The 121,896-nt window shown below is 43.8% G+C and overlaps 2 protein-coding genes across 3 annotated transcripts in view; both read right to left on the reverse strand.

The window, feature by feature from the left end:
• The window catches only part of ASB18 (ankyrin repeat and SOCS box containing 18), a 19,390-nt gene extending 18,744 nt beyond the window's left edge, over nt 1-646 (reverse strand). For both annotated transcript variants that reach the window (XM_080399861.1, XM_080399862.1), the window contains exon 1: nt 1-646. This exon is cut by the window's left edge and continues 2,930 nt beyond it. The gene's annotated coding sequence lies outside the window, so the exon portion shown is untranslated.
• Nucleotides 647-6,149: 5,503 nt separating this feature from the next.
• DRC11 (dynein regulatory complex subunit 11) lies at nt 6,150-120,300 on the reverse strand. Its single transcript, XM_080399848.1, has 19 exons — nt 120,120-120,300; nt 108,296-108,620; nt 104,679-104,792; nt 102,315-102,503; nt 101,513-101,584; nt 89,947-90,134; nt 66,399-66,483; nt 58,739-58,864; nt 53,400-53,475; nt 47,077-47,183; nt 46,772-46,867; nt 39,890-39,951; nt 37,031-37,113; nt 34,099-34,206; nt 30,492-30,691; nt 21,420-21,506; nt 17,233-17,410; nt 13,732-13,970; nt 6,150-9,266 (listed from the first exon to the last, which is right to left on the reverse strand). The coding sequence occupies exons 1-19, from the start codon at nt 120,128-120,130 to the stop codon at nt 9,162-9,164; spliced, it is 2,451 nt and encodes an 816-aa protein (XP_080255974.1). The 5' UTR covers nt 120,131-120,300; the 3' UTR covers nt 6,150-9,161.
• Nucleotides 120,301-121,896: the final 1,596 nt, after the last annotated feature.

Here is a 121,896-nt window from a genome sequence, read left to right on the forward strand (position 1 = left end):
GCCATCTGGTTTGCCTGCTTGGCTCTGCCTTCATTCCTGCCCCCCCTTCCCATCACTTGTGGGGTACGGGCTGGAAACAATGCCTCGGAAATTACAGGTTGCTGCTGCGGTGGGACGAGGCAGCCGGTTCTTGGGGCTCAGCTGCAGCACCTGGACCATCCGTCACACCGGCAGCACCCGGCAGCGAGCTGTCAGCACATCACCGCCGCTGCCACATCCCCTGCCCTGCCTGAGCTGCGACGCCAAGGACTGTCCCTGCGGAACATGGAGGGTGGCTCAGGTGGGCAATGCTGGGGGCCGAGGCTTTGGGCTGCCCCCGACATCCCCCCGTGAGGGGTTTCATTAGCGGGCAGAGGGGTGTGCGTTGCTTGCCAGGGGGGTGGCATGTCACCGGTGGGTCAGGGACATCCCAGAATTGGGAGCTTGAACTTGGCGATGGAGTGAGGATGGCTTTGTAAGCCTGAAATGAAATGTTGGCCCTGGGCAAGACCCCACGTGAAGGGCTTGGGGATGGAGCCGTCTCCTAGGTGGGCTGGAGAAAATGATGTAAAGATGGGGCAGGTTTTTGGGCCATGAGGTGGCACCATGGTGTGCTCACACCCATGGTACCTCCAACCCACCCTGACAGGATGGGGAGGGGTTGCTCCCAGCTAACGTGGGTGGTGGTGTGGGGGGGCCACCACCCCAGAGCAGGCTTCCATCAGGCTTTGGAATGACACGCTGAGACCTCAGATTTCAGGCTGGTCTGACTGATTTCAGCGTTTCTCCCGACCCCTCACCCCCTCCCAAAGGGTGCTGCCTGAGGGGCTTTTCAGGAGCTGTCTGGTTTGGGATGGAGCCATCGGAGTGCACCTTTAATTAGAACAATTATGGGTATAACTTAGCCAAACTTTGTGCTGAGTGGGGCTATTGGCTTTGCTGGCTGAAGGGCTCATTTGCATGATTTCCAATTTCCATCTCCTGCTAATCGTTCAGTCTATTCACTGCTCCAATTACTCCTAACAAGAAGACAGGGTTGCACCCAACTCTTAACCTCTCGTCAAGCTTTCACTAGGGCTTGGCCCATCACACTGTATCCAGCCTTAATGGCTGATACCTAGATTTTCCCTTGCTTTCCAAATATTCCTTCTTGGTGTTTTTCCTATTGTTTAAGCCCGTTTTCTTTCCCCTCCATTTTGCTCTTGAGTTATTTGTACTTAGAAAGCAGAAGTCCCACTCCATTAAGCAGCCCTTGGGTGAGCAGGCACAGTGGCTTCTCCTTGCATGACTCAGGATACCAGGAGCTGGGACGAGTAACGATGCATTTGGAACTGAAAACCAGCACCTCTGGTCTTCTTCTGTAAGAGCTTATTGCCCTGAAATGTGGAGGAAATGCGCTGGAGGTGGCTGGAGCAGGCTGATTTGATCCCAGACCTGAACTGCTTTCATCTGGGAAAACCCCCAATGAGTCCAAGATCAACCATCTCCCACCAGACCATGTTGTGGCTCCAGGGCAGGACAGGGGCTGGATGGGGAGGGATAGAGACCCACAGCACAGAAGAGGAGGAGAGACTGCAGGCAGAGGAGGTCCTGCCCCCCCCCCCAAATCTGTCCCTGTCCCGCATGGCAGCTCCATTTGTGGCTGTTCATCACAGAGCCTTTCCTTCCTTTCACAAATGGGTCAATGGGGCAGCAAGGACCTTGCAGAGCTCCTCACACCCCCTGGTCCCACGCACTTTGGACCTGCACGCTCACTGCTATCATCAAAATGGTTTTTGGTCCTAAGGTGCACTTTTGGAAGGAAACCTCTAGAAAAGCTTTGACACAGCTGAGGTGCTGTGACAGCCTGATGTGGATGCTGGGACCTCATCCTGGACACCTGCTAGAGAAAATGCTGGAGGAGAACCAGCTGAGGTCCTCAGGCTCTGTGACCCACTTGCCCCCTTGGCTGTGCTAATGGCCCATTGCAGCAGCTGACAAGTTTCTCCTGCTGTGAGAGCAGCAGGTGATCTGGGTTTCCCATTTGCAGGTCATCCACTGAGCCAGATAAAAGCCTCAGCCCCTAAGCTCCTCAGAGTTTGCTGGCTGGCTGTGGGCTTTGGGTGGTTTCTGGCCAATGATGGATAAAGCAGTATTTGCAGTCCTTTTTCTTCGTGGTGGCTATGTACTGACTACATCTGTGCAGAAGCTCCGGCTTTTTGAGAGAGCGGAGGTGAGTTCCTTGTGTTTGTTTTTTTTTTTCATTTTGCTGGTATCTGACTCTCCTCTGCGGCTCCTCCTTGTTCCACTTCCTCACTCTCCGTTGCTTATTTTGAGCTTTGGTGCTGCTGTGGGCTGAGCTGTGGGATGGCTTTTGCCTTCCCGGTGTCTGTGCTAACTGTTGCCTTGCCTTGCTGCTGGCTGACTGTTCCCTGTTGGGGAAACTGAGGCAAGGGAGAGCCTAAAGTAAGGGATCTGGAAAGGATATTAGGAAATGCCCTTTACTTTGCCGCTGGCTCGTAGCTGCCTTCCTGAGAAGCAAACAGCATTAGTTCATGCTTCTCTTTCCCTTTGCTTCTGGCTGCCTCTGGTCGTCTTGTTAACGGTGACTTTCTTGTTGGTCTGAGCAACTTAAAGCATGAATGCTTTTGAGGAGAGGGGCATCCCACCTAGGGGAAACTGCGCAGTGTTGGCTTTGCTTGAAGTTGTGCTGAGGAGATTAGGGACGTGTTTAGCCTTTTGTTAGAAGGCTAAGAAAATGGAAAAGGGTGCAGAGTTTGTGTTTCCCATCCTTTTTGGAGGCCCAGGGGTGGGGCATGAGCCTCTCTCTGCTCCCATGCTGGCACATCCTCTACTATTTTCCCTCCTCTACCAAGAAAGAGGATGCCAGCTGAGGGATGTAAGGGCAAAGGCCAACTGAGGCTGCGTTTGGTGCTTTTGCAGGAGGCGATGGCTGCAAAAATGAGCTGGCGCTTGTTTGCTCTGCAAAAGAAATGGCCCCTCTTCTGCAGCATCCTCTCAGGGTAGTGGCCTTTCAGTGTGGAGCTCTGGAATCAGCTGGAGCCGTGTAAGGCACCGTGCCTTTGATTGCACCACATTTTAGCGGTGGGCTCTGGAGAGCATCGTTGGCCAGGAGCATCCCAGGGCAGGAAGCTGGGGGTCTGGCTGCAGAAACCCCCTTTCCTTTGAAGAAGGCAGCCCCATGGATGCTGTGCAAAGCTGAACAAGACCCCCTAAATGATTTGGGGATTTTATGCAGCTTGTTATCTTAGGTGTAGGGTATTTTTTTTTAAATCCCAGCAAGAAATAATCCTCTTTTTCTGGTTGGAATAGAAATGGCTTGATGCTATGAGGCAAAAAATAAAAGGAAGCTCTACCCGGTGCTGTGATGATTTGCAAGGCTAGTGAGAGACTACATAAGGCGTTTTCAAATAGACTCCAATATTTTCAGTGCTTAAGAGGGCCCGACTACGTGACACCTTTTTTGAAGCCCTGATTTACAATGGACCCAGGCTGAGTGCATTATAATTTGCTGTGCGAAGTTCCAAAGTCGCAGTACTTTCAATAATGAGGAGAGAAACCCTAATATGATGAGACCTTTTTTTGGTATTGTGTTTAATGAAAAGCTAAAAATGTGCTAATTTGTAAGTCCTGTTGTGGTAGTGGCATTGGAGGCTTTTGAAATGCATTACTGACTTAGGAAGTATTAAGAAAAAATGACATTTTGCTACTAGCAGAAAAGTCAATTATAATGTTTCTGCACTTTAGAAAATTGCTGATGCAGGATGGGAGTTAATAGAACAGTCAGCTTCACTTTGTATTACTGGATTTGGGGGGTTTTGCTGAAAAATGTTGGGTCATTTCTTTAATTCTAATGGCAACTTAAACAATAAGCAGCAACAGGCGCTGTGTGGTTGGGATTTGCCTCTGGCCAGGGTGTGCTGGAAGATGTATTCCCTTGGGTTGCTCCTACATGGAGTCAGACCGTTTGCCAGCCTGGCGTAATGCAGACTGCCCAGGATCCGGGCGAATTACCATAAATAAAGATCTAGCAGCATTTTGCAGTTGGGCTGATCTCTCCCTGATGGTGGAGGAGCATGTGCCAAAGTGCTGAGTCCAGTGCAATCTGTTCCCAGCGCTTTGCAAAAGAGCCCTGTTAATTTATTAAAAAACATTTAAACCAATAAACTGGAGAAAATAGCTGTCCTTACCCACTGGGCTCTCGATGGAGCTTTTTTCCATCTCCTGGAGAAGAAAACAGCAGTAAACTTTTTCCTAAGCTCCTGGGGAACAGAGGGGTAGGAGCTCTGGGAGGCTTGCTGTGGTTGCCAGAGAGCTTCAATGCTGGTTGTAAAAATCCCAGTGCTGGAGGAACCGGCTTTCAGGAAGGCAGCAGCACTCCCAGTAACCCTATCTCTAAATCAGTCCAGGCTAGGAAGGCAAAACAGCTCCTGCAGAATTGGCAGGGATCGGAGAGAAGGGCTGGCACGGCTTTTAACAGGAGTTACAGCGTCTGATTAAAGGGCTTTGGCCACAGTGGCATAACCCGAGTGCCTGACATAAACCAGGGACCTAATAATACCCAAGGCACATGGTGAAAGCATGAAGGCATGACTTCATGGCAGGCCCTGCCTTCTGCCTGGCGAGGGCTGGTTTTCCTCCCTCACCGCTGTGAGATTTCTTGCTCATCTTATTCCAGGCATTGTGGTAAACCACTTTTGTTTCTCGGCCTTACTGATAGTGTTTAAATCGGTTGGCAGCCATCTCACCTGAGGCACTACACACCTGAAGCCCCAGTTAAGGCACTTTTTTTGCCTGGTGGCAAATTGGTAGCAACTTCTTTCCAGCTGGAATAGGTCTGCCAGCTGCAGCTTGAGTCTCTGCGCTGGCCAGTTTGGCTGATGCCCCGCTGATGGGGATTGGGGGTTATTGGTATTTTAGGGAGGCAAAGGGGATGTGGGGAACTTGTGCAATGGGGAGGTGGACAAGAATGGCTCTCTGGTGCTTCCCCTGCCTTGGGTGGAAGCTGAGTGCAGGGGCTGTGCTTCTTGCCCACCACCCAGCACCTTGCAAAGCTGGCACTGAAGCCTGGGCTCCTGCTCCAAGTGTGGTCTCGGGGGCTATATCTACAGCACATTAAAATCCACAGGAAAGGGTTATGCCAAGACTTTATTGCCTCTGGGAGAGTGAAGTCACGCTTTGCTCCCTGTTTCCCAGCTGTTCCTCCCCAGGTGTTTCAAAGGAGGGTTCCCACTTGCTGTGGTTAAAGCAGAAGGATGGGGACTGAGCATGAACACTTTGAAAAAGTCATGTCACATGTAGTTCTCTTGGGTTTGGAGGAAGCAATTAAGCCAATTAATTTATTGGTAAATTATCTTATGATGAAGTACAAAATAACTGCAATGAAACGCTGACATTCACATTAATACCAAATTAGTTACTGTATTATGACTGTTCTTACAATGAATGCCCAGTAATTTAATAGTAATGGGACATTTAAATAATTTAGCCGATAATTCTCTAGATCACTTACATATATAAATGAGCATGACAGCTTCTTTTTCTCAACTTTGCTGGTGCTGCTGGATTACCTCCCACCACCACACCAGGAGGCAAAGCAGCCCAGCACCTCTCTCCAACATCCCCAAAACTTGCCTCCTGCTGGAAACTAAGTAGGGAACAGGGTGGGATTTTCCTCCCTCATCAGATTTTGGGATTGCTGTGGCTAGAAAGCAAAGAGCAATTGCCCTGTGGCTGGGTTTAGCAAAGCCACAATCTCCTCTCCCCCCCACCCCCGTGGTGAAAGATCTCTAGTGATGCTCCTTGTGAGAGCACTCTTTAGCCTCACAGCAGGATGGGTGTTGGAGATCCAGCCAGGGCCACTTAAATGAACAGTTCAGCCATTGACACTGAAATTACTGGGTGTTGGCTCTGCTTGATGCAACAGCTTCATTTTCAAGTAGCTGCACTTTCTGTAATAATAATTATAAATAGCATTAAAATTGCTCCTCATTCTTCCCTCCCCATTCCCCTGCGAGGACTTTCTAAAGCAGAGCGAGGGCTTGGCAGCTACACAGGACAGAGCTTGTTGGCTTCATTGCCTCTCCACCTCCTGCACCCATGGAGCTGCTTGCATATACATCAGCTGTGGCTTCCAGATTCCCATGGGGGGAAAAAAAAATGCCGTTCACACTGAAAGTAGCCACCATTGCAAGCTACACCTAAAAGATCCGTGGCTCCAGTGCTTTCTCCCATAAACTGGTAAATACTGGAGGAAAAACATCAGGCTTCTGCCCTGCTGAGCACACCTGGGATGTTGAGAGGTTCACACATCCTTTCTGCACGGGGTCGGAGTCATGCCCTGGAGATGGATGTTGCCAGTCAGTGTGTTACTTTGCTATTGAGATTGCATTGAACCTGCTGAAATATTAGTTAATGGGCTTGCTTACATCCAGCCTAAATGCAGTCTTTTCATCACATCACGTCCTGCTGTCAAACCTGTTGTGGAGAGGAGTATTCCACTGTCGGCAAGATTGAGGACAGAATTATCCAAATTAGTTTTCTTGCAGATGAGAGCAGAGATGAGGTTTTTAACACAAACCCTGCCATCTCTTTGGAGAGTCTGGCTTTCCTCACCTAGGATGCGGTTGAAGAGTACCTTTTTTAATTGGGATGTGCTGCCAAATTTGTGGAGCCAGCAGCCTGCCGCAAACAAGCGTCTGCACAGAAAGAATAAAGAAAGGAAAGCCAAAGTCTGTAGCTGTTCTCTTGCAAGTGATTAAATCCAGAGGCTGGCAACTCGCACTTGTAGGGTCCCTTGTGTGGGTCATGACGAGGTTCCAGCAACTGGATTACTGCGGGGATGGCTGGGGGAAGGAATTGTGTACACCAGAAATGTCCTGAGGTGTTGCACAGAGGAGATCTAGCAAGCATTTCCTCTTCTGTTGCTTGGATCCCCTTGGCAGGGCTGGAGATGCAGGGTTGGAAGGCTGAAGTCCAGGGGAGCCCTGTATCAGACGGCAAAACGTAGCCAAAGATGACTGCAAAAACCCCGAGTTGGGCTGGCTCTGTCCCGTGTGCTGTGACGGCATGGCAGCCCGTTCCCCCCTTGGGGGGGAAAATTCACTTTATTAACAAGAGCCACCCAGTTCCCTCTACTGTGCTCAGTGATAGGATTTCTTGAATTGTTTTCTGTGCAGTTAGCTGCCTGTAGGAATCTTTCTGGGCTTTTGTTCAGATGTTGCTGTTTCCAGGAGTGTTTTTTGTGTTTGTGTTTTTTTTTTTTTTCTTTTTTTTTTTCCCCATTGGATTTCTTCTTGGTGGGAGAGGCTCAGTACCAATCCCTTCTCAGCAAACTGTTAGAGAGCTTCTCAGGCAGGTTTTTGGGTGGGCTTTTGTCTTTCTGCAGGGTTGCTGTCCTAAAGCATGTTGTGTACCCACTGTCTGGGTAAAAGTGCATTTTCGGCAAGTTGCTTGCCACCACCTTTTTGATGAAATACCTTTTCAGGCAGGGGAAGTGAGGGCTTGGGATAGTATGAAGATGTGGAAATTTTTAAAATATGATCATTCCCTTTTATGTACACCTTGGTAAGATTGTACTAAGCAGCCAGCACTGCTGTACTCCAGAGTGAATTGTAACTGGCAGAGAACGTGATGTGCTGTCCCCAGCCTGCCCTCCCTCAAAGGCTGGTTGGCCTGGCCTGTGCTGGAGGAAACCTGAGCAGCTCCCTACAGCATCGCAGCCCTCCTGGTACCTCCCAGCCTCTCGGTAGTAAAGGTATGGGCAGGTCCTTTGACTCCCTGGGGATGGTGTGCCTCGTGTTCCAATTAAATAGGTATTGTGAGTTGCCTGTTGGCAAAGACCCTGGTGAATGAGACCTTGTACTGACATAAAGGCGGTGTTGGCTCCATCAGTGCCACGTAGGATGTCCCAAAGCTTTAGGGTGTTCTGACCACTGCCTATAAATACCTTGCCCCCACAAGTGATGATTTATGAACGGGCAAGATTGATTGCCTGTTACCTGAATGCTATCAAATGCTGCCGTGGACTGTTCCCTGTGCTATTTGGACATTAAGTCTAATGCACTCGCTGCATCAAAGCACAAGACCAGCGAATCTCTGCTTCCAAGTGTCTTGGGTCCTTCTGGGCAGAAGGCATTCCTGCTACAGAGCTTCGTACTTTGCTGCTCAAGCACACAGAAAGAGCTGCTGTGACCCCACAGGCTCCATCTGTACCCTGCTTGATGTGTGGGGTCTGAATGGGATGGGGCAGGCGTTCACCAGTGGGCTGCTTGAACGGAGCTTGAAGGACTAGCTTTAGCAGAAGCTAAAGCAGGTCTAGGTAGACTGGGTTTAACGCAGCATGAAACAACCTTTTAGAAAGCTCAGCAGGCCTAATCCAGATTGTCATTGCAGCTGCTGTTCTGTCATACATGTTTTCTTAAGTAATGGATAACGCTGCCGTTTGTGCAAACAAGGTAACTTGGCATTGTTTTCTATTGCAAAATAGGTTCTCGGGGCATCCACTGACATGAGCACCACCTGACTGCTTTACTTTTGCCTTTGTTCTGCTTATTGTTTTCTTCAAACCTCATATATAAAATTTGTCCATGATAAAGCATCAAAAGGTAAAACGGTGCTGATCCTCATGCAGCTATGTAAATATTCAGCTTGTGGTTGATTGCATTAAGTGTCTTATAATCCATCCCAATTAAAAAGCAGTCTTTATAGCTGTAATAGTTTTATTGAGAACTGTAACACATTAGACCTACAGATATATAAAGCAGTTAGTTTTATAAAGCATATAGGATATTAAAGTAATGAAAGACATTAATGTGACATCAATTTTTAAGGAGAGTTACTTGCTGAAATAAATGAGTATAGCCTAAAAGTTGATGGCATGTTACAGTCCTGAGTAATGAACCCTTCTGCCCCCTAAAATCTCTTCGAATAAATAATGCTTGAGCAAGTCAGTGGTTGTTAACTCTTTATCCTCTGAGAGCTATATGTCACACTGATGTCTCATCTGATTGTGTTTTTTTTTTTTTAACTTTTTAAAAATTTATTCAGAAAGGGATTCTCTTTCCTGGAATACTTATAACTTGGGGTGTGTTATTCTGATGTGTCTGCTTTCCTGATGTCTTCCCCTCTTCAGTGAAGTAGAGCTGTGACTGGTATTGCCAGATGCAAAATTCTTGAGGAAGTTACTTTTTTTCTTTTCCTTTATTTGTTTTTCCTTTTGGTACTTTCTCCTTGTCTGCCAGTGCTCTGATTCGTGCTTTACCCAGTGGTGTCTTGGCATACCAAGCCTGGAGAATCAAAAAGGATATGTACGTTTTATTAAAACTTAAAGAAAAAAAACCTTAAACTTTTTACTAGTACAATGGAGCATTCCTTAAAAAAAAAAAAACAAACAAAAAACCAACAACAAAACCCCTCCAAATCTCTTAAAATCCTGACTGGCTTGTGGAGAAGGAGAAATGAAATCCTCAGATCTCTTGAGTACATTATTATAACAAGAAGTGTAGCAATTGCTTGCTTGAACTGTGTCTCATTAACAGGGATACTTAACTGGGCCATTTGTGTTGCTATAGTTATGGAAACGTTAGAACTTCTACGATCAACCCTATTTCCAGGGTATATAGCTCTTGTCAAAACTCCCTGTGGTCTGAAACTTGGCAATAGACAAAGCATCTACTTCTCATGGCTCTGCAAATCAATCCAGACAGTTTTTATTTCAATGAGAGAGCTTAAGAAGCAAAACAAACCCTGAACATTAAAAACCTGTTTATTGCTTTCAGATGCCTGTTCACAGTCCTGTGACTTGTAAATGATTTTGGTATAGTTGCTCTGCAAACCTGCCAAGCTCCTGGACTGTAATGTCAACAAGGCAGTTCTAGGCCATGTGAAAATAATGTAAAGTGAAGAAGGCAGTGCCTTAAAGTTAGTAGTTATGTAGGAATTAGTCTTTCCCAAGCTGTACGTACAGGAACCTTTATTAACAAAGTCCTGCCTACATCAGAGAATAAAATGCTACATGGCTGATAAAATGCCTGCCGCCTTGACCATGTTCATCCATGCGCTGACCCAGGAATGAATGTCTTTCCTCTGGCTACAGACCACTATTTCATGCCCCAGCTGTGTCTCCTCTGCCCTTTGATGGGGCCCCTGTCGTCTTCAACCTTCCTACCAATGCAGCATCCTGTGAAGGTCTGCCGTTTCCATGTGATCCACCCAAAACGCTGCTTGCAGCCTGAGCCTGGAAGGGCTGCCTCTAGGAATCTGCCTTGTCCAGTTTCCCAGTATGTGTTGCAGACAGGCAGCAGCAAGAGAAGTAGTTGGGAGAAGAGGTATTGGAAGTGTATAGGGGAGAAAAGGCCTTCACATTCCTCTCCTGGCACCCAATGGTCCTCCTTGGTGTCATGCTTCTTACAGGCTGCTTCTGGGTTGCAGAAAGGGGCTGATGACAGGCACCCTATTTGGTTCTCTTGTCTTACAGATTAAATACTGTCAGCAGGTAAATGAAGTCTGACAGCTGTCAAATGTCCAGCTGGCTTCTGGGCAGCCCCAACACAGTGATCTCTGTTCTAATTGCCTGACTGAGCTGAGCACTCCCCCTCCAAGAACCCTGACTCCACTGATTAAAACATCATGCAGCCTCTCGCGGATCCACATCTGGATGGTGACATGGGAGGTGGTTGGGAGGCTCTCGGTGCAGTGGCCTGGGCAATTGAATTTTGCTGTCTTGGGCCAAACTATTCCTGTGTCGGGGAGAACAGTCCCAGCTGGGATGGGATGGGGCAGGGAGAGGTCTGGAGATGGCTGCTTCTGGCCCTTCACGTGAGGGGGATAAGAAAGACAAGGTGGTGGTTGTGACTATTGACTTGGGGAGGTCTTGACTTCCCCAGCAGTAACTAGCAACCAAGCGATGTCTCTAGCCTTCCATGAGCCACAGACCATGAGGCCATGGAAATTCTATTTTTCTCCCCGCAGTCTCCTCCTCCAGGTTTGTTGTCCTGGGTATAATGTTCCCCAGACCTTAAGTGGGAGGTGAAAAGAACAACAAACCCCTGCCAACAGCTTTCTGGGAGGTAGGTGGGGTGTAAAGCACTGTTTGGTGGGGGTGGGCTGTGGAGGTCATCCCACTGCCTGCTCAGAGTCACTGATAAAAGGACTCCGCTGCATGTGGCGGGAGGAGCCGAGTGACTTGCGATGTCCCCTCTTGTTCTCCTCCTGTTTCTTCATGCATATATTTCAATGCACAAAATTAACCTGCCTGTTGGCTTGCAGTAATGGCTGCTTTTGCCTCGTTAGCTAGTGGAACTGCGATGTGTGATTAATGAAGCCAGCTCCTCAGATATGGCTACAAGTAGATTTATCGTTAGCGCACTAGCATCTGAACTGGGGATGTTCCTGATAGTGAGCGATGGATCAAAGTTATGATGGTTGCTTGTTGGAGGAAGCAATGGATGTCCGTAGCCTGTAGCAGGGGTTTTCTTGCATGTAAGTATTTTGTATCAGTCACTGCCAGGCAGAACTTGGTGTGCTAGCTGGACTGCAGTCCTTTGCTCCTCTAGGATTACTGTTATTTTTGTGCAAGGATTTGTATCGATCACACTGGTGCAATAATTTGTAATTTCAAAAATGAGGAAGTATAATTGGGGCAGAAATTTGAGTAAATTGAATGAAGAAATCACATTATTACAAATTTTGCATTATTTATATTCATTTTGGAACACTGGCAGAATATAAATGTCAAACAGGGAGATTCATGTTTCCAGTGAATAGAAATCAAAGATTCATCACAGCGCTAATATTCACTTTGAATGCTGCGTTTTAGCCGCCCCACTTCAAAAAGGACAAAGCAAAGCAACAGAAAAGGTCCAACGGTGGCAATGATTAGAGGCTCAGGAAGGGGAGACTTCTGTGCGAGACGAGATGAAGACACTGGAGTTTAATTAATGCATGAGGCCATTTTGACAATCCTCTTCCCCTGTGTCGTATTACAGGTGCTGGGGCAAGGTTCCATGACATTTAAGGGAAAAAAATTTAAAACAGATAAAAGGAAATACTTTCTTAAGGGCTGTAATTAATGCAAAGAAATGATTGCCACGGGACGCCGAGGACAGTATCATTTTAGCAGTGTTCAAAATGAAGCGCTGCCTGCACGCTTCGTGCTGTACAAAACAGGCACATTCATAGCAAGCAGAATAATATTTTCAAGTAAAACTTGCACTAAATACTAGCTCTCATGTTTCAGGGTACAAATGGATTACTACTTGGAGCTGGGAATGATAGATTTTTTTTTCTTTGCTGCAACACTGAACCAATAGCCTTTCCCTGAGGAAAGATATTGGTTTAGATAGGAAGCATGAGGATAAAAAGAGTAATTTGCCAAATATCACAAATGCTGCCTGCGTTGAGTGAGCCAAATGGCTCTAGATGGAAATTGGAAAGTGTTCAACAGGGCTGGGAGAAATATGCACTATCATTAGGTTAGCAGTGGAAGAAGACTTGGACAAAGTTGTTAGAAACTGCATCCTGTTTATTTTGTGAGGTGCTGTGGGGATTCAGAACCAGAGGGGATTCAAAGAGCAGAAGGAGAAGGAAACCTTTCAGCCAGGACAACTGGATGGTTTAAAAGTGGGTCTGGGTAGAAGCTGGGGTGGGGATAGGACTGAGAAAGCGCTTTTTGGGGTCTCTTGGCTTCAGTACAGAAGCCCTATCCCATCTGGAGCCCCAGGTGTGGGCTGCCTGCAGCATCTTGGTACACAACAGGGTTTTCTGTTCTGTGGCCAAGGCTTTCACTAGTGTTTAGTAGGCTTGGAGTGCCTCAGTCAAGTGTTGTACCATTTTTCTGGAGTGTCAGTGTTGCTAAGTTGCAGTGTTGTGCTTGACTAGCTAGTTCAAGTCCGGTTCAGCCCGTCCCTAGGCTACAGTGAAGTCACTACAGTAAATACATTGTAGACCTATACCTAAGCCTGATAAACTGTTCCCATCAATAGGAAAACTAAGTGATACAGTGAAAGCAGAGTTAACTGCTACATAAAGATAATCCTAGTCTAGGGAAACAAAGGCTAATTATTACTGAGCTACATCTGGAAAAAGTAGTTGTTTGCAGGGTGATCCATGTGCATTTGAGGTATGTGCAATGTGCCAGGTTTTGCCTTCAGGATTTTACAGCCCTGAGGGTGGGGAGAGGGAGGGAGCTTGAGGCAGAAACTAATTCTTATTTTAAACCTGTATTTTAAATCAAAACTCTTATAAGAAAATTCTTGTTTGAAATGATTTAAAATAAGGACTTAGAAATTGAGCCTTATGTGGAACACCTGCATGTCTAGGTTTTTTGTGTTCTCAACATAGCCAGGCAGGCTGAACACATCAGCTCAAAAAAAACCCCAAACAAACGATGCATTGTACTAATGACGCTTGCGTGATTTATCCATGCATGTGAAAGCCACTCTGTTCAGCAGGAGCAGGGTGAGGGCAGTAGGTTCAGCAAAGCTGTGTGCCAGGTGTGCTGCCCATGCGGAGCTGCTGCCTGTAGTAATGACAGTTTGCCTGGCACGTCCAGCTACCCAGCAGCCTGGGCTGCCAAACATCCCAAAATGGGAAGAGGTGGGTGTTTGGTGCTGTTCAGCCATACATCATCATTCAAACAGTGATGTGCCAACCCATCAGCAGAATTAGCGGGTCTCTAGATCAAATGTGCCCGGACAAGGACGTGGCAGGGGATGATGAAAGACAGCTGGTTAACATAGCTCTTAATGTCACCTTAAATGTTTCTTCCTCCTCTATGTACACTGGATCCTGCCTGGCCAGAGAAGTCACGAACTCGGCAGTCGTCAGAGGCTTCCTGGTCATCTGCAGAAGGCGTAGCTCGCTCAGGACAGCTTGTACTGCCTGGATGATGTGTCCCTGGGTGAAACCATCAGACACTTTTGCTAGGCAGCTTATGTTCAGCGAGCTGGTGATCACTCCACCGTTCTGCAGAATAATGTGCTTCCATAGCACTGTTCATCAGGATCCAGAAAAAGAGAATGGCAAAGACATGCGTTAAGGAAAGCAGGAGAAATATTTTTGCATTCTGAAACTGAAACAGGAAAACAAGGGATATCAGTCAGGAAAGCCAGGATTCACATTTTTCATGTTTGCTGTTTCTTTCATCCACAGGTTTGTAGCATAGAGGCCTTCAGGCACATCTGTTTTCGAACCATTAGTGATCGTTTGTTGGCTATCAGTCAGTACTTTTCCGAAAGTCATTAAGGCCACATAATGTGAGGTGGATAGGTGTGTAAAAATGGAAAGAACTAGTTAAATGTGCTTAAGTACGCACAGAAAGAGAACCTGTCCAGCATGTTCCAGTCTGGGTGTGTAGAGACTTACGCACCTATATTAACAGCCTGCTTTTATCTCCATGACCCTGGTCACCAGTGACTCCTGCTGGGCTGAGGGCTGCTATGGGGACTCGATCCTTGGTTTGGAAGCCTTTGGCTTCCAGCTCTGCAGGCATGTGTTGCAAAGGCCAGGTATAAATTTCTGTGATTGGCACTTTGCTGCTTATTTGAATGGTGAATCTGTTTGTATCTTTTAGCTGTGAACCTCTGTGATATGAAGGTTTTCTTAATTGTTCGTGAAGTGCCTGAGATTTTGCTTCCAAAAATAAATTTATAGGAGTAATAACATCTTTTGTTTTATCCTATATAAAGTAATGGTCTGTCTCAGAGAAACTTACTAAAACTTTCATGCAATCTCACCATGCTTTCCTTTAAAGTCTTATATAAAAACACTTGGGAAAAACAACAAGTATTATGCATAGAGATTAAAAAGGTTGGTGAATGAGACAGACAACTTGTGATTTGGGTGTTGTGTGTTTGAATGCATATATGCAGTATGAAAATGTGGTTGGGGAGTTAACGGTACTGAGTGTTGGGGCAGCTGTGTAATGGAGCAAACCTGCCCCATCCTTCCTTCGACTGCTGCGTCAATACTATGGACTCATGCCCATAACTATTGACAACTTTGTATTACATTTTTCACTCGGACAAATTGTGGTCTTCCACTTGAATTATATCTATGCTCGATAATTATTGGCTGAATCACTAATTCATAAAAGAGGAATTGATGCACACAACAGTGAGCACTGCTTCTGTGCAGCCATAGACTGTGTGCCGCAGCTTCTGGTGCAGGCAGGACCTGTGTGTAATACAAGCTACTGACTTGCTGGGTGATTAATAGCAAGAAACCGGTATAGGATCGTGAATCTTCAAGTTTAATGATTTCCATTGTATGTTTACTATTTCCATTGTGCATAGATTGGAATATTCTGGTTTGTAATGAGAGGGGGTTGTAGCAGACGGGTAACGTGCACTGTGGCTGTGAGTGTTTGTTCTGTTATGGCTTTCCTGTCAAAACAAGTTTCTCTAGTTCTCGGACTGGGTGTCAGGCATTGGAAGGTGAGGGCTCTCTGTGGTAAAGATCATATTTCCATTGAACTTCAGGGAAGGCTGGAGCTAAAGAACAAGCCAGGCAGTGCCTTAAATGGGACAATGTCAAAGAAGTAAAACTGCAAGTTTAATCTGCTTTAAAATGTCAAGAGTTAACTTTTTGGGGCATTCTTAAGTTTGCAGTTGAAATCCCTTCAGCTGGCCCTTTTGGACTCCAAATTAGTGGTGAGAATCCCAGAATGTGACAGCTCAATCTCCAGAAGTGAACACAGCTAAATTCAGCTGCTATCACCTCCTTTCTCTAGGTCTTATTCATGTCCCTTATCTGTTAGCAATTTATCAGAGCTGTAACGTAACATGAAACACATGTTAGCTTGCTTAGAGACCGTTTCCCATCCACGCTATGAAAATTATTGAACTTGGGAGAGATTTATAATGTGCTAGACAGTCAAAACCTGTCCTGAGCTTGCCCAAACGTGCATCATCTCAGTACCTTGGCTGCCTCTGTGAAAGGCAGTTAAGAAACTGGACTTTACAAAAGTCATGCGACTGTACTGTGAGAAGGTGACTATGTGGAGCAATATTGTAGCCGGGGTACAACTGTGTAGCCAGGTCCCTGAACTGAATGTGGTTTCCTTTACTACTGTATTCTGGGATGTGATCTATCAGAAATCAGTAGCATGAAGGGAGTCTGTTGTCTTTGATGTGGTGATCAACAGGGATTTCCATGCTAGGAGCTGCTGGTAGGAGTGCACCATTGAGAGTCCTAACCTGAAGTGTTTGGTGACATTCTGAATAGCCTCAAACCTTTTTTCAATATTATCTTTAGACTGGACCTAAACAGCCCTTCTGCTTGTGAGTCACCACGTTGAGACCCCTTAGTGCCCAGAAAACTGTTCAACCACGTATCCATGATTAAACCACAGGAAAAAATTATGTATTTCTGGGAACAAAAGCCCTTCTACCAGCCACTTCTGAAGGATGCGGACAAACTTCCATTTTTCTTGTAGTAATTGATTCCCATTACTAAGCTTAATTTGGAGTGTTTCTTCCTAGCCAATGCTGAGCTATTGCAGGCTTCAAGATGATTCAAATCTGAAAACAAACTTGTATTCCTGGAAGTCTGTCTTTTTCTAGCCATGTAAATTGGTGTAATACACTGTTTTCCTGACAAGCTTTAAATCTCAATGTATGGGGTACTCGGTGAACTTGTCAGGCTTTGGGAGAGCCCGTCTGTCACTGCAGACGTTTGATAGACTAGGCTTGCAAAATTGTGGATGCCTTTAAGATTTCCCTAATGATCCGTAGGTACAAAAATGGAATTTGCTAGTGACAAAACTCAGTCCTCCAGACACAGTTCTGTTTATGGAGGGATTTTGAAGTATATTGTTTAGAGTATGGAAACTGGATAGGAATAACAGAAACTTAGAATCCCTGTGTGAAAACAAAAAAAACCCAACAAAAAAACCCCAACAAAACAAACCTGAAAAAAACAAACAAAAACCCATCACAAAACCTAAAAGCTTGGATTAGAAAATTTGCACTGAAATAGGGTCCTACCCTTCAAACAGGGGAAAAAACAGCTTGGGCTGAACTTGCTGTGCCCTAAACTAATGAAAAATTAGTCACTGCCAAACAGTATTTTAAACTCTTCTCCCAACTTCCACTTTTATTATTTGCTCTCTGGGGTAGCCTGTATCTGTACTGCCTTCACTTTCAGGAACTGAGATGTACCCGGGGTGTGAATTTAAAGTCAGTTCTGAGGATAACCAGACAATAAGCATGGATTTTAAACAGTAGGAATCAACAGGATGATTTAAATACTTGCCAAATCTTGAAGCGTAGTCAGGCCTAGGAATAAGAATGATTTTTTGGTAAACTTTGCAGAAAGGTTTAGGATTAGCATCGAAGGGACGGTTGGTAGTTCCCACCAGCAGCACTCTGTCCTGCGCTTTCAAAGCCTTAAGGAATTTGGGGAGGATCTTTTCCAGGTGTTTCAGGTTCATCTTCAGGGTGTACATGTAAATACAAGAGGAAAGAGTTGTTACTGATGCTGACAGTTTAGAGTTAACAAGGTGAAGTTGTAGATGTGCTATATACAACAGGTTTTTGTGCTTTTTTTAGTAGTCTAGTTGCATTTAGTATGCTCATCCCAAGTAGAATGCCTCTGTCTTCTGAAAGTCAGGCAAACACTCAATTTCTGCTTATCTATTTGCGGGTTTGTGCTACTGCCTTTCTATATTGAATTTGCTGGTACTGTTATTGAAAAGCAGGAAGGAAACAACTCATGTAAAGAAGGAAATCTTGATTTCCAGTTCAAGGAGAAATATTGCTTGGACCTGTGCACCTGATGAACCTTAACAGACAGAAAAATTGCCAGGGTATGTAACCTAGCCTGGAATCCTCCCAGCTCTTGGAGGTTATGGTCTACCAACTCCTACCCATGTGAATATGTAAATGTGAAACATATACTCCCTGATTTTTGCTATGATTTCTAGCTTGTTGAGGCTTTACCCTGAGAACGCAAGCTCTTTTGAACTCAAGGTTCACTTCTTTGCAATGATTTACTATTTGACTTTTAACAACCACTAGTTACAAAACAGATGAGTATTGAGCAAAGCCTGTTATTGTATAGCTATATTTGATAATGTTCAAGTGAATATTGGTTGGAGAAGCTTAATCAAATTGCTGTAGTGTCACTCTACTGTTAATAAAGCTATAAGTGAACAGCTAGGTTAGGATAGCATATCGGAGAAGTCCAATGACTTGAAAGCCTCTTTTCAGAAATGATTGAAGCTTAACGTTCAAGTCGCTGACACCCACTCACTTGAAAACTTTACTCTCCAGATCAACTCGTGATTTATTTTTTTTACTACACAGTAAGCAGCTCCCTGAAACTTGAGCTTTGATTTCAGATTGGCTTTCCTTAATGTCAATAAAAAAGAAACTGCCCCACAGACCTTCTCAGCTAAAAAGGTTTGTTATTATAAACACCTGTAAATCTACATTGCATGTACAATCTTTGTGATCCAATCTCTGTTGTCTGCAGTAGCAGGCAGCTGGCAGAAAGGAGACAAAGCTCTGCTTTTTGGAGGGAAAGCTACAGAGGAGGGAAAATTGGGAAATTGATAAGAAATCCCTAAAGTCTCTGCATAGAGTCACACAGTTATTCTTCTAGCTGAACTTGTCTTAATTGTGATATGTTTGTTTTCTTATTCTTCTCATGGTCATACTAGGCATCTTCCTAAGTTTGCCAGTTGCTTAATGATAATGAGCTGAGCATGTCTTAGCATTAGGGCATAGGTCCCACTTCGGAGCATGGGCATGCTGCCTGCCAGGATGATAACCCCGGCTCATTTTGTTGCTCTTGTATGAACTATTTCTGTGGCCATGACACAATGCCAGCTGCCATCTTTTCATCTCCTCCTTGTTGTGCCGATGCACCCAATGCTCCCAGGAGAGCAGGATGCCTGTACTCGCTCCCAAAGAATGTGCCTTGTATAGTAGGTACGCCCTGGAACAAAGGAGAAGTCTTGGCTTTTTTCTTGTTCAGAAAGAAAGGATATTGCTCTGTCAACGCCCAAACGCTGCCGTCTGAGGGCACAACCTCAAATGACAAGCTCTTATCCAAACTTTGCCATTCCCTTGCTGGGAAGCTTTTGGTAATGAGCTTTGCTTCTCTGATGATTAAACAGGTTGCTGTTACATAGCTGCTTTGAAAGGTTTAGCCAATCTTGCCACCTTTGCTCTGCCAGGGAGATCTGATCACAGCAATGACAGAGATACGGATTTACTTTAACATTTTATGCTGGCTGAATTACTCTGTGATTTATGTATCTGTTGCTTCTCATAGGCTTCATGCTTTCCTTCTCTTCATGTATGTTGGAAGGAAGTATAAATGTTCTCCAATGTTTTGAGACTTCAATACTGCTAGAAAAGTGAGAGCTATCAAATTATTTTAGTTTTGGGGGAATGTAGAGGAATCCCATCTCACTGAAATGACTGATAGAAGATATAATTGCTTCAGGTGAGACATAGTGTTTTCTGGGCCTGTGGTATGTTTTTTGCTGGAAAAACTGATTATCAGGAGATGCAGAGAGCTGTTAAAACAATTGTTTCACCTTTTACTTGTGAAAGTCCTAATTTATCCCTAGCATTTAGAACATATTTTTTTGGGGTGACAAATTATATTCATGGATTCCCACTGATCTACTTGTTGGTTCCAACAAGTGTTCATTGCTCAGCTTGTAGGAATCTTAATTTCAAAATGTTAAATGACTGAACTGGTATCAGAGACGAGCTAAACACTCCACTCATGGTAAGCCTACTAAACCAGACTGGCATTTACATGTAGAAGCTCCTGTTATGCTTGTGAAACTAATGTGTGTCCATAGTGTGCGCGTTTCGGGGATGTGTCCTGAAAGATAATAATATCTCTTCCACTTGGAAAGAAATGTGCCAGTAGCAAGAAGGGCTGCTGAAGAGGCAGCCTAGGATTTCGGCCATCGTGTGGACTTGGGCTGGAGAGAAGCGGAGTGAATGGTGAAGGCGACCTCGACTTCTTTAACGAGGAGGAGCTGAACTGCTCACGCATCGTCCTTGGCAACTAGGTTTATACCACAATGTATTTGCTATTTGACTGCTTTGCATCCTTTGGGAAGGACTGGAGAAAGACTACTTTTCTAGTGGGTATTTGAAGAAGTTAAGGCTTATTTTGTATTAGGTTCTCAGTCACAGTGCTGGAAATGTTGCATTGGGATGAGCAGAGTGATTTCCCCTTGCTTCTGAGTGTAGCTCATCTCCAAAATTCTAGTGCTCCCAAGAAAGGCTCCCCAGACTGCTTCCAGTTACCACTGCCTGTCCCGCCTGTTTCATGCTCTCTGGCTCAAAATACTGGCTATGCTGTGAACTATCTTGGACGTGTGTGATGTCAAGCCTGGGGCCATCCGCTCCCACCAAGAACACGAGACCTTTTGTTAATACCTGCAGGTCTTGGGATGCAATAACGGGGGCAGAGCTGATACCTCTGACTTTGCTCTGGGAAGGATAAGAAATTTTTCCACACTGGTGGTCATCAAAGCAAAGATTGTCAGTACTCCAGGCAATCTTTGGCCCCTAGTCTTAATTTTAATCCCCATCTGCACTCGCTGTCAAGGTTTGAGCCCAAGAGAAAGGTTCCCTGTTGGTGTGGAGGCTACTGGAGCTCACCAGTCACTGCACACCCATGAGCTCACACAGCCCTCGCAGAGGTAACAGCCTCCTCCAAGGTGATGTTCCCCAAACCTTCCAAAACACAGGCTTGTGGCCACCCCACAGTCTAAATGCACAGGACTTGCCTTAAGAAAAAAGGTTTACTTTTTCACATGGAGCTCTAAAAGTAAAACATTTTGCAAGCAACATGAATCTAATCAGGATTTCGGGTGAGCTCTGCTCTGCTGCAGTGGTTGAGTTTCTGTGTCTGTTGGGCAGTGTTTTAATTTTCTTTCTAGTAGGGAAGCTACGTGAGAGAGGCAGGAATGGAAGCAATGGCAATAGGGCTCCTGGGAGCCCAAAGAAAATAATCAGTAAACATAACTATTTAACATAGGCTCTTTGTTTTCACAGTGGAAATTTATCCTTGTTACTTTATTGTTCATTTTGGCTCCATCCAATTTCTCAAATTAATAGAGCTGAACAATTTAAGCTCATCTTAACTTTTAGTTTTTTGTCTCCTGTTTTGAAATTCTCCATTTTTCTCTTCTACTTTTCAGTGCACTGATGAGCAGTGACTGGACTATTTTTAAATAAAGAAGTATAGGTGTAGGAGAGAAATGTGAGCTCTTGGGGGCTCTTAAGAAGTCAGAAGACTCCCTTAAAAGAAAAAAATGTTTGTGAGACAAGCTATTATCAAGCAAGCTTTGGCAGGTCTGGTCATACTGGTATGTGCTAAGCTGAGAAATACACTTGTTCCTTTGTGTCTGTTGTAATGCAACAGGAGAAATTACCCGCATGGAAATAAAAAGAGAAGCTACTCACCTCTTCTTCAGCCTTCGGCACTGCTTTAGAAAATATTTTTTCTGTGTCTCCAATCCACACAACTGAAGGCTGCAATTGCTTAGCCACCTAAGAGAAAATGGGGGAGAGAAGGCAAGTAGTTGATTAAAATGGCTATAATTTCATACCTGGGAGCCTGTAATTATGCTTTTGAATCCACATTTCAGCATTTAAAATTAGCCTGGCTGCTTTTTTTTTTTTTTCCAGAACGGTTCAGCACTCGTAGATAGCACTGGCTTTTTTCAGCAGCCTTGGCAAATCAAACTGTTTCTAGCCAGCAATCTAACGTTAAGAACCCAACCCAAATGGGATCGTTTTGACTGCTATGCTTATCTTTCCTTTCTCAACCCAAATTCAGCGGCAGTTCTGCAGAAGGAAGCCTGGACTTGGAGCTCTGTGGCAATAGACAGACGACCGGCAGCTTGGGACTGGCTGCCCTTGCCTGTGGGATCCCTCGCTGGTTTTCTGAGGGCGACACAGATGGGGAGACAGGCAAGACACGGCTGGTGCATGAGAAGTGAGGGTGCTAATGGTGAAGCAAAACAGGCTGATATGCATTCAGGCTTGCAAAATAACTTTTAATTTGCAGTTAGCCCAAGAATTAAAACAGAACCTGTTAATTTGAAGAGGGGTGTGTGTGTGTGACCGTACAAATGGGCTTTCCGGCTCCAAAGTCAGAGGCACTATACCTCAGGTTCACAGCAGGATGGCAGCAATGCTACAGGCTTTTTCACATCTTGCGCTCTCCCTATTGCTATAGAAACGCCAGTGGTTTAGACATTCCGCTGCCAAATTTTGATCACTTTCCAGTGGCTCTTGGAGCCGTGCTACTTTGCTCAGCAACAAAAGTGATGGCTCGAGGAGTCAATGGGTAACGAGAGGGAGAGACAGCGTTCTTCTGTCCTGTTTGGGTTTTTTTCCCCAAGTTGAAACTGCAGCTTCCAGAAAGGAAGCTTATAAAATAGATAGGTTCTATATATCACAAGCCCAGTGTCTGATTGACAGCCAGTGCAGGAATAAGTCATGAGCATCTTTCTTCAAAGCGCTGCAGTTCATTTTAATGGACACGTTTCAAAAGCACTAAGCATGTGTGTCTGTACAGTAAAAATGGATTGAATATAGGGGAAAAGAATAGTAGATGACGGCTGTTACACTCGTTTGCTGTGCTGCTGATGGGGTGAAGTGGAAACAATGCCATCTTTGGCATGTGACGCTTTATTTGTAGTAACTCGTCAGTCCTATAATATGTCAAGTGGTACCTCCAAGTTCAGAACAGTTTCATTGAGGAAAGCTGAGAGCTTTTTCCCTTTGGAAGGCAGGAACTCGAATATTTAGCATGAATAATTAAGACTGAAAAAATAAAAACATATTGTGAAAGAGAATGCGTAAGTCCTGCAGAAACTGATGCGTGGACCTATAGCAGTTATGTGAATGTTTGTCTGCACATACAACTTAAGAGGAACTTGAGTCCAGCAGTGTATTGAGTACACAACCTGGAATGAAAGAACAGATTAAAATTGTACAGCAATAACTTCTGCCATTATAAGACCAGATGCTTTTTTAAATCTATCCTCCTATTTATCTGTGTTCATAGGTATGTTTGGCATATTCCTAAGCCTGCACGTGCTCTGCAAGGTATGTTTGAGAGGGTAAGCTTGGGGCTTTCATTGGACTGAGCTGTGCAGCAGCCTTGAACTCTGGCATTTTCTGCTGAGTAATGTGCTAGCCAAGGGCTCGGGCACCTGCAGAAAATGCAAGTCAGGCCTAGTGATTTGCACTTGCAGGTGAATTCAGTTAGCTCCTGGATGCTTGTAAACAGGCTTGGAGACAAACAGTGAAAGAAGTGTAATGTGGTAGCATGGTCACATAGCAGAGATGGGATAACTGACGTTCTTTGTAAAATTAAGACTTAAAGAAAAAAATAGGTCTAGTTTATGTTGCTAAAAAATCTACAGCTTCTTAAAGAACTGCATTTGCATTTCATGCACCTGTCACAATCTACTATGCCGTGTGGAAGCTCTGACTCAGAGAGCCTTACAGAACTCGGCACTGCTAACGAATGGGTTATTGGCTGGGGCTTTCTGATGGTGCCTTTACCTTCTGAAACATAAGATAACCATTTTTTCTTTTTTGCCCCTGCTCTGTGTGCCTGGAGAGGCTATCAGGAGGGAGATGAGGCAGTGGGAGACGGTTCCCCTTGAAGCCTGCATTTCCTCCCCTTCCCCAGTGAAGTTTGGGCTGGTGGCATGCTTTCTGCTCAAGTTTACAGACTGTGCACACACGTTACCCCCCAGTAGGCTCTATCACTGTGCAATCTGCTGTTATTGTGGTGCTTTCTCCCCACTTTGCTCGTGTTTATGACCCTGTTAATGTCTCGGCTGCTGACATCCTCTAATGCGCGTGCTAACGTTAATGTAAAGAGGTGCTGTGCCTTTGCTTCCCAAGGAGAGCAGTCTCCTCCTGGTATTTTTGCTCTGTGCGTGTAGTGCAGCTGTGTGATGTCTGGGGAGCTGCGTAGCTGTTCTGCAATGTGTTCTCCATACCTGTGTGTCTGATGCTGTGGTGTGATGTGACAGGGGGATAAGGGTGGGGGAGGTTACAGAGGCTGTAAAAGCTGTTGGCAATGGTTGAACTCCGCTTGTGTACTTCAAAGCGAGCCATGTTGTCCTTTCAGTGGGGCCGCTGCAGTCGGGGAAGTGCAGATCTTCCCCGTTTGGCTCGGAGATGACTGCTGTGGTTAGCAGCCCTCTGAAATGCAGCCTTAAGTTTTAAATTGGACTATACTTTCATTTTAACTCTTAAGGAAGAATTCTCGCTGTTGTCACACCTCTCATCTTTTTTTGTCCCCATTCTTTCCCCCACTGAGTAAGTGGAAATAACAATGAAGGAGCCAGGAGTGAGGTTATTCTTAAAGAGAGACTTTGCTTTCTGGTTTGAGGCAAACATCTAAATGTATAAAGTGACCTGCATATCTCTTTCTGGTGTTGATACACATGAATATGACCAAATTCAACACACTGTGTTTGGGCTTGGCGATTCCTTTTTTTTTTTTTAGATGGATCAGACACCCAGAATCCATTGGCATCTAATTTAAATTGTTGGCAGATACGTAGCAGACTGTATATCCCCCGTGAAAGTGCTTCATTTGAATTATCCATGGACAGTTTGAATCCATGGATAATTAAATGCACTGTACATAATTAATTTGTAATTGAAATTTTATTAGCTTTGCTGCATTTAACAATTTGTTGGAGCTGCCAGCAGATGGCTCCTTAACCCTTCTAATACCGCACCCAGACAGCAGCCACCTACACTTGGAAACTGCTCTGATCATAGAAGCAATAGTTTAGGTTGGAAAGGACCTTAAAGACCATCCAGGTCCACCCCCCCGCCACGGGCAGGGCCACCTTCCACCAGCCCAGGCTGCTCACAGCCCCATCCAGCCTGGCCTTTAACACTGCCAGGGATGGGGCAGCCACAGCTGCTCTGGGCAGCCTGGGCCAGCGTCTTGCCACTAGTAAAGCAAAACGATGGGTCACGGAGGCTTGATTTGCTCTTCAGGAAAATCATTATTAAAAAAACCCCACCTTCTCGTCCTGCTGTCTGTCAACATTCATCAAAGATGAAACAGAGCTTCTGAAAGCCTTGGGTTAAACTCTGGCTCTGGAGTTTGGAAAGTGTGACAGTTAAATTGCTGCACTTGAGAGACTTGATTCTTGCAGGGCACATGCACAAGGCTCCTCTAGACTCAAAGGCTTTGGTGGATTTTTTTTTTTTTTTTTTTAAAGGCCCAAGATTAAGATTTTCTGGAAGCTGGAATAGTTGCTGAAAACTGCTCGATACTCTGTAGTTTATATTTGCAGAAATGCTTCAAAGCAGCTAAAGGAGCAAGATGCTGAATAGGCCTTATCTGTGGGAGCCTCACCAGGCAAATATTCCAGTGGCACGGTGATCGTGTATTTTGGTTTGTTAGACACAAAACTGATATAAAACTATATATATGTATAACTATAAATACTGTCTTCCAACAGGATGCATTTAATTTTTTGACACTAGAGGAACACAAGGTAAAGCTGCCTTGTCACAGAAGTAACCCTGTATATTTGAGCATTGGTGGCATTTAGCACTTCAAAGGTCTAGGCTTCTAGCAGGCTGAACTGTACCAAGAGAAAAATAATTGCTCTGGGATGCCTGGGAGAAAGGCTGTCTGTACTGTTCCCAAACTTTCAACTGTAATGAAGAGTTTTGTGTGGCAGGGAGATGCTAAATACACAGAGTTCTGTCAATGTGCTAGGGTAAGCTGTACCTGGTTCTTCAGACTGCCAGAGAAATGACTTTTCTGAAGGGACAGTGCAGCAGTGGGTGTGAATATCATGAACCTGATTCGGTGGAAAAAACCTGGCAGGCTTCAAAATCACGTTGTCTCTAAACGCTGGGTTCATATACATCCTATTCCTTTTTTGGCATAATGCTTTTATGGTCACCTCTGACTTGCTAAACAGCGTAACCAAACAGCCTGATAGCGGTCCCCTAACAGTGAGGTGTTGAAATATTTCTGCAGCTTGCAGCTCTTGCTCGGTACAGATGGCTGCACAGCAGCACACTGAGCCGTTCATACCCGTACGTGACTCCTCTGCTGGTATTTCCTCCTGGCCACCTCTCTCCCAACCTTTTAGCCTGGCCAGTGTTGCACTAATAACATTCTTCCATGTGTGGCTTTTCGTACAATGTGCTTTCTGTGTGCTGCTGCGGCCCTGGTAAAGGACCCAACAGGGGCTGTCTCACTCTGGTAGTGATTAACTTGATGGCTGCCTTATGGTTGCTAATGGAAGGCCAGTGCTTGTCATTTTTATTGCCTTGGAGTTAAGCCTTGTGAGCTACCTGCATTTTTACACTTCTGCTTCGCAGAGTCATGAATTCTACCCTCTCTCCTCAATCCTTTCTGGATATGTTTGTTGTTTGTTTTTTTTTTTCCTGTGCATTCTTTGCATCTTTTATACAAGCTGTTGCACTGCAGCAGTGTTTTGTGCCTTGATGGGAATGTTAGAGAGCCAAGCCATCGGTTGGTACGAGCTGGCAGAGAGCTCCACTGAGTTCAGGCTGGCTCTGTACATGGAAAATGTGGCTTAGACAAAACATTACAGCATGTTCTAGTTCATGCTTGAAGGATGAGTTTGGTTTTGGGGACTGCTGGGAAATGCTTCTATATTGGAGACAGATCCTCTTTTTTTTCGTTCCAAAGTGCAGCTGACCTGGCAGGCTTTGCTGTGCCTTTATGGAGAACACAAGTACTTGAGCTTTTGGTGTTTGCAGCTTCTTTCAATGGCTTTCCTATTTGATATTAATCTATCATACATTTCCTTTGAATAGCAGATTGAAATGTTGGTGTTTTCATGTTCTGGTATGAGAAGTTATTTCCTCCACATGATATGTAAAATGCCTGCTTTGAGGAATACGCAAGCCTCACGTTAGATCAGGGCTGGTATGTCTCTCACAAGTCTCCTCCCCAAAATAAAAGAACTTGGCTTTTCCATCTGAAATAAATTAGGGTTTCATTTTTCCCAGTGCTATTCACTTGTTTAGGGTGTCTCCCATGAAACAACTGCCAGCAGCCAACACTCAGTTATGGATCGAAAGTTTTCTGACGGTCATTTTATGCTCTCCAGCATTTCCTTTCATTACAGAAACTCTGTTGTTTGCAGATGTGATAGATAATCAAAAGTGCAAGGTTACTTCACCTTTATCACAGAGCACCATTAATTCATATTTAGTAAATCTTGGTGTTGAACAATGGTTACATGGATTGTAAGATAAAAGAAAAAGAAATGTCATGTTTCCTGTCATTCACTTAGAACTATAAGTGGTAGGTCTGTATTCTGCTTGACTAACTCTATAGAAAGACACTTCTGAAAAGCTGGAGTAGAAAGCTTGCTTGACAACAGTCACAGTTGCTGTTTGCAAAAAAAAACACCAAACCAACCCCCCAAACCCCCCCCCCCCCCCCCCCCCCAAACAAAAAATTAAAAAACAATCACCAGAAGTGTCTGATTATGGAGAGGAGGCAAATTTTTTTCCTCTGCATGCAAGATGCTTTACCAAGGTGGACTATGTCTCAGTAGATTGAGAGCTGTGAATACAAGATACCACTTGCTTTCATGGCTTGTCTGCTATATGTACCACCATATATTGTAGTCTTAAAATAATCCAAATATGTTTACACCAGACTTTTTTTACCATGGTGAAAAATAAGCTGTTTTGGGGGGTGCAAATACCAATACTCAGCTTCCTCTTGTCAAGGAATTTTTCAGTATGTGTTGCTCTTGTGTTTGCTTCAGCTTGGGTAACAGTAGATTCCGGCAAACGGGGCTGTAAAAGATTCCTTACCCTTTGATTCCTTGTGAAACTTTTTCCTGAACATGTAAACAATTTCCCTTGCTGCAATTTGTGTCCGTTGCTTCTTGTCCTGTTGCTGTGCACGTCTGGGAAAAGTCTGACTCGTTTCTCTGCGTTATCCCATGAAGCCCATGAAAACAGTAGTTGGACCTCCTCTCACTCCAGCCTTCCCTTAGGCTGGAACAACTGGGTTTGCTCAGCTTACCTCACACACTCTAGCCCCCTTACCTTCCCGGCTCTCCACTGGACCTGCTGGTTTGTCAGTGCCTGTCTTGTAACAGGCTAGCCCAACAGTGGACGCGGTTGTGGTCTCTTAAGTGCCAAATAGCAGGGAATAATTAATTGCTTTGAGAAGCTGGCTATACTCTTGATGATATAGGCCAGAATTTGTCTGACTTTTTGCTCTATGGACACCCTGTTAAATTGTGTTCAGCTTGCTGTCGTTAAGAACGCCCAGTCCTCCCCTGCAAAGCTGCTGCCTACTTGGTGGGCTACACCTTGGACCTCCTTGTGCTGTGGGATGGAGTTACTCCATCCCAGGTGTGTGTGTGGGACCACTGGGTGTTGTAAAGAAGTAGCAACTGATGGCAGGACAAATGGAGCGGACAGCTGTGGCAGGGACTTGAGAGTTCCCAGAGACGGGGAAATCCAGACACATTTGGCATTGTCAAGGAAACAAAAAAAAAAAGAGGGATTCTAACAGCAGAGGTGAGAGCCTATGTAGATGGAGGACTGCTTCCAGCCTGGCTCTGAGAACCTACAGAATCTGAGTCAAAGTATTCAGCAGATTGACAAATTAGTGACTCTGCCACAGGGACAGAAGGTGGCAGGGAGAGGTGAAACAACTGAAGGGATTAGGGATGGAAACTGAACATAATTGATTTGAATGATGCTAAGACATAGCTGGTGCTATGTCGATATAAGTCTGCACAGAAATGAGCATGCAGATGATACGTTCCTTAGAGACACTCTGTGGTATTTGCTCGGTGGTGGAAGGAGCAGAGTTTGAAGCAGTACTGCTGTTGCAGTTGGAACAAGTCACCTTTTGATAAGCAAGTGCCTGGACAGTCCTTATTTCATGTGATTGACTGCAAGCTACTTCGATCCTGGTAACTCATGAAGGTTCACCCAAGTGTTGTTGCTTCTTCCATGACAGCTATGGTAGAGAAGTAAGCTTGGACTGCTCACTGTAATTTTGGGGGAGGTGTTGGCTAATGTTCCTGTTTGGTCTTAATGTGGAAAAAGGTAAATTTTTCTATACCTACATTTAGACTTTACCTAATGTATGTATATATACTTGCATATATAATGTATACAGATATGCAAACAATTTTATGTATGTGCCAGTTAGTGTATATATTATATGGATGCATGTATACAAAAAAAAAATATCTTAATATCTTCAGCTGGAACCTTCTATAGGAGTGAAAAGGCTGCCTTTCTCCTGTGTTTTTAAAGGCCTTGTGCTCTAGCAGAGACTAAATGATGGCAAGGGTGGTCTGTGCTGTGCCTGCAGCCAGCCGTGTGCTTTGCTATTGATGAGGGCAGAGAAACCCAGAAGGGTGAAATGTGCAGAGCGGAAGCAGGAGAGGGAGGGTTAGCTCAGCCTAACGGCACCAGCTTGTGTCGGGGGGGTGCCAGACCCAGTGTTAGTGTTATGGCATCAAGGGTGCGTGGTCACAGCACCCGTTGCTTTTCCTTAGGCGCTGCTCTGACCAGCAAGGAGTGGGGTCCTTGGGGATTGCTGTAGTTTTAACGGTGAAACCAGTCCTTTCTGGGGTTGGTGGCACCTGTCACAAAGCCTGCTATAATACTGGATTTAATAACATACGTCTGATAAATCCTAGGGAAAGCCAATTTGAATTCAGTCCTTTAGTAGGCCTCTGGCACTGGAAAAATATTGTATTTGGCTTTTTCTAGTGTACATGGTGTGCTTTTTCTTTCTATGAGTATTTCGTCTGGAAATGTTTACCGGCTTCCTTCCTTAGCAGAAATGCTGAGGACTTAGAATGTGGAAGAAATTCTGCCAGGATAGTCTTTCTTTCTTTTTTTTTTTTTTTTTCCTGAAGAGGATTTGGGAAATGTTCTTCACAGCTCATATGCCTTCTTTAATTTCCAGACTTCTCATACATTTCTGTTAATGTAATCCTGAACCAGGATCCCCTCTTTTGAAAAGCTTGCTGATAGGTAAACAGAGAGCAGTAGAGGGGAGAGCTGTTTTAGAACAGCCCCAGAGAGGAAATTTTTGACCACCCCCAGCCTAGCATCTGATTAAATGCTGCGTGGCAAACATTCCTGACTGATGTGCATATAAACAAAGAACAGAATTTTCTTTATCTATGATGCTTTTAACATTCAAGGTAATGCAAAGCTTGCACAAATGTTAATGTGAAAAATATGGCTACTATGAGTGATTTCTCAAGGGGCATTAAATCCTCTGCAGTGGTGCACACACTGGCTGTCAGCAAGTGGTTTTGAAAACTCAAAAGCAGGGAGGGAGTTTCAAATTAGGCTGGCCATCCTTTGGACCTTGGGCAGCTTTGGTCTCGCACGATTAGCGTGTATGTTCCTTGGTATGGAGGAACTACAAGTCCCTATTTGTTCCACCAAAGATGTGATTAACTGAACCAGCTTTGTAGAGAAGTACACAAAGCACAGTACCTTGAGAACCTTGTGAAGCATCATTTGCACGCCACTTTTGCCTGGATACTTCCTGGCAATGTTGGAAGCAGATAAGTTGAAGAGGTTGGCTCCTGTTTCGGTGCAGATGGCATGGACCAACGTTTTCTTTCCAACCCCAGCGGGTCCAGCTAGTAATAAGGCTTTCACCAAAGGAGCCTTCTCGTGGACTGTATGGGAACCTGTAAAAAGTCATATGGCACTATTATTGCTTTCATTTAAGTCTGCTATAAAGGTTACAGAATGATTCTTCCTTCTTTTTTCTTCACTGTAAATAATATATGTGAATTAATTGTTTCCTTAATATGGCACAAGTGCTCTTGAGTTCCATACTGTAAAACCAGAGGTATGCCCCTGGCACGTTTGAGTTAACATCCCTGTCTGCAGCAAAACTCAGCCACCTTTATTTGTACCTTCTGCTGGGCAAACTTCAACTCCACACCTAGGTGAGCTAGAAGAATGGTAATTCCTTGGTAAATCTTTGAGGACTGATACGAGCTAAGCATCTCGAAGTAGAACTGCTGCTGGTGGCTGTGTGCACGGCTGAGCCTGGTGCCCTGCACAAGGACGCTTGCCTTCAGTCACGCAGCAGCTGTCAACTCCCCCAGCTGCCAGTTACAGACGTACCTGTGGCTTTAGGTTTGGCATTAGTTGTCAGAGCAGGTTGTCACTTTCCGCCACTGGACAAGGGCATAGGCTCCTGCTGCATGTAAGGCTAGCAGAACGCCTTCCTCCTGCTGTCTGAAATGACAATTTCCAGCTTCCCCATCTTTAAAGAAAACAAACTAATGGGACTATCTGTTGGAGCTGTTTGTCAGTGATTTTGAAAGCAGATGTTACCAGATGCTTTATTTTCTCTCCTTTAACCTCTGCCTGCCCTTCCCTTTTTGGGGTAATTTTTCCTCTTAAATGTTATTGCTTTTCAGCGAGCAGTGAAGATTCTGGCTGTCTGTCACTCAGGCTAGCTGTACACCAAAATCCTCCGCTGCTGATATTCTCTCCAAGCCCAGCTGCCAAGTGTGGGTTTAGCTCATCTGCGGAGGAGCTGGTGTCATTCCCCAGTCCTGAACATGGCAGCTGCACGTTGCAGAGCAGGTATGAGATATCTGCTAGCAGGAGGAGGATCCTATTCTGTTCCCTTCATTTTATTCAGGTGAGCAAACGCCAGGGTTGCTATGCTTCGCTTGCTCTGCCAGCAGCAATGACTGCTCAGCATTTCTAAATCTGTCTCGATGGCTGCTCCAGGTAAATTCATTCTGGGCTGCAAGAAATATGATCCATCACCTGGGAAAGCCTAGCAGAAACACCTGCGTTGTGAAAACAGAACCACACACAGATTCAGGTGGTTGATGGTGATAGAACTTGTCTTCCCTGCAGCTCTGTCACTGTATGAATTAGGTACAGGTGAAGCTCCAGAGGTGGAAGTAGCAGGAAATGTCAAACGCTTTATCCGTATCTGCTGCTAAGTGCAGTAACATCACTGCCTCAATGCCTGAAAATGTCTTGTGTCAGTAGTGGTAGCTGTTAGGAAGCCAGGCTTGAAAATCTGTGAGAGCATCTGTTACTTCTGATGGTCTCTGAGACCAGTGTCTACCTGCCTATGGGACCAGCTGGGGGAAACTGGCCCTGAAGGTGACAGGCTGCCGAGGTGCCTGTGGCTTAGCCTGGAAAAGTTCTCTGATTTAAGGGGGCAGCTAGGTAAGAATGGTATTTAAAAACAAATCTAATCAGGCTGCCTACCTGTGTCCTAATGGTTTAATGTCCCAAATAAATGACAATGAACTGAGTGTGAAGATGAATGCCATTATTTCAGCACTGTGCAGGATGTAGTGAAGTTGTCAGCCACCCAGGTTTTATTAATATTTGGTCGTTCCATACCAATTTATTACTATTACACATAGATTTATTATGAGGGGAGCAGCAGACTCCTCTGTGGTTAAAGATGAAGTATATCTTCTACTATTATTTCTCCTTTCAGCTGCTTATAATTTCCTCGATGCCGTTTAAGCTGGAGCTTTCCTTACCATCAGGTGACTATTTTGAGAAAAACTTTCACTCCTATGCATACACAATTACATAATGATTAACTGTTTTGAGACCAATTAAGTAAACCAATTAAGTAAAAATAATGTATTGCCCAAAAGGTGAAACTGTTCCTGTGCCTTTTTTGTGGTTCGTGTAATATTTCTTTTTTTACTCAAAGGCATTTTTCAAACTGCTACTGCAAATGCTTTTTGTTTGTTCAGCTAGTCAAGGGTCTCTTCTCCCTAGAATTTTTGCCAATTGTATAAATGGCAGAAAATTTATGGGTCCTCTTTCCTCCTGCCTTGGGGGTGTGTCTTTGGGGCTCAATTTCACTGGATTAGGTGGTGTTAAAACATAACTTTGGAGGAGCTATCCAATATGTGAAATATCCCTGCCTGCAACGTGGTAACTGCTGAGCTTTCTCAGGTGATTGTGGGCAGACTTGCAATCCTCCGGTGAGGGTTTATCCAAAACTACCTTGAGCATGGTTTAGATGGGAAGAGCCCCATCTAGGCTGAAGGCGGGGGTGCCGCTAGCATCCTCTTTGTTAACCTGACTGCAGACTGAGCTATAGGGCAGCAGGAGCACTCTTCTCCACCCAAAACCTGAACGCAGCAGACTTGTGCATGAGCACACCGAGCTCTCTACAGTGTGTCGAGCCTGCTTTGGGGACAGAGGAGGCAGGAGGTGCCCGGAGAGAGCCACAGAGTGTGTACGTACAGAGCAGCCTGAGCACCGGCCTTTCTGGAAGGCTTGCAAAGGGGAGGGAAAAGCAGCAGCTCTGTGTCAGCTTTGCTCCATTTGCCAGAGTGGGAGGCTGGGAGCTGTCAGCTATTTTGCCCTGTAAAGGGGATCAGCAGACAACGACAGAGCCTGGGGGAGCGTATGCCTAGTTAAAATCTCCCCGAAATCCAATCGGGAATGGAAAAGGATGCAAGCGAAGTATGAGTAGAGGCCCTCGAGACAGGCATTTCTTGCAATCACCACAGTTTGGCTCAATGCCATTCCCAAGTAAAATATGGGATAGATTTTTACATTAAAAGCAAACAACCCGACCCAGCACAGCCTTGTTAGATATTGGTTAAGTCTGGCATTAAAGCTGCAAGGGCGTTTAAAAATGTTCTCTCTGATGTACAAAATGTATTCAGACTAATTCCTTAAACGATTGCATTGTTTAGTACTGAGTAACATTAGCCAGCTTGTAAAAGGTAAATTGCAACCTTAGCCCTTCCCTTAACTTGATTAATTTTGATCACTGGAGCTTGTTTTAGCTATTATCTTTCCCAAGTGATTTCCTTTTATGTGCTGCCATTCACAAACTGTTAACATGCAAACAGAGATGGTATGGAAATGCAATACCTGACAATAGTATGTGCAAGCTCCTTTATGCACTATTAAAATGATATGGTCTTCACTCAGAAGACTTAATTGAAAAACAATTATACTGCAAAATGCTTTAGATTACGATTAATCAAGCCCTGTCAAAGCCAGTAAAAGCGCATGTTACTGACAGGAAGCAAAGCCATCGTATTCTGCCCTCTAGTAATTTTTGCTGTGCTCTTACCTAATGGCAATATTCCATACAGCGCTATTAGCTGTCTGACATCTGCGAGAGAGGGCATTGGCTCTATATCTACCTGACGAAGTGCGGTCCCCAGGTAGCTGTACTCGCCTGTAGGGAGGAAGCGTAGGCTTAATAAATGTGACACGGCATTGTTATAAAATGCATAACTCAAATACTGGAAAACTACCATAGAATACCAATATTACATGCTCTCCGCAAACCCAGTACTGTCGAGGGACAGGGACTCAAGCGGGGCAATATTGTTGTGGAATGTGGCCCTGAGAAATCTGAAAGGTGAACTGCAAAGGAAAATGAAGTTAAACACGTTGTGGGCTTTCCCCTCCAGACGGCAGAAGGCGTTCAGCAGAGCAGTCTGTCTCCAGTAACCTTTTAAAGAAACTTTGTGGAGAAGAATCATTAGTAGCACCATAAATCACGCTGCTGGCAAAGGATTTCTAGATTTGGGATTTTGCAGGGCTGGAATCCCAGTGAACGATGCTCTATCAGAAGAATTTCAAAAAGGGGGAAAAGAGATTTTAACAAGCTTTCCCCTGGCTGCATCACATCTCGGCTTCTTGCTATGTTAAGACTTTTAAGTGTGTCAGCTAATTTGGGGGGGGGTGTCTTTGCAGTTTGCTCTTGCGTGCAAAAAGCTTCCACAAAACAACTCAAGAAAACAAAAAAATCCTTGACACAAACTGACACAATCTAATCTTGTCTTAGCTCTTGTTGCAGAGCCATAACCACATTGCCTGCCCTGTCAAAGTCTGTGCACAAGGCATGCTGGAGAAGAAAGAACCAGAAGGATGGGCCACAAGCTGGAAAACTAGTTGTGATGATGTAGGCAACGATTATTTTTTAGCACAAACTACATGCTGTTATGGTGAATATTATTGAGAAATAATAGTATATTATGTTTTATTGGAGAGAAAAAAAGGGAAAGCAGTAAAGCTCTCTGGAGCAGAGGTAAATTAGCAACGGTTAAGAGAGAAAGTGGTGTTGCGATGTGGGGGCAAAAAGGCAGACAAGCTCTCATGCAACTGCCCCCTCCCCTCTGAAGAATAAAATTCATTTCAGGTTTTATCTTTTATTTAAGGAGAAATCAAAAGAACTGGATAGGAATTAATCTTCACAGATTTAATTAGAAGGCATCAAAGGGTTTAATTGCAACTGAACATAAATCACAGTGGATATTCTCTGACTAATTTAGATAAGGTCACCAAGAAAATTAGTTCAGTGATGTCGGTTTGTCATAGAGGGGGGACATTTCAGTGCCTTTACTCGCTGTGTAGCACAATTCCACTCTTTGTCCTTTTCCCAGGAACTGGGAGTAAGTGACCTTCCTTAGGCTTCAGCCCTGTAAGAGCTGAGCAGATGAGCACTTGTTTTTCTGCCGGCTTTGACTGTGTCCTTGGACCCTTGAAGGGAATTTTTGTGGATTAAAAAAAAAAACAACCAAACCACAACACCCAACAAAAGGTTTGGTCCAGATCCTAGGCCAGCTTTAAATACCTACTGTATCTTGTTTGGCAGCCCAAGAAGCATGATGGTTCTGAGTGGGAAAGAGCTGGCCTTGACAGTCTGGGCCACTGCCTGGTCTGTATGGGCCAGCAATCCATGCTGGGACCTGCCGGTGACCTGGCAGGGGTGTAGGCAGCCAGGCGTGTATTGCCAGGCTCTGCATTTCTGTGCCCAGCATCTTCTGCTGCTGGGAAGTGAGTATTGCTGGTGCAGCTTGGAGCATCCCTGGTGCGGCTCTGTGCTGCAGAGGAGTCAAGGCTTCAAACCTTGGGTCAAGGGAAGATGGCCCAAAGCCATCTCAGCCTGTTTCCAAGTTTGGTGTTACCAGCTGTTAACTATTAGCCACTGGCTAATGTGTACTTTAAAAACATCTGTGCTGTGGAATGTTTGTGGGACAAAAGTGACCTTGATGGTACTGGCTGGGTAAATGAAGGAATAATGAAAATCTTCTATTACCTCATGATTTTTTGAGCATAAAATTAGTGGAATACTTGTTAATTCAGTCTTCAACAGAGTGGGAAGAGACTGGTGCACCTAATGCCACATTTATATAAACTCTTTAGAGGTCATGTACAAGAATCCAGCTTTTCTGGCTTGGATACATACTGCACCAACAGTCGGTGGCATTGTGGCCTCTGGATGTCTGCAAATTCAAAGGGTGGTGGCCTTTGAAACAACGGAATCTTGGGGGTTTTGCTGCTAAGGTTGCTGGGGTTTTGCTGTATGTCACCAAATGCTTTTGGAGGTGGTGGCAGACCCCTGTGGAGCCTGCAAGTGGGGTGAGTTTGGGTTTTTTTTTAATGTGTAGAGCATGGGCAAGCGTGTCTGACTGCAGCTGCAGGCTAACAGGAACTAGGCGAGAGGACTGCGAAATGCAGAACTAGACAGACACATCCTACTCAAACCAAGGGCTGGCTATGCCTCAAAGCACTGCTCAAGTTCACGGGCGGTCAGGGAGGTGGAGGTAAGGGGGTGAGTCTTCTCTGCTGAATAAACAAATGCTAAAGGCATGATTTTTACTGTTCTCTGGGAAATATTCTAGGCTGATTATGACCCAGTGTCTGATAGACTTGGACTGCCTGGTCAGTGCTCCTTAAAGGATATCCTGGTCCCACTTCAGGCTGACTTGTGATGTCCAGATACATTCAAGGTTTCCAGGTGTTAGTGCTTGGAGCTAAGCGCCAGCTTTACAAACAGGCCCTGGTTTCAGTACCAGAAGTGGAAAGTACTGAGCACGCTGCAGAAACAGACTTTATTTGCATGTGTGGCTCTAGATATTCAATTTTGAAAGTCCTGAACATGTAATTACTCTTGAACTTGCTCTTGACTGGAAATAGGGGTCAGCGAACACTGAATGGCTGGAGGTTTGGTTAGATTAAACACCATAGTAGCTGTAAAACATGTACTTTACCAACATAATCGGAGAGATTCACGGACTTGGCTTTTATTAGTAATCCTTCTTCCACTAGTTCCCTGTACAGAGAATCGATGGTCCTATGGATGAGAGAAATCATTCAGAAATTCTAGGGCATTTTAAGCAAAAGCTCAGTCCTTCAATAACTGAACTAGCTTGAGTGTTATTTAGGTCTTCTCAGCTTTATAAACGTATTTTGCAGCTCGGAGGTAAAGGTGATTAGTGCCATCAATATGAAATCAATAAGTACAGCTTTCTGAGTTACAGCAAGGAATGTCTTTCATTGCCTCACACGGTGCGTGGCTCCCTCTCACACGGATTCCATTACCCATTGCCAGGTGATGCAAGATCAGTTATGACTTGTGTAATAGACTCATTCATTAATATCAATTACTGGGAAATTATTTTTAAATTATACAATAATAGCAATCCTAACACTACTATACCTATTCATTTAGCTCTCCAATTAGTAGTAATTAATTAATTCTTCTTGGAATTTATTCTGTTTGCAATAGACAGCCTCATCTCATCAGGAACATACTGGGAATGACTTGATCAGAGCAATCAGTGGCCTGCCTCCTGCAGTGCTAGGGTCGTGCTGGCCAAAGGACTGGGATAAAAATGTGCAGTGGAAATGGGTGTAATTTCTCCAGTAGAATGTTTTCTTCCTGTCTCGATTAGTGGCTGGAAATAGTCCCCAGTAACTGAGGATTTAACATGCTTACACTTCTACGGGGCTTTCTATCGGTGTGGATGTTCTCCACACTCTCTCTTTTGGAGTTCTATCCAAGTATTACTTTTAATGACGTTTTTGGTTCTACAGATTGATGCTGCTTCGAGGATTACACAAAACAAATAAGCCTGTTGGATGTTCCTGTTGTGTAGTTAGTGGAAACAATACTGATTCAAACCTTTTTAGGTCCTTCACCATTTGCACTTTTCACATTCTCTTCCTTCAATACCTGAGCTTTTTTTGTCTTTGTCACCTGTCTTAAATGGGATATTCTGGTATGGCTACAGTAAAAAAACTTAATAGTGACTCTCAGTTGACTAATAAAACTACATGTATAACTTGAGGTCTACAGAATTTTTCTATTTCAGCTGGGAAGTTTTATGTTTAAGCAGTGCTAGTGGCACAATTAATATAGGAGTAGTAATAAGCAAATACAAAATTTAATGCACCTTCAACAATGTTGATTTTGCCACTCTGACTCTTGCTTTTATTCTCGGTGATTTTCATGTTGAGTATGCATCATAAAGCAAGCAGAAGGTAGAATGGGAGTAACCTGACAGTTCTGTTGGGAGCATGACTTCTACTTTTCCAGTCTTACTTTTACTGTGCAAGCTTAATGATGCATGCCCTGAGTTCTCCTCCAAGTAAGTGTGATATGATCAGTTTTTGTTGACCAAGGCCCCCTGTGCCCCTTCCACCATGCCAAAACAGAGAGGAACCTGAGCTTCTCTTGGTTATTTCTGAAATGCTTTCTCCTTCCCTGCTCAGCAGGGAAGAGCAAAGCGTGGAGCCAAAATGCCACATAAACTCTGATTTAAAAGCCAGCTATTAAAAAACTTGTGTCTTAAATGGCTGTATTTTATATTGAGTTTATATATAAAGCAGGTATGTGCAAAGGTAATTTTAATAGCACAGAATATATGCATTCTTGTTAGACTTTGGCATGCTGCTCTTGTAAGAGAGGTCATGCTCTGTTATAATCCCTGACACTTATTTTAAATATTTGCTTGGAGAGGTTTTTTTTTAAAGTGGGTAAAGAGATCACTGACTGGTAGTGTAGTGCTGGCACCCAAATGATCTAGTCCAGGTCTTGCCGTGCATGTCTTGTACAAAATGGATTTGTGGGGTGATTCCCATGTGCTTCCCCCTGCAGTGAGTGAGCGTGATTCTCGTCATGCTGTTCTCTAGCCCTGCTCTCTTGGGAGCTGGGTCTGCTCCAGCCCTGCACCGCTGCTGGGTCAGCAGGTCCCAGTGGTGATTATCTCTGCGTAGGTGTTTGTTATGTGTACAGGTGAAAAATGGCCGGATTATCAGTGAATACATCATGAGCTTGCTAAAAATGTAATGTCGAAAGAAGAAATCCTCCAAATAAGGGTACTTAAAAGAGCAAGGGTACACAAGAAATTGCCAGGTCTGCCAGAACTCTTATTGATAGATAAGACTGATTTACGATATGTACGTTATACCTCAGGCATGAAGGGTGATTTATAGGGTACAGGGGCCTGTCTGCAGCCTCCCTTATCAGGCTTCAGCTGGGATGGAAAATCTGATAGTCAACAAAACTGTCAGGTGCTTCTGCACCTGCAGAAAGGATGGGAAAGAGGCAAACCGGGCCAATATCCTGCTAAATGTTACATGTGCTTATCTTTGCATACTGGAATTAACCTGACTAAAGTGAACAGAGACTGGCCCTAGTGGTGCCGTGCTGCAGAACGGGGATCCTTAATTTGTACGTGGTGTTGAAGATGGGAGGAAAAACAAGGTCTGCGCTGTGTGCTGTTAAAGCCGTGTTTTGTTGCCCTACTATCTGTGGTGCTGCGAAGCCATCAGTCAGGGGGGTGCAGTGAGAAGGTTGTAGTGATCACTGGGAATGCAAAAAAGGTTTTGGATAAAATGTATGTGCTGCAAGTTTGTAAAAGACTTTTTTTTATCATCTAAGCTTTTTATGGATATTTATAGTTCTTAGCAAAGAGGTTTTATGTCTTGTAGGGCTCCTGATCCTGGTAAGAGTAGCAGCATTGAGATGCTCCTTGTTTAATCAAAACCTAAAAGGGTTGATAACGTATCTAATGCAAAAAGAACGCTGTCTCATTGAATATCGGGTAAGCAGGTCCTCTCTTTACCTGTCAGGAGTTAGATCTTCTTCCATCTCTGTTATCTTTTTCCTCATGGTTGTCTTTTTTTTCTAAGGACCATAAAAACAGGCAGGAATTAGTGATCTGAGCACAGAGATACATATATATCTATATATATGAATGTATTGAAGTATAAAGTGAGGGCCAGAACAGCAAGCATTTCAATGTTTGTGTGGCCATTGTTCCTGAAGGAATCCAAAGGGAGAAATCTTATCTTTGAATGTCCTGAGGGAAAGGGAGTCTCGCTCCCATTTCTAAAAGCACAGGAGATGTTCCGGTTTGTAAGTACCTCACCAAGGCACGGGAGAGGTGAAGCACCCCTGGGCTGAGAAGCTGTGTCCAACCTACAAGTCTCATGCAGATCCTGTGGCAAGTGCTCTTGAACCGGACTCTGCATGAAGTGACCTGGTGGCTGCTGCTTTCTAGAATGCAGCTGCTCAGGAGTCTGCATACCTGACTGGGACAGTTGCACACCCCACCCCCCCACACCTCTCCCGAGTGCCCAAGAGCACCATACTTTAAAGCGATCGGCCCCGTTCCTTCCGGGGAAGGGTGCATCCAATAGAATCCCAGGATTATTTGCTCCAAGAGAAAACTTGGGACTCTCCTTCCTTTTGGAGCATGACTGTGGTTGAGGGGATGTGGCCCTTACCCAGGAAAGAAGCAGGAAGGAAAAGGGTGTGGGGTCCAAGTGGCTGCTCCAGAGACTGTTCATGCTTCCCTCCCCATCCTCTATTTGGGATAAAATATATAGGCAGCTTCCCTGAGGGTCATGCAGGGTGCTTATAGCTGGACCAGGACCTGAACCCCACGCTCCGGAGCCTGCAGCTAGCCTCCTAACCATTAGATATCTATCCTTCTGCCTCCTCTTTCCTAATGCCTTGGGGAAGAAGTCTGAAGAGGTCAGAAAAACACGACCTGCTCTTCTCTGGGTATTTTTATCACACTTTCACTATGGGAAGATTTTGGCTTGTGTGGCTAGTTTTCTTACATACTGTGAAAAAACAATGGAAAACATAAAGATGTGAATCAGTAAAGTCAGGGCTCTCCATTAACGGCAACTCACAAGCCATACATACGGTTAGGGATAGTTAGTAGTGCAGAGGGCATCATTATCCATATTAGTGCCCACCACTGGTGTTCATACTTCAGTCCTGCAAAGCACTTCAGAATTACTTCAGTGCAACTATTTACACAGGGACACTTGTGCACCGTAGGTTTTTTCAATGGCTTAAATCTAAGCATGTGCTTAAATGCTTAGTTGATCAAGACAGTTTATTATTTCCAAAAGTTTATGTTCACTTTCCTGGGAATACAGTTGTTTACTTTATCTTTTTAATAGTTAATATTTCTACAGAGCTCTAGAGGCTATGTTGTTGAGTTTAAAAATGTTAAATCATCTGGAAAACACTGTGGGTTGTTTTATTTTTTTTTTCCTAGAATGGATCAGCAGTGTTTGGAAATGTATCAATTTTAAGTTTTCAATGACAGTTGCAATGTTGATCACATGTTACTATTTTCAATGCAAGAAAGATAATCTACATGAAAATGTAAACTAAACCCAGTACTATATGGATAAGTTAACTGGAAAGAGGTGATGTTTTGAAGTTTTGGATTAAATAGTGCAAACAATTCTGTTTCTGCAAAATTACACCTCAGGTTTCTTTACATAAACAAGCTTGGCAGCAAATACGTGTTAGAATGTGCCAGTGGGGTTTTCTTTTAAAGAGGAGGAATGGGAAGAACAAAGCATATGCCATGCTGTTTTAACAACTGAGGACACATTGAGAATGTCAGTGGCTTATTTCTGCTGTTCCTCCAGCTTTGCCTTTATCCTTTCTTCCAGCAAGCTAGAAATTACATGTCATGGGGTCTGACTGAGAAGAAAAGTTCATTCCTACCTATGTAAAGATGCTAAGCATATGTTGAATTTATTGGCCAACTGGTACTGTTCTCAAGGCAGCTTCACCAATAAAGTAACTCAAGAGCAAAACAAAAATGAACTATGTGGGGGGAAAATGTGTTTTCCTAATTAACATCAGCATTTATGGGAAATTTGGCAAACACTGAGATGCAATAAGGGGAAATATGAATTGTAGACAATGGCTTCTCTCCAAAATGTCTTATTTGGAACTGCTTGTATTTAGGAAATGATAATGTTTAATGAATGTGAACATGCTCATCATTTGTAATGGAAATCTCCTTGTTTCTATCTCTGAATTTTCAGTCTAGCTTCTGTGTAGCCATCCATTTACTTAGTTATTTTCTGCTTTGATAAGTCACATGCAGTAAACGGCATTAGTTATTAGCTGGCAGATGACAGAAGTCTCTTCTGTGCTCAGTGTGGTATCTTGTCTTACTGTGTGGGCTCAGGAAAATGTTTTAAGTAGCTCAGAGGTTGCTATGAGCAAACATGGACCTGATTTCAGACCAGATTCCAGAGCAGAGTGTGTCTGGCACCAGAAGAGGGAAAGCAGCCAAAACGTCTCATTGAGGGAACTGTTCTGTGTCGGAACTGCAGGATCTGTGTCACCCTTTGGCTGTCACCGTGCAAGTCCTGCAGCCATCAGCTCTCTGCAGCTACTGCCACTAAGCATGTGGAAAAGTAACGAGAGGAAAGTACTCCTGTGGCTGAAGGGAAATGGCAGCGTATAAATAGCAGCCTATGAAGCATTTGAGTGGATTCCTTGGATCATGTATGATGCTTGGATGGGAGGCTGAGCAAGTGCAGATTTGCACAGTGTGTGCATCTGCTCTGGGTTGAGAAGTCTTTTCTGGCAATGCCAAGATATACAGAGCAGCTTCTGATATTTTACTGAAAAAGTCCTTAGACAAAGATGTTCCCGCTGATTACTAAACTCTTGCTAAATGAGGAGCTCTGATCTGTAATCCCTATTGGCTTTAGCTGCAGCCTCCACAGCTGTCTGTGAGCTCCGGGTGCTAATCTCCATCGGCCACAGAAAAGCCAACAGAGGTTGTGAATTGCTGTCCTTAAATCCAGTCTTTCCTCAGTTCTGACCCAGCCTGTCTTCAGGCTTTACCCCCTATGGCTTTGCTTTTGATAGACTTTGATAGTCATTAGACTGACATCAATATTCTGTCACAGCTATGGTTAACCTCTTGTGGTTTTCTTTGCTTCTGCCCTGCTGCATAAAAAAGGGACATCCAAAGCTGTGCTGAGGTGCTAGCAAGGCCCGTTTCAGAAGTAACTTTTACATGCTTAAGTTCCAATGTCCCCTCTTTGTTTTTTGTTCAATTTTGGCCATGCCTTTGTGTATGTGCGGGTGTGTTCACTTGCAACGGGTCACTTTACCTGCAGTTGGATCAGAAACAAATCCTTGGGGGAGCAGAGCAGGAAAAGCAGCACAATAGGCTTGATAAAAAGCATTCTGATAAGCACTTAAATGTAACTTCCAGGTCAGTAACTGCAGAGAGCTATCTGTCAGCTCTTATGCTGGGTGGAAAACCAGTTTAAAGAAGCTAGGTCTGTGCTGGTTTACTTGGCTGCAAATTCCCGAGAGAGATGCCCTTGGCTACCAAGCCCTCTGGGTACATGGCATCCATCTAGAAGAAATACTTGTAAAGCTGGTGGGTTGTGTTGAGCCACCCAAATCAGAAGCTTGAGCTGTCAGCAGAAAGCGGTGGACTCAGGACAACAACATTCCCATAAAGTTTGTGCTGGCATAGATGCCACCAACTTTTTAGAAGGCAAATGCTTTGGAAAGTGCTAGCCTTTTCTCTTTCGTTTCAGGTGTCTTATAACAGGCTCCTTTAGGCTGGGTGGGGACTTAGACCTTCTGAAACCTCTTTGCCAGCCTTCCCAGACATCAGTGCCATATCCTACACTAGGAGGCAATCTCCCTTCGGATCTTTCCTCAGCCTGCTTTTACACAGGTGCTTACAATCCCAGCTTGCTCATCCATGGCTGAGCTGATGACAAGCTGCCACTGTGCTTAGTGAAGAAAAATGCAATTTGCAGCAGAGCTGAACCGCATTCCTTTCTGTTGTCTCCCCTGCTCCTCTCCTGTGACAGTCATCAGATCAGGAGCTATCTGGAGCAATCGAGAGTCCAGTGCAGTGTATCTTTTAATGAAGACACTTGTGCTCTATAGCCTAACAATGCTGGACCATAAGGACAAATAACAGCAGGATGGTCTGTGGGGTGAGATGCTTCCAACATGGACAGAGGCATTGGATCTGTGCCTCGAATGATCACAGTGTGGCTTCTTGCAGTTTAGATGCACTCTAATTAGTTTAGGTATTTCCAGACCATCCTACTGGTCTGGAGACCCACTTGCAGTGAGAAGAGCAATTTGCCTTCCACCCCGACCCCCAAGATGATTCTTCCACAAAGGTAGCAAATGGGCTTTTTATCTTCAGGGGCAATAAGAGCAATTCCTGGCAGGGTTAAGTGTCAGCTTTCAGCAGTAAGTGGTATTTGAAGGTTTGGGAGTTGGTGATAAAGTTCAGCCTAGGAAGTACAGCACATGGATATAAAGGAGTGGCCTACCGATATGCTTGGAGCTGTTAAATTTTGTTTATCTAAGACCTGAGCCATCTGAAACACAGACCAGAAGGGAGCAGTTGGCTTCCTTATGCTTTCCCTTTGGAGTCTAATTCTAAAATGCCCTTGCTGAATTCCCTGCGAAAGGGACTGCCAAACAGGATTTCAAACTCAAATTATTTGCTATGGGTCAGGCAGATATTTCTAAAATGCACTAGACAGAATTTCTTAGAGTTGTAAATTACTTATCCTAAGGTGCCCTTGAAAAGGCAGAGGACATTACCCCTGGGCAGGGACTATCCCCTGACAACAGAAAAGCTCCTGGCTCTGTGCTGTCTGCCTGCAAAGAAAGTAGAAGAAATCTGCCCTGGCAGCAGAAGGCATGGCCAAATGTGGCACCCAATTTGGAGTAGCTGCCCTAGCCAGAAAATTCTGCTTGTAAGGGTTCACTTAAAGAAATCACCCTTACTGCCTGTTTCCCATTGACAGAGTGCAGGAAAAAGGTTGATTTCTCTGAAAAATGTTGAATCCTCCTGGGAATGCTGTTCTTTGCAGAATATCCCTCTTTGGGGGGAAAAAAAACCACATGTTTTGCATCCTGCTTCATATGTGTTCCTGGCTACAATAAGAATCCAAACCCACTGTTATTTCATGTTGCATAGTTGCAGGGGAGACATATGGGACCTAGGATGTGGTAACACACACCTTTAAAAACCAGAGGATTTTTGCTGAATAACAAATTATTAATAAGCTGCTTCCAAAACTTTCCAGCTCATATTATTCTTGTTATATAGGCCAGATTTTCATAAAGCAGTTCTGAAGTCTGTGTACACAGGTATGCATACACTGTGCTGGTTTACGGACTGAGATATTTATGGAAATGCTAATTAGAAAAATGCCGACTGGATATTTCAAATGGTTTTGTGCGGGGAAGATGTGTTTTGATTAAAACTGGATATCTCCTTCCATTCCCCACCTCTAAAATAAAACTGTTGGTGTGGTGTGTTTGTGTTTCCCCCCCCCCCCCCAAAAATCTTTCGGGAACTTGTATTATTTAATTAGTACTTCTTTCCTGCTTCCCCCACTTTGTTCTCTCAGCCTACTGGCACAACTCTGTGTGTGTTAAATAACCTCCCTCCACCCAAAGCCATTCCAACACTATATTAAAGGAAAAATAAAACCAAACCAACCCCTAACATAAAGCTTTACAATTTCAGTGTGACATTTTGAAGCAGTTTTGACCAGCTGATCTAAATGCATCTGTCTATGACAACTTTGGGAAGATTGTTGCCATATTTTGTCTGCATGCCTTAAGCCTCCCTATTTTTGAAACAGATTGAGGAATCCAATGGGTATCAATTTTCAGTCACTCCAGTCTTGCATTATTAAACTGCCCCTGGATGTTTGTTGGGTGAAAGAGCATTTTAAAAGATAATTTGAGTAGAAGTTCAGCAACAGCAAGTATTTGCATGTTAAAAGGATTATAGAAATAAAATACAACATGAGACTCGGTTTGGCTATTTGCCCTGAGGATTTTAAGTGGACCTGCTGATTGAATGGTAGGGTCTGTAAGCTTTGAGTTATTTTGCACTGACATGATCTATAGTTTAAATGCTTGGGTAAGGAATTCAGGGAACCACAAGCTGTGAAATTTTGCATATGGCAATGCTGTGAAACTAGATGTGAACATGACGTGTGCTGTCTTTCAGTGGGTAACGCACATTAAAAATCACATATGTCTTCAACTTATTTTATATGCTTAAATAAACTTGACTTAATTGCAAGTTCCCAAACCCTTCCATAGTAAGTAGCAAAATAATCAATGTGTACCTGGCTATATGTGATCTACGTGGTGTTATAGACAAATGAAAGGTTACACCGAAATGTTCAAAGTGAATTTTTCTTTTGGGTGTACAGTTTTGAACCAGTCCTCATTTAGGAGGAAAACAGCCAGCAGCTGGAAAACTTAATGGTACCCAGGTCTGTGCCGCCTTTGGAAGGCTGTATTAACCTGAACCTGTCACCTTAGGAAGAGGGATTGCTTGGTTTTTCCTGTTTGACTGGATCAGAGGATTTCAAGAGGGTATGTATCCCTCTTGAAAATCTGATCTATCCTGTAATGATTTATCTCTGAAGTAGTTCCATTTGTCCTAAGTAATATTTACAAAGGTTAAGGAATAATAACAGTTAAAGCCAAAGGGCCTGCAAAAAAGCTATAGGTGAATAATATATTTCTTTAAATGCTTTTGGCTTGAGAATCAGTAACTGTTTAGGGTGGACATTTTGCTATTGGCACCTGTGAGGCTAGGGTTTGCACTGAATAGAATGGAGATTTACCCTGAATTGTCCCAGCTTGCTGTTCTTACCTTTTCCCTTTTTCTTCCTTTGTTCTGTTTCTCACTCTTCTCTCCATCCACAGCCAGTCTGAGCTTCTCCAGTTTCTGTTGCATCAATTGATCAACCTATCCAGACACACACAGTTGAATCTAAGTTTTCTGTTCTGCCACTACACCTCAGACAAATGTTCAGCTAAACAAGCGTTAAAGCAAAGAACAGACAGTGGGGACTCTAGAAGGAGGTAAGGTCTATGCTAGGTCCGGTTCTTAGAGCTGTAGAGAAATATACACAGGCAATGCACGTTATTAGTGTCCTCTTACTATTGTAAGCACACCTGCACTCTGATCTCTTCCTCCACTACTTCCCGTTTCTCTTCTTTGATCAGCTCCGGGTCATGATCCTGGAGAAAATCCCGTCCCTCTTCTCTGTTCTGCCAAAAGGCTGTTATCCAAAAGAAAGAAAAAAAAAAAAATAAAAGGGGGGGGGAAGTTACAGAAGCTATTGGTTTCTCCAACTGCTTCTGGAGGCAAAAAATAGGCACTTGTAGGCAGCTTTTATTAAATTATTAGCTGTATGAAAGTAGCTGGCTCTAGGGACCCTTACCAAGTTCAGAGCCCTGTTGTGCTAGGATCTGTAAATCTCCAGGTTAACTTTTCTTGCCTTGGCCTGTAAATTGGTATCAGACTTTAGGAGGATAATGTGATATGGAGGTTGTCATTTGGAGGTTGTAAAGCTGGATGCTCATCTTCAAGAGCAGGTAGTACAGTACAGTATCAGCCGAACCACATCGTGCCTGGCATTGGCATTCTTTCTCTCTGTTTAATAGCATACAGTGCTTAAATCTTTACCACGAAAAAGTCACAAGGATGACTCCTGGCCCGAGGAGCGTGCTCTTTGTGCACATCTTGTGGCTGGCATAATGCAGGCTCGGGGACCAAAGGAAGGTGTTTAATTTAAACCAGGAAGTTCCCTTCTTCTCTCCTGCTCAGTTACCTAATGCTAAGCTAAAGCAGCTGCAACTTGGAGAGTTGGTCTTTGTAGTAATTCACATGAGGCTGAAATATGGACCAGGAGCGCTGGAAAAGGCATAAAAGCTTGCACCGAGCATGTGGAGATGGCAGTGAGAGCGGACGGTGAGACTGACGGAGCAGTAACTTGCCTCCAACCTCCAAGTGACGTACAGCCACGCAGAGTTTTAACGTTGTCTGGGGAGTTTGAAGCTGGATGCAGTAATTGAGAGGCAGCAAAGTCTTTTTCAGAAAGAGATGAGGCACCTGATACAGCACCTGTGTTTCTTAGTGTTGCGCAAAGGATAAGTGATAAGGAGACCTAACTCCAGGAACAAGGCAAGCTTGTGCAAACTGGTGATCAAAAAAAACCCCAACCCCACCCCGTTCCTGATAAAGTAGCTAATGATCCTGAGGTGCAGTTCTTTATTTTTGTTGGGACCGACTGCAATTTGCTCTTTAGAAGGAAATCTAAATGAAGTCTGGCAAGCCAGGTGTATATTTGAATTCTATGTTATTAGCAAAATGTACCTTTTTAAATAGAAGCACCTCTGTTCTTTCTATGTTTCTTAAGCTAATTTGAAGGAAGACAATTAGTATCTTGCATTTCCTTGCATTTCAAGCCCTGATAGAATCTTTATAAATGACAGCTAACCTCTAGCAGTAGGTGCTAATTCAATCTCCACATGATTTAAACGTGACAGCTTTCCGCTTTAAGACACGGGCTCCTTTATGAATCTGTTTTGTGCAGGATCCTCTGTCCTGTACCCACTGCCATTTCTAAGGCACTATAAATTCAGGAAGGTTTTCACAGTACCCATAGGAGATCATTCAAGTTTTAGTCCAGTTAATATAAAGCTAGCTGCTACTTCCATGCCCTACGAATTTTCAGAGTCCAATTACATGCGGAGTATTTGTGGCTTTGCACATAGGGAATAGTTTTTGCAGGTGAGTAGTCTTAATTTCATAAGGGAAAATGACAGAGATGGAGAAGGACAGTGGATTTTTTGGTAATGAGGAAAGAAACTCAAAGGTATAGACATTAATTTTTTTAAATTACTGGTGGCTCATCAGGTGGCATGACAGATGTCACGTAATATTTCAGGAGGGAAAGCTGATTTGCCCTAGTTAAAAGGTACCTTCTCTAGGGTTACCAGCCTGGAATTTCAGCCTTGGGGAAAGGGGATATTACGTGGGAGTTCTGTGAGTTTTTAAATGCTTTCCTGACTAGGTCAACAGGTTGCAAATGCTGTGTTTTCACAGGAGTACTAGGGTTTAGATATTTGTTTTTTCACAGAGGGATCCATAGATTTTTTTATTCTGTTTTTTTTTTTTTTTTTTTTTACCCATAATTGTTTATTGTCACTGTGTAAATTGATTAGTGATTAATATCTACTGCAGGCAAACCAGTGATAGTCCCCACAGATTAGGCAGCTGCCTCTGATGTTACCTGGCAAGAAGTTGTTTTCAGAGTGCTATGTTAGCCACTAGGTTAGAGGTCCCTAAGTTTAGAAAAGAGATCAATAACTCATATAGGTGTTAGATGCTATGTTGTTCTTTTATAGATCAACAAAATGTTTCAAAGTTATTTTTAAAGTAAGGTCAGGAGGCTAAGGATGTTATGTTTTCACTGGCTGGTCAAAAGAGCTTGGTATTTTGTTACAGACAGGGTCATTCAGCTATGGGAGCTATTTTTGTGCATGTGTGTATGCAGTGCAATTTATACCACCTCTTTTAAAATAGTGCATGCTTTTCTTTGGATTGTTTTATATGCATACCTCTCTAGCTCAGGACTCAAAAGCACCGTCTCAGCAGCATTAGTTTTCATTCTGCAGACTAGTAGGTAACCCCGATACCCCCGAATTTCTGAGAACACCTTGTGACTAATAATTGAAACGTATTTGTCTGAAGCGTGAAGGTTTTCTTAAAATGCGTACTTTGAACCTCCTGGTAAAAGGATTGAATTTTTGATGCCTGGTTAAAAATATGTAATAGCACCACACCTTAAAGTCTTGGCTGTGGAGTATTTGGGTTGAACTCAAATATCCTCTACAACAAGAAGCAAGTCATAAATATCAGCTGGCTGTCTGTATAAGGGGGGGAAGAGCATGCTGCTGACTCGCAGCACAGTGGACTGCAAATACAAAACCCAGGAAGACAGGGGTAATGATTCAGACCGCTTACATTTGCTCCACATCAACTCTTGCTATTCCAGTGTAAAAGCAGATGTCACACAAATGGGCTGTTTCCACCAACAGTATATAAAACAACTGTTTTAGATGGAGCTTGACCAATGTAGTTTTGCAACTAGCAAAACTGCCAAGTAAAGTTCCAGAAGACTAAAAGTCTTCATGGACTCCAGTGAAGTTTAGGTAGTAGTTCTAGGCTGGGGAAGGGGGTGGTAAAGTCTGTAACTGAAATGCTTAGATCTTTATGAAAACTGATCTACGTCTTTTAAAACATTTAAGCAACCTAAGAACAAAGTGCCCAGCTTAAGGGGATGGGAAGCCTTTCATAACTGTAAGTGTGGAGGTGTGTGCATGTGATAAAACAGAAATGTTTGTTACTTGGCCAGCTATCATTTAGGTAAACTTTAGACATGCTCATAAGGGTCTTTAAATGATTGCACTGTAGGCATCTGATGTAAACCTTTCTTAACCAAGCTCCTTTACTTCAATGATGTTTTCAAGATTTAGGCACTAATACATTTGAACTTGTGTGACCTGTGATAGTAACTGACCTATTTCTACATAGGTAGCAAAAAAGTTCCCAATGTAGAAAGACCACATTCAAATGTCTTTTTTTTTTTTTTTTTTTTTCTTTTTTTTTCTCTGAACAGTTCTGCTACTGAAATGAAACCAGGCTAAAATTAAAAATACAAGAAACTGCTTACACTGTCCTGGTCACAAGTTGTTCTAGATTTTATTCTGGAGGCCTTGGAAAAAGGAACGTTCTCCACAGCCAGATTAGAAGTAAAATTATTCTGAACAACCACCAGGCAGTATTGTGATAAAGAGTATCCTGCAATAAAAAGCACTAAGTGCTTGTGAATGAGGAATGTGCTGCAAGGAGGGATTAACAGCTGTTTACTAAAAGTAAGTATGGTGTTGAACAGGCTTGGTTCACTAGGAGGGGAAAAAACCCCACCAAAATACCTGAAGCTTACCTGAATAGCTATAAACTCTTATTGTACATAAGCCAGAACTGAAGCTATTTGAGGCTTGCAAGAGAGCTCTTTCCACCCTGAGGGTTTCTGGTTGTGCTCTGTGCAGAAAATGGTTCCTTTTCTGTGCCTTCAGAGCCAGAGGAATAGCTGTCAGCTCTGGCAGGATGGACTGGAGATGAGCATCAGTGTTTACCTGAGTCTTTATGTACCACAAAAAGATTCTGCCTGTGCCTGACCCACGTGAGCATGTCATGGCAGTGTACCTGCAAGTGCTGCCAGTACGTAATGGGAAGGCAAAGATACTCTGACTGGCTTTAGGTATCCAATTCAGGTGCCTGAACAGGCTCCATAGACAGTTATTAGGCTGCTGGGTTGTCCTTGGGAGGTCTGGTGAGATATACAGGATCACAACACCTCTAATTCAGCACTCATTTGCATGTTAAAAGTTAGTGTGAGTAACTCCAAAAAGTTATGTACTTGCAGAACTCAAAGCAGGGGTCTTGTTAAGAATGGTAGTGCTGGTATTCAGATACAGTTTGGGTGACAAACATGTCCTCCGTCCTCTCATAAACCCTCTGCCTTGTTATTACTTGACTAGTTGCAAAACTTGGGAGTCTCTATTCCTACTAAATTAACCTACTGACCTGTGTGGTGGTGTTGGAATAACACTGGTATCCACAGCCATGTTGGGAAGCACTGTTGAAACCTGTGTTGAGGTTACCGCCAAACCTGTTTTCTACAACCTGGAGAGCTGTTTGCACAAACACAAGGAGTTCATGAATTTACAGTTCAGCATTGTGTTGAAGCCTGTTAGACTGTAAGGGCTCAGCAGGGGATCCAAGCAGCGCCGTGGGAGCAGAGGGAAGGACCGCTGCGATACCACCTACTCATTAGCAGAGTGCTAGATGAGCATATTGCCGAGCCTATGTAGCAATGCAAAACCCTCTTGCCTCCTTTGTGCTACTTTGCAACAGGTAGGGCTTCTACACTGCTCCTTCATTGCTCTTGAGACTTGCTGGGTGGGAACAGTGGTCTTGTTATTGCTGGTTTCGAGCTGCCAGGTGCCGCTTTGTCCCGAGTGCATAGAAAAGCAGAAGTAATGTTCCTGGCCAGTTAATGAAAGGAGCATAGATGGATTTGATCCTTATCTAAAACCCCTGCTGACTTCCATGGGATTCTGATGCAGCATTCAAGAGCAGAATATGGGACAAAGAACTCCACTTTAGCCATAAAACTGTGTCATGATTTACAATGTATAAGAATATCCTAATTGTTGAAAGTCAGAGGTCAGGCAAAACTGTACTGATGTATATTTAGCAAGTAAGTTGTATCCTTCTTTCTCTCCAACCAACACAAACCAGGCAGAAAACTTGATGCCAGTAATTTGTCTTTGGGAGGGAACAATGGAGACTTTTCATACGAGGAATTTTAGCAAGCCACTAACTCTGCAGAGTGGGAAGCAGAAAAGGTATTTTTGATAACTCTGAGAATAGAATCTGTGTGAAATACAGCAAAAATAACCCTGAAACCTTTGATCAGGCACACTGTACAACCAAGGACTTCGATTTGGTTTGTCTGACCTCTGGAGTCCTATCGTGCTCTTCGCTTTTAGCTCATGGGACAGATGCTCCTTTCCATTGCAGCCAAGTGCATGGCTTCCAGGCCCAGCAAAAGTGACTGCGCTCTCACTGGTGTATCTAGGGCGCACACCGAGGATGAGTGTTAGAGAGACAAAGACATCAAACGTAGAGGGGAGAGAGAGAGAAGAGATCTGGAAAAGAACAAGACATCTTTTCATGAAAGTATTTTTTTCATTAGAGAACCCCCTAGTTTCGGATGCTTTCTCAAAGTGAAAACCCAGCCAGTCTCCTAGCTGTGAGTCTGCGTTACGTTTAAGTTGCACACGCTTTGCATGAAGCAAGTATGTTTATAGTCCAGCAGCATTTTTCACACCTTTGCTTGAAAAGATGATCCTCCTATTAAAAAATGTGATCAAAAATAAATTTGACTGGTTGTAGATTTGTGTAGGTGAACGAATCCATGGACTTTTTCCATGTGTAAGAGGAAGACAGCTGAAGAGTTAGAGGAGCACGAAAACGTTCATGCTGAAGCCTGACCTACAGTGTAGTGCTTTTGAATTATTTGCTATTCAGAAGTCACTTCTGTTGCCCTCAAAATCCACAAAAGCCCTTGCACATACATTAAACCACTCTGGTTTCTCGTTTGGTCACTTTCACTCATAGAGATGTACCTTTCTGTGTGGTTAGCTTAATGATTTTGAGAGACTCCTAGGAAGACTTGAGGTAGTGAAAGATTCCCTTCCTTAAATACCTTTTTAAAATTATTTTTTCCCCTTTAATGTCCTCATTTCTATAATGTTACATAGTTTGGGCAGCTGCCCAGCTTGACCTTATAGGAATGACATTCAGATTAAGCTGAATTAGAAGAACATTCCAGCTGTAGTTGTTATCTTTTTCTACTGACCTTTGTATTGACTGTTTCCTTCTTCCATTATTGAAAGGAAATTACTCGGAGCCATTTTCCAGCCTTCCTCCTCTTTCTAGATGGGGGTGGTGAAAAGAAAAATCAAAATATTAATATGTAGCAACTTCACAAGTATGAAAGTGTCACAATTTTAATTGGATTTTTAAAGGTTTGCTTTAATCTGAGGAATAACACAGTATTGTTTCACAGAATTATAGAATGCTTTGGGCTGGAAGGGGCCTTGAAGATGACCTAGTCCCACCCCCCCGCCACGGGCAGGGCCACCTTCCACCAGACCAGGTTCCTCACAGCCCCATCCAGCCTGGCCTTGAACACTGCCAGGGATGGGGCAGCCACAGCTGCTCTGGGCAGCCTGGGCCAGCGTCTTGCTGCTAGTAAAGCAAAATGATGGGTCACGGAGGCTTGATTTGCTCTTCAGGAAGGAAGGAGGGGGCCCTGGGGCCCCTCTTTTCTCCAGGGCTTTATCCCATGGTACGCTACCAAGCAGATCCCTGAAGAGGCCAAAGTCTGCTCTCCTCAAGTCCAGGGCAGTGAGCCTGCTGTGCCCCCTCCTCGCTGCCCTAGGGATCTTGAATGCCACCGTTTCGTGGTCACTGCAGGCAAGGCTGCCCTTGAGCCTCACATCCCCCACCAGCCCCTCCTTGTTGGGGAGAACAAGGTCCAGTGCAGCATCCCCTCCTCCCTGGCTCCTCTACCACTTGAAGGAAGTTGTTATCAATGCGTCTCGGAAACCTCCTGGGTTGCTCATGCCCTGCTGAGTTGTCCCTCCACCAGACAGCGGGGTGATTGCCGTCCCCTGTGGGGACCAGTTTCATCAACTAAATTTTTCCTGGCAAGCTATAAGTAAGTTTTATCCCCTTGAAAGAAGAGAAGGGGTGGGGGTGGGGGTGGGGTGTCAGTGCATCAGTTGACCTGCTAAGCTCACAAGAATTAAACTTAGGCTTGTCTGAACGTGTAATATAGGTAGGAGACTTGCAACATGTAAATGAAATTACCTTACTATTTTTTACTCTTATTTTAGTGTTTCTCCCTCACCCCACCCCAGGAATTCCCAACTTGTGGGTAATTCCAAGATGTTGAAACCTCATTTTAATCTGTAATCACAAAGAAAAATAGTTACCTTGGAGTATCTTGCAAAACAAAATATTTTGTTTCAACAAATCAAAACATTCTGACCTTTTCTTGTCTAAGGTAAACAATATTGACATGATCTTGAAATAGTTTAATTGCTTTGAACCAGCATTTCTAATGGAAAAACTTGCCAAAAAATTATCAAAGTTTCTTCATATTTTATCAGTCATAAGTCTTAATGCTAGTAAGGTGATAGTTATTAGCGGGGAAATTAGAGCACTCTCTTGGGAGGAGGTTAGTGTGGATTTATGCAAAAAAGCACAAGCTGGATCAGGCTTTGCTAAGCAATATGCAGTCTGTAAGCCACTGGTTATCAGCAACATAGAAAGTGCAGCTCCTGGAATAGCTAAAACTAATCAACTCCCCTAAATATGCCTCTGTAATTAGGCGCCATTGCATACCTGCTATCAGCGGGTACAGTTGCAGCCAGGTCATGTGAATTATTAAATATCTGTTTTTAATTGAAGTGTTATTACAGTAATTAAAGTTTGGGCCCAGAAGGACGTGCAAAATCTAAATACATTTATCACTTCTACCCTGAGCTTTATAGACACGTTTGAAAGGGATTCAGGAGTCTCTAGACTAAACGTCAAGGACTGTTTGGTAAAGTCTAAGCAAGAGTTGAGGAGCTGACATCCAGAGCTCCAATTCCCCGTTACTCTAATGTACTCTCAACCTTTGCAAGGTGTGGCATTTTAAGATTCATCCTTGGATTTTTTTCGGTAGGCAGAATCCATTCTTTTAACACTTTTTCCATGATATTTTATGGAAAATGATTAAAACTTGATGGTCTAAGAGGAAATACCGCTAACTATTTAAAAAACCTCCAACAATTTCCCCCCCTAAACCAGCCTAAAAATGGGTTATTCATTTTTAGCCTCTTAACAGCACAGGACAGGTTACTGTGGGGTTTTTTTTTATTGTTACAAATAAGGCAATAAATCATTTTAATTACTAGCTTCAATGATTTTATACACTGGTGTAAATAATATTGTTGTGTCAATTTCATTGATTTTAATCAAAAGCACTGTGTGTCTAAAGGACACTTGCGGAATGCTGTTGTGTATTCCCTCTTGCCTCTATTAACGGTGGAAGAGTTAATCTAATATAAAAAACTTCTTTTCCTTTGAAGTCAGTTCGTGTGTTTTTCTATGTTCGGTTGATTGATTCCATGCTTGTTCGGTGTGCTCATGCACCTCGAACCAGCAATATGTGCTTCACCCTAAGCAGAGATATGGAAATAACAGGCTGAATATATTTCTGAAGCTCTCCACAGCCTGGCCCACACCAGGTGATTCTCATTCAACAGCAGGGAAAATTTTGAATTGACTCCATTCTGCACTTTTGCTACGGAGATTTTGCTAATGAGTTTCACGAAGGACAAAACGTGTCTCGCTGTTAAACGTTCCTGGATGAAATCTAGGCAGGCGCAGCCTTGCTGGTGTTCGGTCAGACAGGCTGCAGCGTGTTACTGGGTGAGGCAGCCCGGACTGGTCTAATGTGTGTTCTGCTATTGAAAAGAGGGATCACACAGCCCTGTCTGCCCCATGCCCGATGGGAAATCAAATCAGCACCTTACTGAGAAAATGAAGTTACTTTGATATCAAATACACTTTTTTTTTAAAGATTGCTATCAGGCTTTTCAGAAATACTTAAATTTCCTTCTGGGATCAAACTGTTGTTTTCTTTAAGAGCTGAAGTTATGAGCGGGGCTTTTTTTTCTGCCTGCATTGCTATGACTTATAGTCTATACTTATTTTAATAAGAGTCCTGCTGTTAGAACTTTTCCAAATACTTCTCAACTGGTCTTAGATACTATTTTTTCCCCTGTCAGCATTATAACCTTGGAGAGAATGTTCCCTTTGTTCTTTCTCAATGAACCATAGAGAGCCTTCTATAATGGCTCAGAATTTTACTTGACAGGAGTTGTGATGGCTGAAGAGACGAGAACGATGTGAAGTTATAAAGCCCCAGAGCTCTATATTGTTGTTTCACCCTATTTCAAAACAACCCTGTAGAGGCTGTGAGGGGGTTGAGATTCATTTTTGGTGGTGTTGGTTCTTATCTAGTGAAATGTGCAAAACTAACAAGGAATCAAATCTACCCTGTGAGAGTCGGGTTTTTAAGCAGCTGAGTATGTTGCCATCCGGTTTCAGAAGCTTGGGTTGGGTTTGGTGTTTTCAGCCTGAACGTGACTGTCTCGCTCAGACTGAAGTGTCTGGAGCAGCCCTTTTCATTGCCTGTGTGAGACCAGAGGCATCACAGGAGCTTGTTCTGGGCCAGCTGAGTTGGGAAGGAGCGAGGACAAGGGCAAAGCTGCAGTAAGCCATTAGAGGACACCCTCGTGAATGCTTCCAAAAGGAACTGGGCTGTCTGAGATGCTACAGGGTTCTACAGCTGTGAATGACAATGGTCTTTAAAGTCTCTAATTTCAAAAGCTTTTCTAAGCTATTGCCTTCATACATGTGCTTTTATCTGCTCTTTCCCATTGAGTTCTGCAGTGCACGTGTGATTTAAGGGGTTACACCGCGAAGTGGTCCCGCAGAGCTGAACTCAGCACTAGTACAAATCATCAGAAGTCTTACGGACAATAAACAACTTGGTATCTGTATTATTTGGCTTAGGTCTGCAGGCATTGCCCTCCTTTCTCCTCTGCTGCTCCCCTGGGCTGGCTCTGCTCTGCCACCAAGATACAGCGAAGTGGGTACCAGTAATCACCTTCCACTGCTTGGAGTATGGTGCCTTCGCTGGTGACACTAGCACTAGTGTCTGAATGTCACAAATGACTGTCTGAAGACATATGTGACCAGACCTTTAAAAACAGGCTGTCTGCACAGGAGCAGCCACTACCCTTCCTAGTTAGCCATGCAAGACCAGGCTTAAAGAGTTATGAAAACATGTTTATGTATGCTGCTCCTTCAGCCTGCTGTGCGTTTTCACTTAGAAAAGGAAGAAAACCCAACCCCAAAATGCAAATGTTGTTTTGTATGACCCAAATAGTGTTTTCAACTGGCAAAGTTGATCTATCTACGTTACGCTTCGGTATCTACCTCCCAATTAGACAGGCTGATGCTTCCTAAGTTCAGTTAGTTTAGGTTCCTGGCTAGTTGTTATCGGAGCTTTGGCCAGACTAATGGATGTTGTCCAAGAAAAGCATCTTTGTGTTGTGGTTGTTCTAGGGTTAGGACTTAAAATTAATTTGTGTAAAACTTGCACTGAAGAGTAAGCTCTGCCCCAGAAAACTCAACCTTCTCCTCCACATACTTGGTGAGAGATTAATGACCCTTATTAAAAATCTATATATATTGTTTCAACTTTGTTTATAGTATAGAGTAAATGAGAAACCAGAGTTCCTGCTTCAGCAAAAGCCTACAATTTTTGTGTCATAGCTTGCCTTTGAAGATGCCCTTTGGTCACTGCACTGTTTCACAGGTGTCTATCTCAGTGAGGTTGCTCCTGAAATAATTCAGCGTGCTTTCTGTGAAACCAGCCCTTAGTATGTGAAAGATTTCAGGGAGTAATCATACACTGATGGTGTCCGCTGTGACTTGAAGCAAAAAAAACCAGTTCATGCCCTAAGAATGTGGACTGAGAATGCATAGCTGCTATTTACAGGCTTACAAAATACTCGCTTGCAGTACGGATGGTGCAGCTGGCCTACACAGAACTGTGCTTATAAATCAGTTTGAAATCCACACAAACTGAGGTGGGTATCTGGGGGAGACTAAGATTCTGGTTTCCCAGCTGTGCAAGGGAGCAGGAGTAATTAATTTCTTTGTATGCCACACTGAAAGTGGAAGTGTTTGCTTGGTTAGCTGGGCACCGTTTTGTTATCTGCGCGCGCAAAAAAGCAACAGCGCTTTGAAAAGCGTGCGCACGCTGTCCTGGCAATGATGTCAAAACCCTAAAGTGTATTTTTCCCCTCATCTACGTCTCCGGCAGCCTGCACCCATATCAGCTCTTCCCACTGAGCTGAGTCATGGCTGTGCAAATGGCTGTTCCTAAAACACGAGAGGTAAAATTCAGTTCCCTGGAATCATCAAGCTAATTGAAAGGTTAAGAGCTTTCTGGCTTCTGAACCCAAGCCTGAAGCCTCGGTGACCAGTCTGATGGAAATGAATAGCCTCTGCCCACATATGGCTGAATAATGTGGACTTTGGCTACCTTTTTACTGCAGGATGCCTTACCTTCTTTCCAGTTTTCAGTGGCTTTTCCCCCTTGGTTTTGTCTTTCCTTTCTGCTTTTTCTTTTTTCCCCTTTTGGTCTTGTTTCTGCAAAGCCATCTCCTTTTTGGCAGCCAGTTCCGCAGCAACCTGAAAGAGACAGAAGGGAATGTGAAGAGCTGGTCAAACATTTTCATGTGCAAGGTGTGTTAGAGGTGCTGTAGGAACCAGTGTGTGTTTTTTCTTCCTCACTTTCAGCTTTCCAGTATTGGGGAAACACGATATCCAATACGTTGCTTGGTAGCCCCCTATGAATTCCAGAGTGGCTGACCCTTCCGTTACCGAGAAGCCCTTTTAATTTATGCTGAGGGCACTCCTACCTGCAAACTTTAGAATAGGTGCTGACTATCCCAATATATCACTGGGAAAGAGGCAGTTTCAATGTCCCAGATTGCAAGGGTTTTTATGAAGTAAGACCAATTCCTGAAACCACCCAGAAGCACAATATTCTAATGACATACAACTTAAAGTTCCCTCTGGACTTGGACTCAGATTATGAATTTGTCCTAGTGTTTCTAAGGCAGATTGATTTTATAGAGATGGATTTTGAGAGGCTGCCCTGAGGCATGTCTAATTTCAATATGTGGCTAAAGACTGAAATTGTTCTAGTGAGCAAGAGAGATTGGATAGAGATATTGTGACAGACCCTGACAGATACACATGGATAGCCCAGCACCTTTATCCCTGCAAGCTAGTAGTCAGCCGGTAACTGGGTACAGCTGTATCCATTTCCATAACTATAGTTCCTGGCCATTTATACTTTATTATCTGGAAAAAGGCAGAGGGTAAAATTTGCTTTTTCTACTGTTCTTTTGTTCCCAGGCACCTTTCATTGTCCCTGAGAGGAATTCTAAGATCATCTACTGATGAGCGTAAATCAGAAAATCTGTGACCATTGGAGTTTATTAATGGGCCATTAATATTGGCAGTACCCTGAAAGAGTAGAAGTTAAAACATTTCCAATTGTAAGATGTTTCCTGTAACGGTAAAAATATTTGTTTTCTAAAGAATGTCTTTTAATGTATTGAAGATTGGACAGCGGGAAGGGACAATGACAAGGGCTGTGCTTTGCAGCCAGTGAAATTTCATTAGTGGATTTCCCCAAGCATTTCAGTATCTTACATTTAATTAAATATGGTAATTTAAACCCCGAGCACCATTCAGTCATATCTTGTGGTGATAAGCAGTGAAGCATTTCATTCCCTAGGATAGATTAACAGATTGACTAGAGTTCAAAATAGGTTTTTAGTGTCCCAGCAGGCCTGCTGTATCCAAAACCAACAGAGCTACTCCAAGTGTATCCTTTATTGTAGTACCCTGCCAGAAATCCAGCCTTGTCACCTCCACCCTCTGCTCTGACTGCCTACCAAAGGGTAACCGTCACAGTTTCCAGCATCTCAGGGGTGGGTTTATCCAGCACGGTACCTGTAAGCACACATGCAATTGACAGAAGGTTTTAATTTTAAGCAGCGTTTTTGAGTTCTACTGGTGATGTTTGAAGTATATCCAGACCCTGATTGGAACGGTTTGCTTTCGTGTTTTTGTACAGATGAATGATACTGAAAGGGGCTATATAGGGCTTCTGTTTTCATGAACCTGCTATAACGGGACTAAATTGTTGAACTGTCTTTACCCTTCTGTCTTGCCTTCATCCGTTTGGTAAGGTGGCAAGAAAAAAGGTCTGTCTCTACTATTTTCGGAAACGCAGTACGAGCTATGGTGCAAAGTCTTGAACTAACTTCCCTCATATAGGGAACAGAAAAACGGTGCTTGCAGTTAGTGCTGCATGAAATGTGCAGGAACGCAAGGAGCCACCTCCAGCAGCACGTCCAATGACTGCGGGCAGAGGCTGTGTGCATCCAAATAGCGCTGGTACAGTCTCTGTCCTACATGCCTTGGTACTGTTTATGTAGTCTGAGATGCCAAATAATTCTGGTGAAATGCTACAAAGCCATGCAGCTGGCAATGCCGTCGTCATGTGGAGTCTGACTTTTCTGAAGTGCCTCTCTGCTTCCCAAAAGAAAATGACAGAGCAAATATTTTTTTTCCTTTTCCGTGGCCGATACACCTTTACCTCTACGCTCCTTCGGTGCAGCTCCTCCATCTCTGCTTTCACCTCTGCTCTGAACAGCTCCATAATTGCAGAGAAGTGGGAGCTGGGGTGAAATGGCTGTGTACCTAACCTCGAATGGCTTGTACTCTTTTATACAGAGCTATTTTCCCTCCAGCTACAGGAGGATGCCTGAAGAATCTGACAAAAGAGTAGGAAAGAAAGGGAAGGGCAAGCAAATGTTAGTTTGAGATACTAAGCATTCACCCACATTACAATAGAGGGATTTTTGCCCTGAAGAAAACTTCATGGTGGAAATAAAAGCAGACATCTTCCTAAATTATTTCAGACTGCCCTTTTCTTTGCTAGGTTGCCTCTTTTTGAAATGATGCTGAAAGCACTTAGAAAACTCTTAATATTGAGGAAGAAATGTGCTTCACTAAGAGCAGATGAATTTTAGTTGCATTTTTCTTTCCAGCCTTGTTGTAGGACTCCTGTTGTGCTAGTGATGACTTTTTCTCCAGTAATATTTTCTTCTGAGGCTGAAAAGATATTTTCCTTTAAACTGATATCCCATAGAAGTCAAACTGGCTTTTCTATTTATAAATCCATTCAAGTGTTTCCAAACTCTTGCAGTGCAAATCCCCCTTTTTTTTGGGGAAAGGGAAGGGCTCTAAAACAGAGTGCAGCCTACGAATGGGAATGCCTGATGTTGGTTTATATGAGCCAGGTATATGAAAATCTTCACCTGCCAGTAGGACTCGCGTTCTGCTGTCCTCAGCCACAGAAGGCTTAGTATTGGCTTGGGTAAGCTGACATTTGAGGTAAATGTTCTTCCTCAAGAATAAGCCCTTCCCTCATCCCTTGAAAGAAGACCTTACTTGAACTTCTTCCCTTTTAGTGCTGTGGACGTAAATGAAAAGCAGGGGTAGAGTGAGTTTGGGAATTATGGATCTCCAGCTGCGGCAGGTGAGAGCCACCTCGCACCCTGGTTCTAAAACCACTTTGAACAGGGTTTATACACACACAGTCTAGCATTCCCGGAAAGAAAATTTGCTCTCTTTGAGTATTAACTGTGCAGGAAGAAGCTATTCTGAAATCTAAGAAAATAAACGCTTTTTCTTCAAGAAAATGGGGCTGTGTGAGGTGGGAAGAGATACCATCCCCACAGTAGCGTGCCGGACATCAGGCTGCCTGTTTGCATCATTTGTACATAACACAGAGCGGGCTGCAAATGTGCTTCCCTGTATCCTGCCCCCTTAGCTTGAGGATGTTTAATTGCAACTTTTTCTACAGGCTGATTATTCCTGTAAGGTGGCATTATTTTTCTGACAGTTGGGGGAGATGCAATTTTCATCATGATAGGCCTGGGACTATCTTGTTCCCTCTTCCAGGCAAATCCATTTTTATATGCAGCTTTTAATAATGTAGCATTCTCCTGGCAAGGCATTTCTGAGCCTTGTTTACTTTTGGGTGTGCACCTGCAAGCAAGGCTTAAGCTGTTAAAAACAACCCCAGTGATTTGTTTCTAGCAGGAATGAATTCAAAACGTTGGGAGGGATTTCATAGCTTTATGGGATCTTGCAAAATGTTACGGTTGGCTTCAAGAGACTGTCATGCATTTCAGTCCATGACTGATACGCGCTCTAGGGTTGGTTTTTTTTTCTATCTGGCAGATGTTGCCCAAATGCAGTTTAACTCACCAGTTAAACTCCCTGTCTCTTCCATTCATTTTCTGGCAAACACTTCAAAACGTTTGTCTCCATTTAATGTGCTTACGAAAAATCTGTTAGCTTTGCTTGGTGTAGGTTGGTTGGTTTGTTTGTTGTGGGTTTTATTTTTGTTTTTTTTTTTGGTTTTTTTTTTTAAGGTAAGGTGCATGGTAGAGGTGAAAAGGGGTTGTTGATACTGCCTGGCTTTAAGCAGTCTGATCTATAGACTACTGACTTCAGCCAACAGAGATCATGATCATGGGTAGCGGAGAGCTGCTGGACTAGGATCCTACTTGCTGAATGGCTTTGTTGCAGTGAATTGTTGTCTGGAGGTGAATGCGTCTGCCTGTTGCGCACCTTAACAGAGACTGAGTACCATTTCTGTCCTCCTGCATGGTCAACTTGAAATAATCAGAATATTTTAAGCCTGTGAGGTGCCCAGCTCCAGCTGACGGCACCGTGTGTTTAGCACTTGCAAAACCTCAGCCACCTCTGAAAGGAGCATCCAGGATAGTGTGGAACAGAGGGAATAAAGGCGGGCGTAACGGCAGGTATCTGCTTCTGGTACTGAAAAGTATGCTTGGTGTATTTGCTGTCAGGATAAAAGCATGCTTGCAAAATGCTGAGTACAAAAAAGTATAACTTCACAGAGTCTCTTGAGTCCTTCTCTGATGCTTTAAAGCTACTTGTGATACGTGAATTTGGTAAAAACGAGTAAGATGATGTATTTGGGGTGGGTGTGTGACTATTGCAGTACTTGACTGCATAACACCATTTCACTGTCCCCACCTGGGAAATAGTCAGGGTTACTAATTAAATATTAACCAACTACTGGGGATCTCTTGCACTGCCATTACCAATCAAACTGATTACTGGGATTCGCAGGGATCTTTAACCATTGGTAATAATGTGTACTAATGAACAGCATAGCACTCCACAGTGTGCCAAGCAAGGATCAGGAGTACATGTTTGTGCAGCAGCTAATACACACTTTTTCTCACCCCTTCTCCAGATGCTGCTGAATCAGATGCTGCAATTACAGTAATGTGGAAATGAGTTTGTCCTCCATGCAGCAATTTAATGTACAACCAGAATCTAAGGAAGCATCTTTTTTTTTCTCCCCCCCCCCCCCCCAGTAATTTAATATTGGAGATGAGGGGGAGTTGGGGAATGTGCCTGCTATATGGCAACACTTTTGGCTTATTTTCATGGTGATAAGACTTAATGAACTACAAGAAGAGATCATAATTTTGTTGGCAGCAGGATAAGGGCAAAGCTAAAAATTGTCACATCTGATGATTATCTTAGGAGCAAAACGTAAAAACCCATTAGGGGTAGACATCTGGAACAGATGCAGGGAGACTACACTGATGTCTCAGAACCTTACATTTCTCTTGAAGAGTATGTGAAGTAGAGAAAAACTTCATTTTAGTCCAGAGACAGTACATATTTTTCTGACTAAAGAACCAAGTGCTTTGCATTGGGATCTCTTTGGCATACCTGTTTGAAAGGTATTTGTAAAATGTCATGGAAGCAGTTTGTGCAGAGGGCCAGCTACATTACAAAGTCAAGTAAGGTCAGAGTTGTCAAAGGATAAAGAAATATAGAATGTATAATAATGCAGCAATGGTTCGTGAAGTGATTAATTTGTATTTTATTTTCCCCAAAGTGTCTTTACCCAAGTCTTATAAAATGCTCGCTTTTTAAATACAGTTCGGTCTTGATTTTTCATGGAGTTTAACTTGGGAGTAACCAACCCATTCACAGAAGCTAATATATACAAAAGGTGAAATCTCGTCTCCCCTGAAGTCAAGGACAAAACGCCAATTAACTTCAATGGGGCCAGGATTTCATTTACTATGTTGCCCAGTAGACCAGTGTGGAACAAAACCAGTTGCCTTAGGGATTTTTAATATGCAGCTGACTCAGTTGAACAAAAACCGTTTTACTTGTCTGACATTCAGGTAAAATCACAATTGTACTGAACTTCCTTTTGCCAACTGCATTCTGGATATCTGTGAAGGTTATGTGATGCATGTTCTGTTCTTGGTTGTGCTGGCTAAAAAAGGGAGATAAAACGGGCCCCAAAATCTTTGAAAATCAGGTAATTGCCAGTGAAAATTTGTTGGGAAAGTAGATGCAGGGTTTTTTCTTCCAGATATTTAAAAAAAAAAATGCAGGAAAAACAGGCAGTAAAACAATCTCTCTAGACTTCTGGTTTCCGTTATATATTTTTTTGGGGCAAAGAGAAAGCAGATGCCCAGGAAAGACAGCAAAACAGCTGAAGGTGGGAATTCAAAACTGGGAGTAGGATAGGAAGAATGTATTTCTGCAGAATTTACTGCCATATCCAGTCTTGCTTAGTGTGATTTCTTGTAACGTCTTCTCTCTGAGCTGTGTTTATCCTTGTTGGTAGCAGGTCTAATTAGCATAATGTTCCCCAAAGCCTCCTCCAGCAGTAAGCCCTGTTTGCTGGGTGCCTCCCCTGCTGCTCGGAGCAGCCAACAAAGCCTTCCTGACTCTAGCATGTGTTTCTACTTTAGCAGCTGAAAACTTAACCGGCAGGTCTCCTTCACTCTCTCTGGGGCTGAACAACAGAGTGGCTTAGATACAGAGGCCAGCAGGGGTGACCTTAGCATACTTTGAACTTGGCTAAAACCAGGAGCACGCCCTGAGCTCAGTTTTAGTGAGGCACAGAGAGCTGTTTTCTAGCAGTTTTCTTGCCCGTTTTGGTAAGCCAAGTAACTAATGGTTAAAGTACTGGGCTTTTATGCTGGGCTAGTCTGTATTTACATTCTCTCAAACCACACAGAGACTGCTAGTATGTCTTTTCCCTGTGATTGCAGGAAAGACTGAATCCAAAATACTGTTTTATCATACCTGTGTTAGTCCATCGCTTGCAGGCAGCTGATGAACACAGCCTGTCTCAGCAGGGGAGCTTTAAGGACCACAGTGGTCAGGTTTTGACCATTTAGTTTTCCTAGCCCGCTAGTAGCCATCACGCCTGGTTCACGCAGGGGCCAAATCCTGCTCCTGTGTGCAGGGCTTCCTGTTTATCATCTGCCTGCACAGGCTCCTCATCCTGCTCCAGCCACGGTGGTGGGTGGAAATGGCTCGGCGTGCCAACCCCTGCCCTCATTGCCTCAGCTAGTCTTAATTCTCTGTGTGACACCCAGATGATCAGAGGAAGAGATTATCGGCCACTTCTATTAACCAAAGCGGTCAGAAGAGGGATTTTATCAGGAAAAACAACTGAGTTTATTACAAGGATATGCAAGATAAACTAAGACGCTTCCTTCACTTGAATGTTCAACCCTGCTTTAATGATCCTTGGCGCTAAACCAAGGCTCAAGCCTGCCTGCATAAAAAGCTCTTCTCTGCTTAAACTGAACTACTTCTTACTAGACTGTGCTGATACTGAATGCAAACACTGGAACCAGTTTCAGCCTCTGGGGTAGCTGTGGAGGTCTATTTTAAATCAAGGCTCTTTAAGCTGTTTCATATGTATTTCTACTAGCACCGGTCTATGTGGATTTTGCCACAGGAAAGCAACTCTTAGTAGCTGAGCCCTTTCCTCTTAGCTCCCTCAGACACTTATCTGTCCGTAACTTGCATAAACTGAGCACCTTCTCCCATGACTAAGTGGCCGCACATCCTGAAATGGAACAGATTTTGGCATGTGACTTCTGTGGTTTACCCTGGAAGAAAACAATTCTTGCAGCAAAAAGCTTTTTAACTACAGGGTTTCTGGAGTGCTAGAGGCCATTGTTACCGAACATTGCTACTTGAATGAACAGACACGTTTTGTGGCAATTCCTTCCCCAATCCTGTTAGCCTTTTTCATTAAAAACAGTGATGGTACCTGCTCTGGAGTTTTTTGAGAAAGAATAGCCATTGAACCTCCTGCTTCTTCGGTAGGATAGTCAGGAAACTTGCCTATGATATGCCTGTGTGAGAAACAGAAGTTGAAAAGGAATTAAAATCTGTAATTTTTCATCTTGCTGACAAAGGTGTTAGGTGGTGGGGAAGCACGCCCTCCCTCGTCTCTACTCAAAACCATCTGAATTGCTTCTTGTGATAGTGGCTTTCTGTCCGGTACATTCATTAAAAGTTACCAACTCATGTCTCTTGTATCATGACCCATCAAACACTGAAGGTTCTTAGGGAATCTTGTAGGACCATACATCACTTCATATCTACAAATTCCCAATTGTATTTCCATGTGAGGATCTCCACCCTCAAAAATTTCCAGTGTACTTGCACAATGAGGTGGTGATGGAAGCTAGTGAGGGGCCAATAAGTGACTTTGTGGTAAGGCTGCATGGATGCCATGCCTAACAGAGAGCGCTTCCAGACCTTTCAGAAAGAGACTAAAAGATGGAAATAATAATTACAGTTCAAAAGTCATTTCTATTGATAAGACTCTTTAACTGCTTTCACTTTTGTAGCTTTTTGGATTGTATCAGGAAGATTTTCTGTTTGTTAATATCAGGAAGATTTTCTGTTCCAAAGAAAATTCTGACACTTCAGAAAGATCCTTGTGTTACTTTCAAACAGAATGGTAACGTTTCCTCTAAATGAGATTTCCCTTGAGAAGAAAAGAGCTCAGAAAGGTCAATGTGATTCATAAAAATTGCTTTCATTTTTTTCAAAAACAACTGGTACCATAAGGGACCTTCCTAGTCCACTGTTAAGCAGATTCAGTTTTAACCTGAGATCCTTGGAACAGAGCATCTGTTTTGTTACTATAGTACCACGTGTAGGGTTTGGATCCCTAGCTCTAGTACTAACGTAATACCAATTACAAAAGAATAAACACACATTCATCTGTGATTGTAAGCTCTGATTTGCATGTTCAACAATTACTAGTTCTATATGCAAACAGATGCAAAACTTTAGTCATTGCGTTCCCGGAGACCAGCCTGTGCAAACAAAGGGGTGTCATTGTTAGTGTATTTTTTAAGAAAAATCTGGTAAGAATGGGATTTTTGGCCTCAAAAACCTGCATAATCTAGTTTGTTTAATGTTAGATCATGTTTCATTTTTTACAAACAGCCAGAAAATAGCTCAATTTCATGTTAAATGCAGTCTTGTTTTAAATGCTGCTGCAAGTCTGGCTTACAGTAACAAATTTCTCAATATCTGATATTAAGGCTGTTGCTACTTTCCAAATGCCAGCTGGGAGGGAGGAAAGGCAATATGTACTGTGGGTGAGGAATCAGTTTGGAGTCTGCTGGCCACTGAATGTGCTATCAGTGCCAGCTTTCAATATTTATGAGTGTTACATTTGGTATTTGTATTAGCTTTTTTTTTATATATACTTTTAAATCATTTACAGTTCTTGGAGACAGAAATATTTACCCTTTGGCTATGTATGATGCGTGTGTTTCTGAGTGCTGTAGGAATTCTATCAAATTCTGAAATTTGGAAGGGGGTTCCAGTTTGTAGGTAGTATTTTCTGCGTGTTTCTTCTGTCCACAGCTGGTGCAGCTGTTTGGGATGACATGGTTTATCTCATCTTTTTGTAGCAGCTACAGCAAGCACTTATGTTGAAAAATAACTTGAGCTGAGGAGAAGGCAATGCCAGTCTTTTCACGTGAGTGGAAGAAGTGTGTCAGACATTTATCAACCAGTCAGCTGCCCAAGGACTGGGTTTTCAGTTGAGGGCAATGCAGAATGGAAGTTCCCATGGTCATCAGTGACCCTGGGAGCAGACAGCTACCGTACATTTTGGTCATGCTAATTCTTCAGGGACATCTGTGTTTTCTTTCTGGACTTCATCCTCTCCTGTGTACTGCTGTTTAGCATATCAATTGCTGTCCACTGGACAGGGAGCAGTATTCTTGAGTCTCATTTCCATATCTGACCTCTTGTGGGTTTTCCTCTTTCTCATCTAGGTTTAAATGACTACAACTGCAGTTGTAATGCCTGGAAAGCATGCACATGCATGACCCTTCTGGCCAAATTCCTCTCTTTATGAAACCCTCTGAGTTCAGAGGTTAAACCAGGGATTCATTTGGCCTGTAAATCTGCCCAGAAAAATGCAGTCATTGATCTTCCTGGTCAAAAGTCCATTTTAAGTGTAATGAATCTCAATTTTTATTCTCCATGTGCTTTTTGGCAGCGTTCTACTCAGAACCATCACAATGGCTTGTCTTACGCATTTGTCCTAAGATGCTAATTTGAATTCAACTGGACCTAAGCTGTTTCATATAAGCGTGTTTTACAGTTGCTGATAATGACAGAACACCAGGGCAAAATGAGCAGCCAGCATGCACTGCACGAACAGCCAAGGATATTCCTATATCTCTGTTCCATCAGATAAGCTGCATGTCATCTGCGGCTGGAGAGCCCCACCAGGCATGTCCCACGTTGAACGGCTCTTGAATTAGGAGGATCTCCCAAACGTGTAGAATGATTTTGAGCTTGCTCTACCGTGATAATTGTTCAAATAATTTTGAACTGCCCTCCCCTTTTGAAACTTCCTAGATACAATGAAGTATTAATGATTAGAGCCAGTTCTAAGGCAATACTACTGAAAGATTAATCCAGATGATGTAAAAGCTTGCTCCTAGCTCAAGCCTAGCATTGCATTCTGTTTTCCTGGAAGCGTAGAGGAGAGGTTGATGGTAGAAATCCTTCTTGGTTCCACCTAGGGCACAACTACGCTGTAAATCAAGATTTACAGAAGGTGGAGCTGCAGAGGTTCCCATAGTCAGCAACTAGCCTGAAAACTGAACTGGGGAGTAGCAGAGCGTTATACCTGCCCCTGTGCTGCTCACTGACTCCAAACGCTGGGTTGCAACTGCAGTCACTGCAAGGCTTTGTCTCACTGGAGATCACAGAGTGTGAATTTCAGACCAGTGTTTGTTATTTAGATTGCTCTATTGGCCGAGTAGAAAAAAAATCCTACCCAGTCTGTATTTCCTCTAATCTGCACCTATTTTTGATACTCGCAGTGCCTTGACATTTTCTTTGCGTGTCAGTCGCTATATCTAGCTGACAGATTACCTACAAAGTTCACACACCCTGATGCTTTCTCTGTATGTCACTGAAAAGGGAGCACTGCGTAAAAACTAAACTGGTGGCCAGGAAAGTCTGAAAGTCTTGTTGCATGTTGATGGGGAGAGGAGAATGTAAAAAGCCCAAGCTCTTGATAAGAACAGTACTGGAGTGTGTAATATATTTGAGAGACATGGTACATGTCTGAAACACCTGGTTCCGAGGCAAGTCAAAACTCAATGAATCTGTTGCTTATTATTGCCTCAACGTTTGCAAGGGGGGGGGGGGGAAATACAATTTTACTTATTCCAGCATCTCATAAAAACGTGCAAATGCCAGAATTGGAAGAAGCATCTCTTATTTTCAACATAACTGCTTCAGCAGGAGTGCTGACAACGTGTTAAGGACTGAAAGCAAAAGCAGAAGTAAATTCTACTGGATTTCATATGTAGGATGCAGTTCTAATGAAACTTTGCCTAGAAGAATGAATTACATTTGTAAAACATATGGCTGCTTGGTAGGGCTGGGCTTGGTGGCTGCACAGAAGCAAGTGAGGCGAGATGGAAGGGTAGGGCTAGGAAGAAGCCTCCACCTTGTGAGGCAAAACTCAACAGTAGCCTGGGGGAAGCCTTTACAGACTAAGGACCCCGAAGTCTGCTGCTTCCCAGTCTGCGGGCAAGGAGCTGAGGATGGTTCCTGTCGGATGACCTGCTCCCTGTTGTGTATTCACAGGCCACCGAACAGAAACTAGTGTTTGGGAGCTCTGCTCACACTGCTACAAATCAAACTGATGGGTGCCAGGGTTCACAGCAGGCAGAATGTCTCCTTGGGTCGGAGCCACCGCTTTAACAGAACTACCAAACGTCTCTGTGCTGCGGAGGACACTGCGGAAGAAGGGACCTTTAGAAACTGTGCGATGTGAGAAATCCATTACTTTTCTGGAAAGCAGTGAAATCCTGTCAACAGGAGCACAGCCTGGCTTTGGTAAATAGCTTCACAGAAAAGCCATCTAATTGGAATGAATGGGAGCCCTAAATCTGCATCCGACCAGCTCAGCTGCAAGAGTGAAGGGATGAACAAAGATGGAGGAGTGAAAAGAGATCATCTCCCACTCCCAGCTAAAACAGAAAAGGATCCCATGAGATTTTTGTGCTCTTTCTTGAGTTACTTTCTGTCCTCTGGTTCACTGTTACTGCTCTCCCCCTTTCCAGATCTATTCCTCCTACAATAACTTAGATCTGTCAACTGTAATTGAAAAAGAATGATCTCTTCTGGTCTGCAATGCAAACCCTTTTGTCTCTGATCGTGTAACAGAGAGTTCTGGCTCTTCTGGGCTCAATTTTGTTTTAGAGCACAACCCAACCCACATAAATGTCCAAGTTTTAACTAGGTTCAAATGGTTCTTTAACATCTCCAAATCACCGCCAGGCTCGGTGTGAGTCAGTCTGACTGGCAGGCTCTGCTCAGCCCTGGATGCTGTGGCACCACAATTCTGACCTACAAAATACATCCCGTGCCTGGGAGATGACCCTGTGCTGTGCTTGTTTCATCTGCTGTTTCCTCCCCTTCTCGTTTCAGGAGCATCACCATTTATTTTTTTTTTCTTCTGTGTTTTCTCTCTGTCCCACACTGCTCAGGGATGGTTATAGTTAAGGCTAAATATGGCTGGTGATTTATGAGAACACACCATTGATTTAAGCATTTTGTCTGGTAATAGACTCAACAAGTTACTACCTACTCCGTTCTCTGGCATGATTTTACATGTGTTATTCTTTCTTTTTGGCCATGGCTTCTCTAGCTAATTGCATAAAAGACCTTGTCAGGAAAAATAAAAAATTGTTCTTTGGAGGCAAAAGAGCGTTTAACTCTTTTCAGGGTAAGAAAGGACGTGGGCTGTGTGCAGAAGAAAAGGCGTGACTGATGGCTGTGTGCTCTGGGTGGAGGGAAAGGAGAGTGTTCTATGCAGAAAAGGAACAAAACCAAAAGGCTGGGGGGGGACCCTTTAAGGAAATGAACCCCTCGTCGTTTTGTAGTTCTTGCCTATTTCTGTAATCCCACCTGATGTGGGTTCTCTCAATCCACTTGTGTAGCTGTGTTGGTTTATTTTAGGTGTCTTTGCTGTGGCATTTTCTTTCCTTTTGTGTTGTCCTTTCTTCGGCTCTTTGAAAATCACTTCCAGGAAAAATAACCTATGCAAGCACAGAATTACTTATAAAGCAAGATTAATTTCCACAAGCCTCTTGTCATCTTTAATGGGTTTGGACAGAGATATGTTACAACTGATGCTTTATCTAAGGTCCTGATCCTCCAAGCATTTGCTTGCGTGTGTGATTGTTATGCGTGGAAGTAATTCAGCAGAGTGACTTGTAGGGAGATGTGTTTGGAGGATTGGAAAGTTTATTGTTCTGAATAAATACTCGGCTTTAAAAATTTAACATCAAATGTTGAGGCCAACAATGTGCAAGAAGAAACATGCCCATGGAGGAATGAGTGTGAAAGGTTTGTGGGGAAAGGTGATATTCTTTCTTACGTTAACTATCGTAATTAGAAACAATTGATGGTCTTTTGGGTCCCCAATGCCTGCCTTAGATCTGAAATGGGAGAAGGCAGCTTCAAAGCCAGGTTATAGTTGGGAACAGTTGTTGGAGGGGACAGACTTAAATGTGGAATGTGGTAATTCTCTCTGATAGTTTTATAACATGTAGTGTTATTGGCCAGGAAAGGTAGACCTTTGGCTGACCTAGTACAGTTGTTCTTAAGATTCTTGAGCTCTTACAGTGAAATAGTCTGTTTTGCTTTGTCATGAAGTTATTTCACCTTTTCAAGGATCCTCCTGGTCCTTTAAGGATAGCAATAGATAATTAGTGTACTGGGGGAAAAAGGAATCTCTGTTCCCTTTCAGGCTTGGGGATGAACTTTCTCTGCCAGGACTCCTGGTTATCCTGCTTTACCCCCTGTAAACCATAGGGAAGAAAGAGGGAAAAGGATTTTTTGACCTACCTATCGTTGCCCTCAAAATTCTGACAAATTATTCCTGGTTTAAAATGGCAGTAGGTTTTTCTCCTTGAAATGAGTTGGAGTCATGGGAAGGTAGCACTGCAAATTACTGCTAAGATTTTGAATGAAAATTGAAGGCAATATGGGCACGAGTAACAGCAAGGAGAAACAGATTTACAGTTACAATATTAGCTTAAATAAAAAAAAAATCAGAAAAATCAGACAAATTTGGCAATATTAATACTCACAAAACATTCTGGTGTTCTTGATTTTTGCATGTCCCTCCCTACCAGCAAAAAATACTGCCACATATTTTTCTCAGTGCTCAAGTCTGAATCAACTCGGGATTGGGAGAAATCACATCCTGATCTACATAACTGAATTATTCTGCAAGAGCTAATAACATCCAGCCCATACTGGAAGCTTAGACAACCTAGAGAAGATGACTATTACATTTGCCCGCCATGGCATGGAAAGAGAAGTAAGACTGAAGGGACTGGAAAGCAGCTTCCTATAAGGTTACTTAAGGGATTTTGGTGCCATTTCTGCAGTGCAGAACATCTTGGGCAGAGGTGCTGGTACGCCTGGTGTGAGGCACTCTCCAGTAACAGTGGGAGCATCTCCTGGTGGGCCCAAGGACACCTGGATGTCCCCTCCCTGCTCCAGGAGAGAATGGTTTCAGAGCGAGGAGCAGGGCACCTCGTGGTGTCACACGGTCACCTGTAGCCCGCAGGGTTTCTGCCACTGGCCTCGCCAGGGCTGCCAGTAACTGGTTAGTGAGGAATCCATCAAACCGACTGCACGTACTGGCGTGGAGGTAAAATCTTGCTTATCGGAAGTGAGCCTGACAGAACCAGAAACCCCATGGTTTTGCCTCTCTGAAAGCTGCAGAACAGATACTGACAGCCAACACCGCACTCGTGTTTTGTTTTCTAGGTCTACACCTCTTTTAGTGCCTGTCCTTCTCTTTCGGACTTGCTCATCATCTCACGTTTACAGAGCCGGGAAGCAGGCTATCTTCCTCCAGGGGCTGTCTCAAAAAGTGAAGGGCTGCTCCCCCTCGTCCACAGCCAGACTGTCCCCAGGCTTCTTTCCAGTGTCAGCTTCCTGTTGACTGTCTACAGCCTTTTGAGGAATGCGATTCCCCCCGAGCCGGCTGGAAGGAGGGTGGGTCGAGCAACCCTTCCTGCTGAGGAAGAACCCCCCTCAGGGCCCAGCACCAGGCTGGGGGATTTGGCTGATGGAGTAATGAGGACTCTGCAGTACACAACTCTCATTAAACTCTCATCTGTTTTGATTTTCTTACATCTTTCCATTCTCTTTAAAGCGAGGTCAAAAATACAGAAGCTGGCTCAAAGAAACACCAGGTCAAATTCCCCTTGCATTTACTGAATTCCTTACCTTTGGTCAGCTTATCCCGCCTTCACAGAATGCCAAATCCTGACTCAAATTGGCAGTATGTCCTGTGCTTAGTATTAAACTTAAGAGACTGAAACAATTATGGCCAGTTTTAAGCAAGATTACTTTAACTCGGACTAGGAGCTTTGTGAGAATAGCTTTCCTGCAGAGTCAGCCAGAGGGAATCAACAGTACTTTATTAACACAATATGAATTCTGTAAAGAGGAAAATAAAGCATGCGATTTTTGTATCAAGGCCAGCCAAAAGAAATAACTTGCCCTCCAACATCACAAGTTTCTTTGGGATTTGGAGTGAAATGGAATATAGAGAGCATTTTGTCTTATGGGATTTGTTTATGAGAAATTTGAGCAATTGCTTTTGCTCCTTAGAAGTCAAGGTGTTAGGCAAACAAAATGCATCACTATAGGGAAGGGAAGGAAGGCTGTAACTTGGGCATGGCTGCTTTAAATTGTTTTGCTATGGCTCATCACATTAACCTGAAGATAATGCTTTGGGGAAGCTTGAGAAATGGTGCCCTGGACAGGTCGCCCACCAGGAACAGTGCCACTTGCACCCAGGCTCTGTCTTGGCTCTCTCAGGACTTTGCCCTCCTCCTTGTTCTGAAATGGTTTTGCATACGCTGTGTTTCTTCTGCCTCCACCTGACTGAACGGTACTTGAAGTATTTCAAGGGTATTAGCTGATTTTAAAATGCTCTGAAATGACTGGACTCTCCCTGAACCTATTGCTTGTATGCTGGATGGATAGTTGTGTGCATGCATAATAAATTCAGTGCACCTGGGGAACGTCAAACTCCCTGCACATGCTATGCAGCATATGCACGCTTTATATCTGTCTAGAAAACTGGGGACTAAGAGCCTGAAAAGGAACAGAGAAGTTTTTGTGCTTTGATCTACCCTTATTTAAATACTGGAATAAATACGGCACAGCACGTAAGACTAATACATAGCCTTTTGTGTCGGTGGTTAAACCAACCCAGCCTACCCGGTGCAAGCGTGGTAAAACGGTGGCACTTTTGTCTGGTTTGTCACAGCTTGCATCATTTCACAGTGTGATGAAGATGGGTAAATCTGAGGTGATACTGAAGGTGGCATCAGACACATTTCAGCAGCTAGATCTCCAAGCCTGCCTTACGTCTATGGTATCGATGCAGTAATACAGTCCAGTCTGGCGTAACTCTAACTTGCCTCGTTTTTTGCCTCTCTGGAATAAGATGATCTGTATGTGCATACTGTCCTCTTCAACCACTCTATCATGGCTGTCCTGTTCATGGATCACCGTGCCCCTGACCTGCTGCCTGCCCATGATTTGAATTTACGCGTTTGTAAAGGACAATGTGTAATCAGCATCTGTCAGGCACCACATTACTGCTTGGGAGAGTGGCTCACTACTTCGTTTAAGACCTATATTGTAGTGCTGTGCTAACGGCACTACTTGTAGCTAAGGCTGCGCTTCCTTGAAAAATACTTGTGATGCAGAAGAAAAACTTGAGTGGGGAATGGGAAGATGAAAATGGTGCGTAGTATATTCTGAAGTTTTAGAGAAGGCAACCAAATATGCTGCGCTCCCTTTCACTGCTGCCATGCTTGTCCACTTCAAGGGATCTGGTTCTCTGTGGTTTGCGTGAGTGTTTAAATGAACTATTTAATGATAAATCTGAAGCAATTTCATGCATATGAAAGCAGTCACAGTGCTTGATTTTTCGATGTTCGTCCCAATTGGCTTGTGCAGCCTTATTTGAATAAATCACAATCAGGTGTACACAGAGTGTTAAACCAGGAAAAAACTGAGATGGATGTTGAAGAATGTTGCAAAGGATCTGTATATAAAGTTAGAGATGTTTGCAGATTCCTGGTCGATGCTAATAGCCAAATAGCTCTGTAGCAAGAAAAATAATTTAGAATCTCTGCTTTGGCAATTTAAAAAAGTGTGAGAAAAGACAAGGAGAAACATTCCAGGTGAGCTTAATTAGAAGTCAGTGTCAAGATGCTATTAAGACCATCCGTTTATCAACAGCGTTAACAGGGGAAACCCAGTCACCTCTGCAGTCTAAGGAACACATGGTGATGCCTTGAGATGCCAGGTTCATTAACCCTCACCTTTTAGTTTTGTGAAAGTAAAATTGGAGTGCTGTATTTCTATACGTTCAGCATATATCTGATGTGCGATCTATAGTCTCCTTAAATTGACTGAAAATGCGGGCAATCTTAGAGACAAAGAATCAAATGCTTTTTGTATGATCTTGGCGTTGCCTCTCCAAATGACTGAACTCTTCTGCATATGCTACTTACACTGGGATGCACTCAAATTTAATAAGTATAAGCACAAAATGGAGCTTTTTTTATTGTTGTTCATTTACGTGATGGCTTAATAATGTGCTTTTTAGGCATCTCTTTGGTAGATGGGGCCAGTGCTGCAGAGAGTGGCTGGCAATGTGGTGGAAGAGGCTGACACCTGGCTGGAGACCCAGGGACAGGCATGGGGTTGTCCTCTAGGAATTTGGAACTGGTCCTGCAGCCCACCCTTGGTAGAAGCAAAATGCCCAAGCATCAGTAATGTCCTTCTGCCGATGTGGTGGAGCAGGTAGGGTGGTGTGGGAAGTGCAATGGGAAGGTGGGGAGACTTGAAGGGCAGGTTTGCTCACTTGCTACATCTTAGGGCTCTTGTGGATTTTTTTCAGTACTGGAGACCTAAATGTCTTGCTTCACAGGCCTGTATACAGGATCAGTTGTCTGGAACGGCCGCCTTATAGGATAGCAGAGCTCCCCCAGGCAAAGCATATAAAGATTAGGTTTGGATGGGAATGAAATACAGGCACATACGTGGTAGAGCCTACAATCAGCTGCTCCCACCTTCGCTCCCACTAGTTCCCAGGCCTCCCACAACTGCAAACCTTGCAATACATAAAGATAAACGCATGTATTACACATGATTTCCCAGAAGAGAATGAGGGTGAAATGATATTTTGGGCGTAGCGTTACCCCCTCTGTAGCAGCTATGAGAGCTCAGCCAATGATGGGAAGCACATGTATGCAATACGAAAGATGGCAGAGCTCCGGCTCTGGAATTTGCTCCCTTGGAGCAATTGTATTTTGACTTGGAATACTTTGAGGACTCCTGCAGCTACACAGACTGCAGCCTTTAACTTATAGCTATACTTTAAACCACTGTCTTCAAAATTGGTTGCTGGATTAGATGCTTTCCAAAAAAATCTGCAGGAAAGAGCCAGTCTCCCTGTGTGATGAGGAATATAAAACAAGAGAGTAAACTTCCTTCCAAGCCACCAAAGGATTACTGAGTCAGTAAGACACTCTAAGAAGAGAGAGGGGACTTAGTTAAGGGTAATGCAGTTTTCTGGTATTACATAAATATCTTGGTAAACACTGAACATGTTAGCTCTTCTATGGTTCTACACCCTTTGCCCAAGTCAAACAATACTGTATTTGGTACAGTACCTTATTGAATGGTACTATGTGAATATAGTTATTTTGCCCAAGTGGAGCCTAGGGACAACTAGCGACTCCCCTTACATATGCTGTTAAACGTCTCCTCTTCAGCCTAGGATAGTAACTCTTAATACTGCTCTTGTGTAAGTCCTAAGGAAGCCTGACACAGCAGACAAAACGCATCTAGTCTGTGATGCTAATAGCTGGGTGCATTTAAAGTATATTACTATAAATAATTAGATTTTCTGTTGTATCTGCACGGGACTGAAATGCAGCATGACTTTAAAGCCCTGGACTCTGACCTGGATAACAAAAACAACCTGCTTGATGGAGTCTGACTAATCTCCCCTGTGCTGAAATTCACTGTAAAACTGAAACATATTGACTCTGGAAGGAATGGATGAGACTCGGGTTTCAGGCAAGTTCTTGTTCTGCCCACAGAAATACTATCTTCCAACCTCTTCAGCATTAAGTTGAGATTCAATCCAAGTATAGGATTTGAATAGACCAACTTTAATGCTAACTTTGCGCTGGGAAGAGTTTGCCTAGATGCTTACCAAACTATGCAGCATGCTGCCCACCTAACAAAGGGGTAGTGTCGAGATCTCAAGGGAAATAATCAGCTCAAAGAAAACAAATATGCCTTGCCTCATGTGCCCTTGACATGCTTGCCAACCCTGGGATTGCAGTGTGCTGCTGTTACCTGCAGCCTGTACCAGCTAATCCACTATGGAGATCTAGAAGCTGATGCGACAACTCGTTTCTGCTGCCTGTGTCCTTCTGCTCCCTCGACTGCCCATCATTTCTGCGTAACCCTACTGGAATTTGACTTAAGCCCCAAAGTGAAGGGCATAAACTCATCCTATTCTAAATGCCTCTGGATGTTTTATTAACCACCTAAGAACCTACTTGCAATGAAGCTGGGCTGTCAGCCTTTGTGGTACCTTATGGAAGCTGAGTTTGAGTCTAATTGCATATTTGACATTTGACTCAAAACGAGATGAGCTGGTACAGGTGATGGAGGGCAAGGAGGAATGAGACCGGAGGGGAAGCACTCTCAGCAGTGTGGTAGATGTTACACCAATTTCCAGTGTAAGCCTGGATTTTCTATGCTAGATGAGACAAGTCTCCTGGGCGTAGAATTCACTTGAAATTCAGCACTTCAGTAACTTGTCAATAGTTTGTTAAATAAACATGAATACACGATACCCTGCATCAGCCTTATGTTCCATCAGACACTCTTCTGTTATGGTCCCCAGTATGTAAACTCTGAAAACCCCACTGCCAGTGAAAACAGTGAAACAACTGTATTCCAGAATTAAATATATCCCTCTTTTCTTGTGAGAAAGAATAACAGGCTGTCGTTCACAGCCATACTCCCGGCATAACTTGCATGCCTTCATCCCTACCATAGTTAAACAGGACGCCCTGACAATCAAGCCTTTCTTCATATACCCACCTGAGCTTGCTTGCTGGCATACACATTTGGGGACTGCTCTTTTATCTTTGCCTTGGACACGTTAATGCTCTCTGTAAGTCTTTGGTTCTAACTGTCCCTGTTTTTCAAATTGGTAACTTATAGGGTGGTTTGTTTGTTGTTTTTTTTCCCCTCCAGTTATACGTGTCTTTTATCCCTCCTCTTCTGATTCTGCCTCTCCAGCTCCTCGTGACTGTTTCTGCTACTCCTTTGCTCTGCTTGTGTCAGTCCACGCCACGTTTCTTTTTTTCCCCACTTGCCTCCTTTCTTCTTTGCGTTTTACAGAGCTGAGGCTGAAAATGTCTTTTCTACCTCCTCTGCTTGCTTCTCCAAAGAGATCGTTCTGTGGAGCAAGGGCTGTAGCTTGGGAGCCACTGCTCTAAGCTTCGTGCTCATTTTTATTCTCCTTACTTCTAAGCTTTTCCTTAGTCTTTCTCTTCCCAGAATACCCCTCAAACACCTCTCCTCTGCCAGCCACTGGCTCTTCAGTGCCTCTCTGTCCTTCTACCAGGCACCAGTGGGACTCCTGATTCTTTTTTTCTCTGCCCGTTTCTTGTTCCTGTATCCCAGCAGATCTTCATTCACCTTTCTTGTTGGAAATGGGGAAGTGGGGAAAATTGGTTCTTCCATCGGCTCTGTGTTAAATCGCTGGAGAAGATACCTCTCCCCATCACAGTATGGAGTGGAAAAAAAAAAGTAGCTGGGCTGGGTCTTTTCCTGTTCCCCTTGGGAGTCATTCCCTTCTTCCTTTCTCATTGATTAGGACTATGCTATGCTGGTCAAACTAAGAGTAGATCAGATAGTAGAGCAGGTCCCTCTGGGCCAAGCATAGGAGGTATTTAGCTGGATTACCGGAACAGAAACCAGCTCTGAGGTGAAAATCAGGCCCCAGTTATCAGTGTTAAACACCCCATTTGTCTGTTTCTGCCCTCAGAAATCCCGTCTGCTGCGTTAAGACTCTGCTTGAGAGAGGAATACAGAAAGTGAGAGAACTGCAATGCAACGTATCTATTGAACCAGGCACACTGCTGCAGCGTTTTCCAGAAAAAGCCCAATCCGGTCTTCAAAACATGTAGAGCTGTATTATAACAAGCTGCTGGCAAGTGTGAGTCCCCGAATGTAGCTGATGTTTGTGTCTGTGTGAGTATCTATGACAACAAATAAATCTAACGTTTGGGAAGTGTCCTTGAGAAGATCAGCGGGGGGTTTTGCATTATGTCGGTAACACTTAGCATTTTTAGACTTCTAATTCCGAAGTATTACTATAGATGGGTATGAGTACTTCAGGAAAATGAACTAATTAGTTACAAGATTATTTTTTTCTTGTTTGCAAATGAGACCAACTCAGAGTAATGCTATTTACTTTAGCTGATCCCAGACTTTCAGACATAAAGGAGTGAATATTTTTAGGAGCTTTAATGCTAAGTGGGAGGCTTAGACTCAAGGTCAGCGGTCTCGTGGGTATCTGTGGGTCACTTCAGCCATTTGAAGGAGAAAAGGGGATCTAACCTAGATTTGTTGTAACGGCCAGCGTTGCTTCTGTAGTGCTACGAATCAAAAAGTAAGAAGCAAAGGAAGTCAGGAATTTGCCCTACGGAACAGTGCTGGAGATGGGCATATCTGTAAGCACAGGGCTAAGAGGTGACTAGCAGGACAGGACACAACAGCTTGCCCTTGCACTAACACTGTGGGTTTGGTCCTCTGATTTCTTCTGGCTGAACAGCAGCTGTACCATCAAATATGTGTGCTGAGGTTTATTGCTTTGGCTTTACTCATTGCATCCGTTTTACTCCCGTGTCCCATACTGTGCTCGCAGGAATCCGAGAGTGAGAATGAAGAGGCACGCCCTCTTTGTATAAGCAAAACTACACTTATGGATGTCTCCGCACAACTTGCTGGAACTGGGCCTGTAATGGGGAGACTACAGATCCTCATAAAATATCTGGAAAAGCTACACACCAAAAGCAGAGCTCAAAAAGCCCAGTCATTGTCAGCATTGCAGGGGAATGTGGTGCAAGACCTGCTTCCTCTCCTCTGTCTTTTCTGAGGTTTCACAGGGGATGTCTCTCCTGTGCTCAAGTATCTGACTGCTTTTGTCCCTCTTGCATTCTAACCTCTAATGATTAACCTCATCTTGCGTGAACAGCTGTGCGCTCTCTGCAGTGCACTGGGCAGCAACTGACAGCACCAAAACAGCTGTACTAATTTTCCACTTCTGGTTTTAGCACTTCCCCTGTGTCGCTGCCTGACACTATCCATTACAAAGCTCTATTTTTCAGCTGATCACAGATTTGTCAAGCTATTAACTCTTTGGACTGAAAATTTAGATGTTGAGCATTCAATTTAAAACATATAGGCCTGAAAATACTGGCTCCAATGATTCAGGTTTTTCCAAGATGGAGCCTAGTTAAAGACGCAGTTTTGCTTATGCTAAATAAACGAAAACGTCTGATTGGACCCATCCTTCTGCTCCCAAGATTTAGACCAAGGAGCTCCATCTTGCTCTTTGCAACAGAAATCTCTCTGCCATCCCTGTAAAAATCCTGTGTCCGCAGGCTGTGAGCTAGTAGGCTCTGGACAATTCTGCCTTTGGTCTACAGTCACCAGCGTGTTTAGAACTTCAAAGTTGCAAACTGTAGACAAAGATACTGGGACTGAAACGGGGTGGGGAAAAGGTTAAGTCTTTCTGGGCAGAGTGATTTAGAGGCAAGTAGGTTGAGAAGAAAAGAGGAGGAGGAGAGACCGGTCTGAAGAAGAACCACACTCATTATGGCTTTGCTAATGTGTGACTGTTCAGATCTGAATGAGCTTTTAATGTCGCTAATGCATAATTTACATGCAAGCATGGCAAGAGGTGTGCAATGCAAATCATGCCTGATGAAGAGATGAATATGTGCTTTCAGATGCTGAAGTTCTGAGCATTCCTGTTAGATGCTGAGGAAAAGCCCCATTACAGGTAGAAAGCCCATGATTGAGCTCTTCAGCAGAAAAGCCCCAAGCGCCTCGGCACTCAGACAGTTTTCCCCGATCTTGCACTGGTGGTGAACTGCTTGGGGAGCAAGAGTACGTGCTTCTGCCTGTCTGTGACACCCTTGAAAAAGCTGATATTGATAAACTTGCTCAGAAACAACAGTGTCTTATTCTACGAATCCCCTTGGAAGCTGATGGGAGTCTGCTTAGAATGACTTAGCTCTGTTAAATAATATCAGGACCTGACCCTATTTTCAGTAACAAAGTCAGTAAGCAAACTATCAGGGAAAGGAGAGATCGTTCCGGGAAGACCACTAATGACTTTGATTTAAGGTATCTGAATGCCTGTCTGGAGGGGAATCGTAATGTTTGGAAAGCTGGTGGAGATGTGCTTATGCGCAGTGTTGGCACACTTGGTGATTAAATCATAGTTCATGAGGATGACTTGTTATGTTGAAACCCCCTTAGGAGGCTTGATTTGCACCTGCAATATTTTACAAATCTTCTTTTTGTTCCTTAATTATTTCAAACTTTTGATAGTTCAATGAGAAAAAATTAAGGCTCGTCAGCAGAGTCCTTTGCATATGTTTTTAATCACTGTATAGAGGCGGCAATCATAAATTGAAGTGTAAAGTCTAACGGAACTGGAAAGGCAACATATTTCAGAGTTTGTGATGATTTAGAAAGCAGAACTAGTGATGTTACCAATGCCTCTCTGGAGGCATGACACCAGGGTTCAACTGGTCTTACTGTTTCGGATACACGCCACCAAGATTTATCTGTGTTTCACCAAGTATGAGAAATATATGAACCCAGGGGCTTCTGGCTGATCCCCCCCCAAAAGCCATCAAGCTGCCTCCATTAATGTCAGCACACTCGTAAATTTTTAGCATGCACTGAAGTAGGCAACTTCTGCCACTGCACAGAAGCTTCCAGAGGTGTGTCCCCTGCCTCCTGTAAATCCATGGACACCCAATAAAGTAGATTAACTGCAGATGGACTTAATAACAGTTGTCCCTCCTTTGAAATTAGAGGGGTTCACACTTTTTAAAAGAGGACGATGTAGTGTTCCCGTAAGCAAGGAAGAAGGACTAAAGGTTTAATTATTTTTTTTTTAAATGGCTGTTAAAGCTAGATAGTTGATTCCAATCAGTGGGAAAACAGGTTGCAGAACCGTGGGCTCCACACTCTCTCACCATGCACAAACAATCCTCTCATTTATGATAACTTATTTTCCCTCTGCTCAAAGAAGCCCGGTGGGCTATTTGCTCTGGTACTCCTCTGGTAAGCCAGCGATGCATTTGCATTCCATTCCTTTGCTCCCTCCAGCCCCAGAGATGTCTGCCAAAATTAGTCAATAGATAACTACTCAGTGGAAGCTTTAAGAATGCGTTAGGAAAGGCTTGAACATTATCCATTAATGTTTACAGCTCCTAATTATGTTAATTAATCAGTCTTAGAGGTTGTCTCACCCGGGAGCCCAAAGGCAGGATTTTAGTTCCCACAGATGTACTCTAACACAGCGGCACGGCTGCTTGCAGCGAGGAGCTCAGCACGATCTAGCTGCCAGAATATTTCTGCAGGGTCCTCGACAGGTTTTGCTGCCAGAGCTGTGTGCTGTCACGGCTGTGTTGTTCCTGATGGATTTTGAAACTAGCGTTGACTGTCTACACGAGGTACAGTCCAACATCTGGGAGGGGGCCGAGCCACATTTGGGAAGGCTGGTGTTAAATGTAAGCTGTTCCTGCAGAAAGGCCTTTTGGCATTGGTGTCCAGAGAACGCTTCGTAGCAGCACTAATTGTTGTGATACAGAGATTACTGCCTTTACAAAATCTGAAGTTATTAGGTCTGTCAGAAAACGGTGGTGAACTAATCAATAGAGAAAACATTTTCTCTCTATTAACGTTTCCATAGTTTTGCAGGAAGGCAAAGTATTCTGGCAGAGGTGGACACCCAAGCCTCTGCCATCCTCTTTCAGAGCTTCATTTCCACAATTTTGAGCTTGTCTTCACTTACTTGAGGAAGATAAGAAGACTCAGAGGAGAGAGACACAACTCAGACTGGCTGCAGAGTGGTTAAGGAGGAGCTTCTTGTTTTGTGCTGTTCCCTAAAGAATTCGGTTTGTGTAGGCTCTCGGTGCACAAAGTACAAGAGAGTAGGAGATGTACAGCTACAGTGAACAGGTAAGGACAGGAGAAAACCGCAGTGCAGATATCAACCTCTTTGTAATTTAGTTCAGCTCATCTTCATCTGGAGGAAAGAGCAGGCAACCACTTATTTACCCCCAGCTGCAGAATATCCTGATTTTCATGTTGAGCTCACAGCTGCTTCTGGCTGGTAATTTTTGCTCCGGAGTGGAATGTTGCATACGAGTGGCTCTGAGTGTGTGTCAATCCTTTAATGATGACAAGGAAAACAAGTAATGACAATCTGGACTAGGTGAAAGAGAGCAGTTCATCACCCATCTATAAATGGCTCCTGTGGGCAGTAACTCCTGCCTGTGTCGAATATGAAGTATCAGATACCACAGAGGCATTTTTCTGTAGGTTCCTACCTTGCAGGGGCAGCACAGAAGAAGGGAATGCATTTGCCAGAGTAACAGGGAGTTGTATGGAAAGAGGACTGTGAGTAAGGGGCTGGTGGCGTCTCTGGTTGTGTGCCAAGGATTTCCAGACTGGAGCTTGCTCTTTAAGAGAACAGTCTGCCATGGTGGTTCACTGCACTAAAACCAGTTATTAAGCAATTTTCCTATCAGCTGTTTTGTGAACTGTTGCCATATTGTGTAGAGGCCACAATCCATGCTCCTTGGTTACTTGGAAAGCACTTCTGGCAGGCTGAGGGCATGTATGATGAGCCAGACAGGTCTGAAAACCAGCACGGGGCTGGATGAACTCGGAGCAACAATTCCTCCGAACCAGGGCTGAGGGGGTGTGGGGAGGGGATGCCACTGCTTGGCGCTGCCAAGGGGTCATCTGTCTCTGTCCTTTTGGCAAGGCTTCAGCTGCTGATGGATTGCCTGGCAACTTTCATGCATGTTAACATTAACTTCATAAAAAGCAGTGTGTACGGAGTGTGAAATGCGATACGGGCAGTGCCTGACACAAATGAATACGCTCCCTATTCTGCGGAGTTTCAGTGCAAAACCTCTCTCTCCATTCATCTTCCCCCCACCCCCTGCTACCTAGGGAGCCCCGTGAACAGGCGTATTGGCAGTAAACTCAGCTCAACAAAACAGTCTTGTGAAAAAGGGAAATATAACACGATCACTTCCTATTTCTTTCCCCTTTCCTCTGCATCAAAGCCTGGGCTGGCTGTCAGGAATGTTCAAAATGAATAAAGCAAGCGCAGGAACCCCCCACTTCAGAATGAGTCTCATCCACTCGCTGTGAAGCTTGCCCAATTCTTTTCCTGACAGTACTCGAGTCAGCAGGCAGAGCAAGATCATTCAAAGCTAATCAGTAAAGTGTAAACCTATTATGAAAGCACATTTACCCCTCGCCTCCTCCTTCCTCCAGAAAAGCAATCCCCAAATCCGTGGGAATAACACATAACGTACATAAAAGTTGCTATTACTTAGATCCCCTGTTATTAGGTCAGCAATGCCACTGATGAAATACTCCCCAGAGCACCGAGCAGCGGCATATAAATCCTCCAAGAAATTCACAGCGTAATTTGTTACAGCTAGAGGGCATAAGACACATTACAGCAAAGCCTGTGTATTAGGCTCTCCCCTGTGATTCTTGAGGCTATCTCTGGTAATAAAAACCTCATCTTGATTTCTTATCCTTTGTATTGATTTCTGTCAGAGAAGACTTTTCTTAGCCAAAGATGCTACTATATTTCTCCACGTAATAAGTGGGTCCTGCTCCCTGCTCCCCTTTTCTTCTCACCCCTTCTTAGTTTAGGGATGACTCCAAGGAAGATTCATAATTTGGGAATTGTTGGTGCGTACAGTGGGTACGAAGTGGAGAAGATGATGATGGCTGGTTTTGCACATGCAATGCAAAACCCTAAATGTGAAATTAGAGAAAAATGGGTTTGGTCTGGAATGGTACAGGACATTGGAACTAAAACCCCAGCTATGCAATTGCTGTATTTTAATACGAAACTCTGTTATTAAAGTAATGGATGAAACTTCTAGGAGTCAAGTGATTAAAATCCAGACTCAGATGTATATAATCATTGCGACTATTAATTTTGGAACATTTGTACTTCTGCTCTATGAATCATATAGCTATCTCAGAAAAAAAAGGGAGGCCTGTAGGTATACTGCATGATGCTTTTTAAAAGAGCTTTCAAAAAAATAATTATCCATCTTTCCTAGTGTGGTGCAGAGGGACAAGGCCAAATAGAAATCTAGAAAGCTTTATGTGTATAATTTGCAAGCCAAATAAGAACAGCTCCACAGAACTCAATACAGATAAACAGAACAATGGATGATAAGGCTGTGAAATGCACAGTGTTATACGAAAAATATTTTGTCTTCTCTGCGGTGGGATTGCTATAAGCAACTGGGACATTTTCATTTACTCTGTTCCTTTGGGTTTGACTTTCTTTTGCTTTTTTAAAAACCTATCTGCATAAGAAGCTGTTTTGGGTCTCAAAATGACTGAAGATACGCCTATTCCCTTGTGCACAGAAAGTGGTAAATATTTATAGCAGTTCTTACAAGTGGAGAAGTTTAATAAATGCTTATTGCTTTTGTAATCTAAGAGCAGCTGTGCTGAAAGACAATACCTGCTAATTGTATTTCCTATCACATCCTTTCCCAATTCAAGGATAAAATATGGAAGTTTGGGTTTATTTTTTTAGTATGTACTGCAAAATTTATTCAAAAGAATCTTTGTTCCTCTTTAACTCTCTGTTTGTTTTGTAGACTATGGAAAATGGTAAACTCTGTCAAAAAGCCTAGTTAAAGAATAATTTATAAGCTCTGTTTAGCTGTTGATCTCATAGATTGGCTTAGTGGAGAGCCAAAATATATCCTGGCAGGTAATAATTAATGTAAAGCTTGACACTTCAGATCTGGTCCACTGTTCAGCAGGCCAGGCAGGAGCAGGACACAAATCCTGCTAGTTCTGCAGCGTCTCTGGCAGGCACCACACAGCAAGCTTGGCTCTGCATGGCACACGTGCTCCCCATGTGTAGAAACTTGCTGGGGTTTTGTTTCCATTTTTTTTTTTTCATTTTATTTTAAAACACCTATTTTGGATGCAAGTGAATGTGTCTGTGGAGAAAATTATTTTGGTCACTTAGAGGCCTCCTGTTAACAGCAGGATGGCAGGCAGCTCCCTCTGACTCCTCTCAACCCCATAAATCACTGCATCACTCAGCCAGATTCAAATGAACTAAAATATTGGGTGATGTCCAGCCTTTGCTGAAGCTGATGGCAGCTCTCCCACTGGCTTCACTGGGGGCAGAATTTTATCTGCCACACTGCTAAATCCTCAGAAGAGTTTTTATCAATAAGACCTGTCCAGTCTTGGCTGAAACATGCTTTAGTGACTTCTAGAGATCATGATGGACAGTTAATTTAAAAGAGTAACAGGGAGTATGATCAAACGTGCTGCTTTGACTGCAGCAAGTCTGTCACTGCCCCGCTGCCATCAGAGGTGACCCTGCACTCAAGCAGACTACACAACTGCACGTGCAGCATCTCTGTGACTGTATGACACCAAAATGCTTTAAACTGCTCTTTGTTAATTTTTTTTGGTATCTGATCGTTTCAGATGGGTGGGTAGAAAGTTACCTCTGTCTGTGGTTATTTTACAAGGTTGGAGGGGAGCCGTTCTCAGCCTGTTTCAGCTGAAGGAGAGAAACAGACACAATGTGTCTGATTAAAGGCTTATCTATAAGCAGCGGTATCATTGATTGATTAACTCTCTGTGTGTGTATATCTTAGTCCCATTTAATATAATCACTTGCTCGGGAAAAGCATATCTATAAAGCTATCCAAGATCAGTTAATGTGGTGCTTATATTCAAACATCTGCTTTATTCTTTGTTAATTTTCAAGTCTAGATGGGATTCAAGATTACTGAACCCGACTAGATCAGACCAGACAACTTAAAGGTTAGCTAAAGAACTTCTTATAACTTGTTTAATCACGTATTTATATGCTGTGATACTGACTATGTCTGCCTATAGCCTTGAAGCCTCACCTAAAGTTGGGCCCCTGGGCACATCTGGGATATAAATGTAGCCATGAGGTCCCATTTCACTTGTAAGGGCTGCTGAATAAGAAAGCTCAGCATTTACACTCCACCTTATATCTTTAGAGTCTTTCATAGGTGCGTGAGACTGAGGTCGCTTACACATTAGGTAGCAAGGGTTTTGATGAACTGCTCATTCAGCCATCCCTCTCCACCTCCCTTGATTGAACGATGGCTTTGGCTTCCTCCAAATGAACCTTTGGATTGGTTAGGCTCTTGGTTGGCTCTGCTGTTAAATGTCTCCGTGGAATGGATTTTACTTTTAATAATGTCTCATAACTGTCTTAAAAAAGGTTTATGGCTCGGGCTTATTCTCTGGGAGATTGGCTGTTCTCTGCTAATCTCCTATAGAAACATTGTTATTGGTTCACACAGTATTTCAGTTAGTTCTCCTCGAGCTCTAGAGTCAAGTTAATTGGACACGATTGACCTATGTTAGAGAATTACTATTAGATGAGTAATATTAAGCAAAGGAAATAAGATCTTTCTGTAGCTCAGAACATGCTGGGGGTTGTGGGGAGCAGCAGGAACTGGCAGTTCCAGAAGTGTGCAGCACAGACCCCAGGAAAGGGGTTGATTTAGAGAACAGAGAAGTGCTTTGTAATAACCGAGGTTTGTAAAACCAGCAGTTCTTCCTAAAGGAGTGCTAGATGGGGCAAAGCTATTCTCGAGTCTTGAGTGCCCGTAAGATGCAAAAGTACAAGAATGAAGAGAAATAGGCTGTGGCAGACTTGTGAGTGTTATTTTTGATTGCTGCTTTTTTTTTTTTTTTTTTTTTAAACTAACCCTACACTGTCATATAGCTACCAAAACCTGTTTAAAGTACTTAAAGAATAAATAGAGCATAATTTATCAGAAAGCATTTGTGTTTCCAACTGGGAACTGCATGTTGAAAGCAGGTCCAGCACACTCTTAAAAATGCTGAGTGATTAATGGACATGACATTAGTCCACCAGACCAACGTAACATCACTAAGCAGCTCAAGACACAAAAACATGGCAAGTGTTTTTGCAGAGCAGCTGGAACCTTGCTGTTAAATCCTGGAACTTTTGGGCTCTGCTTCCCAATTTACTTTTACATACTAACCCACTGGATGGCGTAAATCCCAGAAAAAATTATCATAAATCCAGGTTATATTCCCTAGTACAAGGCTTTACAGTATTGCCATATTAAAATTGCCAGTCTCAAAACTTCTTCAGCTAAAGTAAACTTCCTGAGAGAACTATAGGTGTCAGCATGCAGTTTAAAAATGCGTAAGTATGTGCTTAACTCTACTGAGACGTGAAGTTTCACTGAGATCAGCAGCACTACTTAAGTAAAGTTACATTTGGAGGAGTGTCTTGAAGGTCAAGCGTCAAGTACGAAAGTACTTCAGATTCACGTCAGCTGCTGGATAATACCAGTAGCAGGTACCTGGATGGCGGTGCCAGTGACGTGATGTGATTTGCTATGGCAAATAATTATATTTCTATCTCATGGAAGACTGCGTTCTCTCTCTTAAACCTTATGTATTCAGACAGGGAAAAAAAGTCAGCGCTCCTGAACTTTAAGTATGGCTCTTATAATGACAAAGCTGGAGCCCAAGCTGAACGTGCTGCCACTTCAATGTCTGTGGACCTGACCCTGATGTCAGTCTTTCAAGGTGCACCTCTGATCCCTGCTGGACTGTGCAAGGAGTTGTATTACTCCTTGTAGTAACAGTCTGGTTTCCCCAGTTAGGAGCCCTGCCGCTCAGGAACTCAGCTCCACAGCTGGTGCAGAACCAGGTCTTCAGGTGGGACTGGGATCCACCACCTTAAGATGGATTTTGCAATTTGTAAGAACTGCAAAATCAGGCTGTTTGGGACAAATGGACTTACTAAGGGGCAAGTGTTTATCTCTGCTCACCGGCATTCGATGAAACACTGGCTGATCTGATCCTGGAGCGTTTCTTTGATGTCGAGTCCCTCCATTTCTCTCAGCTTGTCCTTGATGAATACCTCCTCATGTGTCTTCTGGACCTCACCTTGCAGGGAATCTACTTGCCCAGCAGGCATCTGCAACATACTCATCGCCTGTAAGTGAGGAGGTAGGCTCTGAAAAATGACAAGAGGAGAAAACAGAAGGTATGACTTAAAAGAAACTTAATATCAACTGGAATACCAGGTTGACAGTGAATCCAAGCTTAAGCATTAATTTATTTGTGGGAAGCCAGGAAAAAACCCTGTGCTCGTAAAAAGTGCCTGGATGCACACAATGGTCTATTGTTAGTGTTTCAGCATTAATTAACAGCATTGCAATGTACAAAAACAACTCTTCCAGCGTGGGATCCTGGGATCTCAATGAGACAGGTGAGAAAGCTGCTGTTCTGCAAATGCCAACTTTATCCATGTCAGAAGGGTGCCAGAGATTTTTTAATTGAATTTTCAAATGTTTGGACTTCCCATTGGTACTTTTTAATTAGCCAGTATTGTTTTTAATTTGTTCGCTTAAATTTTTATATGCACTGCTTGGTCAGTGGTTTCCTGGTATTTTGTTGCAGCTGGTCATGTTCCTTTAGGAAATCAACTTCCCCTGAGGAACAACAACAACAAAAGAATAAACAAACCCCCAAACACTGTAATAAAAATTAAGCTCCCCAAGTTTCCCATGATTTGATAACCTTGGCAAGAAGGGCTTCTAGGCCAGTTTAAAGTCGTACAATAATTTCTCCTTTGTGATTGATTTTACATGTGTAGGTTGGGAGAGAAAAAATGAAAGTCTTTCTGGTATGCAAATACAGAAGCATGAAAAATACCACCTGTGTGGGTGGTCTGAAACTTTGCATTTTTCAGTTTGCGATGGTTGATAAAGTTGAGATGTTCCCAGTATCTTATGAGCTATTACTACCTTGTAAGTGTAGAGAAAAAAATATTTTACAAATTGTGAACTAGTAAATGAACTTGTAAATTAGCTGTAGTTTTTTGCAGTTCTAGAACAAAGTATTTTCCACATGCTGGGGAAGTACTAACCACTTTGATAGTGTATGTCAAATTTAAGAATGGGAAAGAGCAGAAAATAAGATAATCTGGCTTTGTAATAGCGTGCGGTTTGCTCTTCAGAGTTAGTGTCTGTCTGACATACAGGTGGCAGCATATGTGAACAAAAGCCTGGGAGTGCTGGTTTGCATGAAAAAACCCTACACAGTTCTGCTCTGGCCTTCCACCTTCAGAATGTGTAGGAAGTGTCCTTAATCAGCACATCTCAGACTCATTTAGTAACGCATTCTTCTTGCTCCGGTGATGTATTTTCTAGTGTGCTCCAAGTCCTAATTCCAGAGGTCTCCCACAAAGACAAAGCTTCTATCAGAAGTTTGGCCAGCTTATATTTAAGATCTGGTTTTCGGTGTTTTTCCATGCTTCAACCAGGTTCCAAAAATCACTAACAAGTGCCAAGCAAATTTGGTTTCAGAAAGTACGCAGCAGGACTGCACACCATCCAAAATAAGCACAGAGGCCCCGTTCAGGAAAGCAATTTACTGCCTTCCCTGCATCTGCAATGTGTGACTCGTGCTATGCAAAAGGAATTGGTCAGGGCCACCAGTGAGAAAATACTGAGGAGGAAACAAGAAGAGCAGCATGCTTTTGAAAGGGCGGCTGCACATGTTCTCTTCCTGAATATACGACCTCAAATGTTGCCTTTCACCCCGAGATGTTACTTTCTCTCGGTTCTCGGTTTCCATGGAAGTCAAGTGTTTCTAATCTTCACCTTCACCAGCGCCTATTTTTAAGTACAGCACAACGAATATTTACACTATTTATTTGCATTTCACCGTTGCCTGCCTTCCTAATATTAAATGCACCTCAGAACAGCCAGATGTGATGATGCTTTCTCAGGGCTCGTTTGGAAACCAGAAGAGGACCCACGAGGCTTGCTTCCCAGATTGAGATCTAGAAACAAGATCCGCTTCCCTCGGGCAGTTTCTCACTCAACTATTTGCTTCACTACAGCATTACTCAAGGGACTGCTTTTCTGAGAAGTTCCCATCAGAGCTTTACTGCTCAGAGGTACCGGTAGCAGGGCTGATCCCAGAGAGATGAGCCAGCTAGAACCAACGCAGCTCCTCCATGCCTTCGTTTACTGCCATAGCACAGTCTGAACAGAGGACACCCTACGAGATTTCCTAACCAGCTGCTTGCCAGGGGAAGCCGGGGAAGGGCTGTTTCATTTAGAAATAAGTTTTCCAGCAGAAGATGTGTGAGAAGAAAACTGAAAGAAGTCTGGGAACACACGGAAGGGACGGAATGAATAGGTCCATGATCAAAGGTAGCTGTGGTGAATGCTGAAGATGTCCTGCTTGGGTGGGCAGAATGCCCTCCGTCCTGTCTCCCTTGGCAAGCGACAGAATCAACGTTCACGCCTAGGCGACTCAGTGCGAGGGGTGCAAGGGTATCTCTGGCTTTAGGAAGGCTGACCTACAGCCGATGGAAGAAGACAGGCTCCTCAGATGTTTAGATGTGTTCTGTGAAGGGTGAACCATCATGAGATGGCTCCCCAGATGAACAGCTTATCGGTGCTGGGAAGGGGCAGTTCCCCTTCCACCCTAACTGCTGGATGTGTGGTCCCTCCCTTCTCCTGCACAGGTTCTGGCACCCACCTGGCCCCGCAGCGAACCAGTTGAGTGCTCTAAGAACGGGGAAATAATCCCTTTTTGTCTTTACGCACACAGAGCCCTCCTCAGGTTAATTGTCTCCTGGTGTAATGAGGTGAATCAGCTAGCTAAGGAGGCATCTGAGGGCTGGAGCCATAGCAAGGCAAGTGGTGGGTGAGCGTAGGACCAGACCAAGGTGGAGAGCAGGTTGGCCCATGCAGCAGCACAGAGCTCCCCTCTGCCATCTCTGAACCTTTCCTCTGCCCAGCTCCTCCTCCGAACTGCTCTCCACTGAGTCCTGAGAGCCTTTGATGATCAGCTACTCATCACTGTGAATTTACTTCCAGCTTATCTTTCATCAGTACCAAAGCCAGATGAGGCAAGAACTGTTTGAACTGGCAAGAACATGCCCACATGAACAAGGTCAGAAGTAGGAGATTCTTATCTTTAAGCGAATTAATCCAGACCGGATCTACACTTGAGTCCAGGTCGTGAAGCTGGTGCGGATGCAGTCCAGGTAGCTCTAACCCAGATGGCTCATATGCTGATAGCAGCAAGGCTGCAGAACATGCTCTGGTTGGCAAAATCCAGCCAACCTCTGAGTAAATATTTGCGCAGCTACCTATCGGAGCACCACACGGTTACCAATATATCTGCTGGTACCAGCTTATGAGCGGCACTCAAAGCCCCAAGGCTGAAGTACAGCTTATGAAAAGAGCTCTGTTGTATTTGCTCTTCTTTTTTTTTTTTTTTTCATTATCTTTTGCAAAGACTGTTTTACTACAAGAAAACAAAAGAAACAGGAGCCATTCCTACCGACAAGAGTCCAGCTACTCACCTTTGATAGCTCGCTAAAGGAAGGAATGAAAGAGAACAGGGAAAGCTAAGACTGTATTTGCATTCAACCATCTTTTTTCCCCAATCCTATTAATTTTTTGTTATTAGTATTTTCTAAATTTAGGTATATGGAAAAGGGTGTATTCACGTAGAGGAAAAGGCCGTTGCTGATGTGAAATATGCTGTTGCTTGATTGCTTCCATCGCTGGGAAAGGGGAGCTGGCTCAGACCTCGATGGCCAGATAAGCTGGGGAGGAAGGTAAGTGTTGGAGAGGAATCAGCCAGGTAGGATGACATAGCAGGTATGAGAAGACAGTTGATCTGAGTGGGAGTGGGCGCTGCCAGGCGAGTTGTTTCCGTGTGTAGCAGGGAGATATGTTAATAACAAGATGCTCTTTGACGTTGGCCTAGTGGTGGACAGACAGTTGCCAAACCTGGGGCTTGTCCTATAGTGCAGAAGCTTTGGCAGTAACGTACTCCAGCTTGGATGGGTGAGGGAGAGCATGTGATAAATGAGTCCTGATGGATCTGTGGTCGTCTGATGTGGCACAGACGCAGCGTGCCCTGTTTATGAGTGAAGATCAGGAGAGGCTGATGAGTGTCAGGAACTGAATTCCTGCTCTGGGGCAGGAGGAGGCAGCCAGCGCTGAACAGCAGTGAGGAAACCGTGCCGCAGTTACTTGATTTTTAAGTAAAGCATTACAGGTGAACGTACAACTGGCCTGACTTTCTATTCTCTTATTTTGAAATCAATGAGGAAAAAAAAAAAAAAATTGCACTCGAGGAAAACAAGGATGCAGAAACATCAGAAGAACATGTATGTGTACATGGGCTAACAAGTCAAATGGAGGCTACCTCAGAGACTGCTTCCCTGGCCTATAAGAACTGATGCAAGTGTACTTCAGGGTGTGAACGATCAAGGTAAAGTATAGGTAGGGAATAAGAAGATGAACTAGGTAGAAGTTGAGCGTGGAAGTGAATTTAGCAACATAAGCTAAAAATAGACATTTCAGCCACAGGAGCTGCTGGAGAGATATAACGAGATGTCCAGAGGATGTAATTGTACCATTGTTTTAGCTGTCAGTTCTCTGTTGTTTATGTGCATTTGTGATGCACTTTCATAGGAAACGCTTTTCTTTTGTCAAGTAAAAGACAAACTGAGGAAAGAAAACCGAGTCCTCAGGCACCTAATGGATGGTATGAAATGTTTTAGACTATTACAGCACCTTAAAAAAAAGTAATCTATAAATAGTATGGGTGATATGAATTAGAGAACACTGCTTCTGCCTCCTTGTTTTACACTTGAAGAAAGCTGCCACGTTAAGCTTGCTTGCTCTTGTCTGCAGTGTTCTTGTCCTAACCACAACAGCATTTGTCATCCTAAACCTGACCAGTTTCAGTTTAACGCATTCCTAACCTTGCCTCGGTAATGAGGAGACAACTGAAAAATCTGGGACCTTATATTCATCTTCAGGCACTCCTGGGTCTTCAGAGACAGTGTCTATATGACAGCCCTGCTGGAGTTTGTCTTCTCTTGGCAAGGAGCAGACCTCAGAAGAAAGTATATCCAAGAAAGCTTTGGCCATCTGAGGATGCAAGAGCGAAGAGGCAGTGAAATGGCAGAAGGAGTGCCAAGACAGACAGACAGTGTGAGAGGATGCTGGCCAGTGTTACCTGTGGTCAGGATCAACTTTCCATGTGGGCATGAGCTTGTTCTGGAGCTCTATAAAGAGTTATACTGAGACAATATGATGAGTGCTGCTTTTATAGCCCTCTATACTTAATGTGCATGCTAAGGAAGACGAGCCAATTTATTTCTAACATCGCTTCTCTCGGCCCCTCTAATGTCTCTGCTTCTGAATCCAAGGGAGGCATTCTACAGTAAGGCACTAATAAATAGCTTTTCCTTGGGGGAAGAACCATTTTCCCATCTTGAAGAAATTTCTTTGGCCATGTGAAATTCAAATTTGTTAACTTGCCCTACAAACAGCAACTCATTTAGAAACAAATTACAAATATTAGATGGAGACAGTGAACTTGATAATGCAATGCTGCCACATCAGTTGTAGAATAATGCATCTTAATGAAGGCTTCCCATGTGAATAAACCATTATATTTACAAGCTTTTCACAGTTAATGACCCAGAACTGGATAACGAAACTCACATTTTTAGTGTGGTCCTCTGTCAGCAAAAGTATACATATTAATAATTGATGTTGCTGTAAAAATAGGACATAATATGAAGATTCCTGAGTTTGTGGGAAAATAGGAGTACATGGTCCATTAACTTAAAATGCTTATCTAATGTTTGATGGGCTTTGTCTTTAAAATCCTTGTTTAAATTAATAAGGCAAAATGGACATTCGTCTAAAAGAGAATTTTATTCCAACTCATCAGTCACAAGTATGCTGGTGAGAGCGCTGTTAGATTCTTCCCTTTACTCCTCCTCCCCAAAGAGAATTTAGGCTTTATGGAAGTGGAAGACCCACCAGCAGAAGGCAGGACCAGGTTCGCCATGCCTTCCAGGTAAGCCAATGTGATGAAAGCCTCTCGACGTTTTCCCTTTTCAACTTAGGAACTCAATTGCACAGATTGCTCTTTCCTAGCCTGAAAAGCTTGCCTTTCTGCTTAGTCAGCTCAACAGCTCTTTCCAAGGCAGACTGCTTTATTGTTCATTATAAAACACTTAGAGGTGTGCAGGCTGGCTGAACATGCTTAAGGCTACAGTTCTACATCTAGGAGGCCTCATGCTGTGGAACTAACTGCTCTTCAATTGTTCCATTACGACTACACTTCCAAGGAAAGATAGTCTTCATTTCAATGAAATAAATACATTTCATTTTACTTCACGTTATAAGGCTAACATTCTTGTTATGCCTGAAAGGTAGATTTACTGCAGCTTTTATTACTGGGTACTTAATTTAGGACAGCTTCTTTTCTTAGAGCTGAAACGCACACTGCACGGTTTTATAGGACTTCTTCAGTAAATGTTCTGCTACAGACAGCATTGTCCATAACTGTAATCTTTTGAAAGATGTACTAGTTGTATAGCGTTTTGCTGTAGATTGCTTATTTTCAGTATTAGTATAGTTTGCTTCTCTGGAGGACTTGATTCCCTAAGCAAAGTAAGTATTTTAAAAGGTTTAAATGGTCACTTATTTTCACCAGTAGCAAAAGTGAGATTTATTTACATTTGGACTACTCAGGCAAGTAACTCCTTACTAGCAGACTAAAAGAATTTACTACCTAGGCAATTCGGGTCCTGTTCTTTACTTATGAGTGTTATTCTACTGAATTTTAAACTGTGATCCGAATTATATCTAGAAGTTTGATATAGGAGTTAGCTATGTTCTTGCTTTCTCGTTTCCTCGATGCATTTTCTCTGGCTGTGGGAAGAACGTATTTTAAAGAGTTCTCCTGTCTTATGAAATTATTCATATAGGTTCCATGGTATGCAAATGGTGATAGCCGCATCAATTATATGGCTGAATTCCTAAATTAGGCACAAAAAGGGAACAACTAAGCAAAATATATTGCATTCATTAAAGCTCCCCTACTATATGATTCACTTCAATGGCTTTGCCAATTAAAATAATAGTCATACGCATTCAAACAAAGCATTTGTAGTAAGAGGTCTTCTTAGAAAAATATTGAAAATGGCTGTTTTATAGATTTATATAGTATATATTTCACTAAAAATATTGACATGTAACACTTTTTAGTAAGATAAAAGAAAGAAAATTTGACGTGGAGAAAACATTTGTATTCATGACCATATAAGTTCATGTAATTTTGGTTATGTTTACTTCTCTTGTTTCCCTCGGCATGCTGTTAAACTTCAAGGAATGGCAGGTACGTTTTGCTCTTTGCAAGGCAGTGATTTCATTGTTAATGTGACTGCAGCAACGAGAGCCAAATTGTTCACGGGCTTCTTGCTTTCCAGCGTCTTTCTATTGCAAAAATAAGCAGGTTTAAAATTTCTCTTGAAAACAGGACAGATCAGTTATCGCTGTTTAGATGTATATTCGTGTCTGGTGAAATAACAAATGACTTTGTGCTGACATCTAAACGTCACCTAGGCTGTGAGTAAAACAGGAGTCATTTTAATCTTACGCTTGATAAAAACAGGCCTGGTGTGTACCACTAATGTCACTACCCACTTTCAAGAGATGAAGAAATATTTTAAATTTCATGTGCTTATGGAGTTTGTGGTTCGTAAAATCTCATATAATATTTATTTAGCCATAGCCTATGATGTTTACACAGAAGGCTATTCTGGGAAATGCTGATTTTTTTTTTTTTTTTCTTCTGACTGGATGAAATGAATTATATTTATCAGGAATTCAAAGAACAAGGAATGTTTGGCAGACTGTTTTCTCAGATATAAATAAAAGCATTACCCAAGTCAACATGCCTAAATTAGGGTATGTTTAAAAGAGGTAAGGAGGAGGGAACATTTTTTAATTTAAGACCACAAAGACTCTTTTATGCGAAAAGGATATAGAGGAAGGAAGACAGAATAGTGGCAATACTATGAGAAAATCATAGATCAGCATGTACTGTGCCACTGACTCTTTGGTAAGGGCTGAAATTACGGAACAGACCAGTGTGAGAGCTGCATAATTGTACATCAGTGGATCTATCTGTGAGACAAGGAGTTCACATGTGTGCATGTCCAAAGCATGCAGGGCTTGGTCCTAGAAATTGTTTAAGCATGTAGAGCACTTGACTCCAATGGAATTGATTACCTGTGCTCATTAAGTGAAAACATGACCAAAACTCTGGAGTACTCGTGCCTTAAAGTTGCAACAGTATGCTGAGCCCCTAAATTGGGAAGGATTCTGTCTCATCTATTTTTGTATTCCTTGTTTCTCAGCTCCACCTACCAATCCACGAATCAGTTTGATTGCAAACTGTTTATCCTAACGTTCTATGTTAAAACCAGCTTTTCCTCTTTCCAGCAGCATGTATTCTGAGATGATAACTCCTGCAGGGTCTGCCCTGTTAGGAAAGTCAGTCGGGGAGAGCGCTGAGTGTAGATCCATTATTAGGCTTGGGCTGTTTCACACCACCCTGAGACAAAACTGTTGCCAAAAAACAGTTTGCACATCCAGTTCTGCTGAGCCGATAGCTAGCGTGCACTGCAGCAAAATGAAACAATCACGGCAGCCTCTGGGGTGTTTAACGACAGAGAATTTGTAAATGCCAGAAACAGGCAAGTGGCAGTATGCACCAGTTTAAAACTCGCAAAACTGGTGGATTATAATTGAGCTGTAACAGTGAAATAGAGCGAGGAAATACAGGTTGGTTTGGACAGCACGTAGGTGTTTTCATAGTCGATGTCTCTGGCAACATCAGTGTGGTCAGTGTGGCTTTAACAGACCTATGCCTGGAACATTGCTTACGGTGGTCATGCTGGAGCTGGAAGTAAACAGCACTGTGGCAGCGACGTGAGGAAGACCAGGAAACAGGTCAGGATACAGTTATCAAGATATATGTGCTCTTAGTGAGGCTTGCTTCTCTTTACAAATTAAACCAGTATTGCAAATTGTGATTTATCAAAGATTTAGAAAAACATGTGCTGAGGGAATCATGCTGTTTCTGCAATTAAGTTTTAATAAATAATAGTAATAATGAGACTTTACTTTTGAGCCAAGAAAAATCTCTGGAACATAGGATTCCACTCTGTCATCGAGCAAAAGACAAAATAGGATCAAATTCCAGAAAAGATACATAATTTTTTCTGAAGCAAGTAGACAGTAAAGAAAATAACACTGAATTAAGTAAAAGACTGGACAATTCTTGGTGTTTGCACATATTTACATATCTTTTAGGCCAACACAACTGAATTTTTCCTAAAATCATTATTTGGAACTTCAAATGGGCTAGCTCTTTTTGCAAATCAGTCTTTCTATGAAAGTAACATAGACATTTTTAAAACAGCTATAATTATAAGAGAAATTATATTTATTGCAGTAAGTTGAGTCTCCTTTGGGATGGACTTGGAGTAATGGATGGCTAGGTCTCCTAATTTATCTAAGTCGTGCAGCATTAGAAAAGCAAATTCAACATATTTACACATGAAGATCTGTGGTCATTTTTTAGAGGGCTGACGTGATCGTACATCAAAGGGACTTGACCTTTGGAGCTCACTGCCTATCTATCAGTGTGAACCAATGTCTGCTTGTACTCGCTTCCTTTGGAGACCGCAGAAAGGGAATGTACATGAAAAGTAAAGGGAAACATAAATGGGGAATATCAAAACACTAGAAGGATGAACAGATATTTTTTTTTTTTTATTTAGAGGTATCAATTTTTTCCCCTACATGCTTTGATTATATTCTTGACAGAGTAATGAGTCTGAGTGCAGAGTTGCAAACATCAATTTTCTTGCTCCTAAATGGAGGTCAGGATATAAATATGCTGTTATGTGTTTGGTTTTAATTCCCTTCATCCCTATGATCATATAGATTTCCTCCCTGTAAACTAGGCTTTTTACATCTTAGTGATCAGTTACTCCTACCATCGGCCACCATGAAAAGAGTGCTGGGCTGTGAACCCTCCAATAACTGATACTAGGTTTAGAGCTCCTTCCTAGGACTCTGGTGTTAAGACTTGACAGAAACTGTCATGGGATTTGACAGGAAACGACTGCTTGCTTTGCAAAAAGTGTAATTTCTAATTCATTTTCAGTACAACCCAAATACTCACCATTTTACGTCTACACTAGTTAAAATCTCTGGGAATTCTTTTTGTCTTAACGCAGGCAGAACTTGTACCCAAAGCTCTGTTTAGATATGCTGGCCACATCTACTGCTAGTGACCAGCAGATATTAAAGGCAATAATCCATGAGGTGTTATCTGTATTTAACACGGCAAAGCTTAGGTAAACGTACATGTTGCTTCCTAGAGGTAAGATTTTAAGGTCATTCGTAACTGTTGATACATGTTTCGGATGTATGTTATAGGCACAACTAATTTTCTTAAACCTATAACATAGCTAAGGGCAGTTCCATTGCTGGGCAAGAAAATCATCAAAGCTGTCTGGGAGAAGCAGAAAGGATGTTTTAATTCAAAATTAAATTATTTGTTTATAAATCGATTATTTAAGGTCTGTAGAACATGGAGGTATAAATAAAACTATTAAACATGAAGCAGTGATGAATGTTTCTGTAACGTGGCACTGTGAAGCAGCTTCACTAGATCTTGGTGCAAGGGCTGTGCTGTTACTTGAGCTGGAATTGGAGAACCGTGGGGCTCTCCTAACAAAGGCACCCACAGAATTGGTGGTGGCCAAAGAAAATGTCAACTGTAAAGACTTTATCCTTTTCATCAGGTACTTGCTAGGAAGGAAGACGGTAGGAGGTGGAGGTGTACCTTCTCTAATTGTGGGAGGAAGAGCATCCTTCTGGAAAGGGTGCTTTCACTTTTTTCTTTCACCCTATACATTCTAACTGGTCATGAATAGCCATTCGCTTCCCTGTGCTTTTGCAGTATGATGTGAGGAATATTTTGATTATTTCTATATGGACTTACGGAAATACTGATGTATTAACATGGCAGTTCTAATGCCCCGTCTTCCTACTCTTGACATACACACGCAGTGGTTTGCAAAGGGGTGGGAGAAGACAACTTTGCTGCTTTAACGCTACTCCAGAAATAAGGCAGCCCCAAGTGTCTTGGAATTATGAATTAAAAATCAGTTAATAGAATGTCCTTGCTCTGTCATGCCTGGGTCAAATTCCCTAGAACCTGGGGCAAGTTCTACACTGTCTGTTTCCATATCTGCCATGTACGTTGAACTACGTATATACAGCACAAAAGCATGCAGCATAAGACAAACCATGCTATTTCTGTCCCATCGACCATTTCAGTTCTGTATTCCTTAAAGAATCCTTTTAAAATAGGAAGAATCTTAAAAACTAATTTCTCATTTACTGCTAAATTACAAAAGTCTGAAAAACAACAGACTGTGGCATTTTATATTCTCTAGGCAGGACTACTTACCATCCCCAGAAATATCATTTCCTCTTCTCTCATTTTCTCTGTTTTCTTGCGCTGGATATACCCATGCCAAACCTGAATTGTAAACAAAACTCTAATGAGATAAATGGGCCTTGTTACAGCTTCCTTTACTGTGGCAGACACAGGAAAAAACAAATAGAGGAAGGAAAGGCACAATATACAATTGAAACTATTACTCTTTAACAGGTTGCCATCTGCTATTTTTTTTTTTTTAAAGCAAATTCTGGAGCTCTTTATCCCCTTACACTGGTATATCTGGCTTCTAGACACAACAATATCAGGGTTTCAAAAAGTATTTAGACTTCAGAATTTAGATGGAGCTTATGTTCTCATCAGGCTGAACTGCCTGAATTATTCATGTCTAAGGACATTTTCTGGAATTTAGCAGTGATCTCCCTTTGTCATCTTTTCAAGATATGGAATGAACTCTTTCCCCAGAGATCACAGAAAAAGACATGAATTCTTTGAGATGCGCTGGATTCCAAGGGGATGCCAGAGAAAGAGCAACTGAGGTCAGAAAAATCAGAATGGAAAAACAACATGTAGGTTATAAAGTCATCCTGCGCTGCTGGTGCAGGGCTGTTTCCATGGATCTCACATCTAGGGTCCTGTCTCATTTTGTTAAGTGGTTTAAATTACGTATTTCACCTTGTTAGACACCCTGAAAGCTATCCTTTCAGAACGTTTCTCATCCTATGAGCGGTATTTCTGTCTACTGCTGCTCTTCTGAACAAAACACTGCCACTTGGTTCTGCCAGAACTGTTGTTAAATCAGAGATTTCACCTTTTGAATGCAAGTGGCAGCAGCGTCTGGACTTGGACCCATCTGGACCTGATGCTTAGTTTGTCTTTTTCTCTTCTCTTCGAGGTAGATTTGCTTCATGAACGCTGCTCGACAACGGCCTTGGCGAGCCCTTTCTGCAACCTGGATCATTCTAATGGCTTCTTCAATTGCCATGGCCTTGACGGGTTTCTTCAACAGCACAGCCAAAAAGAAATGGACAAAGAAAAGCATTAATGTCATGTATTTTGCTAATTGCCTACCTCAGCTAATGAAACAACAAATGATCTTCTTGCGGAAACTTCCCAAGACAGACAAATAACTGTCACGAACAGCAGAGTCCTGTCTCAGTGCTATCTTGCAATATCTTGGAAGTTTGGTATCTTGAGATGTGGTTTTTTGAGGACCTTCAGGAAAAAGGGAACCTGATGTGTGACAAGGACAGCCTGGTGCTATAGTGGCAAACAAGAATGGCTCTATATGGCTTGTCTATCCTGCTGACCTTTATCCCTTTGAGAAAAAAGACATGAAGGGCCGTAGGGCTTTGTCTTGTTCAAATGAGAATTTCTTAGGCTATGGAATGTCTTCCTTTTACTTTTCTGAAGGGATGGGTTTCTGGATGTGCTGCTGGGACCCTAGCTCTCTTGCTGAACGGAAGGACAGGCTGTTCTGAGCAAGCCCAGCCCAAGCAGAAGCAGCCTGGGGAAAAATATATCGGAACAGTGCAGCTGGAGAGAGGGACTCCCCCTTCTCACTCCTGAGAACCGTTGTTAGCCCCTCGTGCTTTCCACAGAAAAGCTGAATTATTGTCCTTTCTTGACGTTAATCCCCCAACTGGAAACAGTTCACATTTAAAGCTTCTATATATATTGTGTGGAGCTCGCTATACTACGCTTTCAGCAGGGCTTTCTATAAAAGAATTACATAGGACAAATGATCTGCAGAGCAGGCTCCTCTGATGAACTCTGCTGTTTTTTGATTTAGATTAGACTGCTTGGAATAGCACTGCCACGGACGCTGAAGAATACAGCGGGCTGCTACACAGCAGTTAGGATTTTCTGAGTGCACATGACTTGCTACGATGCATGCAGAAGCGCGGACAACCCTCTAGCAATTCCAGCGGTGACTGAACTGGAAGTGCAGCACAGGGCACTGGGCTCACACTGTGTGAGGTTATTTCACCCGTGTTTATGGAATCCTGTGCCTCTCTTGTGGCACCCTGGCAAGGGAGACCCGGACCCTGCCAGAGCGCAAAGTGCGAGAGCCTGGTGCTGCCAGGTGAGCTGGCTGCACGCTGGATTGTCTTATCTGTGCCAGGCTGAACGGGCGTGGGAGCAGAACTGTGGGAAACAAAAAGGCCTCAAGATGTAATGTGCCGAAACAGGATCTCCACAGACCTATATCAGACGACTAAAAGAGCAGAGCATTTACCCAGAGGTTTACCGTGGGGGCCAAGAGGGCTGCAGCTGCCCATTAAAGTAATCTAGCAGAAAGCCTGTGCTCTGTCTCTGCAGATTGCCCCTGTCTGACTAGCACTGTTCCTTTCCCTGGGAACCTTCCCGCTGTTGCTTTGTGGGATCAAGGCGCAGGCTTCCCCCACCAGCACAAATACTGGTGGAGAATTCAACGGCTGGGGCAGTGCAGCCGTTTGACTAAGTATTCCGATCAGGACTGTCTCTTATGGCTATAGCATCCATGCATCTAAGTCACCCTGACATGTAGGCACGGTTGTTTATTTCAAGGGGTTAGCAACGACTGCTTGTAGGCACTGCACCATTTCCAAAAGGTCAAAAGTATATCTAATCCAGAACAGTTTTCGCTGGAGTGCTCGTGTACTTCTCCGTAATTACTTTTGCTTTGCCAAAACTCAATTTTCTACTCCTCCGAGCAGCTGCAGCTCTGTAGCTGTACAGAAGAGACTGCAGTCATTGTTCCGAGGTTATAAACAACTGAATGCTAACAGTTGTGCTGACCTGAACTTTGAGTTTTGCCCGTTCCGGTTAGGAATTCTGGTTCAGTAAAACTTAAGGCCAACTTGATTTCAGTAGGACTAATAAAGTGATGAGAGTTAGCTAGACACGTAAAGCACCCGCTAAACTTGTCCAAAGGGCTGCCCTTTCTCTGACACTCACACATGTAAAGCAGAGTTGATTCATTTCAGTCTTCACCACACTCAAGATGTGACTGGATATTGTTAGACAGGAAAAATTAACGTTACTTTCTATTTGTGCCTTATCTGTAAACAGACTTTTACTTTCTAACTGCTATAAAAGTACTTTTCACTTCAGTGGCTCATGTGTCCAGGCACGTGTGGCTATAAATTAAAAAAGTCAAGCATGTTATTATGGAGGTATGTAGCATCCTTACCTGTGTTTGCAGTCCAGCATTAAGCAAAATCTGATCAAGGATTTTCTCCCTCTGCTGCAGGGCTTCCAGATTTTCTTTAATGAAATACCTTGGGATAGGTACTTCTAAGTCTTCCTAGATGAAGAAATAGTCATGAGATGCTTTTTAGAACTGCATGAAAATCACATTACTTATTAATTGGACACCTTTGCAAAGCAATTAAATTGGGCTGAGATTGTTGAATATTGTGGAGTGCTGGGGAATTTGACCTCTGTAGCAGCTGCTGAGCTGTTACTTTGCAATTACTTAAGGCCTAATTCAACAAAAACAAATAAATCAACCCAGTTTCTGAGCCATGGGAGCCCAGAAATCTTTCATTTTATAATGGCTCGATTATATTTTCAAACTGTTAAAATATTTGGCAGGGTTGCTGGAAATTTAAACATGATTTCCACTGAATTGAATACCTCTGGTTGTATGATCATCACACTTTTTTTTTTTTTTTTAATCAACATGAAAAATAGATCTGTTCTCTTGCATTTTTTCCGACCTTTACAAGGAACCAAAGCACAATTCTGTTTGTCTGCAGCTATTTCTACCTGTAGACAAGCTGCCACTGTTTGTGACTGACATCTCAGTCACTTCTCAAAATCAGGCATAATTGGAAGTGGCTGTTTTCACTCACTTCTGTCATTAAAAAGATGTAACCGATTTATGTTTCTACAGATTCTTCTCCTGTAGAATTTCACTTTCGTGAGAACTGAAAAAAAGACGTGGCCAGACAGAAAAACTCCCCAAAAGCTCAGATGCTGTGGAGTGACGTAACTTGTTCTTTATATCATATTGAAGACTGGAGCGGGGGGGTGATGTGTCTTCATAGGTTTGGTTTGTCCTGGTACCATGTTCTCTATATACTGTTTCAGGAACATCTAGAGTCTCCCTTCAAAAATAAAATGATTTACCCAGTAGTATGGAAGCAGGGATGGGAGGGACAGGCAGTAGTTACCCTTTTGTGCTACTCAGGGGTTGTACAGTCAAGTTATGCAATAATATGTATATATGGTATATGTGGATGCTTGGTCCTTTTGCCCAAGGAGCCTAAGACAGGTACAAGACTTCATGCTGCACTGTCAGTGCTCTATTCTGTCTGCTGTGGCAACCGCTGTGCTTTGACCTGCTCGGGGAGACCTTTGACTTGACCCTTTGCAGCCTCAATCCTAGCTCTGGCGTGGACTGATGCAGAAGAGAAAAGTGCTGGCTGTAAAAAGCCAAGCACCACTCCTGCCTTGACACAGGCGCACGGTAAATGTGCTGCTTGTGAGCTCTAAGGCCTTCCGATTTGGAAAGCAAGAATTTCCAGGGAAGGCTGTGGCCAGTGAAATCAGTCCCTATGAAGATTTCATTACTAATTCCTTCAGCTGCACGCTGTGCAGACGGGACATCCCTCTTATAGCAGCATAAAAAAGCCTCCAAGCAGGACCGTGTTTACCCCTCTTGATTTTATCAATGTAGAGGTCTGGTATGCTGAAGTTTCTAAATATTTGTCCCATTAAGCTCCCTGTTTGCACCTTCCAACATCCTTGATTGTTGATGGAAATGATTATATGCTGTGCTTTCAGAGCGCCAGTTGCTCTAGGATGGATTACAAACCTGGCTGTCTTTAGGTATAAGAAATCATACGGTTTGCCTGGATGCCCTCGCACGCGTTGAGAGGTTTTTCTGCTGTCAGGTAGCTGTGAGAATCGGTGTAGGGATGATGAGTATCTCTGGTGTCTAACCTGGGCTTTAATTACAAGTGATTCTGGACGGTGACTTTTACTGACTGTAAAGGTGAGATCAAAGCCATAACATAATGCTGGGGCTGGAGGGGGTGGGGAGCAGGGAGCCTGCTTCTCTTCAGTATCTCTTTTTGGGGCCCAGCATTGAAAAATTAGCTTGAGATGTTTATCCTCAAGTCAAATTTGCAGCTTTTTTGCCACTCCCAGCTCCACATGGGATTTGCGTATCCAAATACCTTTACAATTACCCTAGGAAACGGAGTGTCTGAGTGCTGGAAGCAACGTACAAAAACATGAGGCACAGAACTAAAGAAAGATGAAGTTTGGCCTTAAAGCGACATAGTAAAAAGTATGCAATGTCATTGCATAAGATGTAAAATAAGACTACTCTGTTGTGTTCTCTGCCTACAATCATGCTGGCTCTTAGCCCATGATAATACAGTGAAAGGAAGGAGTACAGATATCCTTTCTGGGTAGATTCTTTAAGAAACAGAAGTTATTTGTCAAGTACTGGCCAAGAATTTTGTTTTGTAACCAAGAATTTGTGATTATTTGATAGAAAAAAACCCACAAATCTGTATTCCTATCTATCATGGAAAACAATGTTTTCTTTGAAAAAGCCTGAAAACTTTCCAGTGACTTTTTTTTTTTTTTTTTTTTTGTAGTAGGTAGGTACATCATACCATCTTAAAATTAAGGTGTAATACAGGAATTTGGATTTCTGCTTGGTTTTTTTAATAGATGTCAAGTATGGCTTTTTGGACTTGCCAACTTTTTTGCTGCAGGTGAGCTTACTGGTAAAGTCATGGAAACAGCAGTGCTTAATGATTTCAAAATATGATGTGAAGGATCGGTTTCCCTGGAGGTGTATTTATACTCCCTAGTGTGCCTTCTCATAGTTTACAATAGTTCTCTACTGCGATTAATGTAGAAGGTAAAGAACTGGTGAAAGTTCATGGTGATTACCATCCTAAATTTGCAGTGAAATATAGCTGTGCAATTGCAAACAGAAACATGCTGGCAAATCTCAAAATGATGCTATAAGGATATTAGGCAATTTATCTTACGTTATAACTGGGATCCTGGAAAAAAAAAAAAAAAAAAAGTAGCAATTTAGCTCTAACTCCCCCCCCCCCCCCCCGGGCGCAGATAAGCCGCGGTACCTGAATGTGACGATAGGTGGGGCTGTCTGCGAGAGAAGGAACCGTCCCCGTGCGGGCAGGGGCTGCTCGCGCACCAGCCGCTCTGCAGCCCTGCGCTCCAACACCCCCCGCTCCTGCCTCTTGCACAAGCAGCAGCTTGGCTCACATTTTTCGTTTTAGTAGTCCATTGTACAACAAACCACCGGACCAGACGATGCAACTTCTAAGCGTTACCTGCTCCCTGCTGCAGAAGGCTGGAGCCTGGCTGATTCCAGTGACACAAAGGGCAGACGGAGGGGACTGTACCTTAGTTATCAGTTGCTCATCTTCTACCTAATCCCGCATTAAAATCAGGCAGAGTCAAGCTGCTGACATTAATAGTGGAGTTGTCTTAAGTTAATACGACTTCATGTTGGGACGCGTGCAAGGGAAAGATCCACAGAGCCTGGGTTGTTACGGAGAAGCAGAAGTGCAACGTATCGATCAAGCAGATTAGCTTTTAAAATCTTGCTGCAATATATAATGCTCATCATAGATCAAATATACTCCCATCTTTAAGAAAAAATACCATAATCACTGATCACCCAGTACACCAGTGAACATGCAAGAAGCTAAATCACTTGATGAAACATCACAGACCACAAGTAAACGTGACTGTCCTTAAAATGCAGGATAGGCAGAGTTCATATGGATTTGCTCATAATAGAGGTAAGCTTACCGGGAGAAGCTTTAGATCTTCCAGGATATTATCAATGTAATGAAATTCCGAGTTCTCCAGGTCCACCATCTCTTTTTTTATCTCCAGGATCCGGCCCATCACGCCATCCAGCACTTGCCGAATCACTGTTCGCTTCTGCTGGTGAATGAGCCGGTCATGGGCCGTCCCCAAGTTACGGGAGATTTGTATGTATTTGATGTAGGAATCGGCTAACATCTTGAATGCTTTCACGCGGTCCTTCTCTGGCTCAAGGAACTCTTCTCTTTCTCTCCAGAGCTGAATGTCGAGGTCTTTCTGGGCATCTGTCCACATCTTATTGTAAGTACTAATTGAAAAGAGAAGACTATGTTAACCTGACATGAAAGCAAGAGTTAGCGTTCATTGATGCCAGGGCTCTATGTGTGTGGGTTTCTTAAAAAAAGTGAGCCTAGAAATGTGAGCTATTACATTTATAAAGAGATTTTAACTAAAATGTATTTTTTAAAAAATTAGCAAAAGTTTATCTTTTTGATTGTTTTAAAAAATAGGCATCTTAAAATGTTTTATTAATGAAAGCTTCAACGTTAAATACTTTTCAACTTCGTCCTTGACATGCCTGAAGCACCCTTTAAATGCTTGAAGCTACAGCCCCCAACAGTGCCACGAGTGTCAGTCAGTTCTGCTGAGAAGATGATTTAATAGAAAATGTGTCTCCCCTCAAAGCCCTTATGATGGGGGAAGGTCCATTTTGGGTCTCTGCATGTTTGGGATGAGGACCAATTGATGTTTCTAAACCATGTGTTGCTTTTCTGCCTTTCTGAAGTGCTTGCTCAGAGCTAATCGTAGCGTCAGGGCTGTATCGGTGCCAATGCCAGAGCGTAGCTGTGGGTGCTACTGCAAATGCGAAGTGAGAAAAATAAATTACTTCTATGATAGCAACTGCTGCGCTCCAAGCAATTGCTAAATGTCTGGTCCAGTGGCTAGAGGACTATCTGATGTGGAAGATGTCACCTAAGGCCAGCTTAATTCCGAGAAGTCATAATGCTGTTTACTTGCTAGTTCTGGCAGGAAAAGGTGGACTCTGATGTGGGCAGGGGCTGGGTGTTGGTGGCTTTTCGTGGTAAAAGCAGGTCAGTGCAGAACATCGTGGGAAATCGGCCTAAAGGAGCAAGAAACGGACTCTGGGCAATGAGGCTTTTACCCAGAGAAGAGCTCAAACAGCAGGTTTGTCACTGAAAGGTGCTAACATCTGTGGTAGTGACAGACACTTCTAGGTCCTGTTTTACTTTGTAACCTCTCTTTGCCAGATGGAGACTCTCTCTTGGGAGTGACTGGCATCAAAAAATCTTACGTCCCTGAAAATGCTTCTCTACTAGCAGAGGTAAGAAATTTCTTCTCCACCGAGACTCAGTTTTGCTGGGAGAAAAACAGTTGATTCATATTGTCAGGGGAAAACAGTGGGTTAAGGTAACAAGGAAAGCTGACTTTTGTTTCTTAGACCTAGAAATAAAGGCCATTTATTTAGTGCAATCTAGACCCATCCACGAGCTTAACCAAGCTATTGCTTGCTGTTCCTAGAGCCTCTCAGAGAAGGATGAGGACAGTAAAAGGCCTCATCTCCATCAGATGAGCTTTCAGAGCTGACCTCGCGCTGGTCTGAGCAGCACTGAGGGAGTGCTTGTGTATTAATTCTGACAAGAAAGCTGGGTGGCTGTTCGCATTGCCTGTGCTTGACAATAAATGCCTAAATTGGAGCTCTGTCAGCTGATTTTATCAGAGTACAGAACATAATGACCCCAGGCTTGTGCTGCAAGAGGGACGAGCGGGGTGGAGAAGACAAACTCCAGCCCACAAAGTGCCCCAAGCGTGGGGCGTGCACTGCACATCCAGGATGCTGATGGGGCTGCTGGGACTCCCCGGAGCAGTCAGCGAAAACACCAACAATCTGAACCATGCTATTGAATTTGCACCATTAACTTTTTAAAGTGCATATTATACTTTTCAGCTGACCTGGGGTTCTGCAGGATGCAGCTGGTTCTTGCTTTTCCTAATGCCTCTGCAGCCCACCCAGGTCTTTCCCCTTCCTCTTTTCCTACTTCATTTACATCCCGCTGCACTACCCAAATCACTCAATTGCGGCAATTAACCCAGGTGCAGCAGATAAACAAAATAAAACCAGCAGAGTTTTTCTCTCTAAGCCAGAAGGTTGGCCCAAACAAGACCAGAATTAGCTTTGACCTAACAGCTCTGCCTGTTGATCAGTGGGAGTTTTGTACACGTCGTCTGAAGCTGGGACACGGAAGAACACGCGCTACTGTGAGGTTCACCAGGTTTTCCAGCACAGGAGGAAACAACGTGGTATTGTACTTAGCTAGCTGTGCCTACTCACAGACCGTTTGGTAGCAGGGAGGTTATAAATCCTGGAGGAAGCCTAGCCCTGCAGGTTGTCCCTACACCCATACCGCTGATTTATGAACAGGGGGTATCCTCGGGCCAGAGCGTTTTGAATGCAGGTTATTGCGCGGAGACAACAGGTTGTGCCGCAAGGAGAACCCACTCCACGATTGTCTGCTCCAATTTACAATAATCTCCCTTTCTGCCTCCTCTGACTGAGGAATGTCAAGTGGTTCCTCCTGCTGAGCCAGCAGTTTCTTTTTGTATTTTGAATGACTTTTTGAGGGAGGAGGGGGACGGAGTGCTCTAGCCCTTCAGACTACGTTAACCTAATACAATGCCGATAGAACCTAATTGCTTCCATAAAGCATTAGCTTATCAGATAAGCAGGAAGATGATCGCAAGCATGTTACTCTGGGTCACATGTTAAAACTACGGACATTAGGGTACGTTTGCAGCTTTTGTAGCAGTGAATGCTTCATGTAAACGAGGGCAAAAGAAGGGACAGGCCCACTGGAAAATGAAGTATTGAAGGAAAAGATTGATGTGGAACTGCTAAATTCTCAGCTGTGATAAGCTGATAGCTCCTGTGTACCTGCTGCGGTCAGGGCGACTGACACCTGGGGGGGACCTGGCCCTCATGCTTCAGTTTGTTAGGCACGTGATGGGGAACAGCAGATACTTGCTAACGGGACTGTGCGAGCAGAAATGTGATCTGAGTGTTTCTTCAGTTTACCCCGATGAAAAACTAGCAGACACATGCGCAGGCATTTGTTTCCCCTCCCCAAAACAGAACTAAAATAATTATTTCACGTTTTACTAGTGTCCAAATGGGAGCCCTTCTGGACTAGTTTGAAGGATCAGATGTGCTTGGTGTTTATAGCCCTTTCTGGTGGGCTTCGCAGAGCTGCTGTCATCCTAAGGAGCCCTTCCGCTTTGGAGACAAATATGCTCAAGGGCAGCCAGGAGTACTGCGTGTCTTTGAGGTTACGCGTTAAAAGCAAAGGATGAGACTGACTCTCCCCGCCTGTTAATCAGGCAGCATGTGACCCCTAAGTCCCTATGTGAATTTTTGCCTATCTGCTCAGTCTCCCCTTGCATTAAGTGGTAAATTCCCTCAAAATTGCTTCCATGCGCTGAAGGGGGAGTATTACACAGCCTTGAGTGTGCTGGCTTTATTTACTGTGACCAGTTCATCGCATAGGCGTGCTCCTGTTCTGTAACGGCCAGGCTGTGAGCTGTATCCATGCCTGAGGGTGATACTGCATCAAAATTAGACTGGATTACAGTATCTAACTAGACTACTAGTGCGGGTAACCAGCAGGACAAAACATAATTCTCCTACTCAAGACGTAACGTTATTAAATCCTGAAAAAGCAAGAAGTCTGTCTCAATCTCTGCACGTGTATAGCAGTATAAGTAATGCTGCAAATTGTCATAGCAACTACAAAATAGGAGCGTTATGGGGAAAATAAGCAACACTGTAACGGAATGAGGAAAAAACACATAGTGACTTAATTCCAGGCCCCCCCGACCACTTTTTTGGCAGCCTACAGCTTGGAGGGAAGGTCAAGACTTCACCTCCTAACTGATGTCCCTGCTCTTCACTCCCACAAAGTAGAAACAGAATCTAAAGCAAGGGCTTAAGATGACTCTTTTGCTATAGCATGATTTCTAGCTTGAATCTTGCTTTCATTGCTCAAAATAAAGCCTGATCTGCTTATTTAGAGTGAAGCTTCGAAATATGTTTTTTCTGTCCAAGTTATAAAGAGATGTTTAAAATCCTGCCAAATTATGCATTGCCTCACTTTAACATTGCAGGGCCTTCTAACTCTGTGTGTTTGCTTGACCCATCTCTTCTTAACACGTAGGAAAATACGTTGGTTTTGAGTACAGCTGAGGTTAGCCTGCTCGTTGCACTGAACTGGTTTTGAGACTTAAGCATGCCCTTCTTGGAAGGATTTGTGCTGAGCACACAAACAGATCACTGCTGAGCCAGTCATGGAAATGGGCATCAGAGGGGCTACCTTTGTGTGTGTGGGGGGGTTCTTTTTTTTTTCCCCCAAAGTATCTCGGTGTTTTTACTTAGCTGCCGAAGGGAACACTATTTCTGTTCTTCCAGGACATGGCACGGTTTGCACTCCAAGCTGTGTCTGCCTCTGGGGTGGTGTATGGGCTGAAGGCTGGCTGCTTTGATGACTGTTTTTTCTGGGCTGTCCTCTGAGGACAGAAATATTTCACATTTTGACACGCCAGCCATGTGAAGGCAGAGTGTGGTACTGTATCAGTCCTACTGTTTTTTCTGACATGGGCACATGTAAAGAGATGGAAGGGAAAACGCTGGACTCTGACCTAGCCCGCTCACTACATCTAATATGGAAACTTCATCTAATATGGAAATTTGATTAAATGAGCACTAAATTGCGTGGTTTAAAACCTTTCTGAAGCATCTAAACTGCCCCTGCAAACTACCCGCATTTCTCCTTTCTCAGAAGATGAGACTGGGCCATGTTGGGCCATCTGAGAGGGACCAGAGAAAGCACTGGTGGGGTTTGGGAGAGCGAGGGGGTGGGCAGCTGGGCTGCAGGGGGATCTGTGCGTGGGAACCGGGCTCCCGTGGGCACAAGGAGCCCAGCACGTATGCAGCACCGCACAGGACAAGGCAGCGGTCACGGCGCGGAGGAGAGGTGACCGAGACGGGGGTTAGCCACAAGGAAGTGCGCGCAGGGGCCAGTCCTCAGGGTCTCTTCTAAAGAGACTTGGGGCTTGACAGGTCAGCCATTGTGCTGAGCCCTGGGCAAACACAGGGGAGGGAAACCCTGCCCTGCAGCCTCAGTAAAATAAAGAAACAAGAGACAAAGGTTGGGAGGGGAAAGTGAGGCCCTGGGAGGAAAAGGGGCTTGCACAAGTGCTGCTGCTTTTGTTTTTCCTTCTCTCTTTCTAAAAATCACCAGACTTAAAATGACTGCTGGCTTATCCCGGTCAGCAGAGTTACCTGCTCCCTCATGACAGCCTGCTCAGGTATTGCATGGTGATTGCTGGGCTGAATATATTACGGCAGTAGCCCCCTCTTTTCCTTTTTCTTTTGTCTTATTATAGACAACGTGTTTTGGGGGATGGAGAGGTGCAGACAGAGATCGGTGTGGCCCCGTGACACAACCAAATTCACTAAAAGGTGGTCTGAATCAATGCCCATTTTAAAAGCCTGCAGCCTGGAGCAGTGGAGAGTCACAGTTCTGAGCTTGGCCAGGCTTGCCTTGCTCCCAAAATAATATTAGGCTTACAATTATGCCAACAAACTTCCTAGCTGGTGGTGAACATAACGTTGCCAGATGACTACTTTTAAGCATTGCTCTAGCCATGATGTTTTACAGAGATTGAAGCATTTGGGGAAAATGAAGTATAAATCCAAACAGGCTTTGGTTGGGATGGGAAGAAAGCATACAGCCTGCTGGCTTTGTTAATGTGAACAGCTCTGTGCTTCTGTCATCTCCAATTTCAGTCCTTGGTACTACAGCTGAAAGCAAATAGAGGATAAAAGATTTTCATGGCATAAATGTAACGGGAAACTGCAGGGAAGGTGGGGAAGCCTGCTTTGCTAAGCAGCGGTGGCAACACCGCACCTCAGCAGGATTCAAGCACACCTGCTCTGGCTAAATTCATAAGGCTGATTCGAAAACAACAGCTGTTTTCTTACAGGACATTGCAAAGCGATTAAGGTAGGGGAGACAATATTCAGGGCTGAACTTTGCTGTAGCATGCTCTGAGGGCCATCGTCTGTCTGTCTGTCAGGCTGCAGCTCCTTCCTGGGCTGGAGGCCACGCTCCCCTAGGAGGTAAGGAGAAGAGCAGCCTGCTCTCCTTTGCAAGCGCTAGTTCTCCTGGCCAGGGAAAAATGTGAAAGGATGGGGAAGGAGAGCTTTGGTAACTCACACCCCGTTACTGTGCAGCACTGCCTCAGCAGATGCTGTAGTGAGCTCGTTGTTGGGATGGACAGCCAGAAACCAGCCGGAGCTGAGGACACCCTACTTACTCAAGGCCCGAGCAGCATTTGCCTATACCACTCTTGACTGGGTGCGGCAATGTTTATTTCAGCCTTAACCATTCTAATTATGTCATTTACTTTTTTTTTTTTTCCTTTGTTTTTCTTCCTTAGAAAAGGAAAGAGTGATCGCCCATCCAGCTGTCTACAGCTGCATGCATAAGGGTCAGACACCGTGTCTGGGTGCTGCTCTACCTCTGCCAGGGTCAGAAGGCTTTAAGCTAACACAGTCCGCTTGGTTTCTTAAAAACTGTAGCCTCTTCTTTCACTGTTTTCTAGCACAAGTGTTGCTGGGATATTTCTGCTGACAGTGCTTTTTCCCAAAGGAGAAAACATACGAGTAACGCACAGGATCCTTCCCTACCTCATTAGGGATGAAGGCAGGCGCGGAAGGGAGTTGCAGCTTTGAGTCTTAGTTGTGATCATTTTGATTCTGTCTCTGTTTTCCTGCTTTAACATGACAAGCAAGATGACACACTAACGCTCACCAGGGGTGGAAAGAAGGGCAAAGATGAATCCATGACTGCTTGGGAGATGTATGAGAGAGAACACGCTAGGAATGCCCAGGAGGAAGCTAATAATTGTGCCGTTTAGATGGAATTTGAAGAATATGTCCTGGGGCCACAGGCTGAATGAGGGGATAAAAAGAAATATTCAACAACAGCCCAGTCGCTGAATGAGGCTGAGGCCCCGTGGGAAGAAAATAGGATGTGATCACAACATAAGAAACTGCATCGTAATGCAGCCATGTAAAGGGGGGGAGAGAAAAGTGGCTTAAAAGCTGCGCTGACGTTTTCTTATATTTTCGTTTTGCAATCCAAATTTTCTTTGAGTTTTAGGGGCTGTAATATAAAATATGTAGTTTTCCTTTGGTTCTTCAGTCAGAAACTGAAAGGAAGATGCTAAAGATCTTCTCTTAGCTCAATATTTAAGCACTGAATTAATATAAGTTCTATTTGTGACATGAGATTAAACTTTAAAGCCCTTTGATTGTTTAAAGCTCCTTGGTGGCAGTGGCAAATGTCTTGTAGCTGATTAAAACCTGCTACAAATGGTAGCAGTGCCAAGACTCAGCTTTGAACGTGTCTGGACTAGGACTGTTAGGGCAAGTTAAGAAATTGCTGGTCAAGATACCCTACAGGTCAAGTAAATGGTAAACAAATGCATAAAAGAGGAGGAAACGCAGCAGGAAAACATAAATGCAAAAGCGTTTATGTAAATCTCCTGTTCAATGTCTGGAACAGAATGTACATCTGTATGCAAATGCTGGGGTTTGAGTACTTTAGGAAGTGCGACACGTCCAGCACTTCTTAATCAACCCTACAGCAAACGTAATGGGTATGCCATGCCTCTTGTGAGCACTACAACTGTCCTTAGAAAATGTCAAGCATGTCTGGACATGCTGACTTTTCTTTTGGCTGGCTGGTGGAGCTTACTGACCCTAAGAGAATATAGCTGAGCATTTACTGAGTGTCCTGGCTCTATCTTGATACAAAGCTGACTAAAGCAGCGGAATAACACGCCACTGTGATCTTTAGACCGCACGTCTGTTGAAATCACAGGGCCTTGAGGATGGCAAACATGCCTCATAAACCGATTGGAAATACTGAAATCCCAGCCACATAAATTGTGTGCAGCGTGACTCAGTGCTGCAAAAGTTGCCAGTCTGACCACTGTGACTTCAGTGCCTGCGAGACAACAGTCCTGCACTCAGCTTATGTCTAGCATGTCCCACTGGCTGCATGAGGCGTGTGCGACGACTTCTCTGTCTGCAGCAGCTGTTCTTCCAGATGTCTAAAAAGCAGCTGTTTACCTCAAGCTCAAAAAAAGTCATGTGCTGGGTAGCATTTCTGTACAGCACACAGGATGTGACTGGACAGCACTGAAAAACCAGCATTAAAGGCTTGGCTGTGACTTACCGACGTGCCTACCCTTTGGTAGGATGGGAGTCTGTCTTCCATGTGACATGGCAAGATCGGCAGCCATCCCTATTCCCAGCCAAATAAGGTGCTGTCCCCTAAAATATTTTTGCCTGAAGTACCAAAGTTCTTTCTCGTAAACCCCATGTATTAGTAGCTCTTAGCTTCACTGCCTTCAAGTAAGGCAGTCTGTTTTAAAACATCTTTGTCACGTGGCTTATAAAATACTTTTAATTTAGCATGATTTATGGTACACAGCCAGGATAACCTCACTACGTGATCATGTAACGGTAGCTGCGGTAACTTACTTGAGAACCAACTCAGCTGTACCTTGCAAAACCGGATAGCCTAGGATAAAAGGAAAGTGTGCTATTGCGTGACTACTGGCATCGATTACAACTCAGGGGGAGGAATGCACAAGGCTGTGAACAGGAAACATCAGGATAAATTTTTTATGGATTTGCTAGCACTGTCAGCTCCAACCATTTAAAAATCATGAAATGCAACCTTTAAGGCTTCATATATTTCAGTAAGAATTTAATACTTTTTGGTTTTCTGATAGTTTGGGAGCATTTTTGCTTCACATTTTTTCTGGTGTTTTTTGGGTTTTTTTTAAAATAATTATTTTTTTTAAAGGAATGCTGAGATTCTCAGGTGATACTGAATCCCGTTACTGGTGCAGTAAAGAAAAGCACAAACCGTCCAGAAGGCTTGGTATGCTGACTGAGGTGTAGAATACAGTAAACAAAACTATCCAGCCCGTTGCTTAGCTCGAGCTCTATAGATGCAGCGGCTGATGAACTGGTGTCTATTCAAGACTTGTGTTTATGAAGGACTGGATTAGCGTAGCTATAAATGCTGTGCTCTGCACAGTTATAGAGTGATTATAGTTAAGTGAGCCAAGTAGCATCAATGTCAAATTGGAGTCCCTCACCAGCATCACTACCTCATTTGGAAACAGCACCGTATATATTTTTGTCATGTGATGTGGAGATGCGTATCACATTTATATGGATTTGCTGTTCAATGCTGGCAATGCTATAGGAAACGCTAAAGAGCCCTGTCTCTATTAAAACTAAACTGAGCTAAGCCAAACAGTTGAAGCACAAGCATTTTCCAACTATATTCAATTCCTTTGGTGTTGATCTGGCTCACGTAACAGCAGCCGTGATTCAGACCGTAAGAATGACAGGTTATGAGGGAACTCTCTCAGGAACAGGTCAATCACTACTTTTGTGGCAGGATTTTTTGTGGTTGTTTTTTCTTTTAAACAACACAATTTAGATAACTATCCATTCATTTGAGAGCTTCCCTTAGCTGAGCCACCGTGCCAGTGCAAGGCATGATTAGCGCCGTTGCAAGCCAAGCCCTGCACTGCATTAGCCACCGGTCTCCAGCTTTGGGCTGCGGGAGGCCGCGTGGGGTCTGTGTCCTTGGACAGAGCCCCCATGCCAGCTCTGCTGTGCCCTTGGTGGTGTTTCTTTTTATTCCTCTCAGCTCACCCTTCTCTCCTGAGCCAAGGAGCAAGGAAAAGGCAGCAGCCTGGCTGGAAAGCAGTGGGGTTGGCAGCGGTACCCGGCTGGGACTGCAAACGCACTGAGGCTGGGTTAGGGGAAGCCCAACACGGAGGCAACAAGGAGAGCTGCCTGCTTTGGGGGCTAAAAGGGTGATTTAGAGATGGAGGGGTTTTATCTGGCAAAGAGCTGGCATTGGGAAAGACGATACTGAGCAAAAGAGAGGCTTTGAAGCCGGTACCGCTAAAGCCAGAGAAGACCACCTCAGGTAAGAAGCTGGCAGAGGCTTCAACCCGCTGGGGCAGTGGTTTGACTATGGTCGGGTTTGGCTATGGTCGGGTTTGGCTATGGTAAGCTTTGCCCATGGTCAGCTTTGGCTATGGTCAGCTTTGACTATGGTCGGTTTGGCTATGGTCAATTTGGCTGTGGTCAGTTTTGGCTGTGGTCAGTTTTAGCCACGGTCAGGTTAGGCCGTGGTCAGGTTTGGCTATGGTCAATTTGGCTGTGGTCAGCTTTGGCTATGGTCTGTTTGGCTATAGTCAGGTATGGCTGTGGTCAATTTGGCCATGGTCAGGTTTGGGTATGGTTGGTTTGGCTATGGTCAGGTATGGCCGTGGTCAATTTGGCTATGGTCAGGTTTGGGTATGGTTGGTTTGGCTATGGTCAGGTTAGGCCGTGGTCAGGTTAGGCCATGGTCAGCTTTGGCCACGGTCAGCTTTGGCTATGGTCGGTTTGGCCATGGTCAGCTTTGGCCATGGTCAACTTTGGCTATGGTCAGGTTTGGCCATGCAGAGCAGCAGCAGGCAGCAAGTACTGCCCCAGGGGGTGTTTTTATTTTTTCCTCTAACATATTATTATTATTTACTCAACTTGAGCAAGCCTCATCCAGCTCAGAACTGGGCACAAGAGCTGCCGCAAACTGGACCGTGCCCAGGGTTTCACATCGCTGGACCTGGTGGCAGCAAACAGCAGAACACCGAGGGGAGAACGGCTTGGAAGCCGCCCACACCGGCAGGCTCCCAGCTGCGTAGTGCAGCAGTAGTAACGCCGCCTTAATGTAGGGGCTTGCTATCTTAGTAGTGGTTCTGGAGTAATGAGTATGGCTCCTCGCAGGCACTTTGATCCAATGCCATCAGCAGTGTCTGGTGATTGCAAATAAACTTTTAAAGCTTTGTATTGTGCTGACAGCATGAGGAGTTCATTAGGGGGGAAAAAACCCACCAAACCCAACAGGATGTGCGAATTTTGGTCTGTAGGAGAGGAAAAAGTTGGGGTTTTTTGCAAGCAGCGAAGGGCCTGGTGTCTGAGGAGGGGGAATATCAGCGTTGGGCTGAAGGCTGCTGAGGCGATGGGTTTGCGGAGGGGGGATCCCCCTGCCCAGGACACCCCCTGCTGCCGGGCCCGGTGGCCCCGGTTACACCGCGTGTGCGCCCCGTTACACTGCGTGTGCGCCCCGTTACACCGTGTGTGCGCCGGTTACACCGCGTGTGTGCCCCGTTACACCGCGTGTGTGCCCCGTTACACCGCGTGTGCCCCGTTACACCGCGTGTGTGCCCCGTTACACCGCGTGTGTGCCGGTTACACCGCGTGTGTGCCCCGTTACACCGCGTGTGTGCCCCGTTACACCGCGTGTGTGCCGGTTACACCGCGTGTGTGCCCCGTTACACCGCGTGTGCCCCGGCAGGTGCCGCGCTATGCCGGTAGGTGCGGCGCTGGGTTTTTTAAATTATTTTTTTTTCTTTCTTTCTTTAAGGAAGCTGGCGGGGGGCGGGGGGGAAGCTGAGCAAATCCTGCTCGGAGTGCGGAGGCAGCAGCAGCCGGGACGGAGGCAGATGCCCCCAGCCCCGGCGGTCGCTGCCCAGCCGCCCCTGCCTGACAGGTGTGCCGGGTTCGGGGTGCAACGGCCGGAGGAAGCACGGCGGGTGGGCTCAGCCCGTTACACCGGGAGCCCCCCGCCCCCGCCGCCGCGCTACTCACGCCTGAGACATGCCGGGGCTGCTCCTCCGCCGCGGGGCTGGCCCCGGGCACCGCGCTCCCGCGGCCGGTAACTGTGCGGCCCGGTATGCGGCCCGGTCACCGTGCGGCCCGGTAACTGTGCGGCCCAGTAGGCGGCCTGGTAACCGTGCGGCCCGGTAACCGTGCGGCCCGGTAACTGTGCGGCCCGCACCGCCCCGTCGTCACCGGGGAGACGGGACAGGGGGGGCGGGGGGGGCGCTCCCCGGTGCTGCTGCAGGGCCGGCCGTGGAAGAAGGGGAGGGTTAGTGTTTATCGCTGTCTGTTTTGCTGTATTTCATGTTTATTTTTCTCCATTTAATCTGTGTTTTTGTCTTTCATGTTTATTTTTCTCCCTGTCATCTGTATTTCTGTCTATTTCGTGTTTATTTTTCTCTCTTTCATCTTTATTTCACTTTATTTCAACGCTGTTTCTATCTTTTCCTCCCAAGGGGTTATCCCAGTTGCATTTTTCCTCTACTCCTCCCTTCTCAAGTACATATTGAGGCAAGTTTCTAGTGCTTTTTCCATTCCCTTACCACTTAAAAACCAGTTTATTATTATTTTTTCCTCGCAGCAGCTGGAAACCTGCCTGGTGTTTGCATTTCCTCCATCCATCGCACCCCTGAACCCTGCACATCTGTCAGGCAGGGGCGGCTGGGCAAGGACCGCCGGGGCTGGGGGCATCTGCCTCCATCCCAAGTAGTGCTGCATCCCCACGCCTTGCAGGATTTTCTCTGCTTCCCCCTTCCTGCTTCCTTTAAAAAAAAAAAAAAAAAGCAATGGGGGAAATACGAGCATGTCGTGATGCTGCCTTAAAATCCCATCTGTAATTTCTGAGCCCTGCTTTGGTAGAAGGCTGGCTTTGAGGGCAAGACAGCTGTTTTGCCTCCGTGTAAACTCCAGCAGTGAAGCTGGAGTTTTTAAAAATAATTGTTCTAACTTATTGCTTGTGTGCAGGGTGAGAAGCATCGGTCACAGAACATTAAAAGGCTCCTTTAAGAGGGGCAAAATCAAAGCTAGCAAGGCAGCATTACAGCACATGACAATTTTTTTGGAAAAAATACACTCCTTCACAGAGTGGGTGGGGAGGAGAAAAAGCAAGAAGTTTGGGACAATGAGTGTTTTGCCAGCAATTGCATTTTTTGCCATAAATCTCTAGGTGTCTGCATTCCTTTGCCTTCCCCCCCGCCCCCCCCCCCCCCCCCCCCCCCCCTTGAAGCTCCAGCTTGTATAATTAGGTGAGACTCTTGGCTATCAAGTTTTTGAAATAAAGTTCCTAGCCCCCCCATGGTTTTGGAGGAAAAGCTTGAAAATGTGAACCCTGAAGAATCAAGACCATAATAAAAAGCATCTAAGTCATATTGTTTTTTGAGGCATACGATGGTTATGCCCATTGCATAATTTCTTTTGGAGCATTGGATTGGTGGGGTGTTCTTCGGAGTAAGCGAGCTTGAGTACTTGTTGCTTTTTTCTTTGCAGGGGTTGGAAAATCATGTAAATCCAGCTTGTAATTCGCTGTGTTAATATGAAAGTGGTTCTTCATGCTGGTGCAGCTTGCATCAGAAATTTGTCTGCTTCCTTTCAGTGCTCGATTCTCATCCATCTGCAGGTCAAGGGGGTCTGAAAAGCAGTAAGTATCTTCTGTTTTGTTCTTATTTAATACTTAAACTGAGTCTCTACATTCAGAACCTCACTTTTTTTTCCCCCCCCATTAACGCGAGCATTTGTATATCGCTTTTTTTGCCAAACTTTTTTTTTT

The sequence above is a fragment of the Falco punctatus genome, assembly GCF_963210335.1.
Source record: "Falco punctatus genome assembly, chromosome: 8".
Classification (NCBI taxonomy): Eukaryota; Metazoa; Chordata; class Aves; order Falconiformes; family Falconidae; genus Falco; species Falco punctatus.

What these genes read in the sequence shown, in the direction of transcription:
- DRC11 (XM_080399848.1), bottom strand. An exon ending in AAGATCTAAAGCTTCTCCCG is followed by an intron (nt 104,793 to 108,295) that starts GTAAGCTTACCT and finishes TTCTTCATCTAG; the next exon opens with GAAGACTTAGAAGTACCTAT. An exon ending in TGCCGAAGGCTGAAGAAGAG is followed by an intron (nt 17,411 to 21,419) that starts GTGAGTAGCTTC and finishes TACACCCTGAAG; the next exon opens with ATGAACCTGAAACACCTGGA.